This window comes from Cydia pomonella, chromosome 16 (genome assembly GCF_033807575.1).
Source record: "Cydia pomonella isolate Wapato2018A chromosome 16, ilCydPomo1, whole genome shotgun sequence".
Classification (NCBI taxonomy): Eukaryota; Metazoa; Arthropoda; class Insecta; order Lepidoptera; family Tortricidae; genus Cydia; species Cydia pomonella.
In genome coordinates, this window is record NC_084718.1 from 8,555,493 (window position 1) to 8,699,246 (window position 143,754).

At 35.2% G+C, this 143,754-nt stretch overlaps 1 protein-coding gene across 2 annotated transcripts; it reads left to right on the top strand.

The window, feature by feature from the left end:
* The first annotated feature begins 6,490 nt into the window (after positions 1-6,490).
* Positions 6,491-121,638, top strand: LOC133526117 (transcription factor hamlet-like). Of its 2 annotated transcripts, XM_061862592.1 has the most exons (3): positions 6,491-6,774; positions 53,057-53,129; positions 120,005-121,638. In XM_061862592.1, the coding sequence occupies exon 3, from the start codon at positions 120,025-120,027 to the stop codon at positions 120,796-120,798; it is 774 nt and encodes a 257-aa protein (XP_061718576.1). In that variant the 5' UTR covers positions 6,491-6,774; positions 53,057-53,129; positions 120,005-120,024; the 3' UTR covers positions 120,799-121,638. The 2 variants fall into 2 exon arrangements, with proteins under 2 accessions (XP_061718576.1, XP_061718579.1); XM_061862595.1 differs by lacking the exons at positions 6,491-6,774; positions 53,057-53,129 and adding an exon at positions 92,790-93,208.
* The last annotated feature ends 22,116 nt before the right edge of the window (positions 121,639-143,754 follow it).

Genomic DNA, 143,754 nt, shown 5'->3' on the forward strand with positions numbered 1-143,754 from the left:
GTAGGTGCCATCAGATATGATTAATTTTAAATATAACACGAAAGAATCTTGTTTTAACATATATAGCTACATATTTAAAGTAGAGTCGTACGCATATATGTTTTATTAGTATTAAATAACCAAAATGTATATAATAAATAAATAAAAATAATATTTGGGGACAATCTTACGCAGATCAACCTAGCCTTAAAGTAAGAAAAGCTTGTACTATAGGTCCTAGGCGACCAGATCATTGATCAGAGTGTGACCAATTTATAAGACACACTCTGATAGATTGGAATCAATACAGGCAAAGTTTTTACGATATCTTTCCACTAAAACTAAAACACGCCGAACGCTTCCTGAGTATTCAGATAGACTTTTAGCATATAATTTACAATCACTATCGTCCCGACGCGATGTCGTTGATATGGTTACACTTCATAAAATTGTGCATGGTGGTCTCGACAGTAACCTCATGGATTATGTTTCACTTAGAGCCAACAATAAGAGAACACGGAATCTAGAATTGTTTGCCTTGCCTATGGTTTCTAATAACAATGTATCCAATAATGCGCCTGTCTTTAGAATGTGTCGTGTATATAATAATTTAGATATTGATTTAGATATTTTGAACGTGTCTTTACCTAAGTTCAAAAATGTTTTGCTGTCCCAAAATTGTAAGTAAATATCTTATCGTAACAGTTTGTTATATTTTACTATATTCTTTACTGCCTTTAATAACAAGATTTTATAGTGAAAAATTGTATTTAGCTTAATAATTGTTCCGTGGTTGTGTTGTGTACAATTGTAATCGTGGTGTGGGTAGTGTATAAGATACTTATATATGGAATATTTTAAAATGTTGTTGCCTGCATTGTGTTATTGTACCTATCAAAATAAAATAAAATAAAATAAATAAAATAAATATATGTATATATTTATCTATATACATATGTATGTATATAGATAAATATATACATATATACATAGAAAACAGCCATGACTCAGGAACAAACATCTGTGTTCATCACACAAATAAATGCCCTTAACGGGATTGAAACCCTGTACCATCGGCTTATAGGCAGAGTCACCTACGAGGCCAGACCGGTTGACTCGAATTAAAATTTATATTTTTATTTAACTTTTTATACCGATAACAACAAAATTATATATCAAGTTAAAGTTTACTTTTGTGTACAGAATGTAACAAAAAAAAACGGTCTGACATTTAAAAATCTTTCTCCAAAAGCGGTCCAGATCCGCAACCTGTCCTGCACTGATTCGAGTAATTGTGACGATATGTCAGGGCAAAAGCACGGCGTTTCGTAAGGTCGGCTATAATGAAGAGCCTTTGTGGATTTTAACATTTATTAATTATATTAATCACGATGGTAATTTAAGTAATCCGAACCCAATTTTATTAATAAGCTTACTATAAATTTATTTTGCTATCAAAACCTGTGTATATCACTCACAGGCAATCTAGCATTTACAATATTTATTTATAACTGAATGCACATTTAATAAGAAATGTGAACTTTGACAACTCAGGAAGAATTTATGAATTACTCAATTTAGTCAAGAAAACCAACACTACACAATCTCCTCGGTAGTCGATAAGTTTCAGTTGCTAACTATTGAAATACAACCCGAACTACAGTACTGTAGGTAAGTTGCTCTGAATCAACAAAAATAGTTTAAGTGTTGAATGAAAGCAAGCTTTAATGAAGTGTAAATATTTCGGAACAAAAATAGACAACTGACTCAAATCTAAAACTGCCGAATGGAAAATTGTATCACGCCTTCTAGCGGAAACTCGTCGATAAGAACAATTTGTAATTTTTTTTGTGTAGATCAAAATAATTATTTTATACTTAACGTAACTCACGTGATTGTAATGTATTTTTAATACAGTTGCTCAAAAAGGGCTACTTTACGTAGCTGTTTAGTGTGCGGAAAGTTGGTTTGCGCGAACTAGTGCTTTTCACTTTTCCACTTTTTTTAAATTTATACTTGTTCCAATTCATGACTACTTATTGATGAGTATTAATGTTAGTTTCCTTTAAAAGCCGTAATGAACATAAAATCCTAAGAATAATAAAAATATACATATTTGATTACTTACCTCTTTATCATTATAACACGTTCATTTATAATATAATATTGTCAAACCGTTATTATTAAGTTGTCTGAATGGAATGGTTAGCTGCCGAAACGCCTGTCAAAGAAGCCGTTTTTTCTTACTGCAAGCATGTTTTAAGTTTCTAATGGGAACATTCGATATTGTTTTTATACAATTTAAATATACGATACACAAATAATCGTAAATAACGATACTTAGGTAATAATTGTACAATGTTTTATATTTACAATTTTTTCTGTCTTATAGAACATGCATAAAAAATTACTTGTTGTTTTTCTTAGTTTTTCGCAAATGTATTAAAAAACGTCGTTCGATACACGTGCGAAAATGTCATTCTTAAGACAGTAATGACATACTTTCCGCACTAGCATCGAAATGTACTATTACAGTACATATGGTGCCGCACGCGTGCGGGAATGAGCACTTCCCGAGCTTATGTCGAAACTTTAAAGAGCCATATGTACTGTAAAACGTTATACGATACACGTGCGAATAGGTAATTCGCAACTCATGTCGATTTAAAACACTCCTTCGGTCATGTGTGGTCGTGATTTATCACCACTCGTTGCGATTTTCCTATTTTCTGCACTTGTATCGTAAATAGCTATTATGTATGCAATAAAATTTCATCAGAGTGTTGCTTTAATAATCTTGTACACATATTACCTGCTACTATTTGTGTCGGTTTCAAGTAAAAGGTACCACATTTCCACTTGCCCTAAGGACGCTGTGACAGGTTATTCATATAAGGATACAAGCAAATGTCGACCTTATGGTAAGCAACAAAGTGGTACCGTTTGAATGAAACGTCACATTTTTCCGGCCCACTCTTTATAGTGTGATACAGTCAACATCAATAATAGCGTAAGAAAGAGTCTACAAACGTATCTCTACATACAGTTCGCATTCTAAGGCCTCCACTTTAACATATTTAATAAATGAACAAAATACCAATGAATTTCATATAGACCTAAGGGGTGTACCGAAAATAAACTGTCAACTTCAAAGGAAAAAAACTGTTGCGATTGAGAACAATCTACGGGTTTTAGAATAATTACAATAAAAAGCGACTTTTAATTTAGATAATTGTCAGTTTTTTTATTTATAATTTTTCTGTAGGAAAGATAGGCAGCTTCTTCCTAGCGCATTCAGTGGCAGCCTTTTACGGACCCGTTTTTCATATTTGCCTGCATCAGCCCATCATCTACTAGAATTGTTAATGTTTATTGGCTGTTTCATTCTTCTCTTTTAATACACTTTTGATTTGAGTCCAATAATAGTTGAGAGAACGGCGCTGCAGGACGTTTGGAGCTCTTACTCTATTCTATGTCAACTGCCAAATGCGATTTTTGTACGAAGGAAATTGTATGATTTTCGACTTGGCCTAGAATTAAGTAACACACATTTTCTGTAACTTTGGCTATTCTAACCTTCGTACGAAGAACTGAACTGACTTTCATCGTAGTTCGTTGCACTTTAGCTGCATATCTACCCCAGTTTTTACGATAATTATGACAGGTATGCTTCGTTTTCGCAAATTCTGTTAGCAATCTTTGTGATGGACCCAGGGTCTATTCAAGAGACAACATACTAAATTAGTTATTTATTATGAAATGCACGAAACTTCGAGGTAATTTTAAGTGTTTCGAAATCAGGCATGTGGGATGTTGCAAATCTTGCTATTTGGAAAAGACCAATTTTCAGTGATATCTTATATTTGCCGGTGTAAAGTCGAACAGCGTAAAACCAGAATTATTTATATTGGAATATATAACATAATAATAAGACTTTTTATCGCGGTAAGAAAGCCGTAGTCATCGTGCTTAGAAACAAAATTACAGCAACTTTAAATTTACAGTTTTTTTTCGGTACAGGCCTTAGAGGGCAATTTGAGCTTACATTTCAAGTGTTTCGACATCAAAATGATGTCTGTTTATTATTAATATCATTCGCCAGTGCATCTCACTCACGCGAATACACGTGCGAATTCATTCGCATATAATTTATACTGCACTTACATAATTTAGATGTTTGAGATAAGCTGCTTGATATACATGCCTGCTAACTTAAACATGTCATATGTGTGTCAATTAATTCAAATTTTAAGCACTGATAATTACTAAAGAATCTTAATCGAAAATTATAATATATTGACTAACCCTTAACAGTTTTTCGCACCGCAGAACTCCGTACAATGTTCTTAAATTCTTACGAAAAATGATTAAATCTCTCAATTTTTATTGCATTTTAATAAGGTGCCGGTACCGCACGGCCGCGGGTCTTATTGAGAACTTTTCATGTTTTATTTGGTTAACGCAAAAATTACTAATATTCTCCACCCAAAGAAATTTATCGACATCAGATAAGTTATCTCCCACAATATGAGGGATAAAATTTACGAAAAAAATGCTATTGAATAGTGAAATCAGTAAATTTGGATGTTTATACTTTAATATTAAATTATGCGCTATGTAAAAGCGAATAAGGTATTTTTTATTACTCCTTGATAAAAATGACATAATTATTCTTACATTTACACGATTTATTCTCATTATGTATTTTACTGATTCGTAACACTTACTGTCATAAAATAGCTCTAAATACGTTATATTAATTACTTATATCAGAATACAGATCAATACAAGCGCTATACAATAGACATCAACGCGAGCTGTGAATATTCAACCCTACTAATTTGCATTGAACGATGGTATCTTGTGACGCCTGTACCATCTGGTTCAAATTTGCATGGACAATTTATGAATGATTTCATTCATACCTTGTCCATGCACTTTTGAACCCTAGTGTACAGTCAGCCAAGAAAGTGGTTTACCACTTTTCGACTCTATTTGTCAAGTGATAGAGTCGAAAAGTGGCAAACCATTTTCTTGGCTGACTGTACGTAGAGAAACACGTCATCAGTAGTATTTGTTTTCTGCTATGATGCTGTAAAATTATTATTGTTACCTGAAAAAACAATACGATGTTAAACTTTATTGATACACGACATTAGCTTTTTTTTTCAAAAATACGGCCCGATTCGAGAATAATTGAGACACTTTTAAGATCTTTGAAAGATTTTAAAAAGATCGATAACTAAACGACATGTCAAAATTGACGTTTATTTCGATTCCGTTGTGATCCCAATAAGATCTTTCTATGATATTTCTAACATCAAAGTGACATTGGTTGCCCGAATCGAGCTGCTTCTGTCAATTATACGACATGCAAACGATATCTAAATGAGAAGTTATCTAAACCAGAACTTATCGTTATCGCATCTCATTCTTCGAGTCGGGCTGATAGATTATATATAGGGATTGTCTGTTGATATGAGGGAGTGTCCGAAAAAAATCATTTACGAGGAAAATGCTTAAAGCGCTTCCGCCCAACGACGTTGTCAAGTAAATCCAATTTTAAGTTAAAGGTACGTAGGTAAGCATACTATATACCTACGTTGAACGTCTGCAAACTTTTCGAAGAGAGTAAGCCCACGCTATTAAAGTTTGCAGACGTTCAACGTAGGTATATAGTATATACCTACGTTGAACGTCTGCAAACTTTTCGAAGAGAGTAAGCCCACGCTATTAATATCGAAATAAATATAATATGGTAACGATAATACAGAATTTAACATATTTAGAACTTTACGGACTAACATTTATATTAACTTAATATTCAGGTCAATTCGAACATACACTAAAATCAGAATGAAATTAGAAACATTATTTAGTTATCGTCTCGCCCGCGCTAATACATATAGGTACGGCAAGTAGGAGCGAAATGCATAACTTAATGACATAATTTATATTTAATTCTGATATCAGTGTACGTTCGAATGGGCTTCATAGGCATATAAACATCCTGATTACAGGTAAAAGTTTTTGTACCATTACAATTCTTTTATGTCAATAGCAAGATCTATCATGATATTCATGATGCATCAGATGTGGAAGAAAAGTTCTCATTCCCGTTTAGCATGCAATTGTAGAAAAAGAGCTAGAATTATAGTTATTCATCATGCGCGCATGGCTTGACATTTATCACTTGGTGTTTTTCAGATACTAATACTTGAAGATCAATCAATCGCAAACAAAGATATACTTCAAGTCTGAATTTTTTAGTATATCGATATGGCTTTGAGCGCATGTCGAATAGATCCCTAGAGTCTTGAAGGCTGTAGTGGACGCACGCTCAACGCGGCGTCGCAGGCGCGACTGCGCTCGCTATCGTTCAACCTCAGTCCCGTTAGAGCGAGACCTCTCGTGCGAGCAGCGCGGCTGCCCCGTCCGAGCCATCCGGAAGCCTCGCTGAAACTGGACCGTTTTCTTTTCTTGTTATTATTGAGATCGACTCTCAAGTTTCTGTTGTCGGCTGATAACGCGATGCGACGGCACTGTGCGCACGTGCGCTGCGCGGCTCTAGCGAATAAGTCTAATTTATAAGTTCAACTTATAAGTGCGGTGTGCCGGCTGACTTTTGGGCGTGTGTTTATTTTTTTATTAACGTTCTAGTGTTGTTGCGTGTGAAGGATTGCTTTTGTGCTTTTTAATGACAAGGATATTTTTTACTGACTTTTATCCAAGTGCGTATTTTTGGCTTGAAATAAGCTCTGAAGGATACGTTCGTGGTGTTCTCCGTTATACGAGGTACGTTTAGTGTCGTTAAAATTTTAAACCGCGGGTATTTTAATGACTTCAATATTTTAAAGAAGTTTATGACAAGGATTTTTAAGTGCGCCTTAAATTTACAAAAGTAAATATTGTGAAGATACTTAAATTTTGAGTTAAAATTACCTAAATAAATGTAAAAAATAGAGTTCCTAATTCTTAATTTAATAATTAAAAGTTTTAAAAAGTTATTTTTTTTATGTAATATCATAAAAATATAATGGAAGTTAAGTTATTTTTTTTTTATTAGATCAATGAAATACACAACAAATTACCAATAAAATAACTGCAACTTTCACACCACAAAAAATAACACAATTATATTACGTATTATTTTTCGTTAAAGATGTAGACCAGCACAATAATAGTAACTTAAACCGAGTGTGTCCTGTAACACGAGCGTAAAATTATACTGTACGCTGTATTCGTCAAACTGGCCAACATTTGTTCAGCGACTTTTAATAATAACTTATTTTGATTTTTAGCACACTTTAATGTTTCTTTTAAGACGCAATGTATTGCAAATTTTGTTATATTTAAAGCGTGACAAGCAACGTCAATTACAGTGATGACAGCGTACATTGAAGACAATATTTAATTTGTACGAAAAATAGGCAGTCTAAAGACTTCATTATTTTAAAAAGTCGTTGAACGAATCTTGGTCAGTTTGAGGATTGTACTCGCCTTAATTTTTTGCTCGAATTACAGGCCACACCCGGTATAAAGAAATTAACAAACTGCTTATAATAAACCAAAAACATAAATAGTATTTACATACCTACCCTTATTTTTAATTAGTAATATTTGAAGTATTATGGATTCTGTGGCATTACAATACAATGTAATAAAACATGAGATATTACAATAAAATAATAAATAAGAAGGTTACACTCATAAAAGTAATAAAAGTGCCTAGCCCTACCCTTTACTTTTCTATAAAACAGATACTTCTGCGACGCCCGTCGGCAAAATTTGACAAGTTAGCAATTTAACCAAACCTAACCTTCATGGCTCCACATAAAACTAATACATGTTTTTAGATTCAATAGAAATTGCAAAATATATTAAAAACAATTAAATTTTACATAACTTTATTAGTTGGAAATTAATAATTATTATACATTTTTAAAGCTGAGGTTAGGGCATAGTAACAATTTATTCAATAAGATATTGTATTTATATAAATTTTATGTTAAATCAATCTTTTAACTATTCTTATTTGAATAAATACACTTTGAAAATTACAGTTTTTATATCAAATGACGGGCAATCCTGTTTATTTATTCGTCTTTTTGTCATTCCTTCTGAATGCCATTAGGTATAATTAGTTACGTAGGAAAGCAACTCGCATTTTTTTCAATACCGTGATAATCTATTACAACTAGTTCAGTATACAAATATTACACGTACAAATTAGTTTAGTATACTATCAAATTGAACCCATTAGCATTTTAGTAATTACAGTGAGAACATAAATTCTGCTAATCACGTTATTTTACATAATAATTGTATTTTATAACAAGTAAAATGTAGTCTTAAGCTACGTTACCTTGCCACGTACGTTAAATAAGTGTATTGAAGCTTAATAACGTTATTAAGAGCAAAAATTAAATTTGATAAGCATCCACATTTTTATGTATTGATGAACAGTTGTCGTTTTTTAAATCCCGGTTTATATAAATTCGGCTAAAAGACAGCAAAGCAATACATAATAATTAACTTGCAAATAGAAATAATATAACAAATCCAAATTTAAAAAGTGTTGTCTATAATTTTAAACAAAATGGCATATATACCAAATAGTTATACTCTAGGTATTCGTATTAGGTAGGTAGCATTTCGAAGGGTGATCGGTTAAACCCAATGAGTATAGATTATTTTTTCATTTAAATTTGAACTCCACACATTTTTAAACATAGTTCTAATTTCAATAACATTGAAGTAACATATATCTATGCCTGAAATTAGATATTGATGTTAGAAATCGCAACACGAATGAAATAAAGCGATTATATTTTTTGTATGTAAACCTTCTACTCGCTCTATTTTCTTTGTAGTACAATTATTAGCAATGATCACTATTTCAAGCATATATATATGTTACTTCAAGGTTCATGCCAAGTCTCGTGTTATTTTGGCATATCGCTATAAAATTAGAGTGAGCTACGTTTTTATGGCGGCGGCTCTGTAATGGCGACTCTTAAAATAAAAATACAGTCTTAAATCGTTGTTCAGGTTCACGCGTTGTTCTAAAAAAAGATTGAAATGACCTATCGTAAGTAATGTCTTTCACCGTTTAACAGTTTTAATATTTTATCATATTTCCTCAGAAAAGTCGTAAAACTTTGACGTCGCGTCGCAACGATATGAAAAGTGCAACCGATCATAAACACGCTTCATGTTTATTTTAAAAAAGGTCATGTTTGTTTAAAAAGTGCAAAAAAGGAGAGTGGATTTCAAGGGTTCTGTAATGAAATTTATCAATGATCTGATATCAGCGATGCCATATTTCATTGTTTTATTATTATTGCAACTATAATATTGATAGAAGTTATAATAATTATAGATAATATTATGTTATATTATTCCGTTCAAAATTATTTCTGATTGTTAATTAATACAAAACAAGCTTTTAATATACATAAAACAAGCCAAACATTAACTAAATCATACCAAACCTAGCACGTAGGTAGATGCCACACTGTCATTAAAGTAATCAAAATCATCAATTACAATGAACAACATAATAAGTCGTCTCTTATTGAACATTTGTGTTTATCAACTACCTATTGTAGGTACTTGGAGTGAATTACAACATTAATTATTCTGAATGATAAATTCAAACGTAAGAAGTCGAAATTTAATATTAAAATGTATACATAAATTGAAATAATATTACATAAAATTGTTACGAAAAAAACACTAAATCTATTTTTTGATGTCGCTGCACGGATCTCTAAAAATATAAATTTAAAAATGAAGTGCAAACTTGCATACGTGCTTATCAGAACAGTCGTCAGCTGAAGCTCCATATCAAGTAAATGGACGCAACTAACATGAATTTGCAGAAAACATACGCCGTTGTCCTGTTAAGGCTGTATAGCGACCATTATTCCATAAAGACGGGCATAAACTCGTCTGTTTTATTCAAATGAACGATATCAACGAGATTTCACCCAACTCCGTGTTCTCGTAAAGGATAATGATTACAAACTTGCAAATAAACTTTATTAACTGGCTAAATATAGCAAATACATTTCAATTCATTATGCAAAAGTATTTTCATACATTTATATAATGAATGGAAATTAAATTTCGGCTGACGAACAGAAAGGGCAACATTTTTCAAGTACTTACACTTGTTTTAAAGATGTATTCTCAGTTAGAGACTAAAATGCCATACAAAGTGTTTTGAAATCCGTCTTGTTTTAAAGATAATGGCAAATTTTGTGAAAATTTGTTTCTGTAATAACTCGGTGAAAAGCGCATTTAGACATACCTACTGACAGACAATAAAATAAACTCGAAATATTTATCTGTAAATAAAAAAACTTTACTTGTTCGTAGTAATTTTTTTTTTCGAATATGTGTAAAAATAAATAATGTGCCTTACGCAGAAAACATACACACCCACAATTTTTTTTACTGAATTTGACCAAAACATCTCCTCAGTCATTTAACAGTTTGCTCCTTATTGACCTCAGGAACGCGTAGTTAAAATCTGTCGGATTACTCGAGCCCACGGTGCTTATGTTTATGTGCATGGTCATATCTTCGAGACGCTATTCTTACAACTTTTAAAGGGTTTGCTAGATTTAATCGTAAATGTGAGGTTACGTTTCTATTTGCCGTGGCATTTAAAAAACAACTTAGGTACCCTTAACCTGCGTGTGTAGTATTAAAAAATGTATTTTAATAAATGTACATGTACGTAATTTTAACGTATCTAATACATCATTATATATCTCTCAAAAAAAATTTTTTTTATATATATATTGTTGTTATGATTAAACCATCAAAGTACGACTAAAAGCGATTAAACTAAAATCATTCCAATAAAACAAGTAAGTAGGAGGGTGTTTAACCAAAATACTTAGTAATTATAGAAATATAAATAAGGTCGAAATTGCGAAAATTGAGGGAAGGGGGGTAAACGCTTGCGGGAAAGGATTGCAATCCTAGGTCTGGTTCGTACCAGGTCCAACGAATTTCGCTGGCAACGTATTCAACGCGGGAACGCTGCTGGTATTTTGGGAACGTTTGTGCCGAGTACTTACCCGAATAGGATATAGGTTCATTGGTTATTATTATTTTTGTTATCATATGCGTTTAATATTGACAATGCGTGTTGCAGATGGGATATGTGTAAATATCTATTTAACATCTGTTCTTAATGGGTGCATAAACATGGGTACGTACTAATCTTGCTCTCGTTATATGCAGTAGGTATTTTTATTTAGAACTTGTATCAGATTAAATTAGATCAGATTAATTTATTTAATTGACCGAGCGGAGCGAAGGTCCTCGTTTCAGCATGGACAAAAATATATTCGTATGTCCGGATGTTCTCATCTAGGTACAGGTCGCATTTGTAAAGCAATCTACGCGAATTTTAGGTGTAAGCAGGTTCAATACATATAGTTTTTTTTGTCTCTTAAGTTTTTTTAATGGCGGGGCCATGAGAGTTTATAAATTTTATAGCTCGTAGAGCCTCTAGACTTCTCAATACGATCAAACAAAAAAGTGTAGGGTAATAGCAACGTAAAAAATTACGTCTATAACAAAATACATACTTGGTAATTTAATATTATTAATTGACCTTTTTCTATTTGTTACAACAAGTAATAATAGGTAATCAACAATTCTAACTTAATGTTCATAATGTTCTTCATTTATTAATTGTATTCCATAGTACATACAGATGTTATCTTAAATTAAAGTTTCACAACATGGACCCTGAGTAGGGAATAGCAAGTTAACCTTATTAACTAAATACTTAAAATTACCTTACAAAACATATTACTCGTATTACCTATTGCCTAATATCTAAATTTAGTAGTCTACGTATATTTCCGAAAATAATTTAAAATACATTACAATCATTCGTTTCATTAGTAGTTATTCAATGTAAATAACTATATTAATAATAATAATACGGATTAAAATATTATATATAAAAAAAAATGCAGGGATGTCAATAAACAAATAATAATAATAATCGAATTTAAAATGTCGCGAGTCTTACTAACACTAATTTCTAATAAACTAGCGTGTAATTAGCTAAATAATAATAATGTCAATTCATTAAATCATTCCATTACATTGAGACAAAGGTAAAAAATGAAAAAAATGTCGTAGTTTTACCGAGAGTTCTGGCTCTCTTTAACTCAATTTCAATGAAGCTTGCCAGTCAGTCAACTTCGGCGCAAAATCAACCCCGTATGAAGTTATATAGAAAACAGGGAAGTGTCAAACCGCAAAGGAAAGTAGGTGTGAGGCAGTCTCACAATCTCCGGCGCCCCAGTCAATCACGCTCGGTTTCGTCCACTAGGGAAAAAATCTGAAGCGATCAAACCGCTGTGTCATCTTTGTTATTAAAAAATCAAACGTTTCGCTTTCACTGGTATTGTAGCACGCTGTGCGTTTTGATACGCTCACGTTGCTGCCCGTTTACATTGCGTATGGTATCAGCGAGGTTTTTCAACTGGCCATACACAGGAACTCGTCACAAAATACCTAATCCACACTCCCTTTAAACTAAGTTGAAAACGTTACGATTGTATCTAGTTTTCGTCTGTAATCAGTTGCACGTTACTCACCGTTTACAATACTTGTAAAAAATTTTAACAAGCGCTACAAAATATGTATATTAACTTAAGGAGGCTTTGGAAAATTGGTCAACCAGTAAAACACGTTAAATGATGTTTTAATTTTACGCTTTAGGTGACGTTGGGATTCAAACTGCAGCTGTATTGCAGCGTGACATTACTGCCGACTGCATTACTGCCGCAAATGCCAATATTGATGTTACTGCCCGGGTTTTTGCCATTTACGGCAGCAATGCACCTTGATATTCAGACGGTTAGTTTCAAAATGCGTGCTCCAAATAGGTACCTTACGATACTCCAGCTTACCATGTCTACCTACCTACATAAAATGATCATAATCATCATCATATCAGCCCTTTATCGCCCACTGCTGAGCATAGGCCTCTCTTCTAGTATGCCACTTGTCCCGGTCCTGAGCTAATCTCATCCAGAAGTAACCCGCAATCTTCCGAATGCATAACATTAAGAAAAATGATAATTTTTTTACCCATAACTCCAACATAATAGATACCTATAGTTTGTTGAGTGGTATTATTTAGTAAACCGGAGACAACGTAAGTATATTGTTAGGTAACTGACAGACATGTCTGAATTTATATCGATCAGGTGCCGCGACAGCTTCTCCGCTTCCGGAATAAAAAAAGTCCGTTAACAAAAAATATATCACGTAGTTTATAATTGAGTGTATTGATTTAATTTGTGGCTGTATTTCGCAGTTCTTTATTGCAGAGATTTTTACTTTGATATTGTTGTAAAATACACCGAATTTATTGAATCGTTTCCGAAGGCCTTCGACCTGGTTTTACGCAATTATTTTTATCTCACGACTGCCACATTTCGATCGTTTTTTTAATGTTGTAACTAAACGGAACTGTATGACACAGAGATAAGAACATGTTTATTAAAATATCTGCAAATAAAAAAAGTTTCTCACTTGTATACCTACGAAAGTGTACCTACCTTTGTGCCGGTTAATTATAGTTACAAACAAGCTAATTCGTAATCATATTAGTTAATAAAATGGCCTGCAAATAAGTAGATTTCCTTTGTGGATAATGGATTGTTTGAATTTATTTAATTCGATGACATACAGAAAAATCGCTTTAATCGTTTAGTTAACTATTCGAAATAATTGAGGTTTATAAAAATTTGGGTATGTTTATATTGGATTTTAATTTCTCAATTTGTTTGTGTCGGCGGCCGACCGTAAAATTAGGCCGATCGTTAAATATTCATGTGGTATGTTTAGTCACATTAAACCCATATATAGGTAGGATAGATTAGTTAGGTTGCTTCAGATGTTCGAAGGGTAAACTGTTCAGAAACAGGAGCCCTGCATTCGTCGACTCAGGGAAAGAGACGATGATTTTCGCGTTTTACGATATGTATAGGAATTTAATTATCTACCTAATTTGACTATCGACCACCGACATTACACCAATAAACAATACGCTTTTTTTACAGATATTTAGTTTGCAAGATTTGACCCAAACAAAAATTGCGAGTTAAATAAAAAAGAAGCTTGTAAAAAATATAGCTGTACCTATACAAATAAAATTCAAACACTTCCGCCGTTCTTCTTTAGATGAGACGATCAAAGATATTCTAAAGAGACTTTCTTTCTTAGGGACCACTTGTGTACGTCCAAAGTTTTAGTTTAATTGTTTAATTTTTAAGGTTCGAAGGTTACCTGAAAATGAAGAAACCGGAACACTTATAGGATCACTTTGTTGTTCGTTTGTCTATTCGTAAAAACGTATATTTTGACTCGTAAGAGAATCCAAATTTATCGGGTAATTTTCGTTGACCTATGAAATTTAGCAAGTAATATCGTCGTATACTACAAGTACAGGGGAAAATCTGTCAACTATATAAATTCGTAAAAAATAAAAAATAGGTCAAATTTGTAAGGAAGTTTCGTTGTCACCCAACGGACTCGGCGTCCGACTAGCACTTGTCCGGTTTTAACTTTATTTATGAGTATTAGGTACAGTTCAACAATAATGAGAAGACTTAGGTATAGGCATTAAATAAATTATTGTTTAAAGGCTGGAATCGCTGTAACAATGATTGTCGCGTTCGTGGGTGTGCCTAACGGGGGGTTTCAAAACAAGCCCGGCTCGCATTTGCATCAAATTGCTGCCATTACTAATTATCTGCGAAGAGCTTTCGCGACCTCTTCCTGGTGTTTGACATGGCGTTTAGATGCCTCGCTGTTTACTAATGATGAAGGGATCTTCGATAACATTCGTCTTTCAGAGAGAATAAGGTTGCGCGTGTGTGTATAAAAGAGCTACTTATCAGGTACACTCTTAATTCGTGGCGGAGTGAAAAAAGTTCATCAATTTTCCTCAACTATGTTCCATAACATTGTATTTTAATCCTTATTCGGTTTTGGCAGTGACCTGAATAATATTTTATGACTCTATAAGGTGCTAAAAAATTAGTTACGAACATTTTTACAGCTGATAGTACTCGGCTTCTGGGGCATATTCACATATAAGATAAAAAATTGTTGACATGCATGACAGAAAGTGTTAAGCATCTTGTCAGTTAAATGCACATGATGATTTTGTTACATAGATTAATAATTTATTTATTTTGTTCGGTAAATAAAAACATTGGAATAGTTTTCTTAATTTCTATTTGAAGTTCATTGTTTTAATGTAAAGTACCATCGGTAACTAATTTGTTAGCACCTTATATATAAAAAGAAAAATTGTTATTCGAGTATGTAAATGATATGTCTTTTTTCTGGCGTAAATAGATATCAAATTCTAGCTTTTTATAATCAAAGTCCGATGAAACAGTTTTATTTTAGTGATGTAATAACTTGAATCCTAAGTATAAAAGTATGTTACTTTTTTTGTAAAATGTGTAATAACAAAAAAGATACTTTTATTCTCTACATATAACTCATCCTCCAAAATGGTAAATTATGAGAGTTTTTACAGGGGAATGAAACGAGCTACGTAGCTTTACGCGACCGAAGTCGATTAGTAATGATTTATAAATCCTAAGAACATTCACTAAATGTGTTTATCTGAAAGTTTTCTTAAGATTAGGAATGTGGTATGTAATATTTACATGCAAGACTGTGTCGCTATGAGGGAACAACAAAATTTTATTCGTCTGCTGCAGCAGACACATGAATCACGATGCAGATGAAAAATGTATTCGAAACCACGAAACCGTCTACTATTAACCTCCACGACATATGTCGCATGCGAGAAAAACAAGCGAAACTGCAGAATTCGCCGATTTAAACACGCCTTTAACCATATGTATTCGTTTTCGAGCGCTTTGATAATAAGATGAGGGCGATGCAGGAGAGCTATTGCAATAGGCAACCGAGCGCAAGTAAGTTGGTCGCTCAGGTAAACCAGAATAAGTGTGGTCTCCTATCTTACATTGTCGTTATAGACCTCGACGTCTTAGTTACACTAGTTTTCTTGAACGTTTGACTCCCTTGTGGTGCAAGTAATGAAAATACACGGCCAGACATCGATAGACGTCGGTGATCTAAATTCAAGGAAATTTAGTCTGCATTCAAGTACATCACTCGAGATAAATTTAAATGGCAAAAAATGCACAGACGTTTAGATAGAGGCGCATAATTTTCAGATTCATTTTCATAGTCTGCACTCCGTCTGCGGTCAACACTTGGAAGTTTATGTTAGGACATTATTTAAGATACTAAATAACTAAAGCATAAAACATACGAAAAAAATATTTTGCCATCATGCATAATATGACAGAATAAAAATACCTAATTAATGTCGTTATTAGTATAAAACTTCTATCAATCCTTAATAGGTACGTTACTTTTCAATGGTTTGTTTCAATAATAAAACATAAAACAATTAGATCGCCTTTCTAACCGGACATCCGTTTTACATACAGAAACATGGGGCTAGAGATAGCCTAAGGCTCATCAAAGATTAATGCATGGACCTACAATTAAGGAGAAGCCAGCTCATAAATATCCAGCCACTTATATGACCAGCGTCCGTTCCAGTGTCAATAAACAATAAAAATGTTAAATCAATTCAAGGTAGTTCTAGTCAAATACTTTAGGTATACTCGTAAGTAAGTATCGAAACAAGTTTTTAATTTGTTCTCGGTCATCATTCTTTTGTCTGTTAAGTGCAGTCAAATAGCCTCCGGATATTTATACTATTTTTAACTGTCAAAGATTTAAAATTATTGCGCTGAAGCGCTGGTGGCCTAGCGGTAAGAGCGTGCGACTTGTAATCCGGGGGTCACGGGTTGAAACCGTACCAATGAGTTTTTCGGAACTTACATACGAAATATCATTTGATATTTATCACTCGGTAATGAAAGTTTCGTTGAAGTAAAAAATCGCGAGGAAACCGGACTAATCCCAATAAGGGCTAGTTTACCCTCTGGGTTGGCAGGTCAGATGGCAGTCGTTTTCGTAAAAACTAGTGCCTACGCCAATTCTTAGGATTAGTTGCCAAGCGGACCCCAGGCTCCCATGAGCCGTGGCAAAACGCTGGGACAATGCGAGAAAGAAGAAGAAAGATTATTCATATTGATGTAGTTTAAAACATTTATATTTTATTTGGATAGCCCAGGCAATCTTTGTTGCATTTTAAGTAGGTAAATAAAAAAATTGACTGAGGCTCTTACTTAAGATTGAAGGTGTAATTTCACACTTTTTTACCTGTGCTACAGGAAGCTCCTTAACGCTCATAGTTGTTTCAGCTTGTCATGACAGCCTAGACCGCGGCGATGCATCAATGCATTTAATGGTTTATTTATTATCTTGCAGTGGCGGATCGTTCAAAGAACTCGATTCCCACCGGCTTGTCTAATTTCAGCCCGTTGAGTACTGTCACAATCGATTCATGGAGAAAAGGAAAGCAAAATTAGCTACGGGTTCCCTACGAATATTTGTGACGCGCCGCCACTGTTATCTTGACACATCTACAATAACATTCACTCTCATGCGCAGTGCTAATATATCAATGACGTCTGTACCCACAAACCTCATTAGCTAGCACCCATATTGTTCTCTCGCGTTACACAAAAAGATCACTTTCATTATCTCCGTGGCATACGTCTTCTGGTTGCGTAAACGCAAGTTTACTGTTAACTTGGCGATGGCAATCGGGTGCATGGGAATTTTATTGTTTTGCGTACAAAACGCGTTCACACACATGAATGCCAGCCCTATATGTATGCCTCGGTATGATTACAGTGAATTTGACACAGTTGCCACAGTGCTAATGAACTTTATAACGTGGCATTAATAGGGTTGTCGTCAAAAATTACACATTATTAAAAAACTTTACCTTTATAATTATGAATATTATGTGTATATACACATCGCCATCAAATATACCTCTCGGGGCGGCCAAGACATTCACAAACGTCAGAACAAATTAAGCTGCTATTATCAAGACATTAAAGTTCATGTTCAGTTCAGATATATTTGAGCACTTTGGCCGCTTCGATATATGTGATGGTGACTGTACATAATACTATATAGAGTTTGCTACGTTATTAGTCAACTTTTTTTTTCATGACCTCACTTCATTATACATGTTTCTCCGCCTGCGAGTATATTCCAGAAAAAGTCATGTTTTTTGACGACCCTAGTTGATAGTGAAGTGCCCGGTCTACCTATGCAGCTGATGGTCTCGGGTTCGAATCCCGGTAAGGGCATTTATTTGTGTGATGAACACAGATATTTGTTCCTGAGACATGCGCGTTTGCTATGTATTTAAGTATTAATTTGTACATAATATATAGCGTTGTCTGAGTACCCAGAACACTGGGGCTAGCTGTAAACTTGTTTAAGAATATCCTATAATATTATTTATTTATTAATTTTTATGTAGCAATTAAGATCTGGAAAATCGTAATTTATAATCATCAATTAGCTTAAGAGTAGTAAGTGTAAGTACCCTCTCAATTCAGAATCCATATCACTTTCGATATGTGAAATTAACTTTAAACTAAGAAACTATATACCTGTATAATGCCGTTTAATATATATATTTAACAGGAAATGTTCGACTTGATATCAATTTCAATATGTGATTTCAATATACCTGCAGTAAAACATGATCGGAAGCGGATAGTCGTAAAACGTAACGGCCGCATTACAAAAGCCTTGATTGAAACATCACTCGCCATTCCATTGACGTAAAAATTGGTTCACTCAAGCATTATAAACCCAACCACGCACAAAAGATCTTAACTCATCATAGTAGTCACAAAATTGCACAAAAACGTCAGTAGAGGCATCTATCGTGATCTTTAACAATAATCGGAAACTCCCACCGATATGAAAAAATCACGAAAATTACTATTGCGTCACCAGTTAATTGCCGTTACGATTATTATAAACCGATCGATTACGAACGGTTTTGTAACAGACCATCAAATTTAGGGCACTATAACAATGCTTGCGTGACCTAGTACTATTGAAATGGTTTGAGCACTTGATTGTCATAACTACATCTTTACCCGAATACAATTGTCAAATCTATAGTGGAACCATAAAAAGTTATTATTATATTATTAATCTATTTTACTTATTACCTAGATTATATCTGTTAACTGAAAAATGAAATTACATAGGAAGTAATACGTTTTTCAACTTTCTTTCTTAATATTTAGGTATGTCGGTTTGAGCAATAATTGTACAATGTACGTCAATCAAACAAAATGATGGAGTCAGCGGCGTGTTTAGACGTTTTCTGCACCTGGTAATTAAGTGTATCTAGTACGAATTCATAATTTTCACTGAATATTCATTATTAGGTAGCGACAAACTGAACTAACCTTGCTATGTAATAACGTAATATATCATCAACTCTTCGGTTAAAATTCTAATGCAGCCTTCAACAAAGTTGTCATCAATGTGGACTCTATTTCGTCATCAATAATGACTGTGGAAGTTTGCATCAAAAATATATCGCAGAGCACTACAATTTGCATCAGTTATTGATTTAATGCAACGTGATAATTGATAGTTATATAGTCAATATATTACAGTTCCTTACATATTCAAGATACTTACCCCAGTTTATCTCAAAGTAGGTCAAACCTCTATTTAGTGGAATTGATTTTTAATGGATTTGACAAATAAAAATGTAATATGCTTTTATCACATTTGCTCAAAGTCAAAGAGAGAATTGCATTTGCAATTGACGATTTTGGCACAACATTCATTGCAAAATAACCAAGTCGGCCGAAATTTTAAACCTCTTAGTCATAAAATAAATGACTTGAATAAGTACAGATAATATGTAGAACCATTTTAGCTTATATTCAAATATATTTACGACTAACTTAATACACAAAGTAAAGTACATACAACACTGGATTATTACAAAATCATTGCTTGGCGATAACTCCTTCAAGCTGATTGATAGGTTGTACTAATATTATGTGTTTTGTGCTGATTTGATTACTTGTAATACCTATGTGGTTCGTATTGACTTGTCGCTTGTCGATCGGTTAAGTGATCGACGACTCACACGTGTCCACTCCGGCGCAAGACGTCAAAATTAACATAAAGCTTTTTATCCCATTACGCAAACATTAGTATTTCTGTCGCCAAATAATCATACAAAAAACACATAAGTACTACTTACTTCATAAAAAAGCTTGTTACAAAAAATAACAATTCAAACTTTTTATTGATTATTTTTATGCGTCCTCATTATTAGTATCTTTCAAGACTTGATATTGTGTTCACAAAGTAAACTTATTTTATTCTTCTCTTTGTTGTTATTAATTAGACGCCGTCCCGAAAAGAATTGCTAAATTACCAACAATCGACCCTACATGGAGCCCACATCCATATCACCATTGACTGGCGAGTCCTATGGAATGCGCCTAATAAAACCATAACAATAGCTACCACAAAAAATATCCCACGGCACATAATAATGAATAGTTAACGACGAAAACTAGGTGAATCTTTGTGCAATCGTGTGGTGTATTTTAAAAGAAATATGATCATTTTCAATTTCATAATGTTTCCCACACATGGGGCTATGAATGGAGGACTGCTGTCGGGCAGAGGACTGACAAATTAGTGTAATCTAAAACAGATTTTGTGACGCGTGCCCATTGCGTGCCTACTTATCTCAAATTACAAGTTTCTATTGCTAATGAATATCATCACCATCAGCCATCGACATTGAATCGTGTGCTAAGAAATTGTAGAAGCTTTTTACGCAACGCTTGGACATAATTAGATACAAATTTAACAAAATGATTGTGATGACAATTTTATATTTTTGTCTTACGATATACCTACATTATCAGTCGTATTGTTTGCTTATAAAATAAATTCTGACATAATTTGCTCAGTGCTGTAATATTTAAATGAGTCTAAATTATTCCCAATATCAATATCATCGTTGTAACACAAAGGCATCATATAAAACCTGAGACAATGAAGAGAACGGACCTTCGTGAAAAATGGCTTCAAAACTCAAGAACAAACGTTCAATGCAAATTGGACGAATGTCAAACTGTTGTATTAGTAGTATAATAGCGTTACACAACGTGCATCTTGACATTCCTTTTTGTTGTTCGTTGCATTCTGTGTGTGAGAACGGTTCCCATGCGATGGTAGATAGCGTGCGCGCCCAGCCGGCTAAACGCGCGATAAGGCAGATTAGAGCATCCGACGGGAGTACTACAGAGGCTATTAGTCATTCCCTTTGTCGCTTCTAAATGGGTAAAAGTAGGTTCTAAGACATACAATACATGTGTTTCTTCTTCAATACACTTTGTTACTTTTATTATTGTACACTTTACTACAAAATCTTACTAATTAATTTAATCGAGTAGTTCCTGTTATGACGTATACATAATTCGTCGTATTTTTTTAATTACTAAGGAAAGAGATACTCCATGAGGAAAATACTGTACACGCCACGTGAGTGAGTAGACGCCATTAGCATATATTTACCACACAGAAAAAAATCTTTGCAATACTATGATGCCTAAATAATAATAAAAATGTTTTTATCAACAATAACTTCAAGGATGCTGTACAACTAACATTTAGACCACTTTAAACGACGAAATCTCGGTTTTTATTACCAATGAGCCTAATACGAGTTAACATAAGTGCGTAATATCATCCAATAAAACAACCGTAACCTCTAATTACAGCGTCATTAATTTGGGAATCATCTCGTTAACAATTACGGTCCAACATCCTCTTGAGTTCATTTGAAATGTAAAATATGTATATATTGAGCAATACACACCCATTATCTTATTATTTCTAATAAGAAACACATGTTGCGAGCAAGAATCGAAGTGGATTTATGGCAGCTTACGAAAAGCAATCAGACGGGGTGTGGCTTATAGTAATTATTTCTTAACACCATCTTTTAAACGTGGCTACCGAACGCACTCCATTAGACACTTCCTCTGCCTTAATGGGTTAGATTAAGATGCGGCTAACTACTAGTGTTAATAAGTTCTCGAAATTAACAGCACTTTGATCGCGCCTTCATGGCTGACCTTTCTCACTCCCCGGCCGAAAAAAACATCGACTTAAACATTTCGGGGCGCTCGAAGTATTGTCAGTGTGGTAGGTTCTTCATTAAGACGCGAGCCTTAATAGCCCCGTAAAAGATTTATCATTGCCCATGAATGAACTGATCCGCGGAGGATGTTTATTATAAAGAGTAATAAATCAAGTTCTAAACTTGATACTCTTTTCATTGGACGCATTGAAACATATTCTCGGTGAGTTAATACAGTAAACACGGGGTAATGTATAGGATATAATTTGTCTAAGATCTCCAATATTTTTCAGATTTTTTTATTCTTTTGAATTCCATAGTAGGTAAGTATTATAAAAGTTTAGTTGTAATTATGATTTTAACAATAGTTTCTGTAGGTACTAAGTATTGTATTTTGAATTACATTGGCAGCGTATAAAAACATATACCGTTACTTTAGACTCGTTCAATGGGTTCAAGATGACACTTTAAGATTGCGCATCGCTTAAATTAAACTTTTTAGTTCTATAACACTGAACGCTATAGAAAGCAAATTCACTTCGTTTATTTAAAAAAAGACTGATAGCTTCCTTCCTATTAGAAAGTTTGGATCTTCACGCCATCGTCTGACAAGGAGTTGTTAGCTTTTAATTCTAGCAACAATACAGGGTAACCCTTTTTGTGAAAATTAAAGTATTTGACCTATTATAATCCATAAGGTAGGTGAGGCATATAAGGCCGGGCGGGTAACAAGGCCCAGCATTCGAAAATAGTAGTAACACTTAGTATGATTTGTTCAACACATCACGCACACATAGAAGTAGAAGATATAACGAGCTGGCAATAACGCTTGTCTTCGCACGCGCCGCTATTTTGTCAATTGCATCCATACAGTTAGAAAAGGAGGTTGCGGCTGCGCTTGATGATTTATTTTACGAAAATAAAGTTTGTATTTATCGAGTTTCTTGTTTTAATATATGTATTTGAAGGGTGCGAACAGAAGTTATCTTACTGTGTGAGGAAGGGAAAACTTCTAATTGTATATATATTTTTATATTCAATATTCCCTATTATTCTTAAACTTGTACTTGTTGCTAAGAAGGTTTACAGTCAGTGGGGGTAACAAGGCCCGGTACCGGGCCTTATTGAACGTAAGAGATGAAATAAGTAATAAATACAAATATTTTAAGATAATTTTGTATTTTTTCGATCTCTTAACAAGGCCGACTTGATAAGTTTTAAGTGAGTACTTGCTGACTTAAAAAAGTATAAGTGCAGTTTCCAATGAAATTAGACTTTTTGATTCCTTAAAACGTCTCGAGTTCAATAAAGCCCACAAAATTTAAGTAAACAATAATTAGCTTTTTTTTAAATTTTTCGTTAAAGGTTTATGTTAAAAAAGCTGTAACTAATGCAGATATATATTTTAACCTACTATTTTCAAGTAATCAAGACAATGTCTTATATCTTAGTAAGGCCCAAAGCGATTATTTCCACTAATTAAAAATATTCTCCTATTGTCTAAGATACCAAACATTGTTATTTGTCTAACCCTAAAGTTAATAATAATTAAAATCTGTTACTACTGTCAAAATGTATATTTTCTTCGTGTTTAATGAGGCGAAAAATAAAACTTTTATAAAACTAATATTTTCCAAGAGTGCCGTAATATTTGTATAACTATTTTGGTATATGGAGAAACTTAAATAAATAAGAAACTTATATTGAGTGAGTTTTACATAAAACCCTGATTATTTAAAAATATACTTAGGGTAAAGGCACCTATTACCGTGGTAGTTAAGGAACTTTTCAAAAGAGATCCAAAAATTAAGGGTATCAATGCTGTCTTACAGCCAGGAATATTTTTTTTTCATCAGAGCATTTAATGAACTTTCCGTTTCACACGTTTTTGGATTCATTTTGGGTTATTATATGTATTAAAATATTTTTTGAAGCCAAAATGACCAAATCTTCTATTACCGTGGCAAGGGACAGGCTGTGATTCTATTATCGCAAATTGAGCTTTCATTACCGAGGGTACAATTGGCATGATTTTTCTGCACTCGTTAACAGAAACCAAACTCAAAATTCGAATCCTAATACCGAGGGTTAAAACAATAATAACGACGTGGGTTCTGTATATTATTTTTGTGTCATTAAGTTTAATAATGACACAAAAATAAAAAATAAAACTATAGGAGTATGTTTAAAAATAAGAGATATATTCGAAGAGATTATAATTACACTTTGGCACAATCAAATACTATTAAATAGTTAACTTACCAAGTACCCACGAGTACCTGTATAACAAGTTATAAGTTGAATGTTTTACATGTAAAACAACAAAAATTATTGTTAGTAAAGTTTTACTAAGGACGTATATGACAAATAGGCCTGCCTGGTATTAAATAAAGTAATTTTTAAATGCTATAAAGATTGATAAGAGTCGTGTGTCTTACTGACATAATTAGCTGCACAAAAAAAACAAGTAACATTTTCTCATAAGGCACAGCGTAAATTATAGTCGAAATTTTATAAGCTGGACGTTTACCACCTGAGTGAAAGTTTACCACAGTGAAATGGTAAACGTCCACCTAATAAAATTTCGACTATATATAAAAACATGAAAATTTTTAATTCTAATATTTTTGATAAGGTAATTAAGTTAAATAAAGTCTCTCACATATTATGTGTTATAATTTACCCGTTTATAACTAACAAATCACAGTACTTTTCTTATTGCTGATTCTTATAGCTAAAAAAAATCATGTCTGAGATTTTGGACTACTGTATAAATAAAATTATATTAAAAAAAATCTAATCGGAATTGTCCGGCAGTTGGGTACCCTTCCTTGTCTGTCAGAGTAATGACTGAATCAGAAAACAGAAGAATTTAAATCTGATAATGATAACTGAAGTCTAAATTTTATCAACGAAATCTGTACTTGCGGTACCCTAAACGCGATATTTCAATACAATACCAAATAGACACTCGGTAATAGATAACTCTTTAAGAGCCTATTACCGACCCATTCGATATTTCTCTGGGTCGGTAATAGATTTCTATACATTCTATTACCGAGGGTAATCTGATCATACCATCGGTAATAGGCTTAATTTGGAGTTTAATTAAACCTAATTCCGACCCATAAAAATAATAAAACACAGATGGTTTTTCAAATCAAATCAAACACGTATATTACAAGCTTCTTGTAAAGACAAAATCACATAACTGGCAAGTAAATTTTAGGTTTTAACTCAAAATAAAAAAAAGTAGACAGATTAAGGGTTCCCATAGAAACAAGGAAATCGGTGCTGAAGTTTTTGTTAAAAATTAAGAGTTAGTTGAATACTTTCCATACCACGGAAATAGCTCTTTAATAGCGTGAATAGATCAAGTTTGGAATAAATAAAATAAATTATAAAATTGACAATTTGTACCAAAACTAAAGAGTAAATAACAAAACTACCACTTTTTCTATTACCGTGGCATACCACGGAATTACTTACCACAGAAGTAATTGGCGCCTATCACCGCTGTATTTTATTTTCAATTTTAAACGTATTTTCCGGTCCAAAACTAAGTTAAAAGTAATTCAAAATCGTGTAGAAACCAATACACAACCTCTTAAAAGGCATTGCACTAGTTTATTTGCCATAACTATTACGTAAAACACTAAGTAAGATTGGAGTGCACTTACCTGTGGTGTCACGAGTCTGTATGGAACAACCGGTTCTTGCGCCGCCGTCGCACAAACTGACGAATCGCGAGTTTTTTGTTACACTCACACAAATGCACACTAATGGGCATGATAGACCAATGAATGAGCTTGTTTTGTGTATGCTTTATTTCTTAGAGAATAGATCTGTTTGCTTGCAAAATGCGTATTTGTAAACACCGCGGTGTTAGACGTCGATTTTGATACCCGCGTTAATAGCCGCCGTTACCCTAATTTTAAATTAAGGTGGGCCTTATATACCGACCTCACTTACTATTAACATTAATATAATAGGTACTTACAAAACCACATTTAAAGAATTTGCAACAAACCAGCGCCTTAACATAACGGGGAGATGTATCCAGCTAAGTGAAATGGGACTAATTGAGTAACTTTTTAGGGGGTATGCTAGTTCAGATTTTTAAAAACGGAGTTCGATCGATATAAATACTACTTTTATCCGACCCGATTATGAAAAGAGTAAAATACTTATAACATTTACTAAATCGTAATGACGTGACGTAATCAGTACTCCGGGAGTCACAGTTTAAAGGCTTCGTAGGGATACTGCATGTTAGTTACCATGATATGCGTACCGTTTCTATATTGTAAGTACTCTACTGAGACACATCGTATTACAATTTCACGGTCCTCAGTTCAAGTACGCTTAGGATGTCAGCGTGGTACAAGCGGATGTAGACATCTTTCACTGTTACTATCATTGTCACGTCAATAACTGAGTCACCAGTTTGACAGCTTGTTTGACAGCCGACTTGACAGTTTCGAGCCCACACGATGAGAAGATACGAGTCGAAAGCTTAGCAGCAACCAGTTGCTTGTCAAGATGTTTCTCGTGACAGTGGTTTGTTGTGTATTTATTATTAATTCTACGTTGCGTAAAATATACTTCAAAAAGGCGGACTTAATACTGTTGGTAACCTTGACGCTGAAAATATTAACACTTTAATATCATCATGACTGTGACTTTACTTTTATTATGAATCACCGAGAATAACAAAAAGCTAGTTTAGACAGTCTTTTTATTTATAACAATGATATGATTCCTTTTGTATATTACTTATTACAAAAAAGTAATTGGATTTTTATATAATTAATTCAACATACTATTTACTAATAGTTAGTTTATTAGCTCTTGTAAGGCAATAGCTGACTACCGGCCGATGATTCCAAAATGGTAGTTAAACGCGTTTCAAGATGAATTATCTATTCACTGAACACTACGAGTACCACATTGGTTTACTATGTAATAAGCTATCGATATTACACTTTAAAACAGTGGTGGGCAAACTACGGCCCGCGGGCCAGTTCCGGCCCGCGCAAGGGTCACATCCGGCCCGCCGCCGGTCCTTCGAAATATTTAGTATATGGCTCGCGACATAACAATTTTCTGGCCCCTATGAAGAAAGTTTGCCCGTTGCTTTAAACAATACTCGTATGTATAAAAAAACAAAGGATAGAATTATTTCTATCCTTTGTTTTGTTTATCCTTAGTTCTCTATCAAGATGGCGCTAGAACCTATGATATATCTGTCAGTGTACAAGTGACGTTTTTGTTTCAAGGAACGTCACTTTTGACACTGACAGAATGATCCATATCGTATCCAGATTACTCCAGATCAAATTTTTGACGTATATTAAAATTAGAATCAGGCCGTGTGTTCTTAAGGTACTAAAAGCGAAATCATAGTAGGTTTGCACTGAAATAACTCCAGAACAAGCAATCCAGATTCACATTTACCATCAATCCGTGAGTTATTTAGGGCAAATTAAAAGACAATATAAATCCATCTAATGTGGTCTGTTTCGACATGAAAATTGCTTGTCATTAGCAAGGCTAAAATGTCACAGAACAATACGGGCGGGTTGTCGCGTCCGAAGGCCGCACGTGAGCGCTTTTCTTCGATATTATACCGCAAACGGCCACGCAACGGAAATAATGCACTGTAGCAAATGTCCTGTTTATACTATTAAGAGAGTTTAGATAATAGTAATAACATTATGTTAAGACTTTTGACTCAGTTTGTGCAGTTGTTTAGCAAGACCAAGAATCTGTGGAAACTTTAGTCCTGGCTGTCGCATCAATCGAGCGGAGCTTACTGATAATAAAGCTTTACAATAAAGCTTACTTGATGTTTGCAGTACGCACCCATTGTTACTTTAATTTTTATTGCTATTTTATTTTCCATGCAGACAAGGTAAGTACCGGATGTACAATAAGTATTACGTATTTGCTGTACTGATTTATGGTGCTTTGAACATAAAGATATCGAACAATAAAGTTAACTAAATTTCTTTGACAAGCGTTATCTTCTATTTGTAGATACCGTAAGTAAATTAATATTCGTTAAGTATCTATTTAATCAATACCCTTCATTATTCTTTATTTAATCATTTTTTTCCTTCATTTTTTTTTTTGCATTATTCTTCATTGTGCCGTATGAAATACTCAAGTACTGTATAACTTTCTACGGATAAAATTGGATTTTTGCAAAAACTTACATACCTAATAATGAAACCCTTTACATGTCAATTGCGTAAAGTCATAGATGACTCGTCATATTACTGTTGTTTTTGGTCACAGATAAGGCGACTCACAACAGTCACATTATCTTAGGAACCTCATTGGATCTTAAACATTATTGTCCACTGGCATTACTTAGTAGATAAAGTTCAGTATATAATAGCTACTTTTCCGAAACGTGTCCTGATTGACCGTTTTTTAATAAAATGCTTAATACAATATATAATCTCCAAATATAGAGAGTGTAACTGAGTTCTGACTGTACTTCTAACACCGAAATGAAATAAACAGATTTTTTATTAATTAAAAAATGAAAATTAAAATAAAATTAATGTAAATTTAAAATAAAAATAATATATGTTATTATAGTATATTTAGAGGCTTTTTATGCATAAACAAATGCTGTATGAATATTAAACAAACCTTATCACTTCTCTGCAATGGAATATATACAAGCTCGCCACGACCCCTTCGTGAAAGGTCAAATGTAATTATGAACAATGTGATATCGGCTTTCCAGATCAATTTACCGTCGTTTGTTTTTATTTTAACCTTAGTTAAAATTTGTTTTTCTTTTAACCTTTGTTAATAAGGGAAGGAAGAGTGACACAGGATAGTTGAGGAAATTAGATCATAATTAATTATTTTGGATCTATTAGTATATTTAAAAAAAAGATTTTAATATCAAACTCAACTAGTAACTAACTGACTATTATTTGGCACAAACTTGAGATCAAATAGTTAGGTACTTAAGAATTACATACTGAAACTCTGTAGATATCGATTGGACATTCTGTTATTTCGTGGCAATTCGTAGGATCACAATTGTATAATAGTTTTAGGTTGACAGGCGATTTTGTGAAAAATAAATTTAATCTACATTCTCAATATACCACACCTATGCCGAACTAGCGAGAGGCATTTCATCAGGCCCGCGGAACAATGGCGGAGCACGCGCCCGCGCACCTCTGACCCGCGCCACGTGCTGCCCGCGCGCTGATTGGCCGGCGAAAGTGAACTCATCGTTTTGTAATAGGCTACTCTATTAGTGCTTCCAACTAACTGTATGTGAAGAGTAAGTACTAATCCTTTTGGGTTTTAGTCTAGCGTTGACGCTATTTGATTGTAGTTTTTTACCATTATGTTGTGCTACCTATCGAAATAAAATCTTTTGTTGGACTATTATATATTTGCATTGTTTTAATTTTGACTTAACATTTTCAATTGTAATGATTGATTAAGAAAAATATTTTCAGGTATATACCAAAAAGGTTCAACATTTCAATTATTTAAAAAAAACTGTACATAACATTGCTTAGTACAAAATTAATTCGATCCAACATGTTTTAATGTGGCAACCTTTGTTTGTTTGGACCCAATTCCTTTAACATGCTGACTGAGAGCTTACAAAAACTACAAACTGGGTATTAAATTTAAATTGGCCATGTTTTGTTATAAATAACATGTCAATCTACTGTGTACCTATATTTAAAGCCCTAAAATACCCGCATATTGTGCCTAGTAAATCAATGTAACTTTATAGCATGTATGTCTCCTTTTTGTTGTCCATTTTATCTCAGCCTGCAATGCTTATCTAAAACAACTTTAAACTTTATCTACATATTTCAATGTCCTGTTTATCTCTAGCTAACTTGAAGAGGCTTTAATTCAATCAAAGGAAAGCTTCAGAGACACCTTGTATCTGGTTTGTCACTAGGATTAATTTATTTATGCGTGCATATTCGACATGAGTCTAAATTACTATTCCTATTAATTTGTTTTAAATGTTTTTGTAAAAGATTGTTAATTTAGGTACTGGAAAAAAAAAACTTTCTAACCCTTTAAGCCGTAAGGGCCCTCGATGGGAAATGTTGAAGCACTAATTTACTTGCATGTTTTTTTTTAATATCACTAACCGGCAGCTAGTGTGATTTAGTATGTATTTCGTGTTCAATATTGTACATTCAAGATCCGGTACACTATCAGGTTCACAGTCCATAGCCATACACTATGTTACAAGTCGATCGGCCGTCAAAATATCACAAATTCCTGTCTATTATAAATCTGCACAGCTATACAAATAAATACAGCGTCAGTTAATTTTAAAGCCTATTAAGTGTATTATTATCTTTGATTCCGACAAGCGTGTCACGAGAGGGGCGCGTCGGGCGATAAATCGGCGCGGGCGCAGGCCGGGCGGCGTTAAAGATGAAGTGCCCGCTTAACATACAATGAGGCTGTGCTGTTGCAATAGAGAGGCTTTAGGACAATGTTGGAGGCGCGAGTGTTTAGCCACGCGTTAGTACTGGCGCTAGTTAATTGTTGACTATCTTTAGCCGCTATAGAAGTTAAAATTAGAACCGCAGAAATATATATTTTTAATATAGTTCTGTTATAAATAATGAGACACAATAATTTAGCATATATAAAAAATAGGTATTTAACAGACAGCCAAGAACGTGTTTTTCTTTTTATGTAGATACCTACACAGGCCTTAAAATATCTATTTACTTGAATTCAACTATTCATTTAACCTATCTGGTTTCACAGTGCAGAAGCCGCTTATAATATTTCTAAGAAAAGTTTACTCAACTAGTTACCTACTTATTTATACAAAAAACATTATATATTTATTTGGGTAATGAAATATCATCCTAATTAAATAATCATCAAATTGCCTGTTAAGTTGTAGTCAGTCTGAACGAGGCATAAAATTAGTCACTAACGAGTCTAGGTGTGTCCCTTGTAACCATAACGCCGTAATAATAATTGTAAGCGCAGTCAGCTACGATAGCGCAGTGTCGGACGATGTAATCTAGATGATTCGAAGGTAAGAAAAACGAACTGTAAATATTTTATACGTTTCGTATTAATTATCTTGTAATAGAAGGCAGCAAGAGCAAAACATATATCGTATACCAATCCAATAAATCAATTATTTAATGTACCTACGAGTTAAATAAAACATACATAAACGGAATGAACGGAGTATCAAAAGCACCAACAAACCAATTATTCGCGTCAAAACATTACCTTGAAAGAAGCAAAGAACATCTCAACGGCGCTTCGACATAATGGCTCTATTGTTGCATCCAAGATTCACTGCGAGATAAACTAGTCATGCGAAAAACAAAATATTATCTCTATATTAATTACTCATTGCCTAACTTTGTCCTCGCGGTTTCGACACAGCTGATGGGTACGATTTGACATAGTATACGCACATTAAATTGACGAGTGATTCCGCGGAGGAATGCGGACTTACCACCTACTGTTACGTAAAAAGTCGTTAGAAATGGTCAGAAGCTGCTTTGAAAACCAAAACTAGATTAATACACTTATCTACACGTGTACCCATATAGTATATAAAATTTGCTAATCTGATTATATACTAAATAGATACAATATAATTTTGCCATATTTAGTGTGACAGTGGAATTCGTTTATAACAAGAGTTATCATAGTGTTCTATCTATTAGTCTTTCACATAAATTGCACGCCTCTAACTGATCAATACCCAAATCAAAATTCTCGAATGGCATTCGAACAAAAGTCCAAAACGGCCAACCACCAATTGTGGACAAACCTAAAATTTACAGGCCAAATAAATAGATTACAATACGAATTTCTGCCAAGCCTTCGAAATATCTGCCAATTGCATATCGCGGTGAATAGGGCACGTCGGCCGGTCAGCCAATAACCCAATCAATCCTGCAGTAGCAAAAGCGACCTAATATTCTTCAGAATAAGGTTGAAATTTGAAATATTGATTCATACAAGGTGTACGAGAAATAAGAGGTTCAGAAAATAAGCAAATGTAATGCTAAATAGAACTGTTATGAGTTTGAGCGAATTTATAGCCTCGCTGGCGTATACGTCACTCGGAATGGTGCTTTTGTCAATTCTGTATCGGAGATGAGATTACATGGCCATTTTGTAACGGTTCGTGTCCGACTAAGATATACCTATACAAGACACTGTTATAAACAGACTTGATAATTTGTTACCTACTGTTCTTTAAACGGATGTGGATTTTCTAATAATTGTAAACATAAATCAAACTTCAGACACCTATGATACTTACGTCGTCAGATATCTCTAACATTTGTTTTTTAACCATAGTACAGCTAAATACCTACTCATCAACAAACTGCATCCCAAGTATAAAAGCGAAATCATTCCAGACGTAATACCCGTAAGATCAAAATAAGCGATAAGAATACCAAAGTAGCCAAAATAATGAGCATCTACAGGCGTCCGCGAAGAGATGCCATCAGATAAGTGGTTTTCTTAACGCCCCTCGTACCGCGATACTATCGTCACAATGCATCTACAATAGGCAGCATATTAATTTCTTACACGATCACTACATATTTTTAAAACAATATCACAATCCGCGTTGTCGCGTAGAATCGTGAATGGCTCGAGAACTACGAAGAAAATTTAATGCAATAAATATTTCCATTTAGGAAATTTTAAGATCATTTCAATTGAGAGGAGATTGTTTTAGGAAAAAAACCCTACAACTTTTTTCAGTCCCATGGCTGTTATATTTTTCTGAGTTTCAGCCATCAAGATAACTGGCACGTTCGAATGATATAAATAAGGAATAATTAAGACTACAAATGTATTTTGCGATTGAATTAAAAAGCAATTAAACTTAATTTATAAAGCGCACATTTATACCATAACACCACAATGTATTAAAATAAAAGTGCGTGCACGTCAGTTTACTATATTGAATTCTGGATAACACTGTTGTCTTATAAAGTGAAAGTACTGCATGACAGTACTGTGGTACGATAGGTGCTCAGCGCGTGCGCACCGCGCATCAGCCAGTTATTTTTTATCTTACGAACAAATACTTGCAAGACCATCTGGATGATCGCTAGCAAGATTACGAGCCAGTTTTGTTTATCTATTCTTCTCGCTTACGACATGGACAAATTACGCAACATATGGTATGCCATGTACTGTACGTGTATTGATAAAGTTACACATTTGGTTGCAAAAATCGGCTACTTACAATTTGAGTGTTGGTTTTTAAGAGGTTTTTTATCTTATTGATTTTTTTTCTACTGGTTTGCTAATTCAAACAGCATATTATTTTTATATTTAGGTCGCGCTATACGACTAACAAACGGAAAACGTTAGACCAAGTTCCAGCTAAAAAAGATATCAACGCGGCCAGCAAAAACCACTTGTAAATTAGAGACCACTTAGAAAAGTTTTTTTTAAGCATGATTACTCACTATCACTATAAGGAATAAGTTCAAAGGACAAAGGCTACTTTTATTGTTGGCTAGTTTAGGTACCTAAACTCGTACTAGTAAAATGTATACAGGTAGTTCACACTACTTATGTTTATATGAACCTTCACACTTTAAAATAATTTTCGACCTAACCTTGATAGCGTCAAGTCATCTAAAACTACTAATTATAATAGACATGATCATAATCATGCGCGTATCACAAGACAGCCATTAGCCTCAATCCCTACAGGACACGGCCGACCTTCATGTGTGATACCATCACACTTATCTGAGCTTTCGATCCAGAGCCATATTCAAATTATAAACATACGATACCAATATCATATATTTGGTCTTCTTCTCAGTCGTATACTCTTGTTAAAGTAGTCGTGGTCATTGCGGTCGTTGTACGGCCTTTCTCATTGCTTCCTGCCATGCCCATGCTTCTCTATTTATTGCCTGCCGCACGCACAGACTGATAAAAAAAAATATATTTTAGCAACATATTTTTAACCGTACCTACATAAATACGCCTCCCAGCCAAAGCATCCAATCGGTTACCAAATATCCAATCATGTGAGATTGGCTGACAAATGTAAGGGCGACATGATATCTACTTAAACAAACAGATACATGCAATGTATTGCCGATAAAGAACAATGCATTTTTGTTGACCAAATAAGGTATAAAAAGGTGGAAGATGCATACAAGATACAAATTGGTGCGAAAGTTATGGTCTAAAGTTGATACTAGCACTGCATCCTGCTTTTAATTCTTAATACACCTCCCAGCAAATGCATACGATCGTCTTCCGATTACTATCTACTCTGACATGTTACCCGTGTTTTTTTAAACTTGTGATATTGACGGCATGGTCAACCTGATAAGTGGACGAAACGTGCCATGTATTAATTCCAATAAAAACAATGCATTTTTACTTGATATAAAAGGTTTATAACAAAGAATAACGCACATAAAATGCACACACGTCACAAACACTACATATTTAAATATAAAAATGAAACAATATTTGGGGACAATTTTACATAGATAAGATATGATAGGATTCGAACTAACATATCTAACACAATATTTCTGCAGTTTGTTTATCTAATACGTGGTTTTAACTAAGTAGTAGGTAGAAGAGGGTGGTAACGTCAAGGTTTCTCGATAAAAAGAGCAAGGCTGTGTGCTTTAATTCAATTCCAAACAATATCGCAAAACCTTTTCTATCTAAGGATCAATAAAGAGAGCATGCGTCATAGGAAGTCGGGGCGGACACTTAGTCGTGTTTAATTTCAATCATGTTCAATGGCATCGATTCTCCGTTATCTCATGATCGGACACGTCGAAAGCAAGGACGCCGGTCAAGGGATAGCTATGGCCGCCTTCACCTCGCCTTGATGAGTCACAAAAATCGATCAGTCGCATTGTTGTACCGACATTGATCCTAACGACACGACTTACAACATTGGCGAGTAATTATAAGTTTATCGTTGCTTAACGTGACGTCCACCGTTATCTGATATGGTGGCGCAATGGTACCCGTAGTGCATGCATCACAGATTCGGAGCTGATCTCCTTGCTGTATACTGATAAGTAATTAATACGCAATTATCGAAGTTAAGAATTACTCATTATAAAAAAAGATAATTTACGCTTCCTTTTTGGATTCCACCTTACGCCATCAAAATTTCTGATCTGACGTAACTAATATTGCTTTTCTGTTCCAGGTATGTTACTTCTTGAAGCTAGAACAACTTCACGTGGGATTCTAGTGAGTTTGGTTATATGTTTTGAAATATAAATTAAAAATAAAATCATACCTTAGTAGTAACTATACTAGGAAGGTGCTCACCTAAAGCCATGACACCTGATGTGGGAGATAGGGAGGCAAGTTCATACCCAAACTGTAGATGGGAAGTAGAAAGAGAATAAAATGAAGCGAACCATTATTTTATGCCAAAACGTGAAGTTGCCCCTAGACCTTGCCCGCAAACTTTCAAAGCCGCTCTGAAATGCAGTAAGCATTTTATGATTTTCTATATGCGCTTTTGAGCCGATTTCCCGCCAACGCAACATAGCTATTGGATTATTAGAGCTTTATAAGGCAAGCCAGTGAAAAGTGGATAGGCGTACATGGTTGTTTTTGTAATAGGTAATAATATTATAGATAGGATGCCATAACTGGAGGACGCCAGGCGGGTTTCTTGAATAGAGTGATGTTAAGCTGCGGCTACATGCGATCATCTTTATTGTGAAATCAGTGTATACTGACTACTGCCATTGAGAAAATGAGCCAGTGAGTTAACTGGAAAATGAGGTCTTGTTTGTGCTGCTTGTAACTTGTTTTTTTGCTCGCGTCTATTTCACTTATTATCTTTCACATCTTTTTGTTACATGGTCCATTAGATGTATAACAAGTGTCAATCAAATATAGTCATCAAAGTGGTCAGTCAAAGTGACATTGGTCCTTCTCTGAAACATGGCTACGGTTTTGTCTAATTTTCATCAATTCTCTACATACATTTTAAACGGAGCCGCGTTAATAAGACATAAGACATATTTATAGTATGTAACAAAAAATGTGTAGTGGGGATATGTTAAATCTTCGGCATCATCGATTATCGTATTTTGATTAGGAGAAAGTAGTAGGATAACATTTTTTGTCCCAAAAAATTTTTTCTATGGGATGGGTGGTTCAAGTCTATCAACGCTCCATACAAAGGGTTTGCCCTAAATTTTTCGCGTCTAATTTTTTCCTAATCAGAACACGCTACTGAATATGCCCTTAAATGGATCCCCACTATTTTTGTTACACCTTGTATGTTTTTAAGAAGCCCAGTATCTGATTTTTTAGCATAACATTCCTAGCAATTGTGAAAGTATCGTAAAAGTAGGTTTACCTCATTCAGTTTTACAGTAATCCATGTGAACGACATACATTATTTCCTTGATTTTATCACAAATTGAGCATAAATCGCCTTGCTTTAATTAATGATTTCTTAAACCATTAAGTTTCTTTCAATTAATAGCATCATTGAGAACCGCTTGATCTCTAATTCATTAAATCTTATTGTAATTGGATAGCTCACTAGTCCATGTAAGTTAATATATTACCTGCTACGAACATTGATCAAGTTAATTAAATGTAGTAGCTCCTCAATTATATTTTATTTAGCTCCGGGTTGCTAGGCTAGTACATTTTAAAATGAATCGTAGTAATTACACATGAAGTACCTAATCACGGGGCCTGGCCAAGATGACAATTGTATACGTAACGGCAATCCAAAATTAATAACCGGCCAAGAGCATTTATTGTACGATTTTGTCGGCTTTATTGATTTATATATCCATTCCAAATTTCAGCTTTCTAGCACTAACGACCACAGAGCAAAGCCTCGGACAGACAGACAGACAGACAGACCAGTTCCTAGTTGACTACGGAACCCTAAAAATAGGTACCTCTCCGGATGACACATGCAACGAAAGTGACGTGATCATTTACATACATTAGCTTTTTGGCGTTTTCTATAAACTATTGTCTCTTAGCTCGGCCCCTAGATCCTAGATGGATTATGTAGGCATGTTATGTTGGTAATACTATCTTCAAAATATAAGTTGTAAATTTTTAACGATAATTTTATTTAAAAAACCTTTACTGTAAAAAAGTGTAGGCATAAAGATATATTTAATTTAATTATAAATAATGTAAAAGCGTTAATTTGTATGTATTTAATGTTAAAGTTATACCTTACCCTATAACTCGGTACTCGGTATATCATTTTAGTCGCCCATACAGGCCATACATATTCTCTACATATCCATATTCTCTGACTGATGGGCTCATGTTGCAAAATTATTATCAAAATAAACAAGTGAAAATAAGCTTAACGCTATCCATCGACTGTCAATTTAATTTAATATTTCCTGAACTTTTATTATTTAACAGCAATTGAGGACACTTTCATTATAAAGTATTTTATTTCTTTTCTTCAAGTCTTCATTGAGTATAAACGTGCTCTGGATTGGAAGGTATATAGGACATATATAGGTAAAACTAGAAGAAACGTGTAATAAAGCATAAGAGTCAAACAATATTTAACTTTATATCAATGCACTAAGACAGTCGAGAAAAGCTTTATTTTGGTCGTGGACGTTGGTTAATTACGGGAAGAGCAAAAACAGCGACCACCCACGGCTGCGGCCGATTCTTATGGCCTCCAGTGTATCAAGTTGCATTCGAGTTTTCTTTACAGGTATCGTTGTACATATATACATATGTATGGGTTGAAGTTTAAATTAAACATATTTTTTAACATCAAGTATAATTTATTTTGACGAATACAAATCTAACATCACAATGTATGGCACATAGTAAAAAAAATATAACAAAAACAGGAAGGTTTATTCACTCGGCAGAATAACTGGGCATGATATATTTAGAACTACCTGACCACAGATTAGGCGCAGAACTGAGGATATTTTAAAATTTAGCAGAGCTAAATTACACGAAGATTGCGGTAAATTTTTATTTATATTTTGCCTAATCGTAAGTTGGAAAAACATGCAATGTTGTAAGAGTTGTAAGCAATCGAAGATACGCATCCCGTTACCAGAACAACACCAGATGCGTTTCCGCCGGGGAATGTAATGCAACCTAATTGAATGTAACCCCACGTATGTGTAACGGTACGGACATGCCACGGTCTAACTGTCGCAGGGTAACCACAATGGCCTTAGTGTCCGGGAATGTTGCTCTTGTACCATTGATAGCGGATACTAACGCCCTTTAAAGGGTATTCCAAGTACAATCAGCATGCAAAAATAGTCCAACTGGATTTAAATTAACTTTGTGGATCGAAACATGTAGCAGAGGGTTTGCTAATAGTGATATCACTTCAAGCTATACATTTTGAATCATTGGATGACTAAGAAGAAGAGGAAGCGAAGTCGCTTCCGTAAAAACGAATGCCTACGCCAAATCTTGGCATTAGTTGTCAAGCGGACCCCAAGCTCCCATGAGCCGTGGCAAATTGCCGGGACAACACGAAGAAGATGTTGTTAGTACGGAAATGTATGGGTCATTAATTACTTTATTTTTATATTAATACCACATACATCGTGTTTTTTTCTGATTTCCGTTAATTTCAAGGGTGCATTCCTGAGCTTAAATTAAGTAATTTCTTAAAGACACCGGTATTCCAATTAACTCCATTTCGGAGGTAATCAATAATTTATTTTTATCTTATAAGGCCCTTACGAGCGTATGCACTTGCCTTAGGGCCTGTTTACATATTGATTAGTGTTTAGTACGAGTGTGTACATTTGCTACTAAACGTAAATACTATTTCGGACGATTGATGTTCGAAGACATTGATATGTCACAGTTTTCAATCGTTTGGTTAAATTAAATGTAATGCCCGTGTTACAACAACGCTATATGCAACATTTAATTACTTTTTATATAAAAAAAAATTTATGAACTATGCCATTTAGTTTCCTTAAACGTACTTACCCATACCACGGAGTTAACGGAATTCAATAAAAACACGGTGAATAATTAATAATATACTAGATAATCAAACTCTGAGTGTGCATTCAATATAAAAACTCACCAAAAATATTTAGATACGATTACAAAGCATTAATAAATATCTTTTAAAAATTACACTTAAATACCGACTGAACAAAATACAATAAATAGTATGTACTATTTTGGTGCGAATATTAAATCGATCATCGGAAAATTGTTTCAACAGGGATATGCCGCAGCCAATAAAACAGTAAGAGTCTGTAGCTAATTTATTATTTTCCCACAGCGGTGTCACCAATTAGGTTTACCAACATCAACGTTATCTAACTATAACATTTTAAAATTAATTCTCACGGATCCCGCATTTAAGATGCTCTAATCCGTCCGGAATAAGACGTGTTATACTACAAAGTTAATCATCGCCTCCGCCATTGATGTCTTCAACCTTATATTTAGAATAGTAAGGTTTCGATTTGGATGAAAGATCGTTATCAAAGAGTAAGTGTAGCTGGGTTTTACTGTAATGTATCTCGGACGCGTCGAATCAGCTGTCACTTCACACGGAGCTTTGCTCGTCCGCTCCTCCGCAAATCAATGTCACCTGTCACTGATTAATTCAAAGAAGATAATGGCAAAGTAGCTGATATTGTTTGGTAAAATACAGATTCAAAGTATTATTTAAAAAAAATAGATATTTTTTATCGGGCCTTTTTAAAATGCCGCTGTTTACCTTTAAATGCATTTTGCCCTCCCTGTTGTCAGGAAGCGAGAACCAAGAAATAAAAGTATATATGTGTCATGTTTACATGTAAAAGACCGAAAAATTTGTTTTTAACTATCATTATCTTTACTATTATACAAGCAAGCCTGCTGAATAAAAAATATGTAAATCCAATATCAAATATCCAAAATTAATATTATTTTCAATGCACGAATTCGCAAACAAGACTGATGTTTCCGCTCTTAACGATTCGTGTTCCGAAAGTAGGTGTATTTTCAGTTAATAAAATAATGGAAATCAATTACACTGTTATTAAATTATAATAAAATAGTTCATAGAATATGTATGTTACCGTAAAAAGGTCGTTTTAAGTGACAAAGCGTTTTCCCTAAAACTAGTGTTCCGTATTCCTTTGGTAAAAACGCGTTTTCAGTACCTAGTTAAAACTTGTTATACTATGCCTCGATAACACCTAGTTGTCACTAATTATTCAAAATTTTTTTTCATTAATAATTCGTTATGATTAAGAAAAACTCGTTTTACTATTTAAAACTAGTTTTCATTGGTAATCTGCCAGAATCGAAAAATAGGTGCGACGACCAGCAAAGTGAGGAGCGTGTAACATTAACCGTGATCAGAACCGGCTTTATATATTTTATATTGTTAACTCAGAAAAAAACTTTTTTGTGTTATGTGTAGGTATCGTCTAGTATAAAACTATTTTTAGCTACTTAATTAAATATCTTTTACTTACATATGTAATCAAACAAGCTAATATTATAATGTAACCTCATTTTTTTTTCTTTTAAAACCACCCAACTACCAACTATAGTCCAGCACTGCAATTTGGTCTACAACTTCAATAAGTAATTAAATGCCAATGTCTTTTTTGTTTTGTCTGAATTTGGTTTGTTTTATTATTCAAAACTAGTTTTCACCAAGGCAATTAGCAAAAACTAGTTTTGACTAGAAAATTCCAGTTATAACTAGTTTTCACATATATTAATTTATGCATAGATTAAATATGCTGCTTCATGATGCCACTGTTAACCTATGTGATTTTAACACAATGGATTTAACAGATATAACTTCTTATGGCCCTTTTGTTTTTCAAAATAATTTAAAGTATAGATACTTCAAGAACAATAAAAGTCAAATAAAAATAAGATGACTTCACCGGAACCTTGAAGGCAGTAAATAATTGTAACAATAACTTTCGATTACACGGTACATTTACTGTTGTAAACTTTTCCACCTTATTTAATGTAGCCCCCGCTGTGTTTATGTCTCAAAGTAACTCCGCTCTTCGGTCAGTTATAGGTTCTCGATTTGTTGATGATCCTGCGTGGGTTTTATGGCATGTGCATTGAGCATTGAATGCATATTTATGTAATAATCAAGTCAAGGCCAATAACATGAAACAATGTTGAGATAACTCCGGCAAACGCTGATTAATTATTCCGATAGTTAATAGTAACTATACAACTTGAAGAGAATACTTGTATCAGTCGGCTTGTACGGACTTTACGATAGTTTTGGTATATGTTGTTTATAGTTACTACATCTACTATCACAAACATGAAGGACCAACCTACTATGTAAAATGTTTGATGACAGGACAGAGCGTTCTTGTTATTACCCATTTATGCCATTTGTTGCCTACACTGATATCCAGAATTAGAAACACTAATTTGGCTATTAGTGGCTAGTATTAACCTTTTGAACGATACGAACACCTAAAGACGTCATTAGTAGTCGTGGCTACAGCGCGAAGGACAACTATAGGTGTTATGTCGGACGCTGTCAAAGTAACCTTGAAACATTCGAGTATTTCGAGTAAGGTTTACATTAGCTCCCTTGACCTACAGAATATCACGATAGGTATGATATCCTTATGCTGAAGTTCATTTATATCTTAAATGGTGCGTGTCTCAATTTATTTTTTAGTGTAGGCACCTAACCACCTCATAAAAATTGTGCTGGCCATAAAATCTGCGAAGAAAAACATTGCCTGGAGCAAACAAAGATGAACCAATTACATTAATATGTCGCCATCGCAAACGAGGTGGGCGCAGTTCATTTACTTCCTCAACTATAAAACCGTCATGTGTCTGTGACCCACGCACAATTCAGCCACTAATAAGGTAATAACCGCCGTAACGTTGGCACAAAAAAGGCTCACATCGAAAGTGAACAATTTTGATGAACCTTAACTAACATTGCGTTTTGGAGAGCGCGATATTTTACGCTCTTAATTGGTTGGTATAACGAGTTTGTCCTTTATTCAGTGCGGTAACTTCAAAGCGTGCGTGGATGTTTTAAACTTTAATACAGATTAGCGATGGCCTCTTACTGAGATTATTATAATGGACGTGTGTAAGAGATTTGCTGAAAAGATTTACGGACTTTCGCTTTGTTGAGAGTTTAATGTAGTGAAAATATTGCAATGGAATCAATCAAAACCGTCCGGCGTAAAGTGATTATATTATTTTAAATTATACTTTTCATTTAACAGTTATGTTTTTTTTAAGTAACCGCGACATAATCGCGTATATTATAATTATGCAAAAAAACTATGTGTTTCGATCGACGAAAAAAAGAAAAGAACATAAAAAAGCACAAGTAACCACTTACCTATGTCTTTTCAACTTGGTTTGTGACTACGATAAGACGATAACGAGTTTAAATACTTTTATAAAAACGCATGTCATTATAACCAAGTAGAAAATCCGTAAATAACCATCTTTAGTCACTTACTGCTTTTACCTACTCAGTATTTAAAAAAATACTAAGATTAAAGCTTTAATTAATATTTATATGCATGAATCATGAGTTTTCGTATGTATAGTTAGTAAATATCGTTCTAACACTTATTAAACAACGTTATACTTATAGGTACGTCTTTGTATGTATCAGAAGTTTTAGTTTTGGTGTTTCAATATTTATTTTCGCAGTTTCATCTTCATGTCATTACGCCCTTCTTCCTACTCGCGGCAGTACGTGTGCAAGGTCATTGTTTTAAATATTATTCTCGAGACTTGGCAACACGTTGCGAAGACCTTAAACAATGGTATTAAATTAGTCCTCATTTCATTTTGTATGACACACAGCATTTATGTAAATAAAACAATAACATGTGAATCTTTTAATTGCTCTCAAGTTTTGACTCAACTTGACTTGACTTGATTCTGACTGTGTAATCGTAACTTTGTAAACAAACGATGCATACGTTAGTTTTGTTCTTGTTTTTGAAAGAAAAATAAAGACTGCTGACACTTTAGATGTTCCATCATATTTTAGCTTTATTGCATATGCGCGCCAGAATATTTATATAACAATATATTTAGCTCCTTTCCAAGTTCTTAACATAATATACCACTCGTTTGTTAAAATCTCAGAAGATTTTTGATATTGTATTTTCGATAAGTACAATAAATAATTGTACTTAGGTACATTTTATGTTATAAAAGTAGGTACCTACAGAAGGTTCGGTTAAGTCGGCCGATTAAAATAAGTAGATTAATATGGGAAAAAAGGAGGTCTACATAGACATTGGTATAATAATTTCATTCAGTTATTTAAATGTTTTGTCTTAAAAATGACACTGACCCATTTATTAATGTCGTTAGGTACGTTGTCTAGCCTCCCTCGGTTTCATCACTGTAGTGGTCGGCGGCATTAATATCTCATTCACGCATGCGTCACTCTCGTTACAATCTTAAATATCAGTTTTCGATCACGTTTGATCTCTCTGACCCTAGATTTCGGGCTACCGTGAGCACGATCTTATCTCAAAGCAAACAAGTCAAATTAACCTTACAAGGCGAATCATTAAAGTTTAATTTTGAATAAACAACAGTCGGCGGCGGAACGTTTGAATCATCTCATGTTAACAATCAGAGATTAGCATGTTAAATGCCTGCGTTCATATGATAGGAATATTATTTTGATAATTAACAAATTTTTTATGAAATATAAAATATTCAACACGTGTTCCAAATAAAACTTCATCCAGTGTACACAATTTGTATAAAATTGCTGTTCGAGTCGAGAAACCTACGCAACTGCGTCAGTTACATACATTACCTGTACCTACTAATTTCAACCGGATGGTAGGTTTAAGCAAGACCGGCAGTAATTTTAAAATTAATAAAATATGCGATTTGCAGAAAAATATCATCAACTATAAAGAGTCAGGAATTGGGACTAAAATCGTTTGGTCTACGAAATCATCCGCGAGCATTCGGTTTTTTTATTGAGATTGATGTTTCGCAATAATAATCGTCAGCCTAAAGCCATTAAGGCAATGAATGGCGAATGTGGGGCAATATCCTGAGCTGAGCCGTAGGAAGCCGGACCAGTCTGACTAATGGCGGAGATGAGTCGATACGCGGGCGCGGTAAAACGTACGAAACGAAATGATGGTTCGCCGTAAAGTGCAAGGACAATGCGTCCGCGCCGGTCACAGCTTTATTATACTGAAGAAACTCCACTTCATACTGACTATACTACATATACCGGGTGTTTCCTGTAACAGGAGCAATAAATTAAACTGTAGGCAGCACTCCTCAAACTCACCAACATTAGTTTAGCAACTTTTAAAAATAACTTATGTTTTATATTTTATTACACATTGAAGTTAATTTTAAGACGCAATGTATTGCGAATTTTGTTACGTTTAAAGCGTGACAAGCAACGTCAAACACACTGATGTCATGCAGCCTACATTGAAAATAATATTAAATTTGTATGAAAAAGATAAAATCTAAAGATTTGGATTATTTTAAAAAGTGTTAATCAAAAGTTTATCGTTTAAGGAGTACAGTCAGCATCAAAAGTAGCGGATCAAATAACGTTTCATAAGTATCTACCATTCTGTAATAGCTTAACAAAAAGTGTCGTCTTTATTATAGAACAACTAAGACTGTAAAAGATATACTTTTGAGCGCGAATTTTAACAATTTATCTATATTTGGAAAAGTTATCCGGAATATCAGATACTTTTGGCGCGTTGTTTCATCCGCTACTTTTGATGCTGACTGTACAATATATGGTTTAATTATTAGCTCGTGTTACAGGAAACACCCGGTATGTAAACTGTCGTTACATTGCACCCTGTCGACATACTCATCGATATTTATCGACACATAATAATAACGTCATGTAAGTTATGATACGGCCCGATTCTAAGAATGATTAAGACATTTTTAAGATCCTGGACAGATCTTTAAAAGATCGATAACTAAACGACTTGTCAAAATTAACGTTTATTTCCATTCCGCTGTGATCCCAGTTAGATCTATCTACGATATTTCTAACGTCAAAGTGACATTGGTTGCCCGAATAGAGCTGCTTCTGTCAATTATACGACATACTAACGATATCGAAATGAGAACTTACCTAAACCAGAACTTATCGTTATGGTATCTCATTCTTCGAATCGGGCCGTTAGACTGGAAAACGTTGGGTCTATGTGGGTTGGGGTTGACATGACTTAGGAACAAATATCCATGCTCATCACACGAATAAATGCTCTTACCAGGATTTGAACCCGGGACCATCGGCTTCATAGGCAGGGTCACTACCGACTAGGCCAGACCGGTCGTTACAATGAATAACAATAATATCAATAAAGAATACAAAAACGGACTTGTAACCATTTCCGAAGAAACTAAACGGTTTATAATTTCGTTTAATAATTGCGAACTATTACAAAAGTAGAAAGAGAGTAGAACATTGTCACACATCTAGCCACAAAATGTGAACATAAGATGATCAGATCGTCAGCTCCGCTAATTAGATACATTAGCCTATTTCCGTAGCCTATGGAATTCGAAATATTATTCATCTATATTCAAACCTTGTGCGTAGGTACTTAACTCAAATCATTTCTTTAAATCTGAGTTTTTTTTTAAACGAAAAGCTAGAAACGTACCTTCTGTTTTTATTTACTCTATTATCGACAGCAAAGTTAGGGTCGATCCCAATCCAATGGTAATACTTATAATTTTCACTTGTTTCAATTATATGTATGTAGGTAGTAGATCTTCAGATAGAAAGTGTCTTTAAAGCAAGTACTTTATTTTTTTTTAACTTTATTGCACAAATTTACAAAAAAAAGAGTACAAATGGCGGACTTAACGCCTTAAGGCATTCTCTACCAGTCAACCGTTGGGCTAAACAGAGTCAGTTACTTTATGGTTGTTGAAGTAGATTTTGAGTTTACAACCCTGTTTCTTTTAATATTAAAGAACAATTACACAGCAGCAGTTGTTTGTTTTGGTTATCATAGAACAGCAGGTACAATATGTGTAGAATATCTTTCATTTTACTCTTCATATATAAAATCGCAAATCAACATGAAGTTTCAGAAGACATGCAATTAGAGGTAAATTGGAGAACGTGGTCAACTGCCAAGATTTTTGGTGCGTATCGTGTGAGTATTTCTTCTTCTTATTATATACCTACGCCTTTAAAAACCGCAAACTAGGAGGGCCGACCCCAAGAGACATGGGAATTAGACTCGGGACAAGAAGAAGCCTTTAAAAACCGCAATTTCTCATCTATTTATTTTATTTTAATACATTTTTAACTTGCACGACTTGTTTATCAGCATACATTACTACTACTAGATAATATCATATTTATGATATCGTGCCACATGGATTTATCATATATAAATCAGTAATGGAGCAGATTATACATGCGCATAATAAAGAAAGATCGTGAGCAGAACCCTTGCATTTCTTCAGCAGTTCCTATTTGTGACATCGTCCCGCCATCGTTATGAAATACGAATTTGTTAATCTATAGTTACAAACATGAAATACAATCCATCCATCCTTAAACGTTATTACAATCCACCTAAATCTGTTTGTCCTATAAACCTTTGAGAAAGAATAAAAATAAAGTAGATAGGTACGTACATAACTTTAAAGTGCCTAGCAAAAACTATGACAAACGTATGTATCACACTCGGTAGCCACAACATCTCGTTTACTCGCACAAACTAGTTCCGGATATCATAACAGGTATTTTAATGTATTTTAGGTGTTTATTTAATTTGTAATGGCTATTATATTTTAAGCCTAGTGAGCTAGACAACAAACGCCACGACAATCAAAATAGCCGTGTTTACTTCCTTATTACACATTGGCGGAAAATGTGCTAAATTTATTTATTTTTCCTTGAAACGATGACTCGTGACGCTACCTTTATCATCTTCATTAAATCAAACTACTCGTACCCTTCCTCGCCTTAAAGATCATTGTACTTTGTGAAATTTATTGTTGCAATTATTGTAAGAAGAAATTCTATATTTAGTTAAATAGACACCAGTGGCGGATCGTTCAAAGAACTCGATTCCCACCGGCTTGTCTAATTTCAGCCCGTTGAGTATCGTTGGGCGGATAGAGAGAAGACAGATCTCCGTGAGCTCGGAGTCGGTGAAAGCTGGCGTGAATCTGCTCGGGACCGAGCAAAGTGGCGTGCTCTTGTGTTGGAGGCCAAGGCTGATTTCGGGTCATCGCGCCAACCAAGAATTAAGTAAGTAAATTCTACCTTCTGAAATAATTTTAAAATTACGCAATCAAAAAACTGAACCCATCATGATTCCAGTTCAGTCATTAAAAACATCCTCGTAAACTTCGTACTTGGGCAGTATAGGTAAATGTAAAATCACTTTCGAAATCGTCATCCGAAAAGGACACGAACTCGTAAATGCGAGCGGTTTTCTGTAATAACTCCAACATATATAATTCTTCGAAATTTAATTGTCAATCGAATCGTAAATTCGTGACCTTAGCTTGCCTTATGTAACACATCCTTTGACCTCGGAATTCGACATTTTAGATTGAAATATAACCCTTACGGTAATACGCATAGGACTGACAAAGTAGCTATAAGAGACGAAATAATTCACATTTAGTTGTCAAAACTGCGTAATTGAATGTAACGATGGCTGTCGTCACTGCTCTGCCATTAAATTCGTATGAGAGCAATCGTGAACAAAATAAAACTCATCAGAATTGTTCCAGCTGACTCGATGACTTAATTATTGTTATTTCCACGGCCTTAGCCACGTAATTGCGGCTTGTGTCATCTGTAATGAGTAGGAGTAATATTTGTGTTTAAAATGAGCTACTTACTAAGGTTTTTGGTTCGAAGTTGCACAGGGTTAAGTACTTTAACAAGCAACCAGATTAAGTTTTATTATAAATGTGTATACAAATAAAATCGATTTAAATATAAAGGAGGAAATCTGATTTTAATTCCAACTGAACCTGAATTTTAATAACTGAATTAACTTAACGAGAAGAAGCGTTATAATATGGATCAAGTTATGCACAAACTTTTGGGGTTATAATATGATATTTATTACGTCCCGTGTTTCAAAAGACGTCATAACACAATGGACGCGTATGTGCAGTCGCGGTAAAATTCTTAATTAGCGCCTCTATTAGTTAACCCATTGTATTAGGAGCAGATTGAAACCATAGCTTGCTTCATAGCCTTAACCTAGATCAGAATGGCGGTATGTTGCAGTGTCGCATTAATCTTCGGTGACGATTAATAACAGGCTCCCATCGCTTTGTACGTCGGAATCATCGTCTATTGTACATGATATGTAAAAATTGTAAGACACACGGTCTGCTAGTTTGATTAATCGATAATATATCCACGTTAAATTGAAATAAGTTTATTTGTTTTAATGATTCAGTGTATACTATTGTCAATAGTCCGACACGCAACAGTCACAACACCGGCGCACACATCCGATGAAAGATTCCTTCTGTCCCCAAGTTAGCGACAAGTTAAACCCATCATCTCTAATCAATATTTTAATAATAAAACATACGTGTGATGAGTGGTTTGAATTTGTGATGTCTACGCACATTTTTTTATACGCCATTTGTCGGGTAGTTAAACAAATATCTGTTTATGACATTCTGCTAAGACATCAGTTATACGCGAACGAGACCAATGTAAACTGCGTCGCAAAATTGGAACAAAGGTAAACAAAATCGATTCGCAATAGACCCGTTAAAAATTATCCATTCATATTTATTAATAAATTAAACTCTTTTTAAATCAATATCTACATGGAACGCAGATATAACAGGAATAATGAAAATAAGATGCTAAAGATATTTTGTGCCATTTTCGTTTCATTAAAGGAATTTCATAGTTTTATAATCAAACCTGATGAAATTTTTATTCTGTTAAGTGAATATTCTAATACCAAGGATATCGGTAGCTACTCATCATACCATTTTACACATTGAGCTAAATAAAATTTAATCTATCAACGATTCCGTGTGTAGCGGCCAATCGCGCGTGTTCCAGTTCAAGCCAACCTCAAATGGCGCCCGCAAATTGTTTTGTACCCTTTGTTTCGGCAAATTCATTCATACACACGCTACGATCTGAGAATCTATCTTGTTAGGCAACAGCGTATCATCATTTGTTATGAAATAGCCATTCGAAGAAGGTATGTACGCTAAGATTGGAGATGAAACAAATTACTGTTTCGGTTTGCGCAGGTGTACAATATAATCGGTTTTAGCAATCTTTCACCGATTTAGTGGTTAGTTGGTTAACTTGATGTTTGGTACATATTTGGGACTGTTTTTTACTTGTTGTGGTTCTAATTTTCGATATAAATAAAGCTTATAAAAATGTCCATTATAATATACCTATTTTTTTTTAATAGCTTCTAACCCTGAAATATTGTCATAGCATTACTAATTATAAAAGTGGCATTGGACTGGGCATATCCTCAGTAAGCCTTACACCCACCTATCCAAAATGGCCCTGACCTGGAAGATGCCCGGAAAACGGCAACATGGTCGCCCTAAATTTACTTGGCGCCGTTCCGTGGAGCAAGAGTTACACCCATTGGGGATGGGGTGGGAGAAGGTTACTAATGCTGCCCAGGACCTGAGTCAGTGGAAGAAAAAGAGCCCTACACCCCAGCAGGAGGTAACAGGATGGAAAGACGAAAGAAGAAGAATTATAATAATGGCGTTTTATTTAATTTAATTCAACTTAGTTTATTTAACAATTTTTTAAGTTAGGTTAGTAAAACCAATGTTTTAACATATAGGTACTAAGAATAATATGAATAGGTCTGAAATAAAAATTACTCATTTATGTTAAACGAAGTTTTTCGAATTTAACGATTTCAATACATATAATACCTATGTAATTAGTTGCCTCATTTTGATATACCTCCAATAAACATCTAATGCCTACGAAAACACAACAATACCGGATGACAGTCCATCTTTGTTGAGTAGCTAAGTATTATCCACATGCTCCCTGACATCCAACCGAGCTTTAGACTTGTTTGCGTCGCAGAGAATATGGAGATATGCCAGTATAAACGTCAGAGCTTTATTTTTAAATGATGGCGAAAATACTTCTTCGTGAAATAAATTTATTTAAATAAAATAAATTTATTTACTTAATTTAATAAAATAAAATTAATAAATTAAATTTATTTCACGAAGTTTTCTAGTTACACACACTTATCTACTCGCTACAGATGAAAACGTCCTCAAAATTAATGTTAAATAAACATCAGCAGATTAGAAATCAAAATCTGCTTTCGTGCTAATACCTACTCCAGAAACCATTTTAGCAGGGATAGTGGGGAGACACTAGAGGGTTCGGGCATTCTCCTCCTCCTCGGGCTCCATTCGGCTCAGCATTGCTCCGAGCAATTATTAGGGTTGGCACAACCTAACGTCCCTTTGCATGCACAGCCACAGATAAGATAACGACTTGAAATTTGACAGCCCTAAATAGCTGAAAGGGATAGTGCATTACATCAAAAAGATACAGCATGATTTGTCCCTGAATAGCTGTCAAACTTCGGTTTTGTAGGAGGTGTCCTTTCTGTACGGTAGTACTATTATTTATTCTCTGCCAGGGACATCCGTGAAATAAATGCTAAACTATAGATTCATTAAACAATCCCCAAAGACATTTGGCAACAGTTCAAAGATCAAGCAATTAATTTCCAATGACCAATGCCCAGATGGCAATCACTGTATCACGATGCAACTAATTCTCTGGTAATTTCACAATGAAAATTGCCATAGAAACCACGGAGAAAATATTTGGGGACTCCGGAGCAACAGTTACGCAATCGGATTGGTTGGCGATGAAATTAACGTCTTGCAATATTAGCTTATTATTTCTTAACGACTGTTATTACGGCTTCCCTTGAGCAGTGTCATTATGTATCTAAACAAGCTTCTATTTATTTACGTTCTTTCCTGATGATGTGCATTTGTCAAAGTTTTGCAACGAGCGCCTATTGTCTTTTATTTTAATATCGTGAACATTTATTTTTACTTTAGGTAAATAATAATAATTAACAATAGTAACAAAAACAGAGAATACATTTCCACGCTCTTTCATTACTATGCAACAGTTATTTATTTTACAACGGGGAAAATTTGTTGTTTAACCGCTACCCGATACCCGAGCAAGTGGAAGATTCCTAAATTAAATTCATTAAATGGATTCTTGTGCAATGCGAGGGTTTCGAGGCACAGCACCGTTAAACAAATTTTGCCCCCGAGTGAAATACAAATTTTTCACTACACCAACCCGAAGAAAATACTAACTGGAATATATCAAACAAAATCAAATCCAAATGAACGTCATTAAAAATATTCATCATTCAAAATCATCATGTAAAAGTCAATTCTACCCGCTTACGTACGAGGGCCGTTTTTTTTTTTTAAGGAATTTTTTTTTTTTTTTACAAATTACATTTATTTCTCAACATAATCTCTTCGAAGTGCCAAACACGAAGTACAAAAAATACGATTTGTCGAGGTCTGCATAATAGCCGTTCACGCCTGCGATACAGTCCTCATTCAACAAAAAGTTTTGTCCTCCAAGCCATCTTTTCAAATTTGGGAATAGGTAATAATCACACGGAGCTAAGTACGATGAATACGGAGCATCAGGAACCAGCTCGGAGCCTAATTCGTGAATTTTTGCCATTATAATAGTTGAGGTGTGCACTCCCCAGTTGTCTTGATGAAAGAGGACTTTCGTGGAGATAAGTTTGGTCGTTTTTCCCACAATTTGGCTGTAAAACGGTCCAATAAGTCTACGTAATAACGGCCAGTGGTAGTGATCCCCTTTTCTAGGTAGTCAATCATGATAATTCATTCGCCCATCCCAGAAAACTGTTGCCATCACCTTCCCAGCCGACAAAACAGTCTTTGCTTTCTTTGGGGCCAGCAGCCATCCATTGTTTGGACTGTTGTTTTGATTCTGGCGTATAATGGTGGATCCAAGTTTCGTCCACAGTGACAACTCGTTTCAAAAAATTCCCACAGCTTTGAAATTCACTTTCGTTCGCGTTTTTGTTCGATCGTCACGAGGCACCCATCGTGCAAAAAGCTTAGTCATAACCAAATCTTCGTGCAGAATTTTATGTACACGCTCAGTGGAGATACCTATCTTCGCAGCTATTTCACGCACCTTTACTCGGCGGTCGTCGAGTACGATATTATGGACTTCTTAAACAACATCCTCAGTAGTGACTTCGATTGGGCGACCAGAGCGTGGAGCATCAGATGTGCTTAACCGACCACGTTTAAAATAATTTAACCAGTTAGGTATAAATAGTTTGCAACGTTGGTGCGTTAGTGCCGTGAACAGAATTAAGTTCAGTTTTTATTGTGGCAGCACTGCAACCCTTGCAATGTTTAATAACGTCACGAAATTCCGATTTTTCCATAGTTGGTAAAAATTTATAGGTGATCACAGTTAAGCAATGGTTAAAGTGACAATTTGTTGTTTTTTCTTTGAAAAATTTTTGTTTGAAAGATTGTACCAGCCAGTGTTAATGCCATTTACCAAAAAAAGGTTTTATAAAAAGTAAAAAAAAAACTTATCAAACGGCCCTCGTAGGAAAACAACTCAAAATTTGCATCAGATTACTTTGCCCCACATGTGAATAAAATGCAACTTTCTCATCAGTTTTTGAACAATCAAGAGGGCCTTTACCAACTGGTGTGGTGAAAATAAAGTTGAATATAGATAAACGGGTCTCATTATAACCATTATCCTTATCTAATTGTGTAGATATGCATTTATTTTATACATATACTATGTTATTGTTTCAGTTTTGAAACCCCGCCGCCAAGCTGTCTACCGCAAATGAGATTAAAACCATTTACCACGTGGATGCGCTAATAGGTAAGATAATCTGATACCGCTTACTCACACGCATTGTGTGTAGGGTTTGCAGGACGGATCTGAAATGTATGGGAATATCCGTCGATCCGGATCCATATCCTAATAATTTCATACTTTTCGGATCCGGGTAGCAAACCCAAATTTTATGTACTTGTGACGAAATTATTTTCTAATTAATACCGGAAAATCTTTTGTGTTAACGATATTGGCTCCTATTACAATGATGGATGTATCATATTTAAAGCTGGTTCTTACTATCATTTCACTGGCACTCAATTCAAATCATATTTCTTAGGAGAATAAAAAGGACTCACGACGTAATCATAAATGTAATATTATTGATGTGGCACTACAAAGAAATATTTTTGTGATTAGGTGAACTGAATCAACATTCACTTTTTATATATACGCTCACGTTTTATACCTACGTTACGTTACGTTTTACTCCTAGCGTTGTATTAACAGAACAGTTACAAGCCCCGATTCATTACCTAGTACCCATCAGCAGACCGTAACTATCGCCTTTCTCCGTTAAAATAAGTAAATCACGTTCTAGTGCCATAATGCAACAGAAAATTAATGTGAAAATAATTCCATTATAATACGGGAACATGAGGCAACGTAAAGAGTAATCTTGTAAGTCTAAAAGGACTTAAAGCTGGGTTTATACTGCTTATAATGGGTACTAGCGCTTACTTATTATAATAAACGTGGTGGGCCGAGAGGCTTCTACACGGTTTGACCCCGGAGCGCCGATTAGTTGGCTACTAGCGAGGCAAGAGTTGTAATACCTAGTAACATGCTCTGCTACCAGATTGGGGCGCTGGATGTGACTCGGTCATGTTGATCTTGCAGTTTAGAAAGTAAGGAAGCGTCCTTATTTTATGATAATATCTTATACAGCCCACCATGTTACAAATAACGGATTAGACATTCTTCTTTTCTGTGAGTATTCAACTTTAATTGAATTCATAAGTCAAGAATTGAATAACGGTCTCCTAATTTTATAATTAACTTTGCTTGCAAATTTTACGAAGTTATGTTAAACAAGTTATCACAACGTGATTCAGAAAACTGGGTGATAAAATCATGTAAATAATAGGATCATTAGTAAATCTGATCAATTAATAAACATGTTCAATGCGTCAATTGACATAGAATTGGCTTATACTATCACATAAGTACAGTTTTTTTCTTTATTATGTCGTTTTTTATTAATTTATCACTCAGATGTTATCACACTCAGCGCATCTCGCTGACAACAATTTATAAGTGCGACCGAAATGAGAAGCTAGTGATATCAATCCACTATTGACAAATAAATAATCAATCAATCAAAATGAGTTCTAACCGACGCGCTGTATGAAGCATATGAAATCGCAATATGTTACCGATTTTCCGTGTATACATATGCCCTATTACCAATTTGTTCACTAAGATCTTTGATACAAGAAATTATTGTCCTAATGTCGCCGCCATAGTCTCATGCCCCATCCAGTCTGCACGTAACGCGACACTATATGCCGCGGCTACATGGAACTGGACACGCATTACATGCCCCGTATCGTAAATAGCAAAATGCAGAAATTCACTATAGGAATAGCCGTTTTAAATCTAAAGTAAAGTAGCTTGAACATGAACATAACAGTGGTAGTTGGCATGATTGAGGTTCATGTATTTTACCAAAAATCCTGCAGGCATATTTTATAAACTATTTTTTTTTTACATCTGCCAAACACTAGTCACGAGGGCAAAACTCAAGCAGTATTAACGCAGCGAGCTTTTTAATTAGGTATAGACATGATTTTCTGGCAGTACTGTAGTATAATTAACGCCTTTTATTACTGAACGTCGTTAATATCAGATGTAATAAGTTCCCTATTTTTTTACTGATAAATGGAAATGCTGAAAACAGGGCTACATAATATTATAAAAATTTAAATGTACTAAAAGTACGTCAATTTAAATTTTACTTTAATTTAATTTACTTTATGTGAATATAAGCAACAACTACTGTGGCATAAAGCCAGTGGACTGTAGGTTTTGCTTCCTTAATTACTATGCTAACCCAAATGAAATTAGTTTGGCTTACCGACTGCGGGTCCTGGATCAGCTGGCAGAGGACTCTGCTGGTGATGGCTTCCTTGTATATCTATTATTATTTATCACTTAGCACGATTTCACTATTTAAATAGTTTGCAATAAAACTATACTATTTAACTGGGTTTTTACTGATTATTATAGGAGAATATATTTTATTTCGCCAGTGATTAGTTTGACACTGATTTAAGTTATTTCCTTTTCATCACATTTCGAGTCATCGGCCAGTAGCCGCACTAAAACAAATAAGTTAGCATAGCTACAAATAAGTTAGAAGCGGAATACTAAACAACTACAAACAAGATACAAGAAATCTATTGACAAATGTCATTAAATTTTAGGTAGGCAGGTATATATTCAACTAATACTAATACATACAATGTAGTAGTAGTTTCTAGAGTAATATTTATGTCACTTATTATAAACATATTTTAAGCAAAACAAATACATAATCAGTAGTCAATAGGGTCGCATATAGCTCATCATTTTATTTAGAAGTTTATAAATAGAAGATTAATTACTTATAAGAAATATAGGTAAATAAGTTTATAAATAGTAGATAAATTACTACGCACGTAAACGCACGCAAAAGCAAAACATACTCGTAAACATATTTTAATTAAATAAAATTACTTTGGGAACCTCCGGCTATTTGCAGAATCAGATGGTTCTTCAATATTACATTACAGTGATTTTTGTATAAGTCATTAAGTACTTACACTGAGGATACATGGGTTCTTGAAACTAATTTGCAACGTATGAGCATTTTAATTATTTCGTCAGAATTTTTTAAGGCCATTGTTATGATTGTAATCAATTTTAATTTATTTTCGGTCGGTGTGGGGTCGGTTAATTCTTGACGGCGATGCCGTAATGATGGCGAGTCACGCGATCATAATAAATATATGGATTAAGTAGGTAATAAATGCAAACAAGCAAATTTATTTAACAAAGTAATCAATGTGTATAGTGTATTGCAACAAAGTGAGTTAATCACTTTTTTATTTAAATTTCAACGACATTTTGTGCACCCGTTAATACTTATACAAATACATACAGAAACACCCAACACATTCAAATGCATCAGTAGATGTTATTAAATCAAAGTTCGATTATTCAAAAATTACTGATTAACGAGCACAGGAAATAGGTCGTTTCGTATGCAATTTCCTCTGATCTATTTGAAATTATATTAATAACCAGTCTTTATCTAAGATATGTACTGTACAGGTTACTAACTAACCAGCACGTAAAGGGACTAAATTGAATACTATCCTATAGACAGAGAGCGACTACTGGCGATGTATAGAATTTGGTATATTTGACATTTTCAAGTCACAAATAGGAAACGCTGACGGATTTTTCTTCATGATATCATAGGCACGTTATAAGATCTGCGTTGTCGCTAGCAAACTACACCAGTCCACCTCCTCATCATAATGTTTTTGTAGTTGCATCCTCCTAGAGGATGCCGGGGTTCGTCTATCCCGAAAATTGTCCTAAGCACAACTTTCTTTGAAAACTACTGCTGTTTAACCAATAAATCCAGAAGAAAACTAGACCTAGACTATTCCAATTCCCTAATTATGTTTTCCTACATGGAGGCTACTAGTAGTACCTAAATATTTTCGAACATAAGCCCCTGGATATAAAATGACACTGGACAGTGTCATAAAGTTTAAAACTTTATAACAGTTTTCATAGTGGTATTCGAAACAGCTTATTTTATATGTACCTAACAAAGAGTGACCCAGGCGACGTGTTAAAACACGCCTTATTAGGTTTCCAAGTAACCGCAATAATCGACTACTTGCTCAGACTAACCTTAATTATTTTACTAACCGCCAGTCCTGGACAAAAGAAACAGGATAGCTTCAGGCGTGCCAGAGAGCATAAATTATAGACTCTACAGCCTGGTATTTTATTACGGACGCTAAGTGAAATCACCGAGTTTCACTGTTAAGCTTTGAATGCAAACGATAACATATTATGTTAGTTTATCTCAGCAATTTAATGTTTAATTCTTAGGCAGGTAATACAAGAATACCTTACAAACTAATCCATTATACATTTCAACGTGAGGCATTGATAATTCATTCATTCATAGAATTATTGTTAGGCAAAGAAAAAAAAAATGCCGGCGTCAAAATCTTATACATATAATTACAAAATTGTAACTTACCGTTACACTTAAATCGACCGGGATATAAACTGTGATTACCTTTTATATTGTTTGTTTTTATTTATTTTATTTCAATGTAGTGAAACTAACCGTGAATCATTCAAAACTGTTAGTGTAACTTACCGTATCTAAAGAGGAATAAAATTCAGCACTACTACAATAAATGAAGATATTGAAGACATATTTATTGAAATTTAACCTTTTTTTGGCAAAAAATTGTGGGCTAGATATACCACAGATTAACATCAAAAATACCTTACTAAAAAGATTCTTTATATGTTACTTTGTGATCCTCTTTTGTATGAATAAAAGAACAATATTACGAAATATCAATTTCCATGCTAAAACAACTATGAAGCGATAACATAAAATGGACACGCGACTAAAGCTTATCAAACAGCATTGTGAATCACTAGCCCACTTTCTTCGGCTAGCGGAGTCGATACATCGCGAAAGCAGCGGATCCAAGGTATTTGCGGTTTCCTACAATTGAATATTATGCGGTTACCACAGTAGGCTGAGGAGCAGCAGTATTTGATGTAATGGAGGTAGCAGTAATAGGAGGCACGAATATGCAAGTGAAAATTGAATAATAAATCCACTACTTCTAAAACGATGAGTTTTAGTTAACAAAACTTCGTACTCTAAAAGGTTCAGGTGGCCAAAGACAAGTATATAAATAGCATTTGCGTACTTTAGAGTCGATTTAATTATTTGTCACACAACTAAAATCAACAAAAGCACCACAAAGAACATTAAAATCAATGAAGTACCTAATGGAGGTACTAATTTTCACAAATTAATATTGAATCTGCATATTATACATTCTTTATAAAGCCATTTTGTGTGTCAAAGATCTGACCATTTCAATAAAATATGTTGATATGCAAATTTGTTAGATAAAGCGGGGTTATAACATGGGTACGTAACGACGCGGGACGGCGCGCGCGCCGCTGTCGTCTCATAAACTCGTTTGTTAATGCAGTAGCCACGCTTTTCCGTCTCACTGCCAATAACTGGCCCGTTACAGATTACCTGAGCTGATACAACTTGATGATGACACTATATGTGGCGATACGAACCTGGCACTATGATCTTGTTTTCTATTTTATGGACCTACTCCTACTCCTATCGACTATTTTGCTCGTGTTTAATATCGCTAGGATATCTTAAAAGGTTTATTTGCATATTTATTAAGTTTTACCAGACCAGGTAGTAAAATGTTATTTCCTGATTTAAAGAGAAATGTGTAATTCAGGTAGAAAGATATTACTTACCTACAACGCATCCTTATTGCAATAATAAACGTAAAATGCGACTGTAAACCTAACAATAAAACCGTTCATTATGTATTTCTTTCCAATCAAATGTGTCCACGTGGTACTCTTATAATCAACAACACGAAGGTACAGGTTCCTAGCTGGCAAGTGTATCGGCATACATAGTGTTTATTATTGCTCGCCGAAAGCCACGGGCACACTTACGCTGATCCGAATTAGGTAGGTACCTCGCATGAGTAGTATGGCAGAAATCGAGTGAATGATACTAGTATCATACCTAGGTATAGTTACAACTATGACTTAGTATATATCACGATACGCATAGATTGACTTTAAGTAATGCGCTTACAGGATATTAATACGAGTTAGATCGTGTTTTTCAGGATCAAATAAATTATAATGCACTTTGCTTTGCCGTGAATCGCAAAAATGTATGCAAAAATACAAACCGTTAAATATTCACATAAACTACTTAAGTTTAAAGATTCAATCATCTTTCGCTTCTACCAGTAAGTATGTTACATTTCTACAAACATCTATATCCATAACATTATATCGACATAAAGTGGTTGAGCACTTAGAGAAAATGCGCAGAACGGATGCATTTTCAATTATAGGCCGGAAGTATATCAGGGAAAACTTCAACGGCTTAAATAATTTTATAATCCAATCATTTCCAGATGCCTCTATAGTTTTCCTATTTTAAGAGTACTAAAATAGTAAGATATCAAACATACATTACAAATCATAGTTATTGAAAAAAGAATATTGTAAAAATGATGTTTGCTTGTTACGCTGAATCTAAGTTAAAAACATTAAAAGGTGTTATAGTAACGGTTCCTTTATTAAACAGAGGCATTCTAATGGCTCAATTCGGCATTCCAATTGAAAAAGTATTAATAGTATTCCCCATACATTTTCTGGTGAGTCACGTAAACAAACAATCGAAAATGATCATTTCGTGAACGCGGGCGCAGCAGAAGCCTCACGACGTGGCGAGACGCTATCGAGATGCCTTAAATCACGAACCACTCACGCGTAAAGTGATTGGAAAAAAAACTTTATCAATTTACGTTTTTATCGATTTGTTTTAATACAATTTACCGAAATCGCGTAAGACTTTTACCTCCATTTGCGCGAAAGCCGAAATAAACGTGGCCGATTGATTCCTTCGATACGCTACTTTACACGACGCTTTTAACATGATTGGTTGCTCCTGACTACGCGCTCACTTTCGTCAATTTAAATACTAACAAGGCAAGATGTAAAAAGCTTTATATTTTTATGTTACTCTCTCTATCGGACGTAATTGGTCATTATGAGAAATACACGATCGCATAAGAGGCAGATTTTGTACCTATCGACACATATATTAAATATTAATACCTATACAGTCTGTTTACTTGTACAAAACATTTGATAAAACCTTTTACGCAGTTCTGAGAAACTGGTAAAATAATCTCTATCGTAGGATGGCACTTTTGTGAGTTTAAGCCTCAAGTGTATGGATATAGGAAGTGTATTTACTGGACTAAATACTTAATGTCTGTTACGCAAGCTATAAATTAAAGGATTTTACTGAACAATGAATCATATTTACACTGCAAGAGGCTAAGCACCGTTTCTACGGCACGTGCGGCTAATGTCTCGTATACATCACATTACCTATGTGGAGTACTGACACGAAGATAAGGGGTCTGAACTCGAGACCTTTTCGATCTAGCATTTTACAATTGCGCCACTGTGCCGTGGCGGCCAGATTAAAGATATTATAGACGGGCCCAAAAATTGCAATACTGTTTTATTACGATAGCTGAATTGATACTAGTTACTAACTTGCTTAAATCATTCCTTTTCTTCCAGCTCATGGTCAATTGAATCTAGTTTTTGGACTTTAAGCATATACTGAGTCATTGAGTAAATCGATTTTAATTTGTTATAATAGTTTGGTAGCTTAGCGCTTACGATTATGAAACACATGTTTTACCGATCATAGGTCAGAGTCTTTGTCTTAACTAGTCTAGTAATCATGAAACATGCATATTTAGGCAAACAACTTGGATTCGTACCATGGAAAATCGCGATACGACTGCCAGCTGGTTTTCTCTAACGACTGTTCTGCTCATCTACGGAAATAACTTGGTAATTAGTATTATTTTTCATCAATACGGCACAGCTGACGTGAAACCATTTATTCTATAACATTTGGTATAAGGAATCGCGTCTACTTTCCTTTAATCTCGCAATGGCGTGTGCTGGGCAGTTTTATTTATATTGGCTGTAGCGCGGGAGCGCTCACGACGCAATAATTGATGCGCGAGCGCGCGTGCCGCGGCGGCGGTGGCGGCGGCGGGCGCGGGCGCCGCGAGCCCGTTAGAGCTTTGACGACTGATACTGTAACGTGCTACTCGTAAATTAGGTGTCGGTGAAAACTAGCACAGGGTGTTGCGGTTTTTATAGTATTAAAATGTTAAAGCTTCAATTGTGAAATAAAAAATGTACCTTTACTTAAGTGACTGGAGTGGCATCGCATCGCTAAAGTTATTTGCGAATTTAAAACAGTTATGGCTATTGGACGTAACTTGATCTAAAAGATGTGTGCGGTTTGGTAGTATTTGTATATATGTAGGTATTATATGGTATATAATGTATTATTAATTTTAACTATATATGGTTGTTTATGCATTTATTATATTTAATATCCCACAGTATACGTATAGGTACATACCTATATTGTAGGTTAAAGGTGTACTTATCTTTTAGGAAACATATTTTTCTTTTTATGCCGTTTTGTACAGTTTGGGTATCTACTGCCTCCAATTCTTCCTCAATTGCTCAAAGGTTAACTGAAAAATATCCCTGAAAAGGATAAGTTCGCCTTTGTACTAATGATGTGTGCTTTATGTTTCTTTCTTGCACAAGTAAAGTGTTTTACTACTACTACTCGTACTGAAACATGCCTTCCTCAAATTTATTAGTAATGATATTAGAAAGCTAACTATTAAAAATTCAATATAATCAATTTTCATCTTTTAAGGGACGTCGTCCCTTTAAAGCCGAAATATTGCATTTAATGATCACTTGTAGTATTTTATAAGATCATTGCATCATACAAACCCATTTTGTAATGGCCAAATCTTTCTTGTCGAGAGAAGCTGGCAGAAATGTTCGTTATTTCTCGAACCGATTGCTCAAACGGTCGCGTGCTCCATCGTAAGCCAATTACACAGTAAAAGCAAATTAGCCGAAGCTTTTAAATAAATTTATACAATTCGATGACCACGGTTACCGTAGTGCAGTCGTGACTGAATGACGTGCTACTGGCTTGCGGCTTAAAAAACTTAACTGCCTGTATCTAGGTAAAATAGACTTGGGTGGCTACGACTACCAATTTAAAAACAATGTTAAAGTTGGAACTTATGGATAAGTAACAATTTAAGTATATGATTACTTAATTAATAAGCGTATACAGTGTAGTATGCTAATAAAATAGACATAAAAAAATACAAAAAATAAAAAGACAGCACGGGCGGGCCATGTAGCACCTACTCAAGATAGGCACTGGACAGCAAGGGTGACGTTATGGAAGGGATATCTAGGAAAAAGGGGGAAAGGCAGACCCACTATGAGATGACAAGATGAAATCAGCAAACTTACCGGGCTAAATTTGACACAAGTGGCCAAGGATCAGAATACATGGAGGGTTTTGGAGGAGGCCTTCACCTGTCAACACGGGGTTCTTGAATACTTTATAAAAATAAAATCAAAGAGATTTCAAGTCTCACCCAAGGCAGTAATTTTTCCACTTTTAAATTTATTCTAAGCTAAATAAAATCAAATACGAAATAATTTAAGATTCGAGAAATAAAAGGCTTTTATTATTATTATTATATTTTAATTAACAAGCACGTGATTTTGTATTGTAAGCATTAGTAATCTAAAGTGAGCTTAATGGTCAACCAATTGCTTTAAAAATACACGTAAAACTAACGAAAAAACTAACAGGTAGAACAAATCATCATATAGTCAAGCGAAACAAGATTTCCTTTCGGGGCCATTCGGCCACATCCAAAAAAACGCAATGAAGCGCAGCGCCTATTCTTAAATTTTTCGTGTCGACTATGTCCTATTTTCGCTTTCCTAAGAATGGCCTCGGTCACGCACTGTGTCGATAAAGCGATGCGATTGATTCGCTTTCGCTTCCTCGGAGCCGGTAGCGTGGCGAGATGACGACACGTCGGCCCTTGTGGTCGCCGTCGGTGTGAAATCAGCCTTAAAGTGCTGTGTTTTGGAACGGCAAACAATAGAAAGCCATGGTAGTTGACGGTGTCGCCGGTTGCACTGCGCAAGCACTCGATCCTAGGGTTTCTGATCAATTAAGAAACAAAAGAAAACCGTTAAGGCTTTCAATTTCAAATTGGCAAGCCGGAAGAACTGCAGTAACGGCATCAATATTATGACGTCAAAAATAAAACGTCGCACTTTAAAAAAAAAAAAACAAAACTGAAATGTCATTTTACCAATCAAATAACAGCTATATTTTCACTCGTATTATTATTTGTTTTACTTTTTCTTATCGAAGGTTATCAACTCGACATGTCTGACATTTTGTTACCGAAACGAAACAAGATAACGATTGTGCGAATTGTTTTCAAAGTGTATCATTACATTAATATTTTCTTTAAGTTCCATTGTCTGCAAATTGATGGTTTTAGTATGGCAAATAGGATTTAATTTGTCACATTGCATAAAAAACCTCAAATGTTAGAGGTTTTTGCATAGATAGGTACTGCAAATATCACTTAGGAATTTTACAAGTGCGAAGATATGAAAATGTTAAAGACGATAAAAAGTTAAATATTTTTTAATGTGACCGTCGGTCATAATAACTCGTAAATAACGGTTCTCAAGGCCCCAGAGCCAAACACGCGAAGCATCCTTACCGAGCCTAATGAGGCTTCTGCCATCTCATTATATCAACGTTGATTAAGTAAAGTAACTTGAAAATACCAAATATGAAAGACTTATTAAAGATAATAAAATTTTAATTACCATATGATCCCATTATTATGTCGTGTGACATGGACATCTTTTTCTTTCTGTTTTAAGATAGCAAAGAAGTACAAAACAAATATATACAGTATAGTAAATTAATAAAGTTATATAGGTCAACGATAATAAAATGTTGACGACGAGTGGCATGTCTTACTAATAGGTAAAGATATCTTCACCTTTAGATAGCACAAAGAGTCTAATCACCGTACCATCCATCTAACCTTCATCGTCGATTAGTTTGGTGCAAGCGCGCCTCTTGCGTTATCTTCGGAACAAACAAATTCAATTAGGATTAAGAAATTAAACTGCCCCTCAAAGGAACCGCTGAACGCTTCCGAACCCGCCCGAACGGGGTCGATGACGTGTTTATCGTATTTCGCATAAAACTGCTTTCATTACGCTACCGCTTTTTCGATAACATTTTTCACGTTCAATCCCAATAGATTATCGTTCCAATGCTTTTATGAACGGCATTTTATACTTTTCTTTACTGTTATATACAACGGAATGTTTATTTAGGCACGTATGAAACACAGTTTTTTATTATGTGAAACGCCGGTAGACCGTTAGTTTCATCCGCATTTCAGAGCTTCCGTGCGTTGAGAACATGTGTGAAATAGTGTTCGGAGTACGTGAGAACCTCGTTTGTAGACCTTTGACTTGGTCACGCGGAACGGCTGCGTTAATTCGTGATACGGCTAATTAATGCGGCAGTTTACAGGAATCCCGCCGGCCGCGGCGTTATGTTATAGTTTCACACCGTTAAGAAGCGCGCGGAGTTCAAGTGGCGGCGCGTTGATGTCTAGTGTATCGTTTTATTGCGGTGACTCATTTCTGTGTGTCGGCAGATGCGCGCTTACCGTGTGAATTTATATGATTTATGTCATTGCGTGTAATTTTCTCTCTATGACAGCTATAAAAATATGAGTGTAGTTTAAAATACCAACATATTTTAACCGGTTTTAACTCACTCATAGAGTAAAACCGTCGTATCTGTAGTGGTCGAAATCGTTCTTATGCGCCGTTCAACTTTGTTAATCTCGGTACCTACTCATAGTAAAATTATTACATTCATGTTATTTATTTCCTCAATATATACTTTATTACCCAACGTATTTATTTAGCCTAAACATTAAACCTACTTTCACATATGTTATAGTATCATACAGTATAATCTTATAAATATATCCACAAACATAAACATATATATATGCATACCTATATTATTTTCGGCCTGAAAACCAGCGTTGTAGTAGGTAAGCCTGCTGCAACACATGCTGAGGTTCGCTCCTTTTTAGCATCATAATTTTAAAAGTTTTTTTATATCTACATGTAAACATTAATTTGTGCCTAATTAAGTTTCATTTTAAGGCTTATAATGTTTTGTAGCATTGCCTGTAAACATTTTTCGATGTGGTGTTAAATAAAAAAATTCTATGTCTAATAATTATGTACCTTACAGTCCTATTTAGTAATTATTAAAATCAGGGATCGGAACCGGTTTTTTGGAAAAACTTTGAAATAAACATATATTTCGGTTTATTTTATACTCCAAATATAGGACTTGCTTGTGTTTTAGATAACGACTTCGTATTATTAGATTACCCAATTAGAAATGAAATAATTAACAAAGAACGAAAAAATACCGTTTTCGTTCCCATACAAAAAATACCGGTTTCCGATCCCTGGTTAAAATATTTACAATAACTTCTGTTTTTTTTTTCACTAAGCAGATAAAAGCCGTCCACTCTGCACTGGGATTTATTTTGCTAACATTTATATTTGTATTGTAAACATCGTGTCTAAGGTAGGTACCTTCTAGACACCTGGCCCATAAACTACATGCAAAGTCATCATCCGTCCATTTACAACATGCATCTCTTTGCCAGCTCCAAATATAGAAACTCACTAAAGACAGGCTAGCCATCCTTACCGATCAATGTCTATTACACGTGCTTTCCATCTATTTGCGTTTAATTGCGACCAGTCGATATAAATACTAATTAGAAGGCTATTCTAAAAGGGGTTGGTTTTCCTCTCGTCGACTCTCGCGACCGGTCCAGTTGGCGGAAACTGTCGCTTTCAATCGAGAACCGGAGCGATGATTCTTCTTATCAAATTATGGGTTTGGTCTAGGGTTGGCGTCATTAGGAACTTGTTCGAGATAAGTATATCTCTGTCTTGTTAGTAAATTATTACATAATATAGCATTGTCATTTAAGGGTTCTTTATGTGTTTGATTGGTTTTGTCGGTATATAAAAATATAAAACCCTCTATCGCAAATATATATATATCCCGTAGTAACTTTTATCCGTCCTGATTGAAAAATAATACCTAATACTTTTCCCCCAGGATGAGATTACTATATATTTCTATATCCATCACCGGTCCACCAGGTCCGGATATTTGGGAGGCGTGCGTGTAGCCAAATCCAATACGTATATGCCCTTTTGACACTTCAGTGAGATGTAAGGGGCAAACCAATCTGATGCTGCCCCTGCCCGTGTGAAGAGACACACACAAAGGCAGTACTCTCCAGGGTGTAAGGATATGCAATTTTATTTCCGGCAGAGGGTGACTCGCCCCTGCAAGATGGCCACCCATAAAAAGCGACTTCTAGGACGGCTCAAAGACAACACCGGTGTGAAGGTAGAGACGTTTTTACTGGATTTTAAACACTTCAAAATTTTATTATTACGTCTAGCGATATAAATTCTAGATAAGCTATTAAACAAAATAAAAGTTTTTTTGTTACATCTAGTGACATTGAAAATGAATGTCAACTACACATATATACACGTGATTATAGATATTGCATTTTTGTGTATGCCATTTTTTCTACGTTGCCAGGACATTTATATCTGAAATTCCTAGGTAAAAGCTGAAACCACTGAGCATTTCAATATTGGATGGAGTATAAAATTTAGAATATACCTAAAGATAACGCCAAGTACATTCTGTTTAAAGGGAAACTCAATAGACAACCCTATGAGTCGGATAGTGAAAATGTTCCCACATTTTCTCGCCGACCGAATGATATAAATCAGGGTGATTGCAGGCTGCGCGGACGCCGCTGGCCGCTAATGCGCCGTTTCACTGACGTTACGCGCCGGACGGACCCCGAGGATATATGATCGAAGATGAATTTGATGGGCGCCTGATAACTTGTGAAACTTTTCCCGTCAAACGTAATGTGCGTTAAGGTTTGCCGCTTTGCGACATGTTACCTCTTTAGGAGTTGACAAAAGATAGTTAATTACCACATAAATTACTGTTATCCTGCTGCTATAAAAATCGCAAGTCAGACCCCATATGGCACACTGCTGTCACCTTTGGGCAGGAGCACCTGGATGCCAGCTTGGACCCTTCGACTCAGTCCAAAAGCGCGCTTTACTAATCGTCGACGATCCCAAACTCGCAAGCGGTATTGAACCTTTAAGTACCGCTTGTAGAGTGGGCTGTGCTCTGAAGAATTGTTTGACATGATGCCAACGGCCGCTTTCTATCACCGCTCGCCGTCGGCAGGGTGTTCACACCGTGGGGTTTAAGAGGAATTTCCTCCTGCGTACGCTTCGTCTGTGGAATGAGTCCCCTGCCGAGGTTATCCAGATGGGTTACAGTATGGGGTCCTTCAAAAAAGGAGTGTACGGGTTTTTATTTATTTTTATTTAATTTTATTTTTTTTTTATTTTAATGTAAAGGGTCGGTAACCCGCATGTAATATCCCTGGTGTTGCAGGCGTCCATAGGCTACGGTGACTTCTTACCACCAGGCGGGCCGTATGCTTGCTTGCCACCGACGTGGTATTAAAAAAAATCCCCTGTCAATATGCATCAAAAACTCATCAAAAAATAGTACGAATACTTGGGGTTAAAAACGAGTAAATACTCGTAATTGTTAGAATTACTCCCATCCACTGTTATAGCCTCACTCAAGTAACCTTAATATTTAATAGCATTACAAGTTAATATGATAGCAATAACAGTTACAATAAAACATTTTTACTACCTATTTATAACATGAATGTGAGCTTTTTCTCGCATGGTTGGAATCATGCTGTTAATTAATTAAAAATCGATTAAGATCTTCATTCGCTACGTCGCTACATCTCGCTTAGCCGGCACTTGTTAGATAGCTCGTGTTTTTTAAAGGACATGAAATAGAAGTATGAATCAAAATCCCTTGTAATAAGGTAAATTTTATATTGTCTGATTAGGTGGTGTATATTACTAGTAAATGAGTGTAATATAAATGTATGTCTATTTAAGAATTAGTGCTGAATGAGAAACAATTTGATTAATTTTGCAGATTATTATATCATTGTATGAATCAAATGCGATTTGTTTTATATACAAATTTACTTTTATTGAAAGCTAAATTAATTAAAGCTACTACACTCGGTTATGGCACAGAATAAATAGAGCGCTGACAGCGCGCCATAGATAAAACTTATTCTTAAAATGTTGCAAGCAACAAATGTTAAGACTAACATTGTAAGACATACAATATTTTATAAGCTATGGGTTTTCTATGCGGGAATGATTTGAGTAAGAGTAGAAATAGGCAGATAGGTAAGTTTGAAAAAATATCATATTATGCCCAATGAATGACCTCCTCATGAACGACCACCCTGTAAATATTATACCCACTACGATACAATTTTATTTTCACCACACAAGCTCGTAAATACCCTCTTTATTTGTCAAAAATGGAAGAAAAAGTTTCATTTTATCCACAAGAGTCGTGAAGTAATTCGATGAAAATGTTGAGTTGATTTCTGATTGTCGGCGAGTAAAATTGACTTTTAAATGATGATTTTGAATGACAGGTTTTAAATAACCATCATTTGGGTTTGATTTGCAATGTTTTACAGTTACTATATACTAGCGTTGGCGTGGTAAAAAAATGTGTTTCACTTTGTAGCAAAGTTTGTTTAAATCTAAACAATGTATTTATTTTAATTTAATCTTTTTTTTTCATTAATTATGCATTAGGTAGAAACCTGCTAGAGTACATTCTGTTTTATAAGTCAATACCTAATCTTTGTTTAATGTTAAATATTCCCGCTCCGAAAATCACGATATATGCATTTGGTATCAATTAATGAAAATATGTATGTATCTTACAATGTTATTACTAAAATTATTTCCTCAGAGTCCTTATTGAATTCTTTAACAGTGTATAAAATTAAGTGAAGAGAAAGTTATTACTAATACAATTTAAACTCTAAAATTGACTGTTTACATTTACAGTTGTGTGCAATATAATAGCAGTACATAAGAAAATGTAAGTTAAGGAAAAACTTTAACTTTAGACCAATAATATTGTACCTTTTTATATAATTATTCTGCATTACTTGATATTGTTTCAAAATTAACTGTAACCTTTACTTAAATGATATTGTAAGTAAAAAAAAAATCATGAAAATCGGCTGTTTTTACTAAGTTGCGGAAATTCCTATAAAAACGTAAAACCCAACGAAAAAAATACAATTGTGTACTATAATTGTAATTGAACATCTTTCCTATTATTTCCAATCAAAGCTTTACATCTAAACCCAAGGCATCCAGAAAAAAAACTTTTCTATAAGACGATCTTCGTCGCAGAGTGTACTGCTATTATATTGCACACAACTGTACATACCCACACATTTACTATTATTCGCGTTTGATTGTATCATAAAGCTACAATTACGAATCTTAAGGTTTAAATTTCATTGAATGCTTTGATTAATTTAATTCTAATGTAGATACAACCACACAAAAGTTGAACAAATAAAATAGACAAATGTCTCCAGTCTAGTCCCACAGGGTTCAGCCCTATGGCTAGGGCTACAAAGGCTATTCCAATCAGTTACAGTGCTCGTAATGACAGGACCGGGACTTGAACCCATTACGCGAGGGCACGACCGCCGCCGGCTGTGCCATTCCGGCGACTGAGTGTTGCCAGAACTGAACAAACAGTTGTTTTGATCTAGTTTAATATTTTCTTCCACTTTTGTCGTCGAAATCCGGTTAAATGGTACAGCAAACACTGTATAGAGAAACAATTTAAACCAATTAAAAGGGTTTTTTCTGATTCAAAATCTTGAAAATAAAACAAAACTTTGAAAATAAGACCCATGCTCATTTCGTCTAAGTATACAAGCTCAACAAAATATAAACAACGCATGCTAGTTCTTCCTTACACAATTTTGTTTTGAATCGGATGTTTATCTTGATCTTTGTTTTATTGAACAGTCAGCATTAAAAGTAGCGGATGAAGCAACGCGACAAAAGTATCTGATATTCCTGATCAAATTTTTAATTGTAGATAAATCTCTAAAATTCACGTCCAAAAGTATATCTTTTATAGTCTAAATTGTTCTACATATAGAACTTCCACTTTTTGTTAATTTGTTACAGAATGTTAGATACTTTTGAAGCGTTGTTTGATCCACTAATTTGTAGCTGGCTAACTAAAGCGGCAGTAACTAAATGAAACCAGGGTATAGTAAAAAATATAACAGTAAAAATATGTACAATAAAATAAACTAATATCCGTCAATAGCCTCAACTTCCTTGAATCTTCATCGAGCCAAACGATTAATCCCTGTAGCAGGTGCTACTGAGGGCTACGCGGGCCCACCACCAGGCACCAGGCGCAAGCATATGAAAACTTCAGCAGCTATTGTCAAGAAAATAAGTAGTCTTCAATTTTAAAACGAGAAGAAAGCGCTGTAACATTCGTGCGTTCTTAAATTTCGGGTCGGAACCTAACCCAAACCTCATTCGGTTACAAGAGCCAGTGACGTACAAATAAGACTTGGATTGGGTTAAAACACAAACAGAACTTAAAAGTATTATACATATATACAATCTTCACCTGCGTTAGGGCTGCCCAGCCCATTAAGTAGGAAATCTTTTTAAAATAATAATACAGCGTTTAAGCTTAAAATAACATTAAATAAATGTAATTGGAATTCCACGATTTGAAAAAGACGAGCGAAAAAGGCATATTTTTTTCTTACCGGCCAGTGCGCGCGGTGATTGCACCATGCAGGTTTGCCATGTTACAACTTTTGATGTTGACTGTATAACCCTTGTACTTTTGCAAATGTCAAAAGTTTCAAAACGTCATATCGAAAGTGATATGAATAATCATAAACTCTTTAACTCGTAACTGATAATTAACCTGACTCATTATTGAACAACTGATAAAGCCCTTATACCCGTCAGCTGAGGAAATTAAAATCATTAATAAGCTTACCAATCAAAACTTACGATGTCGCTCTTGACATTTCGTAAATTTGATTTTAATTGTATAATCCTTTAATGCTTCTTGATCAATGCGGTCGAAGTTTGGTCAAACAGGTCGAGGGTACGCTGCTCGGCAGTCATTAACGGGAACTTGTACAGCATTTTCGACATAAAGTTATGACAAACACCTCATTCCATTATATTGTACAATATTATGGAGTAAGTACGAAAAAGAGTATGTAAACACAAATACTTAGAATTATAGTTATTTAACTCATTACTTATTGATATTCAAGCATTCAATTGAAATTCACTTTTCATTACACTAGACATAACCCTGAAATAAAAATACATCTGTTATTCATTGATTTCTTTCAAATGTTATATAAAACGACAATAAAATTCAGAATTACATAGTATGTATAAGAAGGTAATTTTGTTACCACAAAATACTAAAATGTCAACAAAGTCTAACACCGAATAAATCAACCATTAGGCCATATAAAAGAAGCATTATTTAATTCATAAAGTGCAAAAGGTATATCTACAGTAAGTCATATATTTACAGTACAAACGTACAACTGACACGAAATATATATACAGATTTGCTTCGCACAAGATCTGTCGCGGCCGTAGCACGGATGATCCACGCAGTGCCCAGTCGCCCATGGGCGCGCTCACGAATCTAGTATTTGCACAGGCTTGCGCCCGCGCCGCCCCCGGCGACGGTCTCTCTGCGGGTTAACATTAGTCTCGCATCATGACGAAACCAATTTCGTCAAATATAAACAATGAAATATTAAGCCGTATGATTGGATATTCAAATCGTTTTGAAGTAAGATTTTAGACTGCCCACAACTAGCTATATGTTACATAATTCATATTAAATTTGACAGTGTTTTACACAAATGAAGCAGGAAGGAAAAATCAGCAACTATGAGAAAACGCTAAATATATTCTTACATTCTTAGGAATTAACTACATGGACAATTAAAAAGAACAAAAAGGTTTACTTGTTTTTCTTCCGGTGTACCAGTAAAACAACAACTAAATTTATTATTTCAGCTTCCTTTAGTAATAGTATGATTACATACGAGAACATAGCTATAGATCATTGCATTCTTATGTTTGTTTTGTCATAAAAATGAAATTAATATGATGGTAACAGATTATATAAAACGTCTCATAGAACTCCCCGCAAGTTGGGCATAAAGAAAACATCTTTTTCATAAACAATATATGAGTGTATATTTTGTAAATATTCCCAGATAACACTTTTCACAACTTCACATCCTGGTAGGAATTTTTGTTGTCCAAGTTGCAATCAATAAAGCATACTGGAACAACCTCAAATTGCTACAGAAGTTAACAATCTAAGATCTCGATCGGATCGCGATATAACGACAATCTTGACTTCGAAATCAAGTATTCAATTTATGCGGCAAACAACTTGCTAGCAAATATTTTGCATAGTTTCGCAGTCGGTTATCATAAAATATGCAATAAAACTTTCTTAGTTCAACATGTTTTCGCAAAAAAGGCGACTAAAATCAAGATAAACGATTTTAAAACGCATGATCATTACACATATATTTATACATGTGCGTAACTAATCAAAAACAGCATATTTTTAACACAATAACTAGGAAAACGTAACTTTTCAAATTATCTACTTATGTAATAAGAAATGTTTTATGAACCTACAAAACTTCGGACATTGCTAACTACTAGGTTATTAAACTTATAATTTTCCAATTATTTAAAGCAACAACTTCTCTAGTTGCTGGAAATTATGCCGTAATATGATGCTAATATTCTCTTAAGTTTCCGATCTGTTGAAACGACATTTATCACTCCTCAGACGCCTCGAAATGCCTCGGACACCATGAATATGAAATGAACCGACTGAATGAACATCATTCAATGTTTTAACGCCAAAACATTAGACATCTACGATAGAACGAAGTTTTGGCGGTAAATTTCACAATATTTGAATTGCTTACTAGCAAAAACTATTTATATTTGTAGAGTTGAGACAATGTTCGTGTGTTTAAATATTTCATAATCCTTTTAGGGGTTTATAGCGATAGCGTACTCGAAGTGCATACATACATAACACCTTCATACATACTGTGACCACTTCGATCAAGCAAACTGGTTTTTTTGGAGTTATAATACAATAGACCTCTTTTCCTGTGGACCGTTTAGCCACAGGAAAAGAGGTTTGTTATTTACATTACATCTAAGTTAAAGAGGGACAAGTAATCAGTTGATAATAGTGTTGAAGATATTTATGAATAGCAATACTGATAATAAAATCTTGTAAATGCGTCAAAGGTGAATGCAAAACAGCTATCCGCGCGTTCCACCCGCCTGCGTTACGCCGGTTGGGTGCGGGTGCGCAATAACGCATTAAACGCTCCGCATTAAAATGTGCGCGTGGGCTGATCCGTCCACATTTCTATGATGAATCGGTCGCCGGCGCCGGCGAGTTACGAAAATTCGCTTCCATTTGCATAATGTACAACGTTCCGTACAGATATGATCCCGGTACACACATTCGAACTGTCGATGGCTCAGTATTGCATTGTTGCTAGGCTTATTTATTGGCTATTTTGCCAACAACTGATACAGTGGTAAGTATTATGGGACGTAGTTCGTGGGCATAAACGTCGATTGCTCAAATTTGGCCAGATCCGTTTGAATATACTTAATTTATGGTTTTTGTCATAAATTAGATATCTGAATAGGTAGGGCCAATAAAGTGCATTGAGCAGCATACTCTCAGGGATTTGTATGAAATATATTAACTGTAGATTAATATACCTCTATACCTTAAACGTGTAATTGGTAGTTAAATAATCCACTGGACAGTATGAAGGCCCCTTAGGTTCGTGCTCTTCTCTCACTGAGCGTAAGCGGGAGCGAGACGGATGTGCATAGGTACTGGATACCGCGGATATCATGTTTTCGAATTTTAATTTGTTGTAAATTTTCATTAAAAAAAAATTAATTGATGAGTTCCCTCAAAACAAAAATTACACATTATAAGAAACAATTTTCATATTTTTAGCTTTTGTGATTTTAGACCTATGTTCGTAACTTTATCCTATAAAGCAATAGTCAAAAATCAATCCATGAAGTCACTAGAGAAGTTCCTCAAGCTTGCTAACTATTTTTTGGGCAACCGTATTGTCTGGAAAAGCGATACGATTTTTCAAAAACTCCGCTTTCTGAACCTACGGCACCTTAAGTACCATTAACAACAAGCTGAATATCGCATTAGCATTTGAACTCATTTTTTGTAGTTAATGAAAGCTACCTCATCACAGTAACTAGATTGCTCACTTATTTAATTAAAGCGTGACCTCACAGCGCGTCCAAACGGTCAAATGCGATCCCATTGAGCAAGCGTATTAGTGTGTCGTGATGGTAACGAACGCCGATGATTGATGGAGGCGCGTGGGCGTGACGGCGCGCGCGCTGAAAACGCCGCTAAATTACCACAACACTATAATAGTGATTGAATAACATTCGTATGGATTGGTTATAGTATAAAAAAAATTAAAGCATGGACCTAGAAGGAACACCATAGATCTTGCTATCTTATAAAACTGTTTACTTCTTAAATATGCACTAAAAGCACGTATAAGATTTGTAAGTCTCTTTACATTAAAAACTTTAAAGTTTCTTTAAAAGTGTAAAAAAGTATAATTTAAGTAAAATTGTAACACTCCTAATCTGTCGACCTCTCGACTATGTCCAAATCGGTCTATCTATATAAAAGCAAACAATGTAACAGGTAAGAAACGCCCCCCTTGCCACCTAAAATTTCAGTATTTTTTCCATTAAATAACTTTGTTTCAATGGATCTGCATTTGCAACAGTTGAAGTTATATGAAATGCAATTCCCACATATAATTGTTCATGTAACTTTTGATGAGCCCTCTTTGCATTTAAAACTTAATTATAGTAGTTAAAACTTTAACAGCAAGACGGTCGAACTTAAAATTCGATTAAATCTTGCAATCAAACTATTTATCACTATTTTACAGGCCAGCATTCCGACTATTTTATAGTGTAGGTATATTTTGCTTAATTGCCCAGAACCATCTCGAATTGTTTTAGTTCCGTATAAATTGATCTGTTAACCACTTAGAGGGCGAAGATTGTATTTATTAGTGTTTATTATTGATAACAGTTTGAGCATTATGTAGTCCAGGTAGGTATATATACCTAAAGATACTCAAACAATATGTATGGGCTGTATATAATAAGTTAAATTAAATATAAAAAACGATTAAAATTTTCTCATATAAGTTCAATAGAAACTGTCACAAATTTCTTCCTTTGAATATAATTAGACAAATTGTGATTAATTCCTCTGAATCCGTAACATCAGTCATATTAATTACCTTTACAGTAGGTATGTCTCATATAAACGCAAATCGTGAAATCACGAAATTTAGCGTCACGTCCAACATTCAATGTGTTATAAGATATACATTTAATCGGATTCGCTATTCTACTTAATGCACTACAGTTTTAAAGACGTCTAGTCGTGGAACGTAAATTTAATAGCGTAGCGTCGCACGCGCACCGCACGCGCCGCTAATGATCGGGCCATTCTGCAATATTCCGGTTATATTGCAATAGTTTTATTTTTATTTCACGGCCTACATGGAGTTTTTATGTAACAAACAAATTCACTTTAGTATTATTATACGAGTTTGTATGCTAAATTTAGGGGTAATTTGACAGTTTGGGCTTTTGATGTTCTTATATAAGCTAAAATAAACAACATACTTGATTCCCATTGTAAGTGCATAACTATCCAACGAAATAAAAGTCAGGCACACTTAAATTTTGCAACTTTGTCGTAGCTTTAAGGATATAGGTAATCAAACAATAAGTTTGATTACCTGAAATAAGTTTTATTTGGATAAATACGTATACCGATTTTACTTGAAGGCACAACATTTAAAAAAAACTCGGTCTATGCATAATCGAGGGTTTCGTACTTTCATACAATACAAAAAAAATATTGATTTTTCTGAGCGACTGTATCCTAATCTATTCACTGAAACAAAAACACTCTTGAAAGCAACCTTAATGTTATATTTAAAGACCTATCGAATGATGTGCCACACGTTGATTTCACTTGACACTTTGTTTGTTCGCTTTTAATTACATGTATGGAGTGCAATAAAATATTTTTATACATTTTTACTATTTAACTAAGCTCATTACGGCTCATAAAATACACCTACGATCCAAATTTCATTAAAAATATATCATAGTTTCCGCGTAAAGTGGCTGTGACATTCGGAGAGACGGACAAGACGAAACTAAAACGGTTTCATATTCCTCATTTTGACTACGGACCCCTAAAAACATATAATATACGTATAACTTTGCTTATAATTTTGCAAAATAGTCATTAACTTGTTATCCTCCTAATGACTTTTCAATACAGCACGTGTTCAAAGATTCCTCAAGTGATGTTTAATTAACCATCCAGCATGTTACATCGGCCAAACCATAAAAGCTGATTGAACAAGAAATTAATGTTTAGTTAGCCATTCTGTATATCAATCAATACTTAACAAGGATTTATTGAAAGTAAAAGTTTAATTTGACCTTAGAATAAATTAATTGACTTAATCATTAGTGCTCTAAATGATGTTAAGTGTTTGATACAAGGCTAACCTTGCTACATTTGCAGTATTGACTTTATTATTATGTATAAAATATCCATTCATTGTAATATTCATTTATTGAGGCAACGGAAACAATTCGCATGAAATTCGAAGGCACAAATGCCTTTGATTTAAATATATCGATAAATAATACAAATCTCTTAAAATCCCATCTTTAGTAGGTAGCATTAAATTATCTACGCAGATAATTAAATTTAACTATCAATTCATTCGGTCCGGTGACCTTAGAGCAATAAATCACGGGTCTCATCTCGACGCCGCGGGCCCGGCTCCCAACTTCATCTACACCTAAACACACTGCACGCCAATTTGGACCCACTGTGGTGATGAGATGTACAAATGACTATCATTAGCTTTTTATAATACTTAGTCAATTGATCTGGTTTCTACGAAACGACGTTAGACGGTAAATTAATGAGATCAACAATGGCTATATGCTTTTTAGATCGGATGCACCAATTTGAGTTAGTCACCTAATTGTCTTCCAGAAACGTAAACAAAACTAGGGATCTTGCCTGCTCCTTCAAGCTCAAGGCCTTGGACTCATAAAAGCTGCAACTCAGACTCATTAAGATAATAGCATGATCAGTTTTAACATGAAAAATATATAATAGACCGTGCTTAAGTATTTTTCTAACTTGATAGATAGGTGTCATCTCCATATAATTCATAACTTAACGCTAAATCTCAGCGTACCCATCGAGTTTGAAAAATACTATAGTAAAATAAAATCAAAAACTCAGACAATATTCTCATAATATATATGTGACCACCTTTTTCACTATTTTGGTCCTACATATGTTACACGCCAATCTTATTTTTTGTTTTTTATTTAAATACAAATGTATTACTATACAAAAATGCGTACTTGTAACTTATCATAACTTTTCTTGAACAACTTGAGAACTAAACATTGCACTCAGTCTAATATGTCTAACTTTATGCACTCTGAATACTAAGTTGACGGTTTTCAACAACCCGCTCTAGACGCAGCAAACTGCACATACAAGAACCTTATTAGCAACTATGTTTATGAGTTACAATGGGATAAGTTTATCTTCTTCGAAAGCAACAAACACGGGGCAATTTTATATATTGTAGAGTAATTTAAAACCGCTAACAAACTAGAATGTTGCGTGGTCCATCTGTAGTGGCCGGAGGCTAAATGCTCAATTACTGCTACCTAATTCACAAAACCTTATTGTCTCAGCTACCTTGTATGTAGCATAACTTGCCCTCGTGACTTGTAACAACCACGCGTAATCAGGGGTCACATTTATACTGGCTCGGTTGAGATGAAGCATATCGCTGTAAGCGATGAAACGACGCCTTGCGCTTCTTCAGAGTGTACGGAATGTTTATATGTAACGTTATTAGTTTAACTTCTACAAACACTCTTTGCCCGGATTGCTTTATTACTAGAAGGCTTTACGTACATATAATAATGTTTTTACATTATTTCACATCTGTTCGTCGTATTTTCTTTGTTTAGTCATATTTAAGGCTGTATGAGTTTTTTCAGGATCATTTACTTACTTTCAGTACTTAAACTCAAGAAATATGAATTTAAGTTTTTCTGACCCTCGACGCAAAGGGAGGGGTGGTATATGCTTGACGCCAATGTCTGTCTGTGGTATTGTAGCTCGCCAACGGATGAACCGATATCGCTGCGGTTTTTTTACGTGATATAGAGTTTCCTTGCGGTGGTTCTTAGCTATATTTGATAGAAATCGTTTCAGCATTATGAAGAGTATCTGCTATTTTTCAAAATCGTATAAGGCATTTTTGGCTATAAATTGTTTTTTTTTTTTGGCATATAGCGTATGGGTTTTTATTTAAAAACTTAAAAAATGACTAGCTGCTAGCCAAAAAATGTAACAGGTTTATATATATTAAAAAGCTATGGCTAAGTTATATTATTTATTATTATGGACTATTAGTAGATATCTCAGGGTTAGTGGATCGGATGCACAATCGGTTGCTTTTGTTGTCACAAAATCCGTCTGTGATTTTTTTAAGGAAGCTCTATAGATAAAAGTTTAAACAAATTATATTATATATATAAAATAATTTAGTAGTAAGTACGGATAGGCGCCAGCACGTTTGATCAAAACGTATAAAAGAGGGGAAGCTAAGTTATTTACTAAGATAAAAACAACAGCAACGCAACAAGTCTATTCTGGAAAAACAAGCGTTCCATTCCGTTGTAGGTACATATTTTTTTTATTTTTATCATCAAATCAAAATGCATATATCTTGGGAAATTTCATGATTTCAATTTGATATAAAACTAGAGAAAAATTAAGAGATAATAGGTATCTGGCAAGAAGTAAATGTTGACTCATAGTTTAACTCGAAAATAATCCAGTCAGTTTGGTAACCCTAACAAAACTCATAAAACGAGACAGTTGACTAAAGTTTACCACGTTGATGTAGTGCGCATCAGTTTCAGCGTTCAAACAAAGATTTATTACAAGAAAGCGCCTACAACAATCTTTAGAAGCGCTAAAGTTGAAACCATAGACATAATAGACTTATGTTCTTACTTAAAGTTCCAGCTTTGAATACCTGGTTTATCTGGGTCGCTGCACAAATGCGTCTGCTATTGATACCGGTCGTAGAGCGCATTATTTTATACTTTAGACGCACCTCATAATTTCTAATCCACAGTTCATAAAGTCACATCGGCACGACCAGTTCTTGCCAGTGCTTTGTAACCTAACACTTATTACCAGGCAGGACTGATTGGTATCGCCTCAAAATAGCGTCTGTCGTGTACGGAGGGACTTAAATCTTCACGTTTGTAGGCGTCTTAAACTTGATAGCCGTTCAGGCATTCCTTTGCAAAATATTCTGTTGAATATTTTAGTTTACTGACAAACAAAGTTAGGTACCTAATAATTGTGGAATATTCAGTATTTTGAGAATAGGTATGAGATACGAGTATTTGAAGTACTCTACTCATTTTTACGAGGCTTGAAAAACGGCAAGTTATTTCAGCCCCGAGTCGAATCGTTTCTTCAGTCTTTTTTCAGGGTTCCGTAGCCAAATGGCAAAAAACGGAACCCTTATAGATTCGTCATGTCCGTCTGTCTGTCCGATTATGTCACAGCCACTTTTTTAAGCTCAGCGCTAAGAGACTCGGGCATCCGAAGAAAATAGGCGATATTATATGACTTACATGCGTAATTTATGACTTTTATATTAAGACAATGCTGTCCAAAAATGTTTGCAAATAAATGAGAGTCCTCTGAAAAGGACTAACTTTTCTACAAAAAAGTCTCGGGTCTCTAACAAGTTGAAAGATACTAAAGTTTCAACTTAATTATTAGAATTATAAAAACCGAGTCAAGCCTTAAAGCAGAGGACTCAAAGAACTCGAGCCTTAACCAACACTTAGTATTAAGTACCCAAATTATAAAAAAATACATGAAAACAATAGGTAAACAAGCGTTAATTAAACTGAAAGTAATTGAATTCAAGTTTCATTAAACAAATTTCCCTTAGTCCATACTTCAAAATATCTACTAGTATGTAGTAGTAGTCTGACGGTTTCATATATTTACATCCTTATTTTCTACAATAACAAAGTAACAACAAGCCGTATATGACTCATGTAAGTTTTTCCTCTCAACAAGATACTCCCTCGCCTTGACATTTAATAAGGAGTATTTACAGTCTTTATAACGTATATTTATCTTGTTGCAATTTGGGCATCTACGAATACGGCTGATTTAAAAAGTATTCATCCCAAATGCGTCGTTGAATAATTGTAGAGGCCGACAATGTACGAAAGTTGAATGTTGAATATTGTTTACCATCATCCAACCTGGTAACTGACAATTAGTCAATCTTATTGCATAGACATAAGCTCTATTATTAATAATTGGTAATTTAAGAGTGTTGTTCTTAGTACAAGCAACGACGGAAATGCGATGCGTGGGCATTGTCGGTGTTTTGGATGATGAGAAACAACTCAATTTATTGTATAGGGTTGTCACAAGTTTTTTATTGTTATCAACGCACCAACGCATGTCATTAAAATATAAGAAATTTAAGATGGACAGAATATTTCCTTTTCCAACAACAAGGCGCGGCAAAGCGAGATATTTTATATCATTAGCAATAAAATTATCTTTTGCTATGCAGCTATGTCTTGCTTAGACGGTGAACAAGCAACAGACCTTTAATTTTGAGTTATCCACATTTCACTAATCGGCAAGAATAGAAATATATTAATATATAAAAAGATAAGTTTTATACGTACATGGATAGCCCTAATAAAAACATACAAAGCTTACAAGCTCTTATTAATGTACTATAATTAAGTAATCGAGACAGCCCTGGTACTCTCCGAGGCGGCTATCTCCGAAATTTCACGAACAATATTTCAACTAGACAGAATTTTTCTTACCAATGGGTGATTTATGAACGCATTCAATACGATGTCTTCATTGAGTAGCTCGGGGCAGGTCGTGAGTGGGAGTGTCTCAAATGACCCGAAAATATATTCAAAGAAGAACCAAGGTGCTTCCGATGAAGCAATAAATCAAATTCTTTGTGCACAAGCGCTTTAATACGGTCCTTTGTACATATACACATCCATCATTCGCGATCAACACACGGTACCGAATGTTTTTGCCATGTTTTGACTTGATTGAGAAATAAGAAAGCGTGTAAAATAAATAAAAATCGGTAATAAATGATTCACGGGAAATAAAACGGAGAGCGTCAATTCCGGATTACTCACCAATGCCGCGATCATTTTTAATTCATTCTTTTAATCACACTTTGCGGATATCTAAATCCTTCTTTACGAGGAAAATGGCTAGTCAACCCTTAATATAAACAAATAACTAAATGTTTACAATTTTAATGACTATAGTATAGAACCTGATATCGAATACCTCGGTTTTACCTAGATTTTTAGTACCACTTCAAGCTGCTAAATTGTAATTCGGCACCGCATTTGATTCCACTGTCAATAACTAACCCTGATACAGTAATGCGACTATAGTTGTTCATTAGTACGAGACTGTACATTTGAGTGCACTTGGGTGTAAACATAAGAGCTGAGCTCAGTGGAAAAACGGCGTTAATACACATGAATCACATACATATTTATCTCATTATTGCTTCGTGCGGAAGCGAGGGCATTCAGACCAGATCGAATTTCAACTAATGCCCGCCTGAAGAGAAATGTTAACTAGCCACTGACTATTTATTAGTGAAGTTTATTAAGTTAATGCGAAGCTAAATGTTCCGCTAATTTCGCGGAATTGAAAGCTAGTGGCCGTTTAGTGTCAATGAGTTTGCTTAACCCCTTGGCTAATTTATTTATCTGTGACATGACAGTATATGTTGTGTTCTCTATGCGGGTGTACAGTCAACTGCAGAGATAACTAACCCTCTACATAGAAATATGATTGCAGGGAGGTCAACTATCTCTGCAGCAAATTACGAATGCGCGGCGTTCTTGGGCAGCTTCGGCGAGAGCAGTAAATAAAATGATTTGCTACGACGCGTGATTTTTAAATTTGACCATATTTTGTAACCTATATAGTAAAATAAATCATTTATTTCAGACCGAGTTGATAGCTTGTTAGTTAGAGAGTATCTTAATAATTATGTTAGTGGAACAATACAAAAAATAAAAACAAAATATGTAAGTAATAGAAAAAATAAATATATTACACGATACATATGTAATATGATATCAATTGACAGGGGCAAGCAAGGCAAACAACCTGCTCTATTTGGCCCTGCCAATCACCACTAACCCTAACCTTAGGGTTAGAGTTACCCCTGGGTACCCACAACACAACAGTGGGTTCAGGGCTAGCCCTGTGTGCACGAATTAATAAAAAAATAAAAACCAATAAATATACAAAATGAAATTAGTGTTTACGTTAATAGGTGAGAAATTAGGTTCAATGCATTTAAAGGTTACTTATAAAAAAAAATGAATGTTAGTTTTACCACTTAGTTATCTTTTACACATGGCTCCAATATGGTTACATAAAAGATCTTTAATTACCGCGATATTATCGACAAGCGAATAGTTTTATAGTCTCTATAAAATGATTAATTATGCATTTACACCTATTTATTGAATCAATCAATAGCTCAATTAACATGGATACACCTATTTATTGAATCAATCAATAGCTCAATTGCATGTCTGTAAATAAATAACCCATAGCGAAAAATATTTGGATTGCAATATTTATGCAAAACAAATATTTTAGCAAAATGCAGTAGTTTTAAAATTATTTGTTTATTAAAGTATGAAAATAAGCGGGATTGTCTCTTACTTTTTAAAACTACCAATCAGAGATCGGAACCGGTTTTTTGCAAAAACATCGAAATAACCATATATTTCGGTTTATTTTATACTCTAAATGTAGGACTCAGTTGTGTTTTCAGATAACGACTTCGTATTATTCGATTGCCTAATTAGAAATGAAGTAATTAACAAAGAACGAAAAAATACCGTTTTCGTTCCCATACAAAAAATACCAGTTTCCGATCCCTGCTACCAATAGTCAACGGCATTACTCAAACAGCCAATAAAACTGGATGGGATACCCGACAACACTGTTTGTCGAATATGTGGAGAAGAGGAAGAGACAGTAAAACACCTAATGTAGGAATGTCACACCCTCGCAAGACAAATAATGAAGAACTTTGGAGCAGGCTATCAGTAACCAAAGGAATTCAAAATGTTACCCATGAGCTCCATCATCCGGCATATGGAGATGGTCAAAAAAGCTCTTGAGTAGTTGCCTGATCTTTCCTAAGGGGGTAATCACACAAAATATCCCTATGAAACGAAGTGTATCCGCAAGGGTCCCCAAAAATCATAAGATAAGTTATAAATAATTAAAATTTTAATATTTAATAACAATTGAATGAGTAAAAGATAAGCCATTTTTATCTAATATTTTACTTTATTTACATGAATATCATATCATAGTCTGTATGTAAAATGCATCTTCATTGTAGCTATAAAATTCAATTTTAAATCACAAGAAACATTTTTTTATGTTAATTGAACGTAGGTACTTTTTTCGGTTTTTCTAGAACGGTAAATGGAACATAATCTTGGACATTCTTACACAAATTGACTAAGCTCCACAGTAGGCTCACGAAGGCTTGTGTTGTGAGAACTCAGACAACGAGTGCTTTTGAATTTTTACTTGATCGGTTTGGTTTTATAAATTTCCCGACCCGATCATAAACTAAAATATTAAAGTGAATGTAAAGTGGCTATTTTTTTTTAACAACTGATGTAAGACAATCTGTGGCCGTCCTTAAAACGCATCTGCGATATCGTCTAAATCAAACGAAACATTAGACCTCATTATTGCCAACAATAGTCATCATTTAGGCACAACCAGGAACGCTAGACTGGTACTTAAAACAAGACTTTAACTTATGTTTACCTGTCTCTATTACTCTCACAATAGGTTACAGTTTCCTTTGTGCCAAAGACTTTCGGTAGACAGTATGGTACTGGACAGAAGGCACTGTCACAGTGTTTGTCCATTGCATACTTTCACCCGATGCTTCAATAGGGCTCGTTTGAACGGAGCAGTGAGTGAGGCGAGTAGCTAAAACGTATTAATAGATAAGGGAATAGGCTGGCGGATTTTCCACCCTAATTAATGTGGAGGTGAAACAATATAGTAATTTATTTAAAACTCTCTCTTCGATATAACGGAGGCAGAGTGTATATTGTTTGCTAAAATTACCAATTTGTTATTAGTTTTATCAAATATTATGTTATGGTTCAGTAAAAGGCTACGTATTGTGACCACGCGAAGGAGGTAGATACTTACTCATTTTAATTAGATCCAGGGAAAGCAACCGAAAGAAATCTGTAAACTCAAACTAAATTATTGACAACCTACACTTATTACCTGCTTAAAATCGCAGTCTAAATACACAAATCATCATTACACAAATTGACTAAAGTCCTACAGTATAAGCTCAATAAGGCTTGTGTTGTGAGTACTTAGACGATAGGTATATAATATATAAATATTTAAAAATACTTTAATACATAGAAAACACCCATGACTCGGAGACAAATATCGGTGCTCATCACACGAATAAATGCCCTTACCAGGATTAAACCCAGGACCATCGGCTTCATAGGCAGGGTCACTACTCACTAGGCCAAACCAGACGTCACACATATAAGAGTAAAATTTCTAAGCTAATTTTACGGTCCGCAAGTTATTGCGGATTTTTATCGCTGGCGCGACATGAAATAACGTACAATTAAAAGACTGATAAGTAGTAATCTGACGACAGTTTAAATAGGATTTTTTTATCGACAAGCATGTCCTTTAGCGACTAAATAAAAAAATCCTGAATTAATTTAAGATAAATATTTTACATATATATATATGGGTATTATCTTACATTAGTCCCATCTCGAGCTTGCTTAAATACCCAGATGTTAAACCCAGTAAACTCTGGTTAAATGGAAAATGTATCATCGCCCGCATTTTCTGTGTTCCACGCTGCTTACACATTACGAGTACTTCCTTACTTATACGACTAGCGAGAACAAATGCCCGCCGGCACTTTATTTACAGCCACTATTATACCTCCAAGACAAGGCCTGGAACCAAGATGTCCTCGGGATAAAGGTAATAATGTAATTTGCACCCGTCATGTGGGTACAACGCTGAGGGCTGCGTTGACTAGATTACGGTAATGTAAAATATTAATGTAAGGATATGAAACATAAACAAAGGTACGTTGACACCCACATACTGAATAATAATATTTTGCATTAACTCGGAAAAAACCCTAGATCTTGTTGGGATATATTGTTAATATACCTATATTAATATACCTATATTAATATACCTATATTAACATATCTGTAGAAACTCTGGCGATTATTTGAGTGCGTAAAAGATCACAATAAAAGTTATACTCTTATTTAAATTAAGGTTATTTTCTGCATGATTACGCGGTTTATTCGGGCCATAAAGACGATGTATCAGGACAGCTCGCGTTACGAAATCGGCGAAGTGAAGAGAACATTTCAACATGACACTTAAGTTCCAAAATAATTCCCCGGACCGCCGGTAAACCGCCCACTTAACGCACGCTTCGCATTTTAGAGATCGCCGTATCAAAGGACGAGGACCGCGCAAGGTTAAATAAAAGCTTTTGTGGGCGAAGATGTGATATTTCCTCTTTAAGAAAGTTTAATTGACGACATTGTAAATTTAACATAAATCGATACAAAAGCCACAATATATTCGAAACCTAAACTGGACTGTCAAAAGCTAGAAGGGTAGAATATCGATCGATAATAAACTTAGAACTCTTTCGTCTCACTAGTTCTTGTTTCTGTCTTCAAGATGTTTTTCTTAATTAAGTTTAATACTAAAACCACAACTACAGGATATCTTTGTGGAATCTTAATTAAATCAGGAGATGAAGGAACCCACGTATACGTGCACCGTTCACTTACTGATCAAACTGGCTCAAAAGCGGTTGCCTCAAGTAAATTTAGAGTGCCATTAAACTGTTCGCTACTTCTGCAATGTCGTGGGCACTCAGAGAGCATGCTAATCATTCCCTGGCGAAATTAATGCACATACATAATACATATGCATGCAGGCGTTGTGAAATCTTGATCCAGATTGAAGGAAGCTTCAACAATTTACTTTGTTGATAAGGCAAAAGTTTTATTTTGTTAAGATATTTATGTAGATGTGTTAAAATATTAAGAACCCACGCTATGTAAAGACTTGTTATTCAGGATAGAGTAAATGGTCTAATATCCAGAGCATGCTCCTCTCTGCGATGGACTTTAAAAAAATTCTCAGAGTTAAGTATGCCCGAATCAGTGCGTGCGAAATGCCCGATAAAGGGTCCCACCCATTACCAGTCCGCCTGCAGCCTCTGGTCCTATCGGGCGGCCGGCCTTCCAAGGTCAATAACGTCTACACACTTAAGCGATTATTGCCTGCCGGCAATAACCTGCTACCACCTCTGCGACTACACACTACTAGCAGTTGAAAGTCGTAAGTTTTCGCCCCAAGAACCGACTGAACCAAGAACTGTCCGGCCGGTATCTGTCGACGCTGACCGGAATCGTCAAGCGGCTCTCGGTTCATATTAGTCGTCAGGCTGAAAGCTGAATTGGAACTGTTAGTGTGTGACCTTTTGCGATTAACTGACAGTATAATATCATCAGGCGAACTGGTAATCTGTAGGCGCCTTTAGAGAGAATAGAATTTTTACTGGAAACAATACAATGAGCCGTGCAACGACCTCCTTGAAACAGAGGAGGGTTCCAAGGAATGAAGGGGTACTATCACGCGACACACACGCGAAAAGTCTTACGTCCTTTTAATAAAAGGAGAAGTTATTTGGAAAAAAATCTTATAAATGGTTCAATTGCGATCACATTCAAAAAGATTTTCTTGGGAAGAATTTATGAAGTTTTTTTTTACGCCAGGTTCAAAGTTATAGGGACATATTTTCTGAAATTTCGAAGTGATCATTTTCAAAAGTATTCACTTAAACAAACATTGTTTTTAAACCATCAAAGTTGTTTTTAAAGATATCGCTACATTAGGGATTCACAAAATTTCAAAATTAAATATCATTATTCATTCATTGAGTCTTAAATGAGTCTTTAAAAATAACTTGAATGTTTCTAAAAACGTTTTTGGATAAATTAAATACGTTTAGAAAAAACATTTCTAAGAAAAATTTTGATTAGCCTTCTATAACTTTCAAACCAAAGTAAAAAAAAATGAATAAACATCAGGAGATTATCCGTAGAATAGACTATTTAAAAAAATACTTGAACATTATCAGTTGCGTCATTTTTAAGTTTTGTTTGAATAACCCTTAATATAAGATCAAAGTGCAGCGTAAACACGCACTACTGCGCGAAATGAAATTATCTAGAACATAGATAGAACTTAAGTCACACATTTTTAAAGTAAATACCTTCTTAATTAAAACAAAATTGTTAACTACGCATTATAAAAATTGCCTCTCACTAAGGATTATCTTTTTTTTTTTCAAAAATTAAAAATATTGTTGATACATCTAAACACTATTAAAAATGTTAAAACGGGTCATTCACGTATTTTAAGTCGAAAACGCTCGACATGTTTTGACATATTTATTATGTTTGTGTTTCAAGGAAGTTTTGTTATTAACATAATTATAAACGCTCTTCAATAAAAAACAATTTAATTCGTAAAACTCATTTCATTTTATTTTTCTTAGTAATCGTTTTTCCCTACCTAAATGAGTAAATTTTAAAAAAAATTTATCGGGTGCTTAGTAAATACTCAGTATTTACTCACCCCTACCCATCTCTAGGACGGACAGACAGACATGACAAAACTATAAAGGTTTTTGCCATTTTGGCTAAGGAATTCTAAAAACTGCTGTAATAAAATTCTGAAATCAAAAATAAATAGCAGCACTAAGTAAACTTAAAAAGCGAAGGCATTCAACATAACAAAAACAGGTGCGTTATCTCTCGAGACCCAAATCGCACTTCGACATTTAAACGGCCGATACGTTTTCGACCAATCAATGCGAGCTTTTAATTAAAGACATGCATTACGCTCCCCTTATCATGATGACGGCGACCTTTTTAAAGTAAATACTTTATAACATTGCCAACAAAAACATTATATTTATAAGGTTATCTATATCACTTATTGTTATTGCTCGAATGTTTGTTTTCGGCCAGCATCAATATAAATAAGTTATTGTCTCCATAACTTTGAGGCGTAATTATTATGCCGTATATAAATTGCTTGACATAATAATTATGAGCGTCGAATATTAACACCGACCGAGATTAAAATGTGAAAGAAAACTCCCACAGTGCCCCAAATTACATGCGGGTTGATTTACAGTAATCAGTCAATGTTAAGATCTTCATACGATACCGGCGTGCACAGACACTTGTTTTATTACTGGTCTGAGCACATAAGTACGAACATGTTTCTCTTAGCTTTAAAGAACATAAAAGATGACATCAATAAAGTTAATTTTACAGTAAAGTTCATTACGGTTATTTTTTGCATCTGAAAGCTAAATTATTTTACTTATATTCTTATTCAATATGCTGCTTTCATAGAAATGTTGCGGACAATGCTAAAGAGACTCTTCTATAACTTGATATTTAATAGATGTTGTCGTAAAAGTTTACGACTTCATTTACTTTAGTGCGGCGCTCTTTTCCGTTAATCTGGTTTTTAGTTTATTATCCATAACTAGAACAAATGAAGAAACTAAATTTTATAGGTGTGTTATTTAAACTGGATTGGAAAGGCATACAACTCATTCGAGCACGCTCTCTTTGTAATTAACTCTTTGTTTGCTTAAGTAAAGCATAGCCAATTTACGAACCAGAGGACACGTGCCAAGTTGGTTAATGAAGTATTGTGCCTGGTCCACACTCATCGCGGTAAAATGTCGCTAATGTGTTGTTAAATATATTTATAGTTACGGACGTCATTTAGTTAGGCACGGGTATAAATTGTCTTAAATTAATTAAAAATGTTGTTATGCTTATTTTCTCGTCGATTCTGGGGCGCCTGGCTAAAGAAAAGTTCTGACTAATGAACCGATAAGTGGTAACAAAGGCATTTCCTTGATTCGTAAATTTATCAGTACAGTCTTGCGAATTAATACGCATAGTAAATTTATCAGTAGCTACAGTCTTGCCATAGGTAAGTAACACAGACACACACTCGAACGGTATACCAATTTATTTTTGGTAGTTCATCGTATCAATGTTGTATGGCTGCGAATAGCAAAACTTTATGTAGCTCGCTGTGTAGCATATGCTCACTACACGATGTCTCCAACAGTCCTTAAATGTAGTCGAATTTGCCTCCTGAATTGAAGAGCTAGTGTAAGAAATACAATGCACTGGAAACTGTTAAATGATGGAACATTTAGTCATATTAAACACCTTAGGTATTGTTCGATAATAGTATGATAATATTGATAATATTTATAGTAGATAATGTCACCAAAGCTATTTATTACTGTTTATACACGGTGCTAACGAGGAACCCGAAAGATTTTAACCACGTATTTCTGAAACCAAAAGACGGAAAAAATGTTATATGAGTTTCACTAAATTTCGCGAAAAAAAAAATTTTTTTGTTTTTTTTTTCAAATTTTGAACGTATTTGTACATAAAAAGTTAATGTTATCGTAAAACTGGCACTGAAAAATAATTTTTATACTATTTTTTTTTGTAAAACCTAGTTCTTGCAAAGGTTACTTGTCACTTTTTGACATCATCAATAAGGATATTTCGACTACGCCCCGTAATGGCATCATCGCGATCAAAAAGGCGTTTTGCACTAAGTTACGATAAGATGTTTTTTTTTTACATTGGTATTAACTCTGAAACTAGGCGAAACCCAGAAAAGTTTACATGATATTTTAGTCTCTTAATGTGATCAGTAATACACTGTCAAAATCTTTCGGTTTCCTCATGTAACACCGTGTATATTGTTTATTATTAATGTAGGTACATAACTTATGATAATAAAAACGAAGGAGAGGTATGGGCACTGTGAATGTCATCACACTTTATGTGATAGGGCACAGCATAGCGGATGTCGTTCCAGACCCGGAGCAGAGCCTAACTAGAGGAAGTACCTCCACTTGCAGGCGTTCATATGCTACGTAAATTGGAGAAATATAGAATTAGTTTTATTAATTTAATAATAGCCTTGTAACGACAGCATCTTGATTATGTAAACTTGCGCATAGGCATACCGTTTAACTATCGCTCGAAACCAACATTATACGCCAGCGCGAGGCGGGAAGTGCCTTGCGCAAAATGTATATCACGCTTGAAACATTATTAATTTTAAATCGCGGCTGCCCTGCGCGCGTCGCCGGATGCGTGCCAAGCAATATTGATGGACCCACTTTGCGGACGATTCCCGCATAGCAAATTTCACCTCCGCAACTCGACAACTTTTAATTGGTCCTTATAAATACCACTTCAATTACCAGCAATTACATATCGCACAATGAAAAAGCGAATAAATCGCAATCAAATTTATGCGTCCAATTAAATTAGAGCTGAAAAACAGCGTTCATAATGAGGCGACCAATGAAAGGTATCTCATTTGCGGTGGCGAATTTCTTCGGAAACCTTTTCGATTTAAACGTTTTAGCTCAAATTAAAGTTTCGTTAAAATACCGCACTCTGAATATTCACGGGTCGCGACAAAGAACTTAATGGTACACATAAATTTGACAGTGGTCCGTTTTTCTCGCAGTACCGGGTGCCTTAACGAGACAACTGAATCAAAGACAATGGGTGGTCACTGTCAGTTAATTGATTTGTTTCAAAGTCTGCTGTCTCACGTCACACGGGGGATATAAAATGTGCAGTGTTTATACTAATAGGCACTCAATATCCTTCGCACGCGGGAGGCAAAAAGTAGCCACGCGACTCCGACCGCAGGCTTCAACGGCCACAAAAAGAATTGAAGCAAATGATATTTTAACAGGCGGCTCGGTTGCCATAAAATGATATGTTAAACACGGTAATTCATAGTGCATTAGCTGCCAATATAAATAGCTGGCAGAGTGAGTGCCGCGGCGACGCGCGTCGTCGGACCAATTATGTTGTTATCCAGACTTACGTTTTACATCACCTACAATTTATCCTAGTTTCGACGATTAAACGCCTTTGATTTATTTCGACGAATTTCGCTAAATGGATTAATTAAATTGCGAACGTGTTTCTAGCGCGTGAAACGAGTAGGTATTTATTTACACGCCAAACTACTACTACATAGTACCTATACAGCAATTTACGATCGATTAGGTATCGTACGTGAAATTAAGAGTATGGGCTTACTATTTTCACTTTCAGGTCATTGTTTATCTCATCCTTGAACTTATCTTTCAGTAGTCTATACGAATCTGCCCCCATTCTTCAATATTGCCCTCCCACAGATCTAGTATTCATTTCCTCTATTATAGCTCTGGACCAGTCCACCGTAATCAAAATATCTTGGTTGGAATACATATTTAAGGTGAACAGTAATAGCATCGATGGTAACGTACTTAAAAATACTGATAAAGTAAAAAGTTTTTTTAAACTTATAGACTCGATATAAATCAAGTATAGTGAAGGAGCGTTAGGGATTTTAAAACTAAAAACATCGTTGTAAGACTTTTTTAGTTGTTTGGTGTTTGTAAAACATCTTTTCCTATTTTTTTTCTTTTGCAGGTTATTTTAGGACTATGAAAAGGCTTTAATGAAAAGAAGTTTTCGGAAAAGGGTTTAATGAAAAGAGAACAGTAAAATGGATCTAAAAAGTCTTACAACGAATTTTTACTTTAAATTCCCTAAATGTGGTCATTTTTACCAAACAATATAGATTGAAACAATGAAGGATTAAGACCTTAAGCTTCCAAAAATAAAAGCTCCACAACGGCTATTCGCCTTAAGCTAGGATATTCTGCAACACTTCGTCCAATTATGCATCTGTATCGCCGGGTTACGTGCGCATGCGCGAGTGAAAAGCGTCGCGCGCGCCGATGGACCTCCGAGACATCTAACAAGAGCGAGTGTCCGCAGCGACCGACCGTGTGCGGAGAAATCACCGTGTTGATGTTGTCACCAACCTTTCCAAACAATTTATATAATAAGCCAGGTTTTACTGAAATATATAAGTATAGCTGCACTTGAAAGTGTTTAGGTTATTAGTTATTAGGTTCCAGTACCCTGAGTATATATTTATAATAGCAATAAGAAAAACGTAAGTACATAGGTAAGTAATGCATGTGTCGTATTTAAAGCATAGAATTTGATCATTTCATGAAATATCATTTTAGATTTGAGTCCTTCATTTTTTGATTAGGTTAGGTTTGATTATTTCATGATGTGGATTTCAGGAAATGATCGGTTGGCCACATCATGAAATAAGCAATTCTTAGATCTGGCTACAACACCTATATAAAAAATACAAGTTCAGTACTTGCCGCTAACGTGTGAAGGTAACCTTTGCCATAATTTTCCCATAATAAACGATTTTTTTGAAGATTATAAATAAATAAATAAATAATAAATAAATAAATATTATAGGACATTATTACACAAATTGACTAAGTCCCACAGTAAGCTCAATAAGGCTTGTGTTGAGGGTACTTAGACAACGATATATATAATATATAAATATTTATAAATACTTAAATACATAGAAAACACCCATGACTCAGGAACAAATAACCATGCTCATCACACGAATAAATGCCCTTACCAGGATTTGAACCCGGGACCATCGGCTTCATAGGCAGGGTCACTACCAACAAGGCCAGACCGGTCGTCATTATGGTTATATTGTTTGCAATTACTTGTTGTATTACAGTTATAAAAGATTAATCATATGTATTTGTTTTTCAGGTAAATACAACCTCAACGACCACCATCCACGAGATGCCTCAGAAAAGGTTATTATTACAAAAATAAGTTCAATAATACATAAATTTTAATACATATCGGAAAATGTATTCGCTCCAAATGGTTGAGGAGCGCTGGTCAGTTTCTCCAGTGGAACCAGTCCGGCGACGATGCATCGATCCTCTAATCGTAATTAACCAGCCTGTGAAATCGAATTATGTCCACGAATCGTTTTGCAACCATTTCTCATATTCCCGACTATACGCTGTACTGCGTTCTCATGCATTAATAACTGTCGTAAGGTGCGAAGATGCGATATAGTCACTGCAATTCTAGATACTTAGCAATAATTATATATCTGTCGGCGGCCGATTGTAAAATCCAGTAGATCATGAAATTTCCAGGCATATCGTGAAACGCGAACAAAATTGTCTCGTTCCCTGGGTCGACGGAGCCCCGCTACGCGGGATCCTATTTCTGCAAAGTTTGCCCTTCAAGCATCTGAAGCAACCTAACGAACCTACTTTACCTGTCTATTGATTTAATGTGACTACTATCAAAACATTACACAGGAACTTTATGATCGGCGGGATTTTAAAATCGGCCACCGACATATCGAAATAGTTATTTACGATACAATTGCGAAAAATAGGAAATAGTGAGTAACCTATTCGCACATGTATTGTACAACGTCCTACAGTACATATAGCCCTTTAAATTTTCGACATAGTTACATAATGTGCTAATTTACGCACTAGTGCGGAAAAGTAGTACGATATGTACTGTAAAATAAGTTTTTGGCAAAAATTTCATTTTTGGTACAAGCTTTTATCGCTGACTGTACTTTTCTTTCCACAGGCAACTAATACTCATCGATACAATTCTAAAAACCCAAGCACAATTAGGTTGCGTTGTTTTATCACAAAGTTCCTGTGGCTACCTCCTGTCTCCATCATCAAATCAGCCCGATGGTACCATAATATTGCATTGTCAACCGACTTACATATGTATGCAAATTTTCAGCTTTATTGGAAACCGGGAAGTGGGTCAAATTTAACTTGCAAGATTTGATTACAGACCGACAAACAACCGGACAGGTGAAACTAAATAAAAGCTTGTAAAAAATACGTTATTTATTAGTAATGCTGGGTTAAGCATACACAGCAAAGCAAATAGTAATTGAATATATTAATACGGGTCACGCACATTTTTTAATCGAGGATTACTCGACATGTTTCTTTTTTTTAATGACGAGTACGCTCTTTTCGACGACCAGTCTGTCCTAGTGGGTAGTGACCCTACCTATAAAGCCGATGGTTCCGGGTTCAAATCCTGGTGATGAACACAGATATTTGTTCCTGAGTCATGGGTATTTTCTATGTATTTAAGTATTTATAAATATTTATATATTATATATATCGTTGTCTAAGTACCCACAACTCAAGCCTTCATGAGCTTACTGTGGGACTTAGTCAATTTGTGTAATAATGTCCTATTATATTTATTAATTTATTTATTATTTATTTCATAAATGTTTAAAGATTGTTCCATCCACAACGAGTAGCTTTAATACGTCTATGTTTCATGAAAGTTTCGTCGTTAATCGTTCATTAATTATTTTCAGTAACTACGTATCTTCCTCAATAAATGAAATATGGGACGAAGACGAAATCACGTTTGTGTAATTTAAGTATGTGTGGTAGGTCTGAGTTTATGATAAAGAAAGTTTCGCTTAAATTATTGAGTGCAAGAATTTTTCGTATGCTTTCTGGGGTATTGTGCCCTTCTGAAATGAGATCGGAGCCATTCGGCGTTGAACCGCCACGCCCCTCGGTTTCTTCTCCGTAATGACACGCCGGGGCCACGGAGATGGCATGCCCAGGGCTCTGATTTCATCGGCTGGAAGTAATGATGTCTTCGCGTGTGTGGTCCCAATGTCAAAAATATTTCCTAGTACAACTTCATGATCGATTTCCCGGATTTAAATTAACAAACAAACACGTTGTCAGATATATTTTTTATAGTACCATTTTAATTAGTGTGCTATGGTGGTGTAGAATTTTAATGGAGCCTCGTCAGGATGACATAAGGGGTACCTCGCAACTGAAATGTATTTTGTATTCATGACATGAAAGTTTAAAAAAAGCTTCTATGACTTAAATGATACATTAAAGGCCGAGTAACTGCCGCAAAAAGAGCATTGGTGGCGATAAAATTTTAGTTGCACACATAAATTACCTTCGTTGACAACCTTGCACTATAAAAAAATGTTTAATATTACTTTATCGTAGATCTAGTTATTCTCGGTTGATCGTAAAACACTATATCGGTACGATACTAACAAAAAGCCGTATTACCGTTAATGGTTACTGACATCTTCGGCACATCGTCTGCACTCGACACTGGTTTGTGTAGGGATTGCCGATTTATCGACGGTCGACAACTGCAGCCAACGGAACTAAATTTTCATAGCATTATAACTACCATCCATATACGCCATTTCATCTTGGAAATCATAACATTAACTCTATATTGCTCGTTTTATTTTATTACTTACCCTACCGGTACAAAACATATGTACATATAACACATTTGTCGTACGTGATTATTATAAAATTATAAGAAAGCACCTAATAAGGACATTATAGCAATATTTATTACAATTATTGTAGCAGTTCAATCCTTTTATTATAGGTCTCCCTAGAACCACAAAACAAGAAAAAATAACTATTGTCGACCAACTAACTGGTCGATATTAGAGAGGCGTCTGATGTTAAGGCAAGTTTCCCTTCCGTACTTATGACTTCGTGGTACATTGCATTTCGAATCATTATTTCTCGCAATACGTACCGTATTTTTCTAATCCGTGATATGCAAAAGTTGATATCAAAAGTAGGTAAAACAGAATAATAATGTATTTTAATAACAGCAAATAGAATACAACCAAATAATAAAACCACCACATTTTACGTATTTTACTATACAATCAAAACAATATAATGAAGTATTTAATCTGTTAATGATTAATATTACATGCTTTTTTAAGAATATAAAAATAAGTCTACCTTAAAATATACCTACCTTTAACAAAAGTACATACTTAAACCTAAAACTGAAAAAGGGAAAATAATAAAAAATAAAACTACAACTAAAGTTATAAATAAAAAACTGTTAAGTTATAACCAAATACTCGTAATACATTCCTAGAATTGTTGCAAAGATCAGAGTATTGCGTATAAACTACAGCTAAAAGTAAAGTATATCGATAGAATCGTCCATCTCTCGGAATTAGTGCACGCTTTCCGGATAGGCAAGATCAGTATGTAAAGCAGGTGCGCTCCGCGAAAGGCATAATGGCGTCGGTCCTGGAGCTTCCTTCGGAGAAAGTCTTCCGTCGCTTCTGCTCGAATTGCGCGTGATTAACTTCACCATTTTGGGAAGGTGACGCAATCTTGTTATGCGTAGTTTGGTGTCGTGCGATCTGTTTCAATTTAAGAGGTACAGTGGACGTCAATTGTATAAGAATATCTCGATACCGTGCTTTGTTCCACGCCGCGATATGTTATTTTTTTTATAAAAATTGCTCGTATATTTTGATTATTTAGTGTTAGGTACCTATTTAATGACCTATCATTAATTAAAATGAAAACGCAAAAATTGTTTGAAAGAACATTTTTACACATTTTAAACCAACGGAACAGCATTTTTTTTTTACTTGAGTGTTCCCAGATTGAAATGTGATAAAATAAACGAAATGACAGTTTTCGTCCACCTCCCTTCGAGACGATTTGACTGACCACCTACAATATATTAATAGTCTTAAAAGCACCAAATACTAATTGAATAAACATTTTTAATTCATCAATAATGAATTAGTCATATACAGAAGCTCTTGTCGCGAGAATTAAATGAAACCTTGTGTTTTAAATAAGCCATAATTCTTTACAGATAATTTACATCACACCTAACGAGTTCTCAAGATTAAGAGTTTCAATTAATTTTTGCTATTGATAAATCACTCATTTTCGCTCCTATATGTAATGTGTATCATGACAAATTTTAAATTGAAAAATAGCATTATTTCTGATCAAACAGGAAGTGAGCCGGTTCTCGCTTCGCTCAGATTATCGATTAAACATATAAAAGGAGATCGCACACTTTGATGTAACAAAAACGTTAATGCGCTTTGATATGATTATTTATAATTTAAAGAATTGTAGGTACATCACCTATTCGTAATCCATGTGTAACTATGTCGTCAAATGGTACGGTGTGTGGTACGTATGTGGTTTTTCATTACATTTTATTACATTACTATCAAATCCATCCATTTAAAGTAGGTAACAAGAAAACCCTTAACACTTCAATTTAATAGAATGTACCACGTACCTAAGTCGTGCATGCAAAATACACGACTATAAATAGGTACATAACGACTGAATAGGTTATAACCTAACAAACGACTAACTACGAGTAATACAATTTCTTAATTAGCAAAACTCAATGGAAACCGTTCATAAATTGTAAGCAAAGTACAAACACGAATTTATCTGATATTCTCCCGGGTCGGTAGCAAATCAATAGGGTACGGTGCGCAGGAGCGCGCCGCCCCCACGCCATTGTGAGCCGTACATTACCGCCATCTGCCGGCGAGCTTTCCCGCACTTTACGGCACTTTACACTGTAATGCCCCATACAACGGATATTTACCGTCTTCCTATTTCTAATCGATATCTGTAAATATCAATTTAACCGATGCTTATTGCCCATTGTGTTTCGTTAATTGTGTCTGACAATGTACGCGGTCAACAAAGCATTGTGTTGTTATCTTTTCAATTAAGTTTCAGAATGTATAGGTAGGGTAGAGCGGAGCATGTTGAGCAGTCGGCTAAGTTAAGCAACTGAAAAATATAGGACCCAATATATGCCAGGCTGGAACATTAAATTACTAAAATATGAGAATGGTGAAGGTCAACATTGGCCCATCGCAAGTTCCTTATGTGGTGCACGAGATGATGATACCTAGGAATGATTTATATTTGTATGCACTTATAGGTATACGTCAAAGTATTGAGGTTAAGTATAACTTCTCATAGATCTGCGTGAACAATTGCAATAGGTAATAGGTACATTGAGTCATGCGTAGCGAAGGATGTGTTTGTTAAGAACCAATAGAATCACTTCGTTTTGTTTTCCTCGCTCAGCGTGTAGTGATACTATGGGTTATTAACAAACACATCCCTCGCAACGTATCCTCGCACATCTCTGGTCTTAATTTATCTATTTATTAATAAGATGTGCGTTAAATTTGGTGTTTTAAATCAATTGTAATAAAATATTATTACAATTTATTTATTGTAAGAACACAGGATTAAAGTTCCTTTGCATATCCTAAAGTATTTATATGTATCATTAGTTGAATCTATAATTGGTTATGCTCTTGACTGTTACGGATTGACAACTAAAACTAACTTAAACAAATTAGAAAGTATGCAAGTAAGATTCCTAAAACTGTTAGTTAGTAATAAAACTAAAGATAAAAATAAAAAAGATTATAGAAATTTGTTCAAAATTTGTAACATTCTTCCGGTAAGCCTTAAGCATAAATATTTAATAGTGTTTAATAACCATGGCAGTCGAGAGCACACCCAGTTACACCGTAACGATGTTTGTGGAACCAGGTCGGTGTCTGCGGGCAAGTTTGTCGTACCGAGGGTCTCCATAAACGCCTACCCTATATATTTAACAGCCTGCCCTCTGACATCAGACAGGAAGCCAATAAAGTTAAGTTTGGTAAAAAGCTGCGTAGTTACCTTGTAAACTGCATAAAATAATTATTAAGCATATAGAAACGAATCTCATTGTAATATAAATATAAATATAAGAGAGTAGAGACTGCACGATCCCACAGTCAAACCGTGTAAACTGTTTTGTGGGACTCCGTACCTGTTTGAGATGTATGATTTTATGTTAATAATAAATAAATAATAATAATAATAAAAAGAATAGGGGACAATTGTGACGGGGCTAGTTGATCCATGGAATTTATTAATGAATATTATTTAGCTGATGTTTATTGTTAGTTATGGAGAAAAACGCCAAAGAACGTTTTTTTTTTTTGTAATCAATATTGCTTGCTCTTACTAATTGCACACAAATTCGTTACTTAAACAACTTTCCAAAATTATGTTCAAATATTTTCTCAAACAGGATGTAACAAAACTAGTGGGGGTCCATTTAAGGGCATTATTCGGTATCGTGTTATGATTAGGAAAATGTAAAACAAAAAATGTTTTTGACTATTTTTGTTAAGTACATCGTGTATATTTTGTCCTTGTCCATCTTACCCGGTACCCATGCTCAACTTACCTCAATATCGAGGTAAATTATGTGTACATCTGACTTTTGTTACTTGAGAACATTTTGCTGTTTATTAATGCACAAAACACGAATATTGCCCGATGACATTTTGTCTGAAATAAGTATTCTATAATATTAATTTATTGACAAGTTAATAAAAAAATTTATATAAGTAATACAATTAACTAAACTAAAACTACTATATAAAACTAAAAATCTAAATCTAAAATGGGCCCCCGTGGCAAGGTACCGAGGATGCTGGCAGCATTTCCTCGCTGGATCGCTATGCTCAAGCGTTGGGCGAGGAAGCTGCCAGCTCTCTTATCCCCGGTCCCATCCACCAGCCGTTTCGCCAATATTCTATTGAATTCAGTAGATTTGTTTTTTCTAAGACCCACTGTTACAAAGGGGTCGAACTCAAATGTGCGCAACATGCCCCGTTCACAGTGAAGTTTAAATATCGATAAATCATATAAACTGCTGTTGAAAAGTTCCATAATAAACACACCCCATGCGCTCACGTAACACCACTAGAGTTGCAGATGTCCATAGGCTACGGTAACCGCTTACTATCAGACGTGCCGTATGCTTGATTGCCACTGACGAGATATTAAGAAAAGGTGCGAGTCAAACTCGTCCACCGAGGGTTCCGTACAAATTTAATTATTTTTTCCAATATTTATAGTTTTTCAGATTTTTCCCTGTACTTGTAGTGTAAGACAATATTAATTACTTGCCAAATTTCACAATTCTAGGTCAACGGGTAGTACCCTATAAATTTTGATTCCCTTGAGAGTGTAGAAATATGTATACGTTTTTTGCGGCATAAACGGCCGTATAATTTTTTACGTTTTATTTTTTTCACAGCTTTAAGGGACTTTGGACCGGAGTATATGCTTTTAATATCAACTCGATATCTCCAAGCGTTCCCGAGATAAAGGGTCTTGACAGACAGACAGACAGACAGACGGACGGACGGACGGACCAATAACAAAGTGATCTTATAAGGGTTCCGTTTTTTCTTTTTGAGGTACGGAACCCTAAAGAATAACTTTTAGACATTTCTTATGGCGTATGTTGCCGTTGCAGAGCGCCACATGTGTATACTAAATATCTGAAATTGTTACGTAATGGAATAACCCTCCTAACCTAACGTAGTAAGCTCTCTCTGCACCAGCTGCAGCTTCAAAACGCTTTATTGGTATTGTGGTCTACAAGACCATGCGATAGGATATCTAATGACAATGACAATGGTGTTATCATTGAAAGCCACTTATTAATTAAAAACGCATTCCTATATAAACGCAAAAGGTAAACATGCTACACTTTTTATTTCCCTCTTAATGAGGCCCATACACGGTCCGACCATCCGTTCCAGAATTTGCATTGATCTTCGTAAAGTAATTACTTGTAAAATTGCCAGTTTAGTACTGATACCCAATTGGAACCATCCTGATACACTTGTCAACGATTGAGAAATTGATAGTCTATTCAATGTCAAGGGATTTTTATGGGATGGGTAAAGATCGGGAGGAAGTTATTGCAACAGTTGCCAAATTGTTCGTACCTATTAGAAATAGATAAACAACATTACAAACTTTCTAATAAATATTACTAAGTTAGGTAATAATAATAAGAGCAAGCAAAGCTTGCACTATGGGCACAAGGCGTCGATATACGTAGGTAGATACTCATATAGATGAATACATAAATAGTTACTTAGATACATAGATAACATTCACAATGATAAATACACTGGGCATAGTGGATTATGGGGATTCGAACCCGGGACCTGCTGCTTCATATGCAGGGTCACTACCTAGGAAACTAGGTTAGGAGGCCCTTCAAATTACTTCAAATCATTTTTCATTAAATTAAGTTTAAAGAAATGTACATCAATTTAGTGTTCGATTTCTTCAATTCTAACGAAGCGATATCACTTAATTTAATACAGAACTACTCTTATCTTACCTATTATGTTATGAAAAGGTCATCCAGAATTTGAGTAGCTATTTATTTTCGTTCGTTATCGTTCAAATAATTGACAAGCGCAATATTTCGCTTGACAAGCGGCTCGCTCCAACGATTTATTGTTCATCGATAGAAGTGTCGTCTGTAGGAGCATTAGCACTTAACAATCGGCTGCCACATCCATATCATCCTCAGGAATCTGCCTGACATTTGGAACTAATGCCAAGGCCTGCGGAAACCGAATGTGGGCAGCATTGTAAACATTTGTCATTGTTAATTTGCGTTTAGAAATATAGTGTGTCGCAACACGCTTTCAATAATAATTGTCACCCATCCTCATTTTAACAATGTTTGTAAACCTTCCAACCATTTGTTAACATTAATAAAAGTCTTAACGTGAACAATGGCTGCAATTTATAACTATACTGAGGACAATGTCAATGTAGAAATTAAATAATTGCTTTTATAGAACAATAAGCGATGATCGATAGGAATTTGGATGGGTCCAATGACCCCACAAAGATACAGAAAGCAGATCAGATGGGGAAGCATTAGAAACGCTCATGCCCAGTAGGCGCCCGATGATATCCGATAACAAACTCAATTTGGCTATCCGCACACTCTATCTGCACAGTGCATGCAAATCAACGGCTACCGACATGAATACCTGAGCACCCATTACATTGCATGAAGATCTTGACCCGCATCGAGTCCAGCTATTATACCTGCTCTATTACAACCCTCCGAATGGCCGGCGATAGGGCCCGATAGGCCCTAATGACAGCCCGCGGGTGCCGCGGCGCTCATTGGCGCGCCATTGAACCCGAAGGTCGGCGGTAATGTGTCTGATCGACCGCTGGATTGCGATTCCTCCACTTAATTGTTCGTTACGATTGAGATTGAGACCGCAACTTTACCTTCACTGTTTGTAACCCTTGCAAGCTTCAATCTCCGCCAAAATTTCTCTTTTCTTGTTTGATTATTGCATCCTGAGTATTTTTACCTCTGTAATTTAAATAAATTCCTAGTAGTATTTAAACTTTGCCATACAAAATTATATTTTTTTCGCTTGTAATGCATGTTTACAAAATCACATTGCTCAAAACATTTTAGAGTAAAGATAGGGTTAAATATTTAATATAAATAATAAATAAATATTATAGGACATTATTACACAAATTGACTAAGTCCCACAGTAAATAAGGCTTACACGAGGACAACGATATATATAATATATCAATATGTATAAATACTTAAATATATAGAAAACACTCATGACTCAGGAACAAATATCCATGCTCATCACACGAATAAATGCCCTTACCAGGATTTGAACCCGGGACCATCGGCTTCATAGGCAGAGTCACTACCCACTAGGCCAGATCGGTCGTCAATATTACGTTCAATTTACGTAGTAAATTACGTGTCCTAAGTTTTACTTATTCATTAGGTAGTAAATAATAAAGTAGCGTTATACCATCACATTAATGATTGCACTCAAATCATCACCAGCTTAAGGATAATTGTCGGGTTTCACGTCAACATAAATCAGTCTATACATAGTTACGATATGTACAACACTGAATCTGGTCTCGTTATGGGCACAGATGTTCTAATGGCATACAATTATGATGGCCAGAACGACCACTGATAACCCGGCTACTGACCGATTTACATACTCGTACCTACGTGCTCGACTTACTGCCATAAACTAATATGTTAAAATATACCTACGCAATATAAGGACGTGACTATACATGAATATGGTGCAACGCAGACACTAGTTGTTTCACGCGAATTCTATCACAAATATTATGGGTCAATTCTGTTAGTTATATAAAGCACTAATTAACTGCATAAATATAATAATACTCCTAACATTTATTTATTTAAACTTTATTGCACAATAATGGTGGACTAAATGTCATAAGGCAAAACAGAAGTTCTCGAATGTAACATTGAGAGTTACAAAAACTTAACCGCCGCTATGACGATAGATGTTTTGCCAGTGTAACTTCTACTAGCTCTATTTCCTTTGTATTACAATTTCAAGCAACGAAAAAGTGTTAATCTAGCGTGTAATGAATTTTGATATTTTTCATTGTTCCTAATTCTTTAGAACTAAGTATGTGATTCAAAATACAATAACTGCAAATGCTTAATAATGAATATACTCGTAGGTATGTCTCCTTCAAATGATCTTCCGGCAGGATAACGGAAAATCGTGACAGTCAATATTAGGTAAGCACTTCATGAAACTAATTAGTTTGTAGCATACAATACATACCCGCACGTTTTAATGATATCAAACTTGATTAAGAATCCCAACCATTGTGTATACGAGTACATTTTTTTTAACATAAAGTAAAACCTAAATAAGCATTAATTATGCATGACTTTTTTATCATCGATAACACAGAACTATAGTTCCTTATTTATAATAATAAGTATTGTCACAAAGACCAGATACCTACCTCGTCTATTAAAAGGCTAACATCATACTTATTTAGGTACTATAATAACACTCGAGTCAAGAGGATATGTCTGGAAATTATAGGTACAACAGAGGTCATACCTATATCAATTTGCTTCTACGAGTATATCATAACTGAACATATGTCATTACGCGTACATAAGTAATAGGCGATCAATAGATGTATCACGGCTTGCGACAGCAAGGGAGGAGACAGCCTTGCCCGCAATCTTGCCACGATAAACATTACTTGTTGAGATTTATAATGATACGAGCGAAGCATTAAATTGCGGTTTTAAAAATACATTCGCTCAATTACTTTGGCCTGTCTAGTACTGCTTTACTTGCAAATTAAACTAGTGCTGGGAATCGGGTAGTTACGGTTAGGTACACTAGTATTCACGGAGCTCTTACAAGTATCGTACTGGTTAATCTATCCTTTATAGGATTAGTTCGCAACATCAACTTTTTTACATTAGTTAAATAGTAGTGTTTAATGTACTCGGGAATATTGTTACATTCATATTGTATTCCCGCGAGCTATTATGTGAAATTGTTTTTGATAGTAACTTTTTAGCACACCTGGGTGCGTAGCCAACGTGGCAATCATTACCGCTTCGTAGCGAACGAAACGTAACTCTATCTGTCGCACTAATACGGAAGAGTGATAGAGATATGACTACGCTACGCTTCGGAGCGTTAATGATTGGATGATGTTTTGCCCTTTCACATTGAATATATTTGACAACCGGTCTGGCCTAGTGGGTAGTGACCCTGCCTTTAAAGCCGATGGTCCTGGGTTCCAATCCCGGTAAGGGCATATATTTGTGTGGTGAGCATAGGTATTTGTTCCTGAGTCGTATCGTTGTCTGAGTACCCGCAACACAAGCCTTCTTGAGTTTACCGTGGGACTTGTCAATTTTGATGGGATATACTTTTAACATGGTTAACAATAAAAAAATAATTCCGAACTAATTTAAAAAACAAAATATACAAGACTTCACCATATTTTAACTCTTTATACGCTCTAACCAGGACTCACTTTCACAAGTCGTTAAACTATTCATTTTAAATTATATCAGAAATTGCTTAGCCGTATAATAGTCACAACACAAGTATCAAAGAGGATGCATAATTAAGTAAATCATATATAAATTATATAATGCATATCCCGTCAGCTGTGAACTGTGACAGTGACTTGTGTTTTTGATAATAGGCGTGTCCACACAGAGCGAGCATACGTGCGAGGCAATTTCCTCACGCACAAACCGGCCAGTATATACTTGCCTCGGCTGAGGTGGCGCGCGCGTTATCCTCTCCTGAGCGTGCCGCCTCGGCCGATAGATAGAAAAGTATAGATTTATGATAAAATTAATTGCAGTCATAATAACGTGTTTATTATCGATATAACAGCATAAATCATGACATCTAATATAATATTTTATTTTTACACTTTGACTTGGAAAAAATATTACTACATAATGGCGACTCCGTAGATTCTAGAACCACGGCGAGCATCCAAAAGTCCCAAACCTAAATATGACCTAAACTGATATTGATACAGAAATTTGCCATTCTCCACCAAATGGGTACTTATTGTCGGTTGTCAATAAGGCGCTATTTCCATAAAGCTTCAATTTGAAATCAACCTTATCGACAACCTTTTAGTTGAAAAAGTCACAAATAGTAAGCTTTATATGTAATTTAAACGTGTAAGTAATTTATAACCACATAACGTCACGTTTGTATAACAGATAGCTCTAGCTGGATCACCTACATCGGACTCGTTGTCATTCAATTGGCCATGGAGCTGTGATACGCAGAGTAGATACCTATGATTAGATCGAGCCTTTTCATATTGTAAAAAACAAACAATGAGTTAAGGTCATTCAAAGAGTTGATGCTAATTTGACTTTCCTTTCCCTCACAACATAAGACAAGACAAGACAAGTCAAGAAAAACTCATATATGCCTTTACCTTAAAAACGCTTGAAAAACTACGTCCCAGCGATACGAGTACTATATCATTCCCCAAATTCAGTCTAAAAGTTTTGACCTACATAAATATACTTACTATTAAAATCACAATAATATAAATCTAGTATAAATCTTACTGTATAAATCATTGCCTCATATAAACATAGGAAACACAAATTTAGTTTTATAGAGTTAACGTTCAAAAAAAGTAAACTTTAGTATTATTTTAGAACTTACCAACTCACAGGCGTATTCTATTTTAATAACAAGATGCTCTGAATTAGATCTGGATTAATTTTAAATCTGATCTGTCAGTATCCAAAGTAAGTAACAGTTTTGGATGACAAAATATCACTTTTGATCAGATCCATAACTAATCCAGATCTAATTCACATTCTATCACTTGAAAATATAACAAAATCAGGCCAATCTTACACCATATAATAAATTAGTAGACTGACCGACCGGTCGAAGAATTTTGAATTAGTTAGCCTTGTAAAATATGCCCAGCACACCTCTGCTCACATCACCGCCACGTTTGCTACAATTACATCGCATATGAATTAATTTATGTGCACGCGCAGGGTCAGCTGTGATCCTCAGGAACAATGCTAACCACTTCATTACCATCGGCTATAACTGGAGCACGTGGAAGGCCATATCGATGTGTGTCTATGGAAATCCTATACATATACGAGTATACCACTCATAATAGCGGAGGTTGTTGAGATAGGTTATGCTTATGCACGATGTCATGCCAATGGAAAGTTGAGTATGAAGAATTTGAGTTACTCGTATTAAATTGTTAGTTCATATTGCGGGAATTTATTTAGATATTATATTTAGATTTAGATATTAATAAAGCTTCTACAAGTCAATTTTACCTACTTGCCGGAAAGATTAGGCTATTTCGGTGATTGATTGCGCTTGTTAGATTTGTCTTGTAATGTTACTTACGGGTGAACTACATTTTTTATAATTACTTTTCTTTATTATAGTTTGATATATCGTTATTTTGAATACGTAATAAATGGTATACTACCGTAATACCTAATTAACGGGAAACATAATATTATTATTGGTATAATGGTCATAATGTATATTTACACTTCGTCTAATATACTTTGCCATAGTTATTACATACTCTAAAGCATATTATTGGTTCTAGCAAGTGACATCACATAATTATTTGTATGGCATAATGAGTGACATACATGGGTTAGGTTAGGTTGGAACTGCGACTCAGCACAAACGAATAACTGGGTCAAAATTCTTTTCATTGTCTTGTTTTTTGTCCCCAATAAAGTTGACGGAAGGCAGCTTCTTGTATGAGATGAAATTAAGTTTTATAATTTTTTATGTAAAATATAATTTATAGCTAGAAACTAGAAAGACATACAATAGGACTCAACTTTTTTATTTATTTGTTAGAAGACATAGATACAAGTGACAGAGTATTCAGAAACATGACAACGAAATTTTGGACCTAACTACCTAGTAAAAGGAGGGTTAGGTTTAGTTAGAACTTTGACCCCCCGTAGAATAAAATACCTCGCAAAAATGTTTAGTTTAGTAGGTTTAAACTGCGGCCCCCGCATAATCAAAAACTTTGAATAAATAGGTTAGGTTGGGTTAGGTGGGATGATAATCTGTACTTAGTTATACGGCCTGCGTACTATTTGTTATAAAAATTATGGTAAACTTTATGTTAACATTAAATTAAACATGACAAAATATGTTATACAATATATGTATTTATACTTGATAAAATTATATAAAATATTACGTTATAATACAAAAATATAATATAACAAAAGTCATTATAAAAGATGGATATAATACTACTTAAAAATTATATTACAATTGGGATTATATCAATGACAGTTTAGATTAAATCACAATACAACAAAAGAAATGTATAATAAAAATTAAATATTTACATATAATATTATATCAAATGGCATTATAACAAATGTATGATAGTTTTTTTTTGTCTTTTTTTTTTAATTATATTAAGCATTACACACTCGTTACTTACACCTTATACTTATCTACTATATGTATAATCATAAAAAATACATAAAAGACAAAGTTATTGTCACCTGGTTCAGATTGATAAATTGCAGCCTATTAATTTTTATGATATCGACATTCCACACCTGCTATTTAATAAAATGTAGGTAATTAAAGTGTCAAATAACGATCGAACGACATAACATCAACCAACGCCGCGGGCGGAACATAGTGCACAATATATGGTCAAGAATGCTCTCAGAACTTTAGTAGTACATACTAATAAAATTTTAACTGCTGTAAATGATATCCGTTTTTACCCAATTAGGGAATAAAACTTTGCCTTGAAATCATTAAAATGTGGTATAACCATTTTGTACGGCGTTATGACTTATGATTGTGTTGGTAAAAAAAATCATAACTTCAAGATAAACTTGGTGCCGACCATATTCACTTAAGTATGATTTTCTCGAGATTACTGCCCAGGTGTTTTTTTTTTTTTAAATATTAACCCTATTAAACTTTTACTTTACCAGCCTATAATTTTAATAATGATAAAGAAAAGCCCGATCCACATATTAAAACATATTCATAATCATAATCATATTTACATGTCACAATACATTTTATACTTAAGTACATTTTTTATTTTTATTTTATTTTTTTATTCAAACAGATTACACAGTATTACAGTGAGACACTAAGGCACTGTGGAATGCATACAATATAATTACTATCCAAAAACGTTAACGTAAAGTTGTGTTATACAATAACAAATAAACTTAAATACTAACCGAAGACGCGTGATCATCCATCGCCTCACATAACCTCTTACATTCGTCACATAGTATCTTCCAACTACTGGCAAAAACATCACAGTCAGGAGCTGATTTGACAAGTGCGTTTAGGTATTGTAAGGCGCGAACTAATGGTGAGTTCCTGTACGCCACAGTGCGCGCTTTAGGAACTGCCAGTAAGTCGCGCTTACGTGGCCTAAAATTCGTCTTTGATTGAAACAGAGGGGGCACTAGAAGGCGTAAAAGTTGCGAGACCAGCTGTGGACAGTCCGAATCCCCACGTATTATTCGGCACGCCGCGGTCACGAGAGCATAATTACGCCTCACTTCCAAGGAGTTAAAGCCCAGGGTGCCAAGCAGAAATTTTGTTGGGTAAAGGAAGGGATAGTACCCATAGGTTTTTTTATATAAGAATCGCAAAAACGCCTGTACATATTGCAGATAATTAATTAAGTATTCACAATTTCACACAAAACATACAGTACAACAGTATGTGTATTCTTTCCTAAATCAACACAAAATAACTCGCTAAAGCCTGCTCGACAAGCCAGTTTTTTAGTTTTGTTCTGAACACCGACGCACTAGGAGCAGCAACTATTTCGCTTGGGAGGTGATTGATTATAAACCTTGCGACCCATAACGTGAGCGAGTTTTTTTTTTGATTTGGCGAGTCTGAGAGGTAAAAGGGTTAGTTTTCCGGCGCGCGCGCTTCGGATTTTGTACCTACGGTAAGACTCGTTACTAATGGGGTTGGATTCCATTTCACCTCGTGTGGTCACAGCCATTTGTAATATTAAAAGGGAGGGTAGCGTTAAAATACCTAGGCTCTTAAATATCGGTTTCGCAGAAAAGAAACTTTTGATTCCTACCAGACGTCATAATTAGACTGATCGAATGACTATATGGTAAATCGATATCAATATATTAGAGCAAAAGCACCCTAAAGTCATACACATATTTGCGTACTTTAAGTCAAAAACCAGTTTAAGTACTCAACCTCATATAAATCGGATGTGCAGAACCAAAAATCACTTAATCCTAAATCGGGAAGGCTACATAATCTGACAGCTTTACTTTCACTTGTCCAACGTATAATTATACAGGCGTAAACTACATGTGGAGTACGTGATAATCTGTGACACCTGCTGCATCCGGCAAGCCGCTCCAGCCCGGGGCGACAAATATATCGACCGATGGCTAACTATAAAGCTGAGGGCACATGGTTGCTACTGTAAATTGTAATGGTCACAGTAAATAAAGCGATGAACACGCATTGATTGATGAGGTTGGAACTCGAAGATGAAAGCCCTATTTGACCGCAAAATATGCTTTACCGGTGTTTCTCTATGTTTTTTTTATTTGTATCTATTGTTAATACTTTAATTTTTTTTTTTTGACGACCGATCTGGCCTATTGGGTAGTGACCCTGCCTATGAAGCCGATGGTCCCGGGTTCAAATCCTGATAAGGGCATTTATTCGTGTGATGAGCATGGATATTTGTCCATGGATATATATTATATATATCGTTGTCTAAGTACCCTCAACACAAGCCTTATTGAGCTTCCTGTGGGACTTGTCACTGTGGACTGTCAATTTCTGTAATAAATTCGTATAATATTTATTATTTAATGCACACACAGCTGCAAGAGAGTATACCCAATCACCCACCCACTTCATTAATGAAATTCATTCATAAAGTGGTTTTTTTTCAGCTCGCTGTACCATGTTCCAATGTAAAATACCTCCTAACAAAATACATTATTAGTGAAGGTACAGCCAGCAAAACTATTAGCTAAAAAAGATAGAACCCCACATACATGTTGAATAGGTTTGCTGACTGTACATATTATATTTTTTATTTATTGAAACACAGATGTGAAAGGACATTTATTGTTAAAATTGTTTATAAATATACGTATTTTGTCGGTTATCAGTATGCACTCTGCCTTATAATTATGTTACACATACGACCCTAATTATTATTCAATTAAGCGTTATCAGTTTCATAACCAAATAATACAGAACGGTAAACGAGTATGCTCAAACCTGTTCCCGCATGTAATTCACGGCGGACTAATCAGATCTAATTATCGTAATATTTGGAGACCGCGAACAGGCCATAAAGCTTACTTAATTTATTTTTGCATATATTAGTTATTCCTGCTTAATAGATCTGCGAATAGATTTTTTATGCAGCTTAAGTAGGCTCTTGAGCACCCCACACTAACATCTTTTGAGCGTCGGCATCTAGTCAACGGTATGGAAAATGGCGTCACTGCGCAGTTGCGCCAACGTTGCGTCGATCAGCAGCCGTGGAGTGGCGCTTACATAAATAACTTCACCGGCGTGCTGCGTTGGCAACAGAGACTCAAAGTTTTTGATTGTTATTTTGTTTTACAAGTTGTCTGAATGCCTACATAAAAAAGTCACATTTCATGAACCATTAAGTACAATAAGCTTTTACACATTTACTTTTTTAGCTTCAATTGAACCGCTGACATCGTAATAATGTAACCAATTGAAACGCGATCACATTGACAGCGCAGCGGATTTACATCTCAGCAAACGAATCGCTTATACTGTCCGTCTTATATTATTTGAATTATTTATGAAGAGGACGTCTAATAAAATTCAAGAAGGAGCTAATGGAGCCAATGGGGGGGATATACTTATAAGTATGACCACCTACGTGTTGAAGGTGAGCATACCGATTTAATTGCCTATATACAATCTTACAATGTTACATGCACTAGAACACTAATGGTTTCGCCTCTGAATAGATGTATTAGACATAATAACGCAAATGTTTTTTTATGAAAGCAAATATCTCATGTTGCCTGCGAGTTATAAAAAGCTCATGTTAGAATCCGAACATAAACAATTAGAAGTGACAAATATGTCTTCTGTTGGCTCCAAATTTTGGAAGGCATTTGGTATCCCTACTTATGGAAAGATGCCATCTCTGGCGACCCCTCGCGGCGCGGGCTTACAAGCCTATCGCCTGAGCCTAGCCGCGGCCGGGCCCACGCGCGCGCCTCTGCCCGCTGTAATCAAACCGCGATACATCATTTTAATACTGGACAAGTCGCCGCAAATCCCAATCTCCAATTCAAATGAAATGCCTTCACAGGCTATACGTGCCCTCTAATGGTGCACTATAAATTATCAGACAGCCAGTTTCGTTATCTCCGCTCGTGTATTGAATTTCATAGAGATTACGGCTGGGCAGAATATTTACACAATGCAAATATTATGCATATTGTATGGTACTCGTATAGCTTTAAGCTAAAAGTCGAGTGCCGATAATGCCATTATGGGATGTTTTCATTCATATTTAACGATTTAAATGTAGTTCTCGTTTTGTCTTACTATAATCCCATCCAATTTGTTTCATATGTACTTACAGAGGCAGGTATAGTTTCGTCTGATGAAGTTATTAATTAAACTAAAAGACGATGAAAATATTTCAATTACCTACCTGAAACAAAAAAAACTAGTTTGATTATTTCATCATGTTGTACGTCTTAAAATATCTACGCTCTCATGCCCATAGATTTTTATTTATGTACATGTACTCGTATACATTTAAATTGCCCACTGGGATTCCTTAAACACCTTTTACGTACATCCGTCTTTCAACTTCTCGACGTTTTACTGATTCCCACAAAATATTATCATTTAAAGTGCAATAGATCTCGATTAAATTGCAATTACAATTTGAAGTGTTCAAGTTAAGTACACCGGTGTTGAGCGAATTTATTAGTGCACTCGAGAGTGGGACGGGACTATCTTACGAAACAGCGACGCGTGCGCTGGTTCAAAACCCTTCAAACGCTATATTTTCTTCGTGTATCGCTTCTCCAGGATATGGCTAATAGATTGCAACTATTATTTGGTATAATTTACATAATACATACTTAATCGTTGAACACTTCTTATACGCCGTGTTTTTTGAACTCCGGGAATTTTAAGGGTAGGTACATTCCTGAGCGTAAATTAAGTTAATTTCCCAAAGACTCAGATCTATTCTAATTAACTTCGTTTTGAAGATAAACAATAATTGTTTTTTTATGTGATGAAGTAGTTCCGATCATTGTGCCTACATTTGCCATAAGTTACGTTAAGTTTAGAAAAAAACACCGTGTAGTAAACAAATTATTGCCTCACACCATGCTGATTTTAGTTGAGTATTTTTGTTATTCATTTTCATGTATTTACCAAATTGCAATACAGATCGCTCACTTTGCAATCCCAACACGTAATTAACTAATTACAGAAAACTAAGCTATAGATATCTACGAAGAAAAAAGTCCTGATTTCGGGCGTTCCCACGTCAAGCATCGCCCTCGTTCCCACGTGGCAGCAATCAGCCATTTTATTCACAACATAGTAGTCATAAGTGCGCCTGCGCGCTAAACCAATACACGATTGGTCAGATTCGACCCGTCTCGTATAAACGTCCATTCTAAAATACATAGCATTCCGTTGTGATTGGCCCATAAAGGAAGTGAGAAATCGATTAGATTATTAATTATCAACGCAACGTTACATTTTATTGGCGACTTCAGAGTACAAGACAGTTTAAAATTGATAACGAGTTTAGCGACGTTTAAAGCGAATCGACTACACTTCAAGACGTAGATGGTCTCGAGCGTATCGGCATTATGAGATGAAAAACTATTATTTATTTAAGACAAGATGGGCAATAAAGCAAGAAAGATATAGTGCCAGTGTCGCAAGTCGGGTCACCAGACGGTTGATGCCTAATCAATCCATCTAAATAGTACAACCATCCAGGTCATAAGTATATCGGAGAGCAATTTCATATCTGGCCATAAGGTAGATGTCGGGCTCGTTTCCTAAAATAGTGATGTGAAATAAATCAAAGATCGTGGTTGTCGATACTCAGCCGTCTAAAAAAGTCGCCGCCGTGTGAATCTGCTCCGGCCGCGATCGCGTGAGAGAATATGACACGGAATGCCTGCCTGTATGTGACTTACGAGATTGCTCGTACAGATTTTAGAACATGCTCGGCCTAACCTAATAAACCGCAAGTATGTTGTCCGAGAGCACTAATATGGGATTTTTCATTATAAATGCAAAGCTCATTAAGTTTGTCTGGCGATAAATTGCACAAACTTTTTTGTTCCCTAACTGTGTCGTAAAACTACATATGTATTCCGATAAACTACAAAGTATGGACTTGTTAACAATTATTACAGCAAATTTGTGAATAAGTAATTAACGTTCTTTTCTTTAATACCTAATACTCATTTAAAGAATATAATATGACCTCATTATTGTTGTTGTATATGTATTTCTATTCTTAAAGATGCATCTTTAATATAGCTTCGAAAATTATTTATTATAATCCTAATCCTACACCTTTAAAAATGTTTCAACTCAACTTCGATTTAATTTTCGTTGCTTAATACATATATTTGCCACGCCCAGATATCGCACGCCGGTAATAAACCGTTTGAACATTTATGATGTGCAGCAGTGCATAAACTGAAACGCACCTCACTGGCCGGCCTGATAGGCATCTACATAAATTAACAACCATTTACATACTACCACTTTACTCATTATAATTACATAGCACTTCATATAAATTTACTTACATACTTACAACTTTAATGTTAATTTAGATTTACTTTGTTTCGACAATTGTATTAAAAATAAGTATATTTATGTTTATAATAATATAATACATACTCTTTATTGCACATTTCATTGTACATGAAACGAAACAAAAACACAATACTTTAAAAACAATGGTAAATAAAATAGCAGGCATTCTTATTGCTAAACTTTAGCAATAAGAATGTTGAAAAAGTCCGAAGTTGAAGATATCATCTTTAGCAGCTAAAGACGATATCTTCCAGACTTTTCAACTTTTAGGTAAGTAATGGAAAAAAAATACAGGCGGCCCTGGGAGTTAAAATACCATTTAGGTACTTTAGTTATTTTTAAATAATAAATAACAAAAAAAATAATATAATTAACTGGTCCAGTTGGTAATTAAATTAGCTTCAAGTATGCATTTAACGACACCAATTTATAATGATATACGTATGAACGTAAAAATCAAAGGTCGTTATCCATCTTGTAATTCGATCCCTAAAAACATCCATTCGATAATTTAGGAAAACTTAAAGCGATTATCACGCACAACGTTGCAAAAACATAAATTTTCGTGAGCTTATATTTTCCATACCGGACCATGATTTGGCATAGTCATATAATTATCCGTAGGTAATACAGTAGGTACATTGGCACAGACAGTTCTTTACTCGCTAGAACACATCAACTGTCACTTTTTATTCTGACCTAAATAGGTAGACACATACAAAATGAAGAGATAACATTCATTTATAAACAAAAAACTCCACATCTTTTATTAATGCTGCATACAACTGTTAATAGTGTTTAGGCAGTTTAGGCATGAACAGTGGATGCGCTCGCGCCGCCCATACGTCACGCGGGCGCGCGCGCGGAACGCGCCTCATTGGTAGTTTACTGTACGCTCGCTTACTAAATCAACTCATACGCTCAATGTTAACCCAATCCAACGGTCCAAGTATATAAGTAGTATCTAACATACTTGTTATGTTTACGTGTTGATACTATACCAACTAATAGTATCATGATCTTCGTATTATTTATTTTAGAGCACTTTCTTTTATATTAACTGAAATATTTTCATAAATATTGAAACCACAAGAGGAGTCAAACTAGATAAGGATGTTTGACCTACAAAAATAATTTTAGTACTATCTAGATTAGGTATCTATTTATTTTCGTTTCTAAAGCATAGTTGGTAGACCCAGTGTGTACTTACTCAACTGGAATTAGAACAACAATGTTACCAGCAACATTCAGACTAATGGATCTTGGGGCATTACCGTCAAAATAGGTAATTTAATTTATTGGCAGTGGAATTAACGTGCTACTACTTAGGTACCTTTTACTATCGAAAATGGGAATACCTGTTGGTAGCGGTAGTATTTAAAAGTCATGCGAACCTAGCCATGTTCATGTCAATTTCATATTATTTCAGAATCGTTTGAAAATGAGAGCGTAAGTTTGATTAAAATAAAAAAATCGGTATAATTTGAATTAAAATAAAATAATTAAAATTTTGTTTGACTCAAAATAATGATGTACCCTAGATAAGTATGTTTAATTCGAAAAATAATAATATGTGTAATCCCATTAGCTGTAAAGTGACATGTAAAATACCTATATTTTATCAATAAGTATTTGATTGATTGATTGTATGGCAGCGGCTTTTTGTGATGGCGGGTTTGTGTGACTCTTAAGTGTCTATTAATAGTATTCAGAGGTTTTCTGCACAATTAGTCTGACACTTAACACCTTCATCAACATATTACTGTGAGATGTTAATACCAGGCTTCAATAGACTAATACCAATAACCCCACTTTAATGATGGTTTAATGCTCTCTTCATAAAACGAAGCTTACGATGTCTAATCATTAGCTCAGTACCATAAGGTCCTTTATCCAATATGTCTAACTAGCACATACAACCAATAGTTTCTGAGTTGCAATGGTCGATTTGGACATGGAATTACTCTTTGATACATAGTGTTAGTAGATAAATGAAGCTATTTATCTTTAGCACATTTAAAGCGCTGAATTCCTCGCATTTTGAAACATGGATCTTTGTACTGTGTTTTACCACCTGTCTGTTTTGCAAATGTATTACGAAACTTAGATTTATTTCGCTTAATGATATATTTACAGAAAATTTTGAAATACATGTAGCCCTACCAAATACAAAATTTGTCAATTATAGGTCAACATATACGCACGCAATGCAGGTACTATGACAGTTACATGCACGAAGTAGGTACCTAATAGAATTTATTGGGTATCTACATAAAATCCTCGTACAAGCTCCATCATCATCTGACACGCTTAAACATACCTAACCTAACCTAACCTGAATTTACATACCAACGTTAACGCAAAACACTATAATTTATTGAAATATTTACATAACGAACCAGCGAGACGAGTCCACGGTTTCTATCGTCCAAGAACCGATCATTACCTTTACAAGCTCATATCTCAATCGATTAGATAATTGCAAACGCTACTATAATACCTTTGGATTACGGTTTACTTTTGAAATCTACGGAAAGCTCGTTGTAAGGTTGTGAAAGTGAGTAGCCGATAAGCGATTCAAATGCTAATATATCACTAGGCGGGTCGTGGCGCTCATTGGTCGTCGAGTATTAACATATACCGGCCCCGCCTCCCGCGTCACGCTCCCGAAGATCGTTAATTACTTGTAATTAGTGGATCGTGGTCGTGATGCGCACTAATGTGTCCTAATCGCTGGCCACATTTGTACACATACACAACACAGCAGCCACTACTTGTGTTGGCTTCGTTCCGACACATTAACCTTTGCTAGATAAGTGTGTAAGTAGTTATGGGAGGATTTATGCTTTCTGTATAACTTAAGTTTAAATTAGTTATTATAGTGTTCGTTTTGTAATTGATTATGGTTTTCTTACAAGGCAAAAAAAAGATCTGGAACACCGTTTTTTGTATAGGTACCCTTTTTTGATGGACAGTATAAAATGAGACCCGGGCCACTAAGGACAAGGACTTACCGCCTTCATGGTAACATAGAAATATTTATTAATCAAGTTCCTAAGGACCGATTCGACTAAACTGCAAAAAAACGCATTTATTTTAGAGCGATGTTGTCCATATTTTATTGGCAAACCTTTAAATTATACATAATTAAGGTTAAATTAAATGACTATCGCCCACGATCTCAAAATAAAAGATAATGTAATAACTTAGACTATATATATAAAATGTTTGTTTCCTTTCTCGGTTAAATCGATATTAAGTACTTACTTTGAGTATCACGCTATAATCGCATTATAAATTGTAGCTAATTATAACGTGAGCTTAATGATCACAAATAAATGTATAAATTCGGCTTCTGTGAGTTTAAAGCAACCAATTACTCAACTGTTCAGTGTCCAAGTCACATTAAGCCAGCGGTCATTTATATAACGAGGTGCTAAGTGTACTATCATGGACAGGAAGCTAGTCATTAATATGAAAATGTCGAATTAAATCAGAGAAATGGATCTAAGAGTGATCAAACCGGCATCTGCGGTACGGGCAGAAATGAGAGTATTTTTTCCAATTAGATTCCATACACAGTTAGTTCCTGATCGTCATATATCACGACACAAGTTTCGTATCTTTCAATCTTGCCAATGAAGGAAATATAAACCTTACTTAGGGTACTTAGGTACTTGACGATCGGTCTAGCCTATTAGTGGGTAGTGACCCTGTCTATAAAGCCGATGGCCCTCGTTTTTAATTATATTAGTAGAATTTAAGAAGTTGAGATATATTGAAAGGAGCCACACGAAATCGAGTGCTCCAAATTCAAAACTCGGCTCGCAGGTCTGACGTAAAATGCAAGAAAATCACTCAAAATATATTTCATTAACCATTTTCATGACAGCCACGACTGAATAATCTGGCAGGTCCAGAAATTTTACCCATATACGGATACGAGTAGCTCATTTGAGTACATGATCAGAAAATTCACCATTCACAAGTGCCCACCTCACGGGCTACGGTCTCCGGTAACAAATCATAAACATGCAGCGCGGGGCTCACGAGTCCCTCCAAATAAGGGTCCGGACGTCGAAGCCGGCCCTTGTTCAAAGAATTTATGTCGGCTGCTTTTGGCGCAAATTAGCCGCCTGGCGAGTTGTAGGCGTGAGCGAACAAATTTGTATCAGCACTCGGAAGATCCTGTCTTTAAATCAGTCGTTTAAGACATTACACGACAAGCCCTAACAATTTATACAGCTTAAGATGTTGTTTCTGAATCACTCATTTAAGAAAACGAGAGTAAACTTGTACGTAGTGTCTCTATCAAAAGCAGGATATTGACTTCATATATCAATACAGTATTTTACACAACACAGCTTTCGAAAAATACAAGAAGGTACACAATTTACGGTTTAGAGGATCATAATTTTTATTCGATGCAAATGTATATCAGAACAAACTTGGTATTGATCCGATAGGTAGGTACTTAAATACCGACGTTAATTTTAGATAATACTCTAATAGGCAAATTATATAATTATAGTCTCAGTTGGGGTATAAATAATTCTGCCCTTTATTTACGAGTTAATCAGTTTTTATCCAGCTTTTCTAACTACTTATTTATTGACTGTGATATATTGACAGGAAGCTAAAGATTTAATTGTATTGTTGTGTATTGTGGTAATCGCATTTCAACACTGAATGAAACTTGAGCAAAGCTACGTAAAGCGCTGATATTCGAGTACGTGTCATCTTACCGTTGTCAAACGTCACGGTCATCCGTTTCCATTACACTTTCCCGTCCATCTATCATGCGTAATTAGGTTGTATTGAATACGTAATGCTTGTTTATCCGTGTAAGGTGAAATTATCGGTAGAATTGATCATGACAGAGGGACACAATGCTCGTGACGGTACGTGGGAGACGCGTGCGCCGATCCATCACTTGAATGAAGTCGTCCGATTTATTGCTCCACGATCGGTAGATATTTTGTTATAACATTATCGTTGATAATACGTGGGCCGCAAAAGTAAGAGGCCGAAATGTGCGTCTTAATTAATAGTTTACTGCTCCTCAGACAAATATTAGAAATTGCATACTCAATACTCTGCAGTCCATCAAATTTACCAATACCAAAGTCACCGTAAATACATATAAATTGCCTTTTAGAATGTTTAAACATGAAATAAACTTGTCTCTCATTGTTTACCTATGTGCAAAGCTGATGGATAGTACATAAGTATAAACTGTTGCCCTATAGTACACTACGCCCCTAAATGTTTTTTTTTTTATCACAAAGTAGGAACTGGTGCTGGTATGATACTCCAATATCTATTAAAATTGCGGTTATAATTAGATTAAAAGCATAGCTGTTTCGGTAGCAAATGCTCCAGTTTTGATGTCGCAAGAGCGTGGGTGTGCATCGAAGGTGAGCGTAGGAGCCGACATCCATCAGGCCACCCCCGCCTGCAGTTGCAAACTCACCAATAGTAAATTTTAGGATGCTAATTTGTCTCGAAAGTTCAATAGGTACCGACACTTCTTTCGGCGTCGAAAATACATAATATCCTTAAAAAGTTCTTATCTTCACTACTTGTTAATCCACTAAAGCTGAATGTTATGTTGTTTCAGGTCGGTGGCGCACGAGCCCGATGAGCGCGTGCGCAGCGGCCGCCATGCGCGAAAAGCACGCGGCGCCGCGCCGCCTCGCCTCCCCGCCCACCTCGCCGCACGATCATGTCTCCAGCCCTCTCGGCTCGCCGCGCGCCGACGAGCCACTCGACCTCAGGGTCACCCATAAGCGCCCGCAGCGTCTCGAAGATGAGAACTGCAACCTCATCACGCCCTCGCCGCCGCCGCATCCTACGCACCCAGCTCACCCGGCCCATCCGGCCCTGCTCCAGTTCTGCCGACGGTTGCCCCTGGCATTACCGGCACCTTTCGGCCGCTACCCATTCTTGCCGGCTGCAGCAGCGACCCTGCTCGCCCCGGGCGCTCCTCGTGCACCCCCAGTACCCCCCAGCCCCGGTGCGCCGAGAGCACGGGATCGCTACACGTGCTCGTACTGTGGAAAAGCCTTTCCGCGTAGTGCTAATCTTACTCGGCACCTAAGAACGCATACGGGCGAGCAGCCTTACCGCTGTAAATACTGTGAACGCTCGTTCTCAATATCGTCCAACCTACAGCGGCACGTAAGAAATATCCATAATAAGGAAAGACCGTTTAGATGTCGTCACTGCGACCGCTGCTTTGGACAGCAAACTAATCTCGACAGGCATCTTAAAAAGCACGAAGCGGAAAATGGCGACGATAACCGTCGGAGATCACCTGACGAGACATACTTTGAGGAGATCAGGTCATTTATGGGACGAGTGGCCCCGGCGCGTCGCGTCGCCGCCGCTGCCAACGCCGCTGACCACACCTGATAGTGGACCAACATCATTCATCTTTTACTATAATCTGGTCGAAACATCCAAATGACTCTTATGTAGACTTTACTGAACTTTTGTTGGTGTGTGTGTTGTATCTCAATCAGCTTCTAGTGTCTTCTAGCTAGACTTGAAGGATTATAAAAATATAATATGTATTACGACAAAGCAAATAGATGCTCTCAAACATGAAATGTTTTAAACAGCTCTCTAAGGCATCTGACTAATTGTATTAAGACAGTAAGCTAAAGCATACAATAATTCTCAGCGCTTTATTCGAGTTATTTTCATAAATTTTCACATGATTGTTACCTATTTTATTGACGTAATTCCGAACATCGCAGTAAGTTGTAAGTTGTAACCCGGTTTCTGGGAAGCAACTGGCCTCTATGTTGGCTTAGATTATGCTCCGAAGTGATATCGCGTCGTTCGTCGTGTTGTAAATAGTTTGGAGCTCTTTCAAAGTAATTTAGTCTCTTTACCGAATCAATTTACCGGTAGAGTTATAGGTATTACAAACCCGCACTAGATGTACGTATAAATAATTGCTCTTGTCGTGAAAGACATTAAATAGGTATTTTGCCTAATTATTTTAAGCCTCCAGAGTGTTCGCTATATTTTAATAACAATTATTGATAAATATATAGTTATTGTCTGAATGTATGTAAGAATTCTGTTAATATTTTTTTTGTAAATTTTGCTTTAGTCGTTATAAGGTAATTAGTATTATTAGTCTGAGAGGAAACGCCGGTTACCAATAAAATTATAACTTGTTGTTTATTAAAGATATGAATATTTTTATAAAATGTTAGAAAAGTTATTAAAAAGTATCTAATACCTGGGAATTTTATATACTTACTACTGCGGTTGCGTAAATTATTTAATCCAGGGTCCACCGAACCCTTCGTTAAGTTTCACTATTACACGAATTATAAGCATATTTTGAGATTGTAAATTAAGAATTTATCAAAAAGAGATTAGCATTCGAATAAAATTATTTAGGTATTCTCTCCAAATTAAGATTAAGATTATAAATCTGTGATTTAATTGTTATCTTTTGAGCTAAAATTGGGACAAGATAATCATGTTTTCTCACACACCATAAAACTTTATGGACGCAGTTTCTCAAAGAACTAATCTAAACGTTCCTTTAAGTAGGTATAGATAGATCTCTATTATTGTTACGAGTATAAAGTTGGCTAGATATGCCTTTACTGCCTTATCAATCTCACTGAACGACTAAATAAAATGTTATTGATATGCATTTGACATTTGTTATTATTGAGATGTTTATAATAGCTGGGATACTCTCGAACATGACCGTAGATCACTCATTGAAAACAGACACTGATATTATGTACATAAATGTTTAATTGAAAGTCAGCCTTTATTTCGGAGAGTGTACTGTACACGGTAATTGTACGACTTTATCCACCTTTCCTGTTCCATCACCGGACATCCAGTCGTGGAGAGCGAATGCACCCGTACGTTGTCGACGATGTACAATTGTCATTTATTTACCTCGTTATTCTGAATGTCTGTATTCACTAAAACACTATTTACGTCCTTTTAAATTCAGAGATATGGATTACTAAGGCGGTGAGCTTTTACGGCTCTGTCGTCATTTCTCATCATGTGGGACTATTTAAGGTTAATCCTGACAGTTTTTAATTGAGAAAATGCTGTGTTTGACAGAATCCCAAAATTCTTTAATCCGACTACTGAGCAAGTTACCTTTTTAACTTTGTTTAACTATGTACAATGTATCACAATATGTCGTGCCTTAACCCGCTAGTATACTCGTACCAAATGTCTTTCATTCTGAAATATTATATTTATCTTATCACTAGGATGTGTTAAGAGATAGAGATATGTTGATGTCATTTTGTACTTTTGATACCTACCTATTAGTCGTTCAAAGGTCACCGATTACCTTGTCAAAATGAAATAAATAGCTATAAAAATAATTTGTAATTTTTTTTACCCCCAATGCTCCCGTATGCATATAGGTATATACGAGTATCATTCAAAAATAAACAGCAGCACAAGAGAACAACAGAAGTCGGTTCAAAGAACTCAGATGTGTTTTACTTCAAGTTTGACGATACAAATAGCCAATCATGTAAATGGAATCAAGAAAGCTCTAGTTTTTTTATCGCAAAAAATAAATGCTAGGTTCTTAAATCTGTAACTCGAAAATCGGCGAAATGCGCATAATCTAAAAACCGACTAATTTTCAAATCAACGAACGCCATCTTGGAATCGAAGGGCGCCTCCGGGCGCAGCGCTTGCGCAGCTCACGAGCGCGTTTACGATATGATTATGCTTTATTGCCATTAATTTGCGACAAACGGCACCGCCCGAGAACCCTCGAGACCGCCATGTTGGCAAACCATTGAATTTATTGATCTAATTGGATGAATAGACCACCTTTATTCAGGCTCTAAATGTCGCCAATTTAAACCTGTAGGCGGTTTTACAGGTTAAAACGAACAATAAAGTTAACATGTAACAATAACTTTAATATGCGTCAAATTTTATCTACACTCAGATCTGGTTCGATTACTGATAGTAGCAACTTTACAATTAGAAAGGTAGAAACTAAATTCAAGGACATCATAATTGCCTTTTCGTCACTACGATTTATTGCGATGAAATAAGATCCGTGGCTGTTTTACTTTACGGTAGAGCTCAATATATCGAGGCGAGAAGGGATCTAGTTAAGAGCCAGGGCATGTATCATTGTAAACACAGGTTTCTAGAATTGAATCACTGGCGAAGCGGTGTCAATAACGAGGGACGCGACAAGGAATCGAATTTATTTACAATCTTAAAGACGACTATACCGATTATATCTACACCACAAATACTATTAGCAGTGAACAGACAAGTCCGATAATCTTTTCAAAATACCTAAGGCCAAGGAACAAGAAGCGAGTTATATTTTTCGACTGTATCGTACGAATATGTGAATATGTCTGTGTCAGTGACACTATCTAGTGTTTGGTCTCTTAAATTTCTTTTTTCTCTTCCCCATGGGTTAATACCCAAATACATATTTAGCAGCCTATGCCCATTCCGAAGATTTAAACTTTCTAAACGCCAAATATGATAAAAATCGATTCAGTACTTGTTTCAAAATGGCAACAAACCGGCATCAAACAACAAAACTACAAAACATTCGGATTTATAAACAACTAATACTGGTAGATCTACTCTAAATAATAGATCAAAAAATATGACAAATTATGTAATATAATATCTGTGTTTGTGTTAAACACATGTTTACACCACAGCTCACATTAACAAGAAATGTGACGATTCTGTAATCTATATATCTTCTTCTTCCTCGCGTTATCCCGGCATTTTGCCACGGCTCATGGGAGTCTGGGGTCCGCTTGACAACTAATCCCCAGAATTGGCGTAGGCACTAGTTTTTACGAAGGCGACTGTCATGTGACCTTCCAACCCAAAGGGTAAACTAGGCCTTATTGGGATAAGTCCGGTTTCCTCACGATGTTTTCCTTCACCGAAAAGCGACTGGTAAATATCAAATGATATTTCGTACATAAGTTCCCAAAAACTCATTGGTACGAGCTGAGTTTTGAACCCGCAACCTCCGGATTGAAAATCGCACAAGCGTTTTTTTTCTGTAATCTGTATATCAAAACTAATTAAGTTTGCTATCTGTAAATCAAAACCTGTACATCAAAACTAATTAAGTTTGCCATCAAAATATATCCCGTTTAACATACTTAAACAACTCTTCACGAATTAAAGGGTATTTTTTACAAACCGACCCAGACCCAGGATTTTGTCAATTTGCAAACATTTAAATACACAAATCATAACAAATCTATCAAAATCCACTCGCCCTGCAAATTCCAATGCGAGATCCGCCTATAACTTAGACACTAGGCCAAGTGGTCCAGGGTGGGGCAAGTTTCACAACGATGGCACGGCGCGGCTTGTTAGGCGCGTGCGCCACCGTTGCGTTGCGTTACATTATTTATTGCTTATTGAAAAACTACCGATCGCAGTATTACCACTACCGTTGAAAACTAAAAGATCCTATTATCACTAACCACCCAAAGAACCAAAAGTCGGTACGGTTCTACGGTCTACTTTTTGCGGAACAATTTTTGTGACGCAAAATTTGTTGCAATTGTCACGGTCGGTAGAGCTGCGTAGATGTTCTTTTTGATTGCTTAAATTTTACAACGATCGGTACGTGTTTAATTGATAAAAATTGTTTTATTTCTCTTCCCCGTTTAATAAAATACCTACTCTTGCTTCCCTTATACTTTTAAGAAACCTGGAAAGGAAAAATGACGTAGGTATAGGAACAATATTTTTTTTATTTGATAATACAGTTTATTAAGTAAAATTATTAGTTCAATACATCACAACACACTAAACAAACACCTACACAATATGGGTAAAACAGACAGCCACATGTGCAGATGTGCAGATGTGCGTGCATGGAAGAAGAGGAAACAACTAAACACATTCTCCTAGACTGCAAACAGATAGAAGTATACAGGAACAAATACCTAGGAACTCCGTGCAAACTAAAGGAGGCAGTTAGCAACCTGGAAGCTTCGCTAGGCTTTGTGGAGGAGCTGGGGTGGTTAGAGTAGCGCTACCTCTCAGATCATAGAAAGTACGATTTCACGCAAAATAGGCATAATGGTTGTCGATTTGCGGAAAATGTCCAGAAGCACTAAGTAACTAACTAACTAATTCATTACACTTTTTACAAGACAGTCGGGTCGGTCATAATATATGATCACACCACACAAAATTCGTTTCAAAATGTACTAGTACATTAGTTATTATTATTAGTTATTATTAGTTAATAATATGAATACAAAAACAAAGTGCTAAGTTTTAAAGGATTTCAAAACCCATATGTTAGGCGTCATAGACTATGTCACTGCACAATCGGAAACCGTAAACAGCATTGCCCAATCTATCCATAACATTGCTCACGGTAATCCAAATTAGATTACAAGCATAACTTCAGATGTCACCGTGAAATCGGCTGGTGAGCCTGCGGTCAGTTACCAAACAGTTTTTTGGGCGCAGTTTGCGGTAACGTGTACACACAGAGATACTTTTATAATGGAAATCGCATAAACTCTAATTTTGTACATTGTAATGCCGATCGTAATACGAAAATAAGGACAATCGTATTAAGAATTACTTTCATACCGTATCACTTACCGGTTTTCGAAATAATTAAAAAAATTACTTAGTAGTAGAATTTTGAACATTGATTTTGATTGATAGTATGACGTTGACATTATGCGCTGCCAGTAATATCAAATATACATCCGTTTTTAGCGTTCAATTACCGCACAAGTTTGTTGTCACTTAGAACGTAACAGTAACTATGCTACGTTATCTATAAATGTTATTTTTACGTAACATAAGGTCATAAAATTTTACTACATCAACAGCATACACTCGACAATAGCAACATACGCTTTGTCACTCAAACGAGTTGCCAAATCTGTGTAAAGGTACCTATATTAAAAAAAGTTATAAATAATTTAAAATTTTATATTCATTTGGCTATCGTACCACACATCTTGATCACTTACTATATATACGTTTGGACCATTTCTGTGAATTGTCATTTCCAGTTAGTAAATATATGCGTGTACGAGGACAGGTGACCGATCCATCACTTGTGCTCAGCGAAGTGGCTAATTAACCCAAAGCAAGGTCGGTGATGAAACACGCTAGCTAGCACCCACTTGTTTGCCACAATAAAATAACTATTACGCAACTCAATATAGCTATTACAATACTTTACGCAAATTACAAGTATGTATGCGTAGATGTCAATTTATGTAATAACTGTGATTTCTTCTGCAAATACATTTTAATGAAAATTAATTTCATCCCTTTATCAAGCTGTTATCACCCCTTAAGAAAAAATATCCAACATATTAGTATATTCTTATTTACATTATCTCGGAGTACCTACTCTCCATCATTATCTATATGTCGGCGGCCGATCGTAAAGGTCCTGTGTACTGTTATGACGATAGTCACGTTAAATCAATAGAAAGGTAGGACAGGTTCGTTAGGTTGCTTCAGATATCCAAAGGGCAAACTGTCCAGAAAGTAGATGGTCCCCACCAGGCGGGGATCAGTCGACTCAAGGAACGAAACAATGATTTTCCTTATTTACAATATGCCTAAGAATTTTACAAATTACCTGATTTTACGATCGGCCGCCGACATATATAAAGTTTCATTAGTTTAAACCAATTATGAAAATATTTTTGCAAGTCTTGATCCAAGAGGTCTAAAATTGCTCTTTGGTAGGCAGCCACGACTTCTTCGGCACTCAAAAAAAAATCCTTTGTTCTTTCTTTTGGTCTCTTCTTTCGCTCAGCTTGGGAAAGTTTTAGCAATGCTACTGAAGTATACCATTTCGAGTTAATTCTCCTACAAATTTCGAACATAAACTCATCAGATATCTGCTCCGAAAAAACTGGCTACCATTTGTTAGCCGACGTTACACGGTATGTGTCAGAGGAAGTACAGGTGTACCAAAGATTGCATATTACTTTCTGGATCATATTGATAGATCCATGTTTCTTCGGCAATAATGATTTCTGAAACACGTCTGAATGTCCTGTATTCAAAATGTCTTCGCAGTTCTTGGCACCAATCCACTCGAGCCTGTTTTTCAGTCTCGAAGACAAATCCAACGGCAATAAAGCTACCTCAAACAAAAATTTTGATGCGAGATGGTATTAATGCTCCATGAATGAATGCCTAGGATCTTCTGAATATCCGCGTATGTAGTTCGTGGATCTTCTCGTATCAATATTTTGGTAGCCTACATATTTTCTGTGGTAACTTTTAATTGAGTTCTGTCTTGATCTGAGAATCTGATTGTGAGCATCGTAAAATAACTATTCATTTCAACTATTCTATATCCTTTCCCACAACTCAAATTATCTCCATACCAAATTTCATCTAAATCAGTTGCGTGATTATTCATTCCTAATACAAACTTCCACTCCCTTTTCACCCCCTTTAAGGGATGATTTTGGGGAAAAAAACTATTCTATGCCCTTTCCCAGGACTCAAACTATGTCTATACAAAATATCAACAAAATCCGTTCAGCGATTTAAGCGTGAAGAGGAAACAGACAGACAAACACCTTTCGCATTTATAATATTAGTATGCATTATGATAAATGTAACTCGGCAAGGTAAGATAACAATTTAACCTTGGTTAGATATTCATCAATAATATTTGTTGCCTGATAATAACAAAAGACACTCAAAATAAGTATGCTTTTTCGTGATATCACAAAACAAGCAAGTTTTGTGATATCACGAAAAAGCATAGCACGACCATTTCAAATTTAAAGTCAAAGCTATCAAAGGACATATCAAACAGGACAAATCATACTTTATATTATGCGTCCAAAACCTGCTTCCGATGAACTGTAAAACAGTATAAACGGTAGATCCGAGTATGAGCATTTCGTGGCGACCGGCACCCGATGTGTTCAATTAACGAAATATGTGTTGGAGCACTCGCTCGAACCAGATTTCCTTCTTCGCGCGACTGCAAAGCAAAGGAACAGTAGGCCGATTCAGTACACTTTTACTAGTTGTAAAAAACTTTTGTTAAAAAGTTTTATGAGTTACTTTACCCTGTCCATCATGGCATCAAAGGTCTCAAGTTCTAATCAACAACTGCGGGTTAAGAGTTCGGAATACAGGCAATCTATTTAAAGACGAGATGATAATCGAATTGCAAAGGGTCACTCTTGAATAAAATATTTTCAACAAATAACGCAAGTAGGTATTATGTTATCTGATGAATACTTTCTCAGCCCTTCACACACATACACAGGGAAAAGCTTGAGCATTGACTTTTTACATACCGCTTTGAATCTTCATATAGAATATACCTTCTGCGCCTTGTTATACTACGACTCGGTCATGTCGCTCCGGTTAAGGACCCGCCACCCCATCTTCGGACCTATTAAGATGCCCTCCTTTGGGCAGGACCTCATGCCTTGGGAGATATTTTGATGAGGCCGCGATAAATTAATTATAGAGTCGCGTCGGAACACTAATAAAGTGGCAAACTTGCTTATCGATATAGCCTAGATTTACTAGCTAGCCTGGTAATGGTCCGTTATAGTTTCTAACTTATATTTACCATAAAGTTATCTTTCGAAAATTGGTTGAAATGGACTCGTATTGGTAATTAAGCAACTAATTATGTGCACATAAAAATTTGAATATCGTATTTATAGGTACTTGTAGATAAGGTTTGTTTACACCCACGACAACTTGTTGATTGTTAATAACGAGTTTGATGTATAATCGTTTATAACAGCAACTTTAAATTCCATTCCTTCTACCTCTATATTAATAGTAATTGATTACAAATACAGTTAATTTAAGGCCAAAGGAGTTAGGTCCTTCAATAGACTCAACGGATGCAATACACGGACATGGTAAATATACAATGTATAACTACCTAACTTGAGCAAAAGATAATATAAAGAACCCTGTATAGTTTTACAGACACAAATTGTGAAACATCAACTATTATATTTCTCACCAGTTACATCTCATATTAAACTGGAGTGCGTATTTGAACGTCGAAATACAAACGTGCGATGAAAAATTGTGTGACTAATCGCTATTGCGTTAAACTGTTGGTCGACAGAACGGTTTCGCGTGGAACGTTTGCTCAAAAAATCGGAATCGCGATAAACGGTTGCTCGACAGAATGGCTTTGCGATGAACGCGCGTTTGTTCGAAATAGCTAAATCGTGATAAACTTATAATCCATTAAAACTTATTTTAATCTACTATTCGACATAACTATATACCTACATTGTACTCATTATAACCGTACAAATAATATCCTTATTACATCAATAATATTATTATAGCCAGCTAAAACATTTACTTCAACCACTGCCGAACCTCTATAATCAAATTTAACTCGGACAAATTCCATTATCACTTCGTGAAGAGCATCTCTTTTTAACATCTAAAAACTCCTATCACAACCAATTTATTACACATGATATGAACCTTACCACCAGCATATAAGGTTCGAATTTCAAATCAATAGCAAAGGAAGACGCGAGATTGAAAGAGTAAAAACAGCATGATGGACGTTGTTATGCATCATTTTAATGCAGTTACCACAAATCGAGAAACTTAAGATAAGAAGTGGTCCAGTGCAATCGATAATATTGCGGCCGAGCAATAATTATACGGTAGCAGAGGAGATAAGCGCCGACACTATTGTGCATAATATCGGCCAGTATGACTAAATTATAGCGTAGCCAGTAAGCGCTTATGCTCTTCGTACCTGTCTGGGACCGGTATCAGGGATCCTCGCAGAGCTACGTTCTTTAGGTGATTTTTAACATGGGTGCATAATTTGTATCCTTCAAACACTTTGCATTGGTTATGCGACGTTTTAGGTAGCTATGCAATAAGTAATATATAAATCAAATCGAGAGATTGTATGCAATACAATTATTATACAAATCAAATGTAAATTTTATCTAATCATCGGTGTGTCACATTTGTAAGGATAAACAACGTGTAACAAATGTTGTAGGTGTTTGTTAAGGATAGGCCAAGTAGATGCCTCTTTAATCGCACATCCTGATAAAAGGTGAAAGTACAGATATAGTAGTATAGTAATACCAGTACGTATTATTCAATCAATATGGTCTAGGTCTTTTTAAAGTAAATTAACCCCATTTTAAGACGAAGATTTTACAAGCGGGATGTTAAAATTACAGCATAAAAATGTCCCCATAGTAAAGTATGTCAATATTATTTTTTAAATAACTTCTTCGGTACGGTGACAGTTGTTATCTCCATAAAATTTCTCAACCATCAAACATTTATTCAGCAAATAGGCCACAGGGGCACTTTTTCATGACAAATTTTTACAAGCAATAAAAATAATCAAAAAATCATAATACAATAACAAATATGCAATCAATGAAATATAATATACTTTATAAGATGTATACAGTCTCTAAAAGTCGAATTAGGTACATAAACAAACAATGATAAAAAAATTACATACAACAATACTAAAATTGTTTAGAAATATAAAAGTCTCTTATGTGTCATAATCTTAAAACGCAAAATCTCGCTAAACTGTATTGAGCTAACATCTGGCTCCGTACTCAAGCTGTTTGAAAAACACTATAAAATTTTAAAGAACAGGAACCCTCCAGCAATACTCCAGTTGGCGACGCCGCGGGATCGTCACCCGCCGCGTTGCATATAAATTCAGCGGCGGAGCTGTTTTTTCCACTTTGATCCATCCGATACCACCTTTCGAACCAACAATTTTAATACTTATTGGCCAAAAAATTATGTAACCAATCTTTTAATAAGTTGAAAATACCGAAACCGCAAAATCCGTATGACACAGGACTGACAGGACCGTACTAGTTTTGTCACTTAGCCTTTTTTACGGTTCGGTCACATGGACGCGGATCTGCACACTGGTGTGCAAACAAGGCATCACTATATAATGTTCATAATGCTATCTCGCTCACATAAAATTTCGCGCGGTTCCGCGTCCGTGTAACCCAAGCCACCCGAAGGCTTAATAGACTACCTACCGATCCGATACTGGGGCATACGTGGGTCAACATTATTTTCGTTGTCTTGTTTCTGACCATGTTTCTGACCACTCTGGTCACGATTGTATTGGTGTCTTTTATAAAGTCAATAAAAAAAATCAAGTGCTATTGCATGGCTTTAGACCTGTAGATTATATTTTACTTGACAAAAATAAAAATAAAACTAAAAAGCGGCCAAGTGCGAGTCGGACTCGCGCATGAAGGGTTCCGTATCATTTAAGACGTATTAAAAAAAAATCTACTTACTAGATTTTGTTCAATATTTTACCACTTTGGAAGTGTCTCTCGCGCAAACTATTCAGTTTAGAAAAAAATGATATTAGGAACCTAAATATCATTTTTGAAGACCTATCCATAGATACCCCACACGTATGGGTTTGATGAAAAAAAATTTTTTTTAATTATATGACGTTTTAAAAAAAAACTACTCACTAGATGTCGTTCAAACCAATTTTCGTTGGAAGTTTGCATGGTAATGTATATCATATATTTTTTTTAGATTTTTCATTCTGTTATTTTAGAAGTTACGGGGGGGGACACACATTTTTTCACTTTGGAAGTGTCTCTCGCGCAAACTATTCAGTTTAGAAAAAAATGATATTAGAAACCTAAATATCATTTTTGAAGACCTATCCATAGATACCCCACACGTATGGGTTTGATGAAAAAAAAATTTTTTTTTTTAATTTTATGACGTATTAAAAAAAAAACTACTTACTAGATCTCGTTCAAACCAATTTTCGGTGGAAGTTTGCATGACAATGTATATCATATATTTTTTTTAGTTTTTTCATTCTGTTATTTTAGAAGTTACGGGGGGGGGACACACATTTTACCACTTTGGAAGTGTCTCTCGCGCAAACTATTCACTTTAGAAAAAAAATATATTAGAAACCTCAACATCATTTTTGAAGACCTATCCATAGATACCCCACACGTATGGGTTTGACGAAAAAAGATTTTTTGAGTTTCAGTTTTAAGTATGGGGAACCCCCAAAATTTATTGTTTTTTTTTCTATTTTTGTGTGAACATCTTAATGCGGTTCATAGAATACATCCACTTACTAAGTTTGAACAGTATAGCTCTTATAGTTTCGGAAAAAAGTGGCTGTGACAGAATCGGACAGACAGACGGACATGACGAATCTATAAGGGTTCCGTTTTTTGCCATTTGGCTACGGAACCCTAAAAATCATCCATACTAAAAGCTACACGCGTTACATTTATTGGGGACAAAGTACAATACTTACATGAAAATAATTTCGACCCACGTAGACAACCATGCTCTAGGTTTTCTACGTTATCTATATAGGATATAAACTCATTCTTCTAGCACGTAATTACTTATTGCAATAGATCAAACCCCGTAAGTTTAGGTGTGGTCACTGTAAACCACAGGATATTCGTTATTTAGTAATTTTATGCTACCACGTACTGTATCTATTCCTATTTCATAAACCTCATTATCGGATCTGATTAGCACGTTTGTGAAATCTTGAACATTATGGCTGAATAATTGTGGGTGTTTATGATTATTGTCGGTGTAAGGTAGTAATATATTAATTCACATTTTAATTTTATTAATATTGTAGTAATCAATATGATTATGAATAAAAAATATTTATAAAAAAAAGACAGAATATAGTAAAAGACAGAATAGAATATAACATCGCAGTGTATACTGCTTAATTTAATTAATATTCTTTTTGACATACCTTTGATTTGCAGGAACTGTTATCATTTTGTGCCCTACCCTGATAGGGTATATGAACCAAACCAACTACTTGTGTAGGTAACTAGCATCTTTTGTTATGTTTAATAAATTTAAGTTCCTACAAGTCAAACAGTGCATCTATAAAGTTACTTCTATTTTCGTTGTCGTGTTTGCACAGCTTGATTAAGGCGGGATCCCACCAGTGTGCGGCACTGTGCGGCACAAGCATATTCAGTACAAAAATGCTTGTACCGCACAGTGCTTCATCATACTGGTAGAATCCCGCCTTTAGTCACCATTAAAAAAAGCAAACATTAATTACTTTTTGTTGATTCCCTGCCCAGTCTCCCGTCAGCATGTTAAAAAATAATGATTTTAATTAAGAGATGATTTTGAATATCGGCGCCAACAGCGGACGCAATCGAATCAATCTCTTCGCTCATGTAAATCATCGGCCGGTATATTCCGGACGAGTTTTCGCAACGCATCGGTGCTCGCGGCCGATTATTGCCGCTTCGAATTAATTCGCCTCGTTGTCATATGATTTAAATTCACGCTTAATTAATGAACGAAAAATGTGTCGGTTGTCGGGCACTTCTACAAGCTTTTATTACAGTTTTTTAACTTCGTAATTCTTGTGCAGTTGTCTTTTTTTTAATATTTACATCGCCGTTTTATATACATTCAATGTTTTTCATTAACTTATCATTTAATTATCTCTTGTCCAAAACAAACAAGTAGTTATTTGTAATAATTGAACCATCATTTCTTTTTGTACATATTACATAGTGTTCGTTTGTCTATCTTGATTTTTTTATTTTATCACTCTCAGTTGTTCAAAGGTTGACTGGGAGAGATACCGATAAGCAGCCCAGTGAGAAGGGAAACTTTATAAGTTGATTTGTTAACACGAAGTTTAAAAGTTTAATTTAAGAATTTCACTTTGGATTAAAATTGAATAATGAATTAATTCGCCAGTCTAAAACAAGAAGGGTTCCTTAAATAATGAGGTGCGCCGGCCAGCTCATTTATATTTATGTACCCCATTATCCATCTTCACGTCCTTATTCAGTAAGTTATATAGGACAATAAGCGACGGCAGCCAAGTGTTGTTGTCTTTATTTTATTGATTCGTTAGTAAGGGACAACAGTAACTATGTCGCAGTGTGGTGGCAGAATAAGGCATGGGGCGTGGATTCTTAATTACGAGTTATATGATAACACGGCTGCGCCCGCTTCCTTGATGTTATCGCGATCGACGATCGATCCCATGCGATGGAAAGTTCAGAGCATCATTGAAACAAAACAAGATATTTTTATAATGTCATATAAACTTAGCGGCCAGAAGGATCTATAATAAACAGCGACTACAAGATACAGAGATCTTGGAAAAAAATATCGTCCTAAAGTAAAGTTCAATAGAAATTGAAAATAATGTAAACAAACATGACAGATTTTATTACCATTTGAAATATCACCTAAAATTTTTACGAAGGTTCTTATTACTGAACTATTAATAATTAACATATATTTTAACGAAACATAGATTAAGACGTTGATAAGATCATGGTCGTGTTTAAAATGTGTGAGATTACGAAGTAATGAAGGTAAATTGGTTTGTTTACATTATTTGCAATTTCTATTGAACCTCACTTTATTAGTAATACGACATGCCAATGGACACAAACAACAACAATCGTGTACAGACATGAAACTGCGTTATTTTCTTATCTTCATTATTATTTTTAATAACGAGTGTGACTTCATTCGTTCATCGTTTGTTTCATTCGCCTCTCTCTCTAATCATAACTGGTAAAGACATTTAGACATAATCGTAAAACCAAAATTTTCAAACATGTTCACGGATCAAATTCATAATATGCAAAATATTGGTAAATCTTTAGCACGTAGGCGCAAGGAAAAAAAGGAAATAGGAATGATCGTATTCACTTTCCTTTCGTTAGTTCTCACGTTAGAACGGCCCGGGTCCGGACCGAGGCTTCCGGTACTTCGTTTTCTACAGAAAGCGTCACGCGATCACCGGTTACCTGTCATAGAAAACGATATGTCGGTTGCTATGTTCTAGCGTGAAACATCATTTAATTGCTATTGCATTATGTTAGCCTGAAGACCCTGAGGTGCATAAAGTAGCAAATGGAAAAATCTAATAACTCTTACACATATCTACTATAAGAATCTACAGATAGTAACAAAGTAGAATGAATAAATAGAAGGCAATAATTCATAGATATCTTCTTTTTAAAAGCTATGCCCGAGGCGCATTCCTACAAACATCTGTCTCTCAATAACTGACGTATTGAGATACCACAGGCTGTATAAGAAATAATAATATATACTCTTGCCAACCACTCCTCAAGGTATACCTTAGTGGCAAAGTGATTAGGTTTAAAGACTATCATTTGCACCAGACTTTGGGTTGAAATTGTTGGCAATTGGAAGGTTTCTATAAACCTCCAGCTTAACACATAATACGACAAAGTGTCTCTTGTTTTAAGTTATCTAAGTTAACGGCACCAATGATGGAATATTTAAGGAAATATTTTGCGAGTTAAAAGTTGAATGTTATAAAGGAGTTATGGTTTACGTTTTATTATTGGTGCCACGCCCATTATAACCGTATATTATTTACCATATATAGGGAATAAAGTCTTATTATCAAAAATGTACTTAAAATTGACCTAACATGGTTTTTAATTAGAAATAATACCAAATAATTCAAAAAGAATTATTACAAAACGATGACGAGATTTCACAACTTTTAGAAGTTGTAGTCCTTGATTTAGTGTTTTCCGTTTTCTACTTAGCTACCTACATAATTCTACTAGGCGCTAAACCTTACACTATCTACAATATAATGTAACCTCAAACATAGTTTTTCTTTGAAGATACTTCCTTTACGTTCTATGTGGACCGGCGGTATACATAATGGCGGTATATAAATACACAGGCTGATCTAGTTACCGCGGGCGATGTTTTCACTCTCTATTGCTATGCCATCCCGCCACAGAGTTTCAACGCCAATACAGTTTTTCACTTGACCACTAGTTTCAATAGTTGTCGTAAAATGATGTAAAAACATTGAGCTATTATTAGTTAACTACTTATAATGATTTGTATTTGTGTATATTATTGTCGTTGGAAGTCTAACTACGTCAATAAAAATATGGAAAGTGCTGGAGTCTTAATAAACCGTGACAGTTTCTTAACTATATAATATGCTAGTAAAATTTGAGCCTATAAGAAGACTTGAAAGACTTGACTGAGAATTGAAACAAATTATTGGTCAAATCAATTCGCAAACAACGTACCTAAATTGTAAACCGTTGATGGAATTATTTAGAAAATAACATTTTTGGATATTTTAAATTTAATCCCAAGGGGCATGAAATTGATTAATAATAATAGTACATTGTGCACCCCTCGTTGCAAGTGAAATTGTGGATACGAGGGTGGTAATTCCCGACAGCCGCAGGTCGAAGGGAATTAAAGACCCGTGTTTGCAATATTCTTGCCCCTAGAGTTACACACAATGTTTTTCATCACACTTGCGAAGAAAAAACTAAATTTTTTTTTTTTTTTTTTCCTGGCTTTCCCCTCTTGTGTTTTAAAACTAAATTAAAAGCGAAATAATTCTTAAATACGGTGACATATCAAACATTCGTCCGCCATTTTGTAATTTCTTGGCAGGTGAGGCATCGAAGGCACAGACCTATTCGGCATTCAGCCACGATTAAAAATTATTTAAAAATATATTAAACGGCTGTTAAATTAATCAAATTAAATAATTTTAAACATAAACAAAAATATTAAATTATAACCGTCAGTATTTTAAAAGTAAAACTCATTTATGCTACTTGGTTTGTATGAATAAGCGGCATAATTTAAAAAAAGTTATAACTCCCTAGGGAGTTAAAGCTTTTTTTTCAGAATCCATAACTCCCGCGGGAACAAAATAGGCCTTTGTCTTTCAGCACACCTGCATGAAATCAGATCTTTTCCGAGCAAGTGTGATGAAAAAGTAATAATAATTCGTGTCGATAAAACTGACAAAATCGAGACCCTCACCTTTTTGGAATCGCTTAGAATTGGTTCACTTTAATCGAATATATGTTAAAAGAAGCTAAGTAGTTCAAGTCAAACAATATCACGGCTGAACAGTTCAACTTTCTCGCGCGATGGGCGCGCCGCATGCGTTTTTGTCGCAGCAAAAACCTCGTTAGTGGCCCAACAAAACGACCGTAGTGTTTGCGCTTGTTGGTCGCACTCAGTCGAATGTCATATTTGGATGACTAATGGGCAAAAAAAGTATGCAAAGAACATTTTGTATCAAATATGATTTTTTAACTTTCTTTTATATACCTACAGTATACCCATATTCCCTTTCAAATACCTTTCTGAGGCCCGATTCTGATTTTGCAATTTGTTGAGATTTACATCTTGTTTTGATACGACCTTGGGGCGTGTTATTAATGGACGGCAAGCCGAAGGTTTCGTAGGAATCTGCCGAGTTTTACACCAGAATTGGTGACATAGTAAAGAACTAATGTGTCGGAAAATTTATTTTTAGTTTTTATTGTATATATGACAAGTGTTATATGTTGCCAGGGCCAGAGATTGTCGGTGGTGGTAGCCGGATCTTTGCCGGAGATTCTTCGCACCCCTGACTCCGCCAGTACCCTGGCCGTTACCGTAGCCAAAGCACCGGGGGTCGCTGGAACCTCGGGGCCGTGGTTTTATTGTGGGAAGGATGGGATGGCCTTTGTCCAGCAGTGGACGTCTTTCAGCCGAGATGATGATGATAATGTATGATAGTATGTAAGATAGGGCATTTGTTGCCAGACAATTAAATGATTTTCGACGTTACTTGATTTGATTAGGCATGAACCAAATTGTTAAATCCGAATCGACCTCTTTGACTAAACACGACTATCCGGTAAACATTAGTCAACTATTGGTTTATCTAACATTGAAAACACGTAGAAAGAATATATGTATTTATCACCCTCGTTATCGCAGCAGGACTAAATTTAATGCTCGTACCGACAACAGAATAACATCTCATTAAAAATCTTTTTTTTATAATTGCCATAATAGAGCTGCCTCAATCACATTAACGTCGCAATTCTCATTACATCCAGCTGTTTTAAACTAGCTCCAATAAATAGTTATCGCAGTATGTCTCTCGATGACTATGTGGGTAATCTGGGTTCCGTGACATACCGATCGTACCCGAACATTCCCGATTCGTAACTTATAAATAAACGATTATCATTCGCGTGTCTGTCGCGCTTCGAAACTCCCCTGCGGCTTCGGGAATGTTCGGAACATAACGGACGATTGAAGGAACATTAAACTTACTGAGAAATAGATTTTCACGAGTGAAAATCTAACTTTGTATACAAAAGATGTCTCCATGTTTTTTAAAGTGCAATGAAATTTCTGCCCAGGGGGCATATTGGGAAACGTGAGATATGAATAAAATTTGATCTGTGCGTGTCACCCGCATATAAATAAAAAGAACAAATAATGACATCAAATCATTCATTTTACGATTTTGATTAGGCCCCCTGGTATAAACAGGTCAGTACCTATAAAGTACGAGTCCAGGGATATGATGATTTCATGCCACTTCTCCCCTACTTCGTACATGTGTCCGATACATGACAGATAACTATGTTTTGTATTTAAGACATATTCTAAGTAACAATTGCTGTTTTGCCCAGTTCCGAATTGAACGTTTTTTTTTTGTTTGTCGATAGTGTGTGGGTGGGTTGCGGCTGAGAGAAATGTCTGTCGCACGGAATCTCGTATGCATCGCACGTCGATTCACGCTATTATACCACTAGGATACCTTGATGCGCTGGAGTATCGATTTTATACGACATAGATTATAATGTGATTATAAACTTTTCAACACACTTGCTAAAAACGACGTTTTTGTTCCACCGATTTTTGGCTCATAATCCTAGATATTAAACACGCGTGCTTTTTCAGTATATTATAACACTCGTACTTTTTCATTATATTATCCGACTGAGTTAATAAGGTAACTGATTGCTAATAATATGGATGGAAACGGAGCCTTCTTAATTTGGTCGAGTAATACATTTTTTTAACCCAGTATTAAGTTTCAAATGTTAGCTCAAAGAGGTTTTATCACACCAAACATAATTTATAGATTAAGTTATCTCGAAAATTACATTAATGAATAAACATAACATTTTATCGATTTGATCTCCATCCGTCGAATAGAAATACGAAAATGTTAGCTTTTTACATGTTTGTCGATTGCGTTCGCGCCTCTGCCTTGCGCGCGCATTGGAATCGTGCGTAAAAAAAAATAACGCGCCAGCCATTATCCGTATTTGTCATAAAACTGATATAGTTTTGCATGTTTTTAGTTTACATATTGACGAAAATATCATTTTCAAGCATGGAAAATGAATAACACATAAAATTTACGCTGCCAGTAATACTAACAGAGGCAAGAGCCGAGAACGATAGCCTTTTACCATCAAAATCGGGTGAAAAATAATTGGCGGTATATGAAACTTTTATACAATGGAAAATCAGCAAAAACACCCAGTCTTTCTTGGAAAACGTGTTGGTAGCTTACTTCAATGAACTGGTGAATAAGTGCCTACAAGCCCAGCACGCTTTGGTGCTCGCTTACAGCTCGCGCGCACAATATCGTCTCGTGTGTAATGACCAACTTAGCACACTTGTATCATAATGTACTATTATGTAGAATTTTCTCTTCGACACAATGTACAGTCAGCTGCAGAAATATCGGACTTTTCTTGCAAAAGGAACTGAGTGAGGTTTATATTTTGGGATAGTATCATATTGTCAGAAACGCAGGTCGTCTACAGAGTCAACTCACCTAAAAATGATTTGGGCAAATTGGCAGATACTCTAAAACGTAAGCGGTCCATGAAGCAGCTCTTCGCAATATCATTGCGTCTTCTGTCATATTATCAAATCGTCTTACATGCAATTGGTCTATTTAGCTGGTCGCCGACAAAGCAATTCGTCTAAAATATATGTGGTCTAAATAGCATGTCGCCCAAGAAGCAACTCGTCTTAAATCAATCGAGTCATCCTTAAATCGGCTAAAAATGATTTAAGTTAAGATTTTTGATTAATCTTAGTTTTTATGGAATAACTACAATAAATGTTCATTAATACTACTACAAACTATAATTAAGCTATTAAATGTATTGTTTTGTCTGTGGTTACGCAGCAAAAGTAATGTGAAGTTTTGCCAAGCCTAATAATACTTGTAAGTAGTAGGGTTCTAACCCTTACTAAGTAGGTTTCAAATGGATTAAGTTAATATTATCTGTGCACCTCTTTGCAATGTCTTTGTTTAGCCCTATGGTTGACTGGTAGAGAATACCTTTAGGCACTAAGTCCGCCATTTGTACACTTTTTTTGTGCAATAAAGTTTAAATAAATAAATAATTTCTTGTATTAAACGACTTGTACGAATCAAATTTAAGACGAGTTGCTTTATCGATCAATTACTTTTTAACCTATTTGTGTATTGGTCTAGATGATCCTAAGGCAAGTCGCTAAAGTGACCAGTTACATATCGGACAAACCACTTATTTATCGGGTTGATTTTAGACGAGTTGCTTTATAGGCCGCTTACGTTTTAGACTATCTGCCAATTTGCCCAAATGATTTTTAGGTGAGTTGACCCTGTAGACGACCTGCGTTTTTGACCATATGATACTAACCCTATATTTTGTCTGTCGAAAATGTGTGATTGGAGCCGAGAAGTTTTGGTTGCATTAATATTTTAGTATTAAAATAGAATTTCCATCCATTTTTAGATTTCATTGAAATCCCCCTTATAGTTTTTGAGTGGAATGGCTTTGTAACACACGGACAGAGAGACTGACGGACATGACGAAACTATAAGGCTTCCAGTTTTAACATGTTGACTATGGGACCCCATTATCATTTATCATCACACCCTGGAACTTAAATCATAATCATAATAATTTATTTTTTAACAGACAACAAGGGTCCACACAATACACATTATATTACGTAGTTACAGGGTCGTACACCAAGCTGTTTTTTGCTAACGCTCTGGCTGTGGAATGAACTCCCTGTAGAAGATTTCCCAAGAGAGTACAGTATGACTTATGCTCCTATTAAAAAAGGAGCATTTTCAAGAGTTTGCAACGAGCATATAACGGCTTTCCAGTTGCAAGCGATTAAAAGACTATTTACCTGATTGCCATTACCAAAAAAACTTATAACATTAATATTTACTTAGCTCGATAAAACTGTTCAAGTGAGGCAAGTAGGTACTTATAAATGATCAGATGTATTTATTCCATACCCTATCATAAAACAACCTTGCAGTCTTTAAAAACTTTAACACCCATAAATATGTATCACACACATGAACATTCTACAATCATACAGTTTTTACACACATTACCATTCTATTGCGAATAGTCTTTGATAGAACAACCGTAGACGGCATTCCAACGCTCTTCAACTGGATCGGTTTGAGTAAGGCTAGGTATTCCCATTGCCTATAACTCCTTTAAAGACATGCGAGGATTGCGAGGCGAAAAAACAGGAGAACCAAAATAATTGTGTCCTAGATGAGCGCATATTTAAAAGGCGACTGATAAACTTAACGGCCTTGATAAAATGAAAACGTGACACTCTTGCACGGGCGTGATAATCACCATTTAAATACACTGAAGCGGAGAAAACTTAAAAGAGAACAAAAAATATGCCGCGCAAAACTTGCGCGGAAAGATATGGCAATTTTGACGGGTTTTGACCAAGGCTCGGAACCGGTTTTTTCTTCATACAAAAAATACCGGTATTATTACGTTCTTTTTCGTTTTTTGGTTTATTATTTCATTTTTAATGGGACTATCTAATAATGCGAAGTTGTTCCCTAAATACATGATCCAGTCCTACATAAAGAGTATATAATAATTAAAAATTTTGGGCTATTTTGGGATTTAAAAATAAACCGGTTCCGAGCCCTGGTTTTGACGTTTTATTTCGTTCTAACTCTGAACCTTGTATTTAAAATTATTCCCATCCCGTCCCTCGGCTATTATACAAAATGTAATCTGCAGAGTATGTAGAGTAACGATATAAAATTGCAATTAAAAGAATTTTGTTCACTGTAAACTAGTGAAGTTGTGGTAGAAGTCTGCCCTTGCGAATATAATCTAGTACCTATTCGTGTGATTTTTCAAGGCATTTGCCTTTGTAAAACACATTAACTTTTAGTAACCGGTGTTAACGTACAATGCCCCGTGCTGTAGTTCACGAACAAAAACAATTCAAAAACAATAAGCGCCCTGGTTTAACACTGATCCCAAAGCGAAGTATTTCGTTATAATGGATTTATACAAACTCTAAAAACTATCTATCAGAAAAATGTACAGTAGAGTCGTTTAAAAAGAGTTTTTTTGTTTTCACATAAGTATCTCTCACAACGCTAGTCACACTGGTCAGCCTGAACGTTCGACTTTCCGGCACACGATACGCGATTTCAATAAAACCAAAGTACCTAATGCGTTCTCGCAGACCGAGATGTTACGAGAACCTCTACTGATAAAATCGATACCCCAAGCCACAAATACATATCTAAATAGATCATTGCATTAACGACATTATGTCAAAGACAGCAGAGTAGGTTTTGGCGTGAGGTTTGATGGAGATTTAGAGAAGAGATAGAGTAAATTGCAATACGGGAATAGTATTTCGATGATGCATCGCGTCAGTCCATGAGTTATAGTGTCATACTGTTTGTTAAAGTTACGGTCTTACTTCAAAATGTTGATATACGTAGACAAAAGTAAACTAATTATAAGTCACGACATACTCAAATTAAAGTTGAAGTATTAAACATGACATTCTGACACCTACCTATATGCCTTACCTATAAGTTATTCTTAAAATATGGCTTCCATCAAATTTATGATGATTTTGCCACTATCAAAGGTGCTCGTAGACTATGACATTGTTCAGTAGTTGTTTTTAGTAAAGCGATAGCTGGACTTCACAAACAGCCACTTGGACTGCCGGGTGTTGAGTAAATAATGGTTGAACGCGTTACAAGAGTAATTCTTCCTTACCTTCAGATTTTCACATTAGTTACTGCATAATAAGCTAGGTATCAATATTTCACATTAAACAGTAAACAGTAAAAAAAACACGAGACGCCATCACCGTTACGGACTTTAACCAGCATTATCGACATGGTGATTTCGTTATGTCTGACCATAATCTGAGGGGTGAATATATGGGTCATACTCAACAACTTTTACGGGCTTTTGGGGGCAACCCTGATACCGCGAAATTTTTTTTAGAAAACGTTTAGATAATAAGTTTCCATAAATAAAAAAATAGTGTCAGTGTCGTGCCTGGCAGAAGCAAAATCTGCTTGGGGGCTGAACATGCCGTCGATCTAGTTCCGTTGGATAAGTCATGCCAAGCGGCGTGGGACGTTACCAACGTTAAAATGCGACACCAACTCCTCGTACAGGA

Excerpts from the sequence above, each read along its gene's own strand:
- LOC133526117 (XM_061862592.1), top strand. The coding sequence starts at position 120,025 with ATGAGCGCGTGCGCAGCGGCCGCCATGCGCGAAAAGCACGCGGCGCCG.